At 36.8% G+C, this 144,179-nt stretch overlaps 2 protein-coding genes across 5 annotated transcripts; one reads left to right on the top strand and one right to left on the bottom strand.

The window, feature by feature from the left end:
* The first annotated feature begins 8,798 nt into the window (after positions 1-8,798).
* Positions 8,799-60,656, top strand: Ufsp2 (UFM1 specific peptidase 2). 4 transcript variants are annotated; one of them, XM_081737785.1, is made up of 9 exons: positions 8,799-8,962; positions 15,931-16,188; positions 28,398-28,841; positions 33,916-34,009; positions 37,492-37,749; positions 45,949-46,092; positions 51,639-51,765; positions 56,129-56,382; positions 59,873-60,656. In XM_081737785.1, exons 1-9 carry the CDS (start codon positions 8,924-8,926, stop codon positions 60,082-60,084), a joined length of 1,830 nt encoding a protein of 609 aa, XP_081593911.1. In that variant the 5' UTR covers positions 8,799-8,923; the 3' UTR covers positions 60,085-60,656. The 4 variants fall into 4 exon arrangements, with proteins under 4 accessions (XP_081593911.1, XP_081593912.1, XP_081593913.1 ...); XM_081737786.1 differs by lacking the exon at positions 8,799-8,962 and adding an exon at positions 9,058-9,081; XM_081737787.1 differs by lacking the exon at positions 8,799-8,962 and adding an exon at positions 9,114-9,243.
* Positions 60,657-69,010: 8,354 nt separating this feature from the next.
* On the bottom strand, positions 69,011-123,108 carry LOC145669575 (uncharacterized). Its single transcript, XM_081737784.1, has 9 exons — positions 123,090-123,108; positions 113,689-113,986; positions 109,829-109,977; positions 100,107-100,286; positions 87,468-87,646; positions 81,990-82,406; positions 81,259-81,425; positions 72,098-72,753; positions 69,011-69,517 (listed from the first exon to the last, which is right to left on the bottom strand). The coding sequence occupies exons 2-9, from the start codon at positions 113,959-113,961 to the stop codon at positions 69,388-69,390; spliced, it is 2,151 nt and encodes a 716-aa protein (XP_081593910.1). The 5' UTR covers positions 113,962-113,986; positions 123,090-123,108; the 3' UTR covers positions 69,011-69,387.
* Between the last annotated feature and the right edge of the window lie 21,071 nt (positions 123,109-144,179).

The following is a 144,179-nucleotide window of genomic DNA, read 5'->3' as shown; positions in this document are numbered from 1 at the left end:
AAAACTTTATTTAGGAACTACTATGTGCTGTATCCAAATATCCACGTTTCAGAATCATGCAGTCATTCCGCAACAATTTTTATAGAGGTAGTTGGTGAGTACTTCAAATTATATGACGGTAGTCAAACCTCCTCTATATAAATTGTTACGTGAGTACCTTAGGATTCTGAAACATGCATTTTTGGATTCTGAAACATGCACATATTAGTTCCTAAGTGAAGTTTTGACCCGAATACGGTAGGTCCCATAGTTTCGGAGCTATGGAACTTTAAATGTCATTTTTTCATGTTTTCGGTAGCCTACAACTCGGAAAGGAAAAATTGGTGCACCCAGGTTTTCTATAATTTTTGTCATATCTTGGTATCAGGAATCACTTCCCAAACATTGTCGGTGTTGTTTTGAAACACCCTATATATATATATATATATTCTCAATGTAACAATCGAAAACGAAATTCACGTTGAAACTGTTCGTGCTTTGATTCAGTTTAAAATGAAACCTTTATATACACTATGTGATCAAAAGTATCCGGACACCTGCCTGAAAATGACTTACATGCTCGTAGCGCCCTCCATCGGTACTGCTGGAATTTAATATGGTATTGGCCCGCCCTTAGCCTTGATGACAGCTTCCACTCTCGCAGGCATACTTTCAATCAGGTGCTGGAAGGTTTCTTGGAGAATGGCAGCCCATTCTTCACGGAGTGCTGAACTGAGGAGAGAAATCGATGTAGATCGGTGAGGCGTGGCACGAAGTCGGTGTTTCAAAACATCCCAAAGGTGTTCTATAGGATTCAAGTCAGGACTGTGCAGACCAGTCCATTACAGGGATGTTATAGTCGTGTAACCACTCCGCCACAGGCAGTGCCGTATGAACAGGTACTCGATCGTGTTGAAAGATGCAATCGCCATCCCCGAATTGCTCTTCATCAGTGAGAAGCAAGAAGGTGCTTGAAACATCAATGTAGGCCTGCGCTGTGAGAGTGCCATGCAAAACAAGTGGTGAAAGGCTCCTCCAAGAAAAACACAACCATATCATACAATAGCGTAGGGAAGGATGGGGGCCAGAGCCCCCCTCAAAAAAAAAAGAGATCCGACAATGTACTTTGGTACTTTAATGTTTGTAATTTTTTTATATATTTTTATGTTTATATATTCTTGGATTTATATATTTTTTGTTTGTAATGTTTCTATATATACCTATAACAGCACTTGGACTCCCACCCAAACACACATCCAGGCTACGCTACTGACACCATAACACCACCACCTCCGAATTTTACTGTTGGCACTACACGCGCTGACAGATGACGTTCACCGGGCATTTGCCATACCAACACCCTGCCATCGGATCGTCACATTGTGTACCATGATTCGTCATTCCACACAACGTTTTTCCACTGTTCAATCGCCCAATGTTTACGCTCCTTACACCAAGCGCGGCGTCGTTTGGCATTTACCTGCGTAATATGTGGTTTATGAGCAGCCGCTCGACCATGACATCCAAGTTTTCTCACCTCACGCCTAACTGTCATAGTACTAGAAGTGGATCATGATGCAGTTTGGAATTCCTGTGTGATGGTCTGGATAGATGTCTGCTTATTACACTTTACGACCCTCTTCAACTGTCGGTGGTCTCTGCCAGTCAACAGACGAGGTCGGCCTGTACGCTTTTGTGCTGTACGTGTCCCTTCACGTTTCCACATCAGACACAGTGGACCTAGAGATGTTTAGGAGTGTGGAAATCTCACGTACAGACTTCTGACACAAGTGACACTCAAGCACCTGACCACGTTCGAAGTCCATGAGTTCCGCGGAGTGACCAATTCTGCTTTTTCACGATGTCTAATTACTACTGAGTTCGCTGATAATGAGTATCTGACAGTAGGTGGCAGCACAATGCACCTGATATGAAAAACGTATGTATTCGGGGGTGTCCGGATACTTTTGATCACATAAATATAGATAAACATGGAAAATAAGATGAAATGTGTCTGCTGTGTTGGAGAGCATAGTTACCATAGTTACTCGTTGTCGTTTCATCGGTGGTTCCTAGCATTGACTGTAGTCTTGAGGTCCCATTATTGGAATTGCACTTGGCACCACTGTCCAGCATATTAGCCGTGCTCTACAAACAACTCACTTCATCAAGTGGTGCCAGAGATGGCATTTAACTATCAACAATGACAAAACGCAAGCACTGGTCTTCCTACCACCTAACAGACGTTCCAGAGTCTACCGAAATCCGACACTCTTGCGAGTAACTGTCAATGGGTATCTTGTACGCCCTACCAACACTGCTACGTACTTGGGCGTCGTCTTTGATTCAAAACTGACTTGGAATGCACATTTGCAAAAACTGAGAGCTAAGGTTACTATTCGATTAAATCTTTTACGTTGTCTTACAGGCACATCTTGGGGCCTCAAACCCGATGTCTTACTCCATACCTATAAGATGTTTCTCCGACCTATTCTCACTTTCGGACATACGGCCTGGTGCAATGCTTCTACTTCCTTCTACGAAAAACTTTGCATATTGGAGCGTCATGCTATTCGACTAGCTCATCGGATTAAACTTCCGTATCCCACGTGGCTCACGTATGAATATATCGATTTTCCGAAGATCACAGACCATATTGCATAACTTCAAAATCGTTACATTACATCTCGCATTGAAACGGGCCATCCACTATTCTTGGATATTCTTCGAACTGATGCTCTCACTGATGCCGCATATCGTTACAAGCATACCCCATTGAATATACTTATTTGCTCATATGTCCACCACACAAACCTCACTGTAGCAGAACGCGACATTTATGCCATTTATATCATTCATGCTCATATTCCTCATGTTTTCCCATCTTAATACAGAGATCCTCACAACTAACAAGGGCTTCCCCCTGTAATCATTAGTCCCGAGTCGCCCCGGGACAGAAGATTTAACCTGCATCTGTCTGACTAATTTCTATCTGTTTGTGATGTGACGGCACTTCATCTCATCTTTCATTTTCATTATCGTAGATTTTCACACCAGCACTATCTCACATTATATTGGTATTCTTGCACATTTGCACCTATTTTCTCCTCAATTATATTTCGCTATTCACGTGATAACCTGTATTTATCATTTTTTGCCTTATTTAATTTATTTATCCTTCGTTGTATATTCACATGTGGTATTTTCATTGTACTAACTTCTTTTGTGTACCTTATGATAAAAATATAAATGAAAATAAATAAAGTTCAAAAATGAAAAAAAAAAAAAAGAACATGAAAATGATGCTATAACCCTTCTCAAAACCGATGCACAAATACCGATGTAACTAATCAAACTTCACTTAGCCCATCCCTATCTTTCAAAAACTACATTTGTATAGAAAATCACATCCCACAGAGAGGGCGTAACCCTCTAAGAGGCAGGAGAAATATATAATTTTCCAGGAACATATTGAATTGATAAGAGTCAATTTTCCTATTCTCCTTTCAAAAAAAAATATTGGAATGAAACAAACAGTATTATGAAACCCTGTTTCGGGCCCTTTGTTTATGGCCTAGTAAGAATATATTTAAATAATATGAACAATGGGCCCCATCATCATATTGTCTAAATGTGTATTGGGGCCCCATGAATGCCAAAATGGAGCTCTTCAAGTGAGACCCCTGCGGAGGCCCTATACTCCCCAGTCTAAGACTGTTTAATCCTATACTGAATATGAAGAAAGAAGCTATGGACGAAAAGCTTTCTTGCTTTCAGGCACGTAAAATACCTAAATACGGGCGTAGATAGCGGACCAAAAATGGCAAGGGAATCAAATTGTGTGTGTGGTTTTATCGTCTAAACAATAGGTTCAACCAAGGGAGCCGATCCTGGGGGGAGCCAAGGAGCTCGGGCCCCTCAAATCTCATGTGGGCCCCTACTGTATTTGTGAATATACAATATTTGGCATAATTTTAGTGCAATTTGTCTTTATATATATATATATATATATTCTGAATCTGAATGCCCTCCCCCAAATTTACAGAGAAATCAGCGCCCTTGGGCCCAACCTCATCTCCCTTGGGTCCATCTCATCAGCAAAAATAATTAAACAATACGCTTTCCTTATTATACTGTAACTAGTGTCGCCTTGTCTTTTGGTAAGGAGATGTAACCTTATATAAACATAGGACTACACGCACGCTCCTTTAAACTTAAGGTTCCAAGTTGCCACCTTACACCCGTTCCAAGGAACCGTAGAGATACGTAATTGGTCCTTAATAGCTATGAAAGAGAGTGAAGTTCCTTCTATAGGTTCATAAGTATTCATACATAAACATAGGACCACAACCACCCATCATAAAATCTGATGGGTACAAAATTGGTCCACTCCCAGACTCATTAAAGGAAACATAGGGATAGGTCTACACAATTGGTCCTCAATCGCAATGAAAGAGAGTGAAGTCCCCTTTATAAATCCATAAGTACCCATACAAGAACTTATAACATGAAGGATACAATATTGCCCCACCTTACACCCATTGACAAAAATCATAACTGGTTCTTAATGGCCATAGAAGAGTGAGCTACCCTTCTATAAGTCCATAAGCACCTATACATGAGCACAGTACTACAAACGTTCATCTTAAAACATGAGGATATAAAGTTGGCCCACTCAACAGCCATTCAAACGAATCAAAGGGCCCTTAATATAAAAAAGAGAGAGTGAATTACCCCTCTATTAGATCAAAACACATATAATAACGTCAACAAATAACTCTTCAATATTTGACAATTTTTTACCTATTGAAGGGACCCCAAATTTTTAGGGATACACTACATATTTCAATCTCATGGGCCAATTAAAAATGTTTAGTGGTCCAAAATTCCTAACTTCAATAGGATGGGCCAATGTACCCATCCTAAATGTTAGGAAATAAGGTACAAACCAGTCCCAAAATTAAGAAGTTAATGATCCCTATAACATCATACCACGTGACCAGGATCACGGATTTATTTCCCACCGATTTCACTCAATCAAAGAAAACTATGTTGTGCCCATGGTGGAAAGACTACAAGGTGGATGCAATGCAGTGCTACATTCTTGTCGCTCCGGCGCATGACGTCATCTTGGTCGCAGACGTGGCCAACGAGAGTCAGATGAACTTTTAACAAGCGCTTGCTGGCTGGTATCTTACACGCAAACTTCTCTTCTATTTATAGTGATCTTCAACGAAGTAAAAATTTTAATACAAACAGTAATTATATAAACGTAATGTAATTAATGATTAAGCTAAGTGAATTCAAAGGAAGATATTTACAATAGCAAAAGAAAGAGCAATGTCAGTTCATATTAAACAACTTTGTAAGCTTGAACAAGCCAATTTTGCGCACTACATTTTCTGCTTTTTCTTTCTTTTCTTTTTTAAACATCTGAAGTAATACACTCGAGTATGTATAAGCCTGAATAATCTATAACACAGTGTGTCGTTAATGCATTTCATTATTATATATTTATGTATGCTCAAGTATATTTTCGTAACACATTGATCGATTTTGATTTACTGTTATTATTATTTTGCTTGAAAGAGAATTCTTTACTGATGACCCCATATAAATTTTGAGAATATCTCAAGGAAGAATTCATGGTTTTCGTAAACAGAGATGCACGTACGTATATTTTCGTTATGCTTGGACAGTTCTTTTTTTTTTTTTTTTTTTTTTTAGAGGTTGCTCTCACGTGTTTTATCAGAATCTCAGGGGAGGTTAAAAATTTTATTGAGCAGGGACGCACGTATTTAATATTTTAAACATCGTTTTTATTTTTGATTTATATATATAAAAAATCAACATATTTGAAATCGCTGATCGCTTATTTATAGATTTTGTATTTGAACAAAAAGTTTGGTGAAATTGACAGTTCTCTGAATATTAGTGTCAAAATTTACGCCATAACAAACTACATTATTAAACATTTGTACGAAATAGAACGTTGCATATACTATTGTATTCTAAAAATATATAGAAATAAATATGTATATACAAAGCACCTCAAACAAAGAAATTGCAACAGCATGACTATTTCAAGCAAGAAACAAAGTAGCCTACTAGGCGTAGGTGAAGACGATGTAGGGGTGCTACAGCTAGACTAGAAAACATATAAACCATAAAATTAGATAATTTTCTTAATTTTCTTGATAAGTTTTCTCTTTTCTGTCCCGTGGACTAAAGAAGGCAAAAGATAAATGCAAGTGAATGATTATGTGGAATTTGGTGGAATGAGAATGCGAGAGTACTCCGAGAAACTCACGGACACGATGTTGTCCACCACTAACTCACTTAACCCAGAAGCGGACCAGTACCGCTTGCACCAGAGGTGAGCCTTCTGCCACTGAGCCACCGTGCTTCCTTGATTGGTTGAGAATTTACCATATTTTTAAATTTACTGCAGTCATTCTTAATTTTGTAATTCTGGAGGGGGGCCCTAAATATATATAATTATCCAAAGTTATGATTAAAATGAACAAAAATTTCAAAATCTGGGTGTAAAAATGTCCCGACAATGTCGCCCTGATATGGTAGGTGGATACTTTGTTTTCTTGATCTAATACATTGTTATATATCTTTGTAACCGTTAATCGTTATTATGAACCTTCCATTCGTTAGTTAATTTGAAGTGCAACGTCCCGTTTCAGCACCGAGGCTACAGGGAATGCAGACCTCCAAAATGAAATGGGATCTGAACTACTTTAACGCGTTCAATGCTCTCTATATGCGTAACTCGAGGGAGGTTTACATGCCTGCCTCTGTAGGGAAAATTTTGTCTCAAAGTCTTATGTAGAAGGAAACGATGATAGAAATAATCAACTCTGTCGCTCTCCCTCCCTCATGATTTCGAAACCGCGTCTTGCCTCGGTTTTTTTAAATCGAGTTCGTCTTTTTAAATCGTACTATTGGATTTTTGTATGCAGAATCAACAGAAGCTACTGTGACCCTATATATACTATTATTACATACTATTAATACTAAAAAGAAACTACATAATGAAATCGCTTTTCTTCATACTTTCATTTAACATTGCATTTATTTATTATTTTTATGTAAAACTTACCATATTTTAGGTTTATTTTGTCCTGTCGCCTGCAAGCTCAAATCCATTTCTGGAGACATTTCCTCTCTTTTTGAGGAAATCTAAAGTACTTATTTGTTATTAGTTCATTTAGTTTTTCTGTAATAATTACTACAGTCGTACACTGCACAGTTAGGCATTCTCGATATCATTTAACAGAACAAAGTAACAAAAAATTTCCACTTGTCACTTAAAGCCGCGTCTTTTCCCTTGTTCCTTGCAAACAAGATGACGTCACAGCCACGACAGCGCTCCTGTCGACATGCGCATGCAACCACCTTGTAGTCTTTCCACCATGGTTGTGCCCCACCTCGTACTACTTCCATATTATAACACCTTTATCAGGGCGCAAAATTTCAAAGTCAAACGCACTCGCTAATCAAAAAATGATGGTCGATAGTATCTCTCACATACAAATTATGAAAGCCCTTCCCCTCCATCGGCCTTTGGTTTGACAAAGATATTACATCAGGGCAGATCTCGCGCGTTGACGCGCCAGGAGGCAAACCATTTCGAGTGAGAGTGGGAAAGGAGAGGCAAACCACAACGTTGTAAAAACTTCAATTTTCATGTCCGTTGTATAGAGTTATATTGCATGTTTTTTCTCATTCAGTGGCGGAAAACGTGCAGCCCTGTGAGTTCAGGCAAAGAACATTCCTACTGAAAACTGGTCGCCTGTTCTAAATTTTTAGTCGCCAATAGTGACCTGGCGACCGGAAATTTTGCGCCCTGCCTTTATAATTTTGATCGGTAACTTACATTGGCAACGCTGACACAAGTAAGACAACCAGCAGATGTTACCTCCTGGAGCCCAAACGGGCAAAATATTAGAGCCCAAAACTGATCTCCCTTTACCATAGGAACAAGAAATTCTTGCTATACTAACGCGATTTTGAGAAATTTGAACGCTATGGAGGTTAAGAAGATTTAAAAGCTTCTTTCTATCCATTTGCTACGGGGTTATACAGGTTTGTAGCCAGGGAGAGGCTACAGCCGACAGTTCCCATCCTAAATTAGTTTCTCCTCTAAAACAGAGCATTAAATGTAACATTGTAAATCACTCAATACTAGTTTTGAAAGTCTTCCAATTTTATTTACCAAGTTGAATTAATTCAAATTAGTGAATTTTTTGCATATATATAATTCTGGTTCACTTTTGGATCACGTCAGAAAGAATTATTGAATGTTTGCGATTGTTTTACGATTTGTGTGTAAATACGGCTTCCGGGTGTATGGCATAAAAATTAATTTGCAAAAATACAAACCAACCTGTGCTAGGTGGCCAATAAAAAGAACGAATACTATCTAACTGAATCAGGGCACTGCGTAGCTAGTGAGCAGATGCGGTAGCATAAGATGCATCCGAAGGGATGGAAGTGGGTTTTCCCAATGATACGAGTTACAATAACACTTGTCATGGTTTCATACTAGTAAGGCTTCACTTGTCAACTTGTCCACTTGTCACTACAGATTCTTTAGTGTGCTGAAATTTACAGTCGTGGATGATTTTTAATGCAAAGCATTGAATTTTACCTGTAAATCTTCCAAAATGTGGTACGCCGAAAAACACCAGCATCATATATATAAACAATGTTTGAAGTTCCTTATGATACAATGTTTAAAGTTCCTACACAGAATTGTGCGGCGATAGATGTCTTTGTCATTTTACCTTTGATATTCATTTCTGCTCTTCAGGGCTGGGGCAGTGCGGAAAGCAAGAGTTGAAAAACTGATAGCACAAAGTGAAGCGAAAATGTTTGTGTGTGCATCGTAGAAAATAAAAAGAGCACCTACAGTAAAATTATATTAACAAAGATGACTCCCCGTTTACGAATTTCAACGTCTGTTATCGACGTAAGTAAATCTTGTATTATTTTATGTTATAAACATTTATCATAATTTATGTCACTTCGTAACATAAATGGAAATGGAATGCGAGAGGCGTCTGCAAACGTGTGATCAATATGGAAAAGGTTATGTCAAATGTATTAACCTCTGCTATAAATTTCATTTAAGTGCATTTTGACAGTGAATATTTGAAAAGTAATTAGATTCAATGGAAGTATTTGACCAAACCAAATCAAGTATAGGTTGTATCAAGATTGTCAGTACCATATTTTAGTACAAATAATAGGGTCAGTTCTTATTAAATGATTTTATAACATGTTATTTTCATAATTCAAACATTTCGCCATAAAAATAATGATAGTTGCACTATACAGCTAAAGTCCGCAAGATCACCTACTGGCGTATTGTTATTTTTGTTCAATAATAGGTACATGATCAAAACTTCAATTAAAAATAAAATTAATTCAGTCAGTTGGTTTCAGTTTGTATGGTGTGGTGTAAGAAGCGTAGCTTCAACCCATGAACATCAGACTAATTTAACTGTTATTCAGTTTGATGCTTCGTACAATTTACTGAATGACTGATTCTGAACTTCCCCAGAATTCACCCAAGTAAATTGAGAGTGCAGATTGAGAATAAGTAGACGAGAACATTTAATATTAAAGAGGTAAAGTTTTAAACATGTAATAAAATTTTGGGTTTACTCGAGCAGACAGTTCTACCAAATAGAAAATTTATAGGTAAAATACGAAGTGAAACATTTTTCGTGAAGCATTGAGAGTGTGAACATAAGTAAATACTTCAGTGCAGTGCATATTGAAATCAATGTTTAATGACAGTGAAAATTGTATATGTAAGTGTGCTTTGCCAGCTACCTACAAGGACAATCCTCTCGCTTACGTTTGGGCCCCACTGCTGCGATTCTGCCCTGACTGTTAGATAGCAATTGTACTTTTTAGTGGCCACCTAGCATGACTTGGTTCGTATTTTAAGCGCTGTAGTTTGTATGCCATATGTCTACACTGGATTTATACTAACCTCTCCTGAAGTCAATCTGCAAGTACTAATGCCAACCGTCTACTCCAGTAATACCAAAATTTGGTGTGTTAACTGTAAGCTACAGAAAATGTGTTAAAGGGGTGCTGGCCAAATTTAGGCACACCACATTTTATATAATTTACAAGTAAAATTTAATACTTTGCATGGAAAGACATGTTATGACATACAAATTTCTTGAGGCAGCACAATTAAATAGTAAAATAAGTTCAGGTGTACTTGTAAGTGTAGGGTTACGATTGTTAAAACTACTTAGAAGTGCTATAGACGATTAAAATAAAGTGAGTACATATGGAAAATTATTGTGCTGTTTACTACTTTCCACCGGCAGTATCTCTGCAAGGGTACAAAAGCTGTATTTTATGTTTAAACGTACAAGCGTAGGTTCATAATGTGAAACTATTACAACTGTTTTGACCTCGTATCACGGCGAAAACTCACTTGCTTTCCTTACACTCGCTTACGCGTAGTCCCACCGACGGTGACGTGCCTGCTTCCTTCGGACGCACCCTTGCGCTACCGCAGAGGCACACCGGCTTGGCACTAGCTGACTTGTTTATATAGCATTTGGTATTTAGTGGCCATCTAGCACGGATTTGTTTCTTTTCTTGCACTGTAGTTTTTATGGCATACGCCTGGACGCTCTACTTATACACAAATTGTGAGAGAAATGTAATTTTTCAACGGTTATTTCTAATGGCCTCCTCGAACTTGATCTGTGCTAAGTCAAGTATTGTAATGTCACCCAGCGCAAATCTGTTGGAGAACAATACGGTAAGAAGAAAGTTAGTGAGACAATTACAATTTTCGACAGTTGTTTCAAGTGGCGTGCCTAAACTTGATCTGTACGGATAAAAGCATATATATAGTATTGGAATAATTTTGAACACTTGCTAACTTCAAAATGTTCCCTACACAGTCATAAACAGTGTCACCACTTTCAATCATTGGAAGAAGCAGTCGTGTTAGGAAGTTTTGAAACGGAGACAACTACGCGCGCAACCTACTACTTCGTCCTGACCTGACGTGATTACATGTGATATTAGCTTGTAGTGACTAACTAGCACTTTTATTTATTTATTTTAAGTGCACTGTGTGTTCTTCCGTGTAAAGATGCAGGATCTCCGTTTCATACCGTTTACATGAACCAGTCCTTTTTTTTTTTTTTAAGTCTATGAGAAAATGTCATCTGGAATATATATTGTAAAATTAACTGTTGAACTTACATGTTGCACATAACGCCTTTATCCGTAATCATAATATGTAGATTGGAATATCTATATGTAGGGCCATAGTGGCTATCCTGGTGTATTGTCAGTGCCTACGATGGAAGTTGAAAAAGGTTAAAGGCGCTAACATAATAGGAGCTTTAGGATTAGTTCACAGTAGAATAGCTAGTTTCTATCTTTCCGATATAGAAAGTAGTGCTTGTATATATTTCTTCTCCAATCTGGCATAATCGTGGAGTGTAAAACTCAAAGATTTCATTTCATTTTCGCACTACTTTGATACTCATGACTAAAGACCGGATTTTAAGGTGCAAAAATGTGTTAGGAAAAAGGGAATAAAAGGGGCTGAAAAATTATTCAAAAAGGTGCTAATAGGATATCTTTATTAAGTGCTATAGTATACAGTTACATGAACACAGTATTCAGTATTCATTACACAGCATACAGTATTCATTACACCAACAAATATTGTTAAAGTCTTGGCTTTAAACACGCGACATAACTTGCAAAATTGTTTTATTTAATTCCGAACTTGTACAACATTCAACATTCTTGTAATAAAATTGTGGTTAAAACCAACTCGGTATTTTAAAAAAGAAAACTTTAATTTAGCAATATTGTGGCTTGAGAAACCGTCGCATACTACTGGGTCTTCAGAAACTGGTTATATACTTGATTATGCATAACGTTTCTATATTTTCAAAAGTTAGTTTCTGTCGCTTGGAGCTCAGGAGATCCTTGTATGTGGAGAAACTTCGTTCGACATCAACGGAAACCAGTGGTACACAACTTGTAAGCGCATGGACAGGAAGTTCAGTTGACGTTGCAAAGGTTTTTATGTCCGGATTGTTTCGCAAATTCAGTTCAAATTTATCCCTAGCAAATCCGTCAAGATTGCGTCTAAATTTACGGAATGTTATGTGTAAACTAGATTGAAAATAAAACATATTGTTCTGTTTAAATTTTTAAAAAAGAGAGAAAAAAGGGACAATAAAGGGGCTGAAGGCTAAAGGAAGTAAAGAAAAGGGAAATTTTGTGAATCTAGCAAAAAAAAAAAAAAAAAAAAAAAAAAAAAGTGCAACAAAGTGTGTTCATTTCAGTTCGTTTTATGCCCGGAAACCCATATTTTGAACTTTGGTTGTTATAACAACTGCATTTTTTAGAAAAGGTGCTGCACCTTAAAATCCGCTCTCTACTCATGTCTACATCACAGTTTCAAATAACGAACCATATTCACTACTAAGTGAGACAGAGTCAGTACCAAGTGATTTGGGGGAGAAACTAAATAATACCGTAATGAAAGACCCGACAAAGCCTGGTTCGAGGTAGGTCCTAGCTATGTTTCAAAATTTATGTTAAGTTGAGTTAAAAGGAACGCTGTTTAGCAATAAGTTTCTGCACGTTGTCCCTATCTTTTCAATGTATTTTGTAAGGAGTGACATTCAAAATATTTCAATCAAATTCAAGAGATGATTAATCAAACTTTGCCCCAAATTAAACTCAACTGTTATTCAGGGAATAATCCGTGTAGTTTTTCTAATAGGCCCTGCTTTGTATTTTTCCTTCGTTGATAGGGTTTCCTTGTTGCAAATATGTTTTGGAACAGTAAGATGAAGTACTCTTAACAATGAGCAAAGTAAATGAACGAAAACTATGCAGATTATTCCCTGATTAATGATTCATTTTTGAATAGGGATGCAAGGGCACGGAAAAAATTCGGCTTTTGGGGGGGGGATCAGTTTTTTCTGCTTTTCTTTTTTGCTTATTAAATTTTGGGATTTTTTTTTTTCTTTCAAAATTCTGCTTGAAATTGATAAAGTAAGGCTGTCTTTTGCTTCTGTACAACACACAATTGACAAGTCAACTTACAATGCTTCGCGGTTGCTAAAGATTAGTACTTTCCCAAATTTTCTATTCATATATCACATAAGTAATAATCTGTTACCACCTATCAGGTGCTTCGGACCTGCAAAATCGATAAAGTCCCGAATTCTGTAATGCACTGACTGCTGCTTAAGCTTGTGTAGAATCGGAAAACTACTGAATTTTCTGTTGATGGATGATATTCATAATAAACCGTTCATCTGAGGGTGTGGTCTCCAAGACTAGAATATATAACCACTATCACGATTTATCTGGTCCTGAAGGTTTCCGAACCTTTTAACAAAAGGAATTCAACATATCATTACGGAACTTCTTAAGGGAGAAAACACTACGAAATGCATTTAAGTTAAGCAAAATTGCACAACAAACATAAGCGAGTGGTTAGCTTTTGCGCTTCTGTCGGGAAGTCCGGGATTCAATCCCGCATTGCACCATTCTAACAAAAGTTTTTCTTAATTCCATCTGTGAATGTAGAGATAGTGCGTCTACTGAGAGTCCTGGCTGACTTCCTTTCTTATTGTTTTTAAATCATTATTACTAATTACCAGCAGTGACAAATTTGCGAAAGAGGTTAGGGTGGTGGGTGTCTTTCGCACTGAAGCCTGTTTGTGGAAATTACGGAATTTCTAAAACAAACGAAGTATTAGTTATGTCTTTACTCATAAACTTCAAGCTCTCCTCACAAAAAAGTTAGGAATTTTTAGGATAAGCTAAACATTAATAAGAAAAACCCTTCCCAAAGTAGATTTCTAAATTCACCACTGATTATCTGAATGAAATGGTCTTCAAGGTTGTATCCTGAAGATTATTGCTTTGTATACAAATGAAACGAAATATTAGTTATGCCTGTACTCATAAACTTCAAGCTCCTCCCAAATAAAAGTTAGAGATTTTTAGAAAGGCCAAACATTAATCAGAGGAACCTCTCCCAAAATACTTTTCTAAATCCGCTGCTGATTATATGTATAAAATGCAGGGTTGGCTGGTTTAAACCAACTGATTTTTTCAACAAAAGAAAAGAAAATAAACTGGTTTAAACAAAAAAAAAAAAAAAAAAAACCGGAAAATGTTCGTAAAAGTGTAACTATTCGTAAAATCGTGATGAACACACATTTGTGGGTTATCACCTTTCACTCCCGTATATTATTCGTATTATATTCAGACCTAAATTCCCCATTCATTACTCAAAGAGATTATACTACAAAAGCAACATTTGTTTTTTTATAAGTTTATGAATGTTTCTTTTGTGACCTTTTTTGTATAGTTTGTTATTATTGTTTTGCAGTTGCAATCAAAGAAAAATTCTAAGTATTGTCTCGTTTTAATAATATTTAATATTGATAAAATACATCGAAATGCCGTACTTTGGGAGGGTGGGGTGTCATACAAACCCCACGAGAGGCATTCATTGAAGTTAGAAGTATCTTTGGTATCTGTTTATGTATAAATGGGTCAGAGCCAAAGTGGACTGAAATAATTCGTATCTTTATTCACTTTTCTTACTGATATGCAGATTAAGTTCTTAACTTGGACTAAATTAGTTCTTCTGTACTCTGCAGTATTTTTTGATTGTCCATATGTAATTCTGTATAATGGTTTCACTTGTACAAATGTTTATCATTTTGTCCTTCTGAAATGACTCTTGAAAATTACATTAAGAAGTATGTAAAGATCAGTAAAACGTATGTTTATCAGGAGTCCTTCGTGAGTCGGCAGATGTATCGAATTTGTGGCCAAGTAGTCCCGTTTTCGAGATCAAATGGAGGACAATTTCTCTTGGATGTAAGCCGAGAAGCAGTTTGAATTTCGCTTTAAGCTTATATGACCCCTTCCAGCGTAACCCGGTTGTTGCATAATAACACCAAGTCGAAACAAACTTATTTCTATCCATGTGTGATACAAATACAAAAAGCAAATTATTTAAACCAAAAAAAAAAAAAAGTTTAAAGCAAAAGGTCGTTTTTTTTTTTTTTTTTTTTTCAATAAAACCCATGGTTTTTGCCAACCCTGTTAAAATGCTATTCAGGGCTATATCCGCAAGATTGCTGCTAAATCTTTGTACAGCTACAGTATAACAGAAATGTGAAAGTACGCTCTGACGGATATATTGAAAAATATAAGTTTAACTTATGTACCAGAAGCTAGATTACTAAGCTCTAAGAAATGAAGTCAGGATGACTAAAAATAAAATGATCTAGAGAACAAAAAATGTCAGCAACTCGGAAGTTAAAAAATAAAGTTAAGTAGCTTCTAAAATTGCCATCAAATACAAACGTACTTTGTTTACTTCAAATCATAAAACATGTGGTTTATCCAACATGATGATTAAGTCCAGAGTGAAATATGGTATTTAGGTCATGAAATCTTATTTAACTATAAATTATACTATAAAAAAGCTATTTAGATTAAAATTTTCGTGAAAATTAAAAAAGCCAAAACTTTCGTTTCTCCCCCCCCCCCCCTTCCAAAAAAAGCCTGCTTTTTATTTGAAAAAATAAACATAGATTCTAAAACATCCAGCTCTTTTACATCTCTAGTTTTGAATACCTCGCTCCGTACAAAATACATTGAAAAGATAGGGAAGATTAATGTCATCTAGTGAAGATATTCGAGCGTCTACATTCACCTTAATTGGTTCGGCCTTGATGCGATCACAAACAAAATTACATTCATTTTTAAAATTGTAGGTTTAATTATTAACATTAGTATTTTGAATAGTCTGTTCTGTGGACAAACTAGAATCAATGTAAAACGGTATTTCTGGAAAACCATTTCCTCTTTCTAAATTGTCTTCTTTCATTACAGCGGTTGATGAAAATCAAGGAGAAATGCTTCGGCCGTTTGTATGGAGTTATCTATGAAGAAGTCACCGTGGTTCATGGGTTGGTCCTCGAACGAGAGCCTAGATCTTCTGATGAAGAAGAAAGGAAGGAAGAGCTTGAGTTTGATATGAGAAGTGTTATGTGGCACTTCCCCACCGATACAGACCTCCTGGGAGTGTTCGCTTGTGAACAAGACGAAAAGGATGAGGATACAGTTGCCAGAGCTTTGGGATTGTTATCGGTGAGTGGCGCTTCACTAACTCTTGAAAGCACGGAAATGGCGATTATGTGTCCCATGTCTGTTGTTTTCGCATGATTTATTATTATTATTAAGATATGTTTAAGGTTAGTGTAAAGGGACAAGTTTTGCCGATAGATGTCATTACTGTCTTCGAATCTCTCCCATGTATTTTTTACCTTTCACGAAAATTTACAAATTTCACCCTAGAGACTTCGAAATTTAAGAGAAGGAACTTCATAACTTATCAAAGGGAACAATCCGTGCCGATTTTTTATTTAGAACTTTCTTTATTGTTGAAACAGTTGTATTGTTAAAGGTTTGGATATTCTTTTCAATAATCAAGCCATTTTAACATTGAAGAAAATTTTAAATAAAAAATCGGCACGGATTATTGCCTTTGATAGATTATGAAGTTGCTTTTCTAAAAATTTGAAGTCTCTAGGTTAAAATTTGTAAGAGATATCGTGAATTTTCGTGAAGGGTAAAAAATACATGGGAGAGATACAAATACTGTAGTGCCATCTATCGGCAAAACTTGTCCCTTTAAACCAAACCTTAAATGAATCCCAAAGTAAAGTCCGGGTAGGAAAATTTTTGTCCACGAGCTTTCACGTCGAAAATGTCCTGAAACAAGGAGATGCGTTGTCGCCATTGTTATTCAACTTTGTTCTGGAATACGCTATAAGGAAAATCAAAGATAGCAATCAGGGCCTAGAGTTGAACGGTAATCACCAGGTTATGGCATATGCTGATTATGTAAATTTAATAAGGGATGATAGGAGAACAGTAGAAAGAAATGCAGAGATCTTATTAAACGCTTGCAGGGACATCGGTTTAGAAGTAAATGCATAGAAACCTAAATACATGGTAGTGCGTCAGGACCGTAATACAGCAAAGTATGAATACGTTAAAATATTAAATAATACTTTTGATAAAGTGGATACTTTCAAATATCTAGGATCAATATTAACAAACAAAAATCATATTCACGAATAAATTTAATATCGACTAAAAGCAGGGAATTCGTGTTACTATTCGGTTCAAAATCTCTTGTCGTCGCGGATTCTGTCGAGGAATTTGAAGCTTAAAATATATAGAACGATAATAATGCCTGTTGTTCTGTATGGTTGCGAAACATGGTCGCTTACTCTGAGGGAAGAACACAGACTGAAAGTATTTGAGAACAAGATCCTGAGACGAATATTCGGAACCAAGAGGAACGGGAATGGGGAATGGCGGAAACTTCATAACGAGGAACTACATAATTTATATGGTTTACCCAACATTGTTAGGGTCGTCAAGTCTAGGAGGCTTAGGTGGGCGGGTCATGTAGCTAGAATGGAAGAAAGTAGAAACTTTCAAAGTCTTGACTAGAAGACCAATCGGAAAACGACCATTAGGAAGACCTAGGCGCAGATGGGAGGACAATATTAAGATGGATCTCGCAGAGATTGGAATACAAAGTAGAAACTGGATCCAATTGGCTAAGGATAGAAGTCAGTGGAGAGCTTTTGTGAACGCGGCATTGAACCTTTGGGTTCCATAGGCCATAGAGTTAGTTATTATTATTATTATTATTATTATTATTATTATTATTATTATTATTATTATTAATCCCGAACATGTCCCAGAACTCTCCGTATCCTTAGGTTTGAGTATCGAGACAATGGGGTTAGTGTAATTGTAAGTATGGTATTGGTAGCACTGTTCTGATTATCACAAAGAGCACTGTCTAATATTCCTGCTTTCATACACTATGATATCCTTGAGTTCAAAGTCACACGAAGCATTTCATTTACTAAGACATGATTAATGTGAATGGTTACTATTTCACGGCTGATGAATTGTTAATGGCGTCTATTTGGGTGCGCGAATGATCACACAGGGCAAGCAATGACACATAATGATTAAGTTTAGAGATAGCTTTGACAAGAACCCGCGTCGTAAAGCAGCCCTGATACATAGACGGTAAACCTTCTGTATACTTACCGTGCGAAATACTGCTCAGATGACTTCAACGAGGGAACAAGGAAGACGTTCCACTGCAAGAAATTTCCACAAAACTATGGCCAAAATGAACGAATTGCGTCTGTCAACTCAGCAGGACATCCTAAGACATCAATATCAGAAATTTTAGCATAGAACTTTAGTCCAATATAATTATGAAGTTTTTAAGCTTGTCATCCATTAACGACTTCTCCATTTTCTAAAATAATCGACATAGATCGAGGTAGGAACATGTTTCAAATGTTAACTATTAATGGCGGAAAGCAAACAAGAAACAGTATTTCTTTTACTTTACTTTCTCAGATACAAATTTCTGTGTTCGCTACTTTACGTCAATCAACTTTTTTGTCGTAACTTTTATCATGACAATTCGAAACACACAAATACTTGACATTATACCAATTTAACTAGGTTTTATAACATTTAGATATTCGTCGAAGAAACATCGACCTTACCTTCATGTAGGTCGAAAGGGAAAAGCAAAAAGAAGGTGTAAGAATGATAGATTTTGTTAAACTTTATACGTGCATTTAAAGTCATATTCCTACTTAAAATACCACTTGAGTATTCATGTTCTATTGTACCCATTTGGAATGAAACTACGGAATTCGCCTGTCGTAAAGACCCATCCACGTTCGGGGACATACTTTGCACTTGCTTTTAATTCGATTTCGCGAAAGGAGGAAGTAGACCTTATTACACTCAGGATTCAAGGGTCAGCCGTCCTGACGGAAGATTTCTTTAACTTCCCACAAAACATGCCAGCCAAATACTTAGGATAATACCTCAAGTCAGGAGCCAGAGATAAAAGAAAATGGCTTACTTTGAGGGAAGAACGTAGATTAAAAGTATTTGAGAACAAGATCTTGAGACGAATATCCAGGCCCAAGACGAACGGAAATGGGAAATGGCGGAAACTTCATAACGAAGAACTACATATTTTACAATTTATCAAACATTGTTAGGGACATCAACTCTAGGAGGCTCAAGTGAGTAGGCCCTGTAGCCAGAATGAAAGAAAGTATGAATGCTTTCAAAGTCTTAACTGGAAGACCAATCGGAAAACGACCATTAGGAAGACCTAGGGAGGACAATATTCAGTTGGATCTCGCAGAAATAGGAATACAAAGTAGAAACTGGATCCAATTGGCTAAGGATAGAACTTAGTCGAGAATTTGTGAATGTAGCATTGAACCTTCGGGTTCCATAGGCCATGCAGTTAATTAGTTAGAACCTATGCGCTTGTTTCAGTTTTTTGTCTTGTCTCCAGAAGGTGTAATGTTAAAACAAAATGCATTTTCCGCTTTATGCGTTGGACGATATAGGGTGATCGGGTCCCTTCAAGTTTGGACTGCGAAACGAAGCCATGCGTTTTCGGGTACCGTAGAAATATAGAAGAAGAAAAAATGTATCACTCACTTTACGGTACGTAGGTCCACATTTCATGCTTATATATTAAGAATTAAACATCTTAGCATTTTTCTCTTTCCTTTCCTCATTCCCTTCCTTATATCCAGAAAATTTTTATATGATTTAGTGCTAATTCAAGCAACGGAAGTGGGTGCTATTTATGTGGATTTGTAGCATTTTGATTAGCAAATGATAATTGGATTGTGTAATTTGAGTCCAATGTGTGCTGTATTAGAAAAATGAGAGTGTTGTTACTGGTTTCGATTCTCCAATAGCAGGGCTCATAGAATGTCACTTTTTTTTTTTTTTTTTTTCAAGTTTGTCACTAAAAATTAGGGATGTACCGATACCACTTTTTCACCGATACCCGATACTGATACTGAAGAGGCCGATACTGCGATACCGATACTTTTGGACACAATTCTTATATATTATGAGGAATTTTCAGAATAATGAAAATGATCAATATTGTAACAGGGTATATTAGATATAAGGTCAAAATTTGACATATTAGGTTCCACACAAAAAATATATTTCCTCTAAATTTAATCCAGTTCACATAAAATGAACTAAAAAACAGCAAATACTTATACAGTGTGAACTTAATTCTAACAGTTAGTGATTGATATTTCGAGTGATAATATATTTTGATAGTTACATTGCATTTACTAGTCTCTATTACATGCATACAGTGGCGGCGATTGGAAGTTAAAAGTGCAGGGAGCAGAACATGATCTGAATATTTGTATATCAATGTCAGTTTTCCTGATTGTTTCTAACACTTTGTTTGACAGGTTGTATAATTAATAGAATACTATTTTTCAGTTAAAATACCGTATATCGTATTTCATATTTTATTAAGTAAATTGATGAGAGCAACGCTAGTAGGTACAAGCCCTTTCTACTCTTAAACAACGAAGATCTAAGAGATTTGATTCCTTGCTCATGAACATCTTAAAATTCTGTCTGGAAAATTGTGTGATTTGGCCAGTGGCCAGTTAGTCAATGGCCACTGGTCACTATTTGGTACCAAAATGTTCACCATTCTCTTAGATATTGGTCAACACCAATATCATCTCTCTATGACTTACCGTTCCCAAAATATTGGCCAAAAAATGTTCCGATTTCGGGAGATTTAAGAAGCCATATCTCAAGAACCGTAAGTCATAGAGAGATGTTGTTGGTGTCGATCAATACCTAAGAGGATGGTAAAGCTTTTGTTAACAAATAGAACCAGTGGCCACTGGTTGTATTTTCATTTTCAATACATGTACGGTCATAAAAAGTGACAGCTCAGTATAGCTAATTAAACAGACACCCTAATACTCAGGTTCCAAGTATGTAAATGTATTATCTATTGAATTTAATCAAATACATGTTATATACAGTTTCATATAAATTTCGAAAAAAATAATTAAGTTCGTTGTGACAATGGTTTTCGAGCATTCTCAACTGTTTCTTTCTTGTTTTCTGTTCAAAAAAAAAAAAAAAAACGAAAAGGGCTTTGTTGTGTGTGGGAAAAGGGCATTGCTGTGTTTCCCAGTAAAAAAAAGAAACCTTTTTTTCTTTCATCACCAATTTTTATCTGTATATGCTGTAGGCAAAACAATAAAAACAATAGTATATATATATATATATATATATATACACTACTTTTCCCTATTTATGTAAATATATGATATTTGGTATTCTAGGTATTGCAATGAAAGTTGGTACACGCATTACGTGGACAGTAGTATTTTTCAGGGTAGATTATGTTAAGAGTACCTGTAATGGGGGCCGCGCCGCTTGGGAGGAAGCTTTTTTTTTTTTCATATTTTTTTTGTCTCGTACATAATGTACGTATGCGCATGATACCAGCTTGTTTTATTCTATCTGCATGATACGTGGTTTGAAAGTTTGTCTTATTGTCAAGAGAGCGATGTATCAGGCATGATATTCATATGAATAATACAGAAGCAGTAGCTACTTAACTGAAAGTCAACATTTTCCTCACATGATGGAAAAATCCAAATGAATTAATATAATTATCCAGGTGTAGTGTTGAGAAAATATTGTCCATCTTTAGTAATTTCCTTGTTAAGTAAGATGTTTGTAGTGTCTTTGATTCAAGTAATGGTATTAGCGAAAACAAACATACAAAAAAAAAAAAAAAAAAAAAAAGTCTGATTCGTGCATGTATAATCATCATAAGAGAAAATTTTGTTTCTTTTTTGGTGCAACTCTTTTTTGTTAGTTTGTGTGTAATTATTCAAATATAGTGTTAAGAATTTTGTTTTTTAAGTGAAGCATTTTCGATTTGTAATTAACTGACACATGGGGAAAGACATTTTATTATTCGTTTGTACTAATACGCAAGTATGTACTACAAAAATAATCGTTTTTTGTCCCAGATTACAGTTGAACACAGTTACAGCGAATTTCATAGAGCGTAAATTAAATTCGTTAATGACTCCAAACCTTTCTTTTTATCCCAATGACATTCTATTCTGGAGAGCTTTTGATAAGTACATATTAGATGTTAATTATCAAACTAGGTGCGTAATGAGAAACATTATTCAAGAAAAATGGCCCCGCGTAGTGTAGTCGCTAACGCTCTCGCCTTCGATGCGAGCGGACACGGGATGGATTCTCAGTGGAAGCACTCGGTCGAAAAACTGTACAAATTTTTTTCAGGCCAGCCATCCTGAATGAGGTTTTCTTCATTCACACCGGGAGAATGCCGGGATGGTACCTCACATAGAGGTCCCAGCCCGCTTCCTTCCCTTTCCCCTAATAGTGTGCTCGCCGAGGGACGTTCCGTCATACGTGACGGTCTAAGTGGCCATAGATGCCGAAATCTCAGGAATCTAAATCCTAAACGATTTAAAAAAAAAAAAAAAAAAAAAAAACTAATTATAATCGCATTACACTAGTTAACAAAGGTTTTGTTACATAAAAGGAAATATCTGTTCTTAAAGGAACTTTTTGCGCTGAATTCGAATATGCACTCGGTTTTTCTCCATCACGTACGATTTTCCCGTAACAGAGGGATTTTCGGGAAAATCCCTCAAAAATTTCCCTTTTCGTTTATTTTACACCCCAAGATCTTGTCCCCTTGCATATACTAACATAGAAATTATACCTAAGTATACTTTGATTCATATTTAACAAACCCTTCAAGTTTCGTAATAATCGCTTTATTCTTTCTAGAGAAATAAATATGTTTGCATGTATACTGTGTGTACTGTTTATTGCACCTTATAGTAATGCTTTCAGATCTCTTAAGTTGAGGTAAAACGTTTTGCTTTATTACCACAAACACATATATAAAATATAATTTACAAGTGTGACAATTTACAATAAACAATAATACAAATGTACCAAAAGGTCATGAAAAGACAATCAAAACTATCACAATATATGAAACTTCCATTGGGTTACAAAAACGTACACTACTTCCTTCTTTTGTAAGAAATGTTGCATTCTCTAACAAGACCCCAACAATAGTCCCCCATCATTAAAGGATCCCATCGTCCCTGGTACCTTTTCTCCATTGCCATTATATCTTGGTGGAATCTTTCCCCCTGTTCATCGCTGAGAGCACCTAGGTTAGCAGGAAAGAAGCTGAGGTGGGAGTGCAAAAAGTGGATTTTTAAAGACATCCTACAACCCAACTCTTTGTATTTCTGTATCATGTCCTGTACGATTTCTGTGTAACTCTCAGCTTTGTTATTGCCCAGAAAGTTGCGCACAACACACTTAAATGCTGTCCAGGCAGCTAGCTCAGCACTGTTTAACTTGCTGTCAAAGCTATCATCAAGCATTAATTTCCTAATTTGGGGACCAATAAACACTCCCGCTGAAATCTTAGCATCACTCAGGTTAGGGAACTTATCTCGAAATACTTGAAACCTTCACCAGATGTGTCCATGGCTTTGACAAAGTTTTTCATAAGTCCTAACTTGATATGAAGTGGCGGTAGTAATATCTTATTAGGATCTACCAAAGGAGCGTATTTGACGTTGCATTCTCCAGGTACGTAATTCACTCTAGGTTCCCATTTCTTCACTTCATAATGTTTGTCATCAGCTCGGCTATCCCATAAACATAAAAAACATTGGTACTTCGTGTAACCGCACTGCAGTCCTAATAAAATACCAACTACCTTGAGATCACAACACATTTGCCAACAATGGTCCTTGTAATTTATAAGATTTAGCAAAGTTGACATGGTGTCATAGGATTCCTTAATCTTCACTGAGTGCGCAAGTGGTATAGAAGGTTTTTTATTTCCATTATGTAAAAGGACAGCTTTAAGGCTGACCTTTGACGCGTCGATAAATAACCTCCATTCTTCTGGAACGTAAGGAATTCCTAGCTCCGCCATCAACCCATTTATATCCGTACATACGCACACATTATCTTGCATTGAGAAATAGCTTGAAAATTGAACATGCCTTTTCCTGTACACTGATATGTTCGTTTCTAATTTACAGAGAGCAATACAAGTGTGTTGTTGACTATTGTAAATATTCATTTTTATGTCTGTGTTTGTAGTAATAAAGCAAATCGTTTTTACCCCAACTCAGGAGATCTGAAAGCATTACTATCAGGTGCAATAAACAGTGCACACAGTATACATACAAATATATTTATTTCTCTAGAAAGAACAAAGCGATTTTTACGAAACTTTTAGGGTTTATTAAATATAAATCAAGGTATACGTAGGTATAATTTCTATGTTACTATATGTAAGGGGACAGGAGCTAGGGGAATAAAATATCTGAAAAAGGGAAATTTTTAGGGAATTTCCCGAAAATCCCTCTGTTACGGGAAAACTGTACGTGATGGAGAGAAACCGAGTGCATATTCGAATTCAGCGCAAAAAGTTCCTTTAAGATCAGGTGATTTTTCTCATGTAACAAACAAAAAGTTTAAATTTGTTAACTAGTGTTATCATCACTTCTGTCCAAGTTCCGAAGTATATTTTTGAAAGTGGGATTTTAAGGTAGGTAGGCTTTACCCAAGCGTTTATTTCGGCTGGGAAAAATTCCAACAACCCTAATGTTCAGTCATCCTATCTTCACTTGTTAAAATATTATTCTTCAATATACTTTTCTTCCCTTCTACCATTTGTAATAGTCATTCGTTTGATATCTTATCCAACATCTGATTGTCAACATCCTTTTGTAACACCAAATTCGGAAATCTTTCCTTCATTCTAAGTGTTTCTTCTTCCTTTAGAGTCTATGTATGATGAATGACTTGTGTTACCTGTGCAGTTCAAAGTCACAGAAGGTACTACCCTTAAATGAGGTAGCTTATTACTAAACGCCAGTTCTTGTCGAGGTTGCTTCCATCCAAATTTAATGCTGGATATTTTGTTCTAACGTAAAATAACTCGAACATGCTCCTTTCTATTCGTGATTACCATTTCTTCGTAGGGTTCCTCCGTGGCTAAACGGTTAGAGTACACGCCTTTGACGCTGGAGACCCGGATTCGATTCCCGGGCAGAAGCTCATGTGGTTCGGATTCTACGTTAATCAGTAGGTCCACGTCTCATATAGCCTCGCTGCTGAAAAGGGACGTTAAACTCAAAATTAACTCAACTCAACTTATTTCTTCGTAACTTTGACCTCATTTAAATTGTGTTTCGATATTCCAGCTGTTTTTATAAGTCATGAGCCGCAGAATCGTGAAATTTCCGTCTCTTATGTATTTCGTTATTCTATGAAATCTGTTACGTCTTTTAGGCTAAGGGATACGGATGATCAATGAAAGTGATTGATCATTAAATATGGGATGAGAATGTAAGAGGAGAAGGTAAAACCTCGAGAAAATTATATTCTAGTTCCTGTATTCTTTTGTTCTAGTTCCTGTAATCTTTTATTCCTCTTAATTATTCCAATGCAGGAACTGTCGAATTGAAAACTGACCTGCTAGACGCCAGTGTGTGCCGTGTTACTCACGAAATAATCTGTATAAAACGAGAAATTCTTCTCAAAACTTGTCGTGGCTGCCCAAGTCATATTAGGAATATACTAGTCCAGAAAGTGCAGCAGGTTGCGATTTTATCTGCTATCAAACTGGCACTGTCAACCTTACGTTTAAGAATAATTGGGTTTTAACATCTTTGTCTGTCCTCACTGTCTTGATCATATCGCACTTTTGATCAGTCGCGATATACTGATAGCAGGAACAGGAGCTGCTGTGAACTAATAAAAGCATAACTCCCAGGTGTTTGTGAATTTCGGTATGTTGATGATAAGCATTTTTTAAACGTACGAAAAGGATGTGGAACTGTTGAACATACAACCTTCAATAAGATACAATTGAAAGGCTACAAGATTTTGTATAATGTACTCTGGTGGTTAGGTTTAATTTTAGCATCCCTTTCAGCACCGAGGCTATATAAAACGGAATTCAAACCATGTTCTCACCTGGATATATACAGGGTGTTACTAAACAATACCGACAACGTTTGGGAGTTGATTCCTGACACCAAGACAAGACAAAAAGTATAGAACAACGTGGGTACACAAATGCTTCCTTTCGGAGTTATAGGCTGCCGAAAACATGAAAAAATGATTTTTAAAGGTCTATAGCTTCAAAGCTATGGGACCTACCGTAGTCGGGTCAAGATTTCACTTAGGAACTAATATGTGCACAATCCAACAACAACAACAAAATCATGTTTCAGAATCCACGAAACAACTTTTATAGAGGAAGTTTAACTATGGACATATAACTTGAAGTACTCTCCAACTACCTCTATAAAAATTGTTTGTAGACATATAGACACAAATAGACCTCAATTATTTGTGTCTATATGATACAAATAATATCGGTATGCTGCTTTGAATAAAGTAACACTATTAACATATTGCGAATACATTACAATAATGATTATTATGAGCAAAACTTAATGAATCTGTAAAAAAAAGAAAGACCTAATTATATTAAGATAAACAAAATAGTTCATTGTGTTACAGTTGTCTCTCAGAACTTCGTATGTCATCCCTTAGCCGCCTCCGGTTTCGCCAACCTCTCTGGCATGCTGTACAGTAGTGCTTGGCCCAGATCAACCTCTATTTCGTGGTAACATACGGCAACAATAGCCTCGATGAATTCTATCCTGGTCTTAAAGGTCTTTCCGTGAGGTCATGGGACATGAGGTGTCTAAATTCTCAATGGGGTTCATATCAGGGGAGTTCGGTGGCCACCACAACAGGTTGCTACCCTTCGGAGAACACCACGTATTAACAACTCGTGCTCTTTTGACAGAGAGCGTTATCATCTTGTAAGATGAAGTAATCAAAATTTTCACATGAAAAGTAATTTATTTTTGATGATCTTGTGATGTATTGTTCGGCAGAAACAGTTCCAGTACAAATTTCCAGTCTGCCCACATCTCTCGAGGTAAAACAACCCATACCATAGCACTTGTACTGAATTTTTGTCTCTCCAAAACGCATTCACTCTTCAGTTTCTCACCCTTCCTCATCCAAAGCCTGACACAGCTATAATCACCACTCTTTTTAATCATAAAATATTACATCTTTCCATTGGTCAACAACCCAGGTACAGTACATGTTACAAAACTATTTGCTGGCTTTGATGTGCTTTTCTGTAAGACGAGGCTTCTTCTGTGGTCTCTTCTTGAAAATTCCTTCTTTCTTCAGGGTTCTGGCAATGGACATGTGACACCATCATCAGAACCATTTCGAGGAATTTTTCTTCTGGTAGAAGATCAATCGCTTAATGCTACCGCCTTTATTTTCCGCACAACAAATGGGCTTATTTTTGGTTTTGTCCCATAATTACTCCTCAAGGATAACGTGGATTGGTTATTTTGCTGCTTAAGAACTCTTCCTACCGTTGTGTGTTTGCAGCTACCTGCCGCTGCGAAAAGTCTGCTGAGTTCGGAGCAAGTGTAATCCCTTCTTTGCGTGGTGACGTATCGCTTATTATTTTACCCGTGACGTATACTGGTCACAGTTACTGCAGAAACTGGCTGTAATAAAGCACAGTTAACTCATAAAAACTCTTGGAATGGTACTTAATAACACGATAAGTCTTGAACAACGATTTTCCACAGAACTTCCACTTGTAAACAGACTACATCTAATTAATGGGTATCAGCCATTTTAACAAATATATAAGAGCCGCCCGTTGGGGGAAAGTAGAATTTAAGACAGCAGTGAAAATAGAACAAAAAAGTATCAAGCAGCACCAAGCAACAATTTGAGACTCAATTCGACATTGTAGGGTATATAATTATTTTGATATTAAAACATATTTCAGTCTTTCTCTAAATTTCTTCAGTGGTGCAGTTATTTTGTTACAGACTGTATATGTATGATCAAGGGAGGGGCTAAACCATAGTTTGCCGCGTCATTCAGTGTAAAGAAAGTAGGATTGAAGTCCATTTTGTCTAGTCTATACCAAAGCGTCACGGGGGAGAGCTATAGCCCCTATAACGCTCCCTTTGGGTCCGCGCCTATATACGTATTGTGTGTGAGAGAGAGAGATGTTGCAGTTGTTTTTAATGAAACTGACCTAGTTTCCAATTAAAGCTCTTCTAGTTTATTATGTAAAATCGGACATGTGTTTGTTATACGTAAATTCTGAATATAACTTTTTTCTCCTAAAAATAAAAAATAAAATCTTCTTTTTCCTTCTGTCTTAGAAACCTGCCAACCCTAATTTATTGGCACATAATAGATGGCTGTTATTTAATCATAATAAAATGCGCTAGTGTGTCTACTTGTGTTAAAGTGTACTTCATACGTAACGTATTTCTTTCCAGGAGGTCCATGTAACAGACAACCCAGTGATTTTGCGAAGACAGATTCCGAGTGAAGAGTTATTACAAGCCTACTATTACGTTCACGATAAGTTGGTAGCTGTTGATTACGACCTCATCACGCCGTCGCAGTTATTACAGTCTTTTGTTATTTTGAGGCTAAATGCGAAACTGACGTTAATTTCTGAACTGCAAATGGATTCAATCCAGGAATCGTTCTTATACTTGCGAAAGAAAGTTTCCTCCAGTATGTCATCATTCCATTTCTCGAATACCAATGTGTTTCTCGTAAGTAACGATAAAATTAGTGGCACGTATGAAGATGCAGCTGTGGGCGATATATTGAGCATGCTGAGGCAGTCCGAAAGTGGGGACAGTTTCCAGCTTCCTAATCTGAAGAACGAAATCAAGACGTCTAAACTGAAGAGGAGGCCTGGGTCGAGATATGTAAGTTTTTTCTGATTTCATAATATCAAGTAACATAGTATTTAAGGCATTCTACCAATCTTTGTCAGTCGCTGTTTGACCAGGGTGGAAAAAGATCATGATTTAAAAAAAAAAAAAATCGATTTTATTTGATTGAGATCACATCTTTCTCCTCTTATAATATAAGTTGCGAACTGAAGAAGAAACATTAGGAATTAGTATTAAATGTTAATTAATGCCATTTAAGTTAAAGTATTGAGGTTGAATTTTGAATTAACCCCCACTCGTTAACCTATTTTAATCCCAAACAATGTTTCTTAAGTATTAAGGAAAAAGTACAGCAACGTTTATCAAAATAACTTTTTTTTTTCTTAAAAGTTGCTAATATTTGGCAGGGGCATATTTTCAAAAAATGAGAACTAGCTTGCAACACGAAATACGTATAAAATACATAAATTTCGCCTAAAGTTAGAAAAACTTTAAAAAAAAAAAAAAAAAGCTTCGGATAAGGAATCGGGCTCCTCTAAATATGCCCCTATGATCTGGAACAAACAGACGCGCACACAAAAAATTTTCGTCGTAGATGTCGATAGTGATTATCCGGTGGAATAGTTAATTATTTACAAACCCTATGTTACGGAGAAGAAAACAGGGTTGCCCCCATTGCCCGCCCAAATCTGGATTTTCCCTAATCACCTTCTGCACGACATTTGTTTTCATACTGTGCTGTACATGCATTGAGTCTCATTGTATTATGACTATTATCTTCCATAATCGAATAACAGAACAGAAACGGCATTTTACTTATTTCCACTTTAAATTAATTTATTTCGGAATTTGATTTAAATCAACGATTTTTATTTAAAATATCAAAGATTTAATCGTGATTTAAATCAGACTATTTTGAATCAGTGCACCCTGAGTTTGACGTAAAAAGTTTGTTCAAAACCATTTGGTCACACGCTTCTCCTGCAAAAGCTCTATATTCATGTTATCGTGCGGAGAAGAAATGATGATGATGATGATGATGATGATGATGCGGTTATGCTATGATTAACATAGAACGGGACGCACGCCAGTGGTATCTTAGTCATATCAATAACCAACTTTTTCTTAGAAATCTAGACATCGATAATTTTTACACGAATATTCATGAACATTTTGTTTATGATGAAATGAAAGAATAGAGTTTTGGGGGAATGATTTTAATACGTGTAGTTTTATGTTGATTCGTGTCTGTTGAAACTTCCCAAGTACCAAATCATGCCTAGGCATTGGCAAATATGAAACGAGTCATGATGTAAAATATAGATATCTGTAGAATACAAATCGTGTAGATCAGGGGTTCTCAACGTGTGGTACGCGTATCACTGGTGGTACGTACGACTTATGGTAGTATTAATAAATAATATGCATGGATGGTACGTCTGTGGAAAAGATTGAGAATCCCTGATGTAGATCAAGCAGGTGTGGTCCCAGCTCCTGTACGATGTTCTCTTCTCGTTAAGTTTTCTGTCGCATTTCCTTCGACTATAGAAAGCCAAGTCGTTTTTGTTCTTCGACTAGTGCTGAGGTCATGCACTTAACTGTACTCATGGTGAAATAATAAGTACGTGTATTTACGAATATACTTTCCTCATCATATTTGTCAATGCATGAACTTACACGGTGACTTGTGTAAGGTAGATGACTTCAGTACTTGGAAACAAATTTAAAGACAGAATTACATAGCTTTTTACAGATAAAGAATTCATATGTTAATCACAATCTAATTTAGAAATATCTAAAGTTTCCTTTCACTGTCCTTTGTAAGTTATTTGAAGAGTAATAATAATAATAATAATAATAATAATAATAATAATAATAATAATAATAATAATAATATCGTTTGTTCAATACAAGTCCGTTTATTGACGCATATACAGAGTATCACGAAACGAGGTGGACGGCTAGTTTCATATACACTCATCCCTCGATTTAACGGACTTGGGAAGCAACGGCCAAAATCTAGAGCAACCGATTCAGTCTACAAGTCTTGATTTTAAATTTAAAATATTGAATATACTGCATTATAGTGTATAGTTACAATGTACCAGGTATGTTCACTGTTGGATTGAATAGCGTGCTTGACTCAAAGTACAGTACTGTATTTTTCTCTCCCTTACCTAATGTAACTGTGGGTGTTAGCCATTGAAGACTTAATGTCGGACAATCGGCGACGTCGAATGTGTGTTACCCCCTTTTAGTCCGTTTGAAACTTGGGATTAGTATATAAATATAGGGTGATTAAAAAGTCACAGAACCCATGGAAGTAATTTCAGGGCTCATAGCGAGTCACTTTTTTTTTAACTAAAAGTTACTTTTTTTCAAATTTGTCACTAAAAATGACTTTTCCGTGTGATTTATGTTTTGCATTGGCAGTTTTCTAAGAAAAATATAAAAATAAATGGAAAAAGGCAGAAACTTGTTATTCATTACTCTTCTGAAAGCTTCAGTACTTGCTGCCACATATGAAACAGTCAGCTTTATTCTCACTTCAGCTTTTATAAATTCTAAAGTACAGTGGAAGGTTGGTAGATACTTAAGCACTCAAGGCGGGTTTGAGGTGTTTGTGTGTGTGTGAGTGTATGGTTCATCATGTTCGTCTTGTGTTATGCTTCTTGTATGTTCTTGTTAAGAGCAGGTGATGGATTTGAATATTTTATGGCTTTGAGAACTCTCAATGCTAAGTTAAATATAATGTCTGGGATGAAGAAATTCGGAAATAAGCCAGAACTGGTAACTAGAAAGCATACTTAGAAAACCTAAGAAAGGAGGAAGCTCAAAGAAGAAAAGATGAAACAAAACAACAAGCAGAGAGAGGTGATGGAGAAATTGACAAAGGAAAAAAGGGTCATGATGAGATTTTGGTCATTTTTCAATTATTTGCAAGAAACCAGACCGCTATGAGCCCTGTAATTTTCTTTATTACTGCATATTCTTATATTTCCCCTCAGTTGATTGCGTGAAAGCAAGTTACGCTCGTATGTCCTGTGCCAGGAGCTGCCTCTGTTCTATAGGTATCGGTGCATATCAGGATAACAACATACCAGTGAAGGCGAGGATTCGGCTATCATCCGAAATGGGCAACTAGAATCTGACAGATAAGACGACGTGGTACCCAACACGTATGAAAGAGGGGCAGTGGTGGTATGCCGGGGGGAGCGGATCCACACCCTACTGGGAGGATGAAGTAGGTACAGCCCTCAAGGAGAGTTTCGTGCCTGGTTTTGGGTCCGGGATGGGATACTTGTATCATAATCCTAACGCACACAAGTACCTCAAGAGTAAGGGAATTAGTGGAAGGAATCCATCGTCCCAGGTTTTTTTTTTTTTTTTTTTTTTCTGCTGGGTGCAAGATCCACGACTCTACCAGATGAGCTGCCGCTACCAAATGGCCGTTGTCTTTAAAAGGAGACAGTCTACATCAGTCACTGGGGCCGGAAATGTACGATATCTCTTCTGTAAATAAAGGAAGCTTCGTATTGCTTGAAAAGCACTACCGAGGGAGAGTGGTGGTTCCTCCAATGGTAGCTTACACGTACCATTGAGTTCAGAAAAGTAGCTTTGCAACAACGTGTACTTCGTACAGAAACACTTAAAAGATAGGTAGCCCCGTATTGCTCGGACAAGCCTATTACGGAAATCCCACTTCGAAATGAACATGTCTGCTCACAGACGGTCTACATCAGCCATTGGCTCTAGTAATGTATGGTGTACTCTACAGTAATTAGAGGCAGTCTCGTATTGTTTAGACGGTCCTACCGGGAAGGGAATGTCAGCTTCCTGCCTGCAGGACGACTGAACAGTGACTGGGGAAAAGTACTTATCCCAGGTACCTGGCTAACAGTTTCTGATCCCAGTAGAAGGAAGGAAGCTCTGCAGGATAAGGAGCTGGCATCAAACTCAAATAGTGACTTAACGCGTACCATTGGATCTGGAATGAGATACAGGAGTATCAAGACGTGTGCGTGGTACCTCTACGCTAAAAGCTTGTAGTGATTGAACGTGTAGAGATAGGCAGGGCTGAGATTGAACAAGCCCCCTCGGGCATAGCTGAGGCTGTCAGATTGAGTTGGACTTGCGGGCTGTGGTCATACCGTAGGATTCGGTACCTTATGTGAGATTATCCCAGGAATCTGGGTGACGGTGACCATTTTTGAGAGCTTACCTTAACTCTCGGGCACCATGTATGCAGAGTGGTAGAGCATTCACATCTGGTGCATGGGGTCGTGGGTTCAAACCCTGCATCCACCAAGTGAACTTTGTGGAGGACAAACACCGTATGCGTGGGTTTCCTCGGGGTTTTCCCGTTTCCTCGCACTTTCTTCATCCCACCATTTCTCATCATCACCGTCTCGTTTAGCCTAGCCGGCATAACCGTGGGGCGTAAAACTCAAAGATTTCATTTCATTTTCCTTGCGTGCAGAGCATAGGAAGACCTGACTCGCTAGTAGGACTACCTCGACCATTAGGTTAACAGGTAGGCACTCAGGACTTTGGTCTGGCCGCGCAGTTGACGTATCCCATTCCCTTAAAGAATAGGGGTTACATTGCAATTGCAAATCAAGGTAAAGGAAAACACCTTGACGGTACACTGCTTGCACAAGGATACTGTCCAATTTTAAGGAACTACGGCCGGATGCATCTAGCGGAGCCGGTCCAAACTTTGATCAAACGGCCGCAGCAGGTCTAGCGAGCGTGCGAAGTGTGGAAGTAGTCCACTTGATCTTAGATATATATATATATATATATATATATATATATATATATATATATGGTACTTTATTTCTCTGCAACTTCTGGCTGGATCGGATCCAGATTTGGTGGGCAAATAGCCCATCGTCTAGGGAATAAGATCACTATATTTGGTGGCCGAGCTCGGTCAGGAACAGACTCTGCTTCTCTTGTATATGGTGCTTTATTTGTACTTTCTGTGTATAGTAATGTTTAAGTGGGTATAAGGGTCAACAAAATCTGTGTTCTGCTTGTATTTCTGCATATTATTTTCTAATTCTTGGATGCAGTTTTTAACAATAATTGTTCTTTATTTCAGGAATATGTTGGTGTAGAATATCTAATCAAACCCACAAGTATAAACGATGTGGAAAGGACGGTAAATTGCGCACCAGTTATACAACATGTAAAAAGTGAGTTGTACTTTATCATTTAACTGTTAAGGTTTCTAAATAATTGAAAAGACGAGGTTTTTGATATACTTTAAAAAATAATTTTGTGTGAGCTTTGGGGACTCGGCACTAGTCCTAAAAGACGTAAGACCTAAACGGCACAAGACCTAAAAATCATTTCGCGGCACAAGTCCTAAACGGCACTGGACCAAAAAATCCCTTGTGGCGCTACCATCGCGTCCATGCCAAGAATACTGTCAATCTGGTAGTCAAAGTTTTAGATATACTGTTTCATATTAGAGAGCCTGATTCTAGCTTAGTTCTTACAAGTAATTTGTATAAATACGTATTATATCGTTCTGAAATAATAAATAAATAAATAACTAAAGCCTGTTGTTCTTTCTTGCTGATTGCATGATAGCATATGTGTGGTGACAAAATATTAACAATCTATCAAATGTGATTCCCAGATCTTTCTTAATGTCTGCTTTTTTTATATTTCCACAAAATTGACCTCGTAGTAGTAAACACCCAAAACAAACTCTGGGCTTCCCAAGTGAGGGTTAGTCTGTGTTTAATAATTAGGGAAAATTGATAATCTTTATAACAGATTGTGAAAGAAACACTTTTTAAAAAAAATAAACTATGTCAACATGTTAAAATAACTAAAAGAACTAATTACCGTAATCATCCACTTGGTACTCTCGTTTGCTTAACTGGACGAACCTAGATCTAAAGGAAAAGAGTTTTCCGCCCAAGTCTCATACCATAGAAATTGACCCTCCTTCCCTCTTAGAAACGTAATTTTCAAGACACTGAAATATATATTCTATTACTTTCAGTTAATAAGTTGAAATGCCGAGTTTCACGTATCCAGCGCAACCAAATCCTTCTTTACATTATAAATATTTTCTGAATAAGTAATTCGAAATTTGAACATTAAAGAAAGTTCACCCTTTGTTCTTTCCCTTTTATGTGTTGAATTTTCAGTGTTTTGTTTTACAGTGGAAAGTTTATATGCCAAGTTTCATTTTACTAGCTTCAGAGGTTTACGAGATACACTACTCTTTAAAAAAAATCTTACCCCACCCTTTATAATGCCCCGGAGTGCCGAATAAGATCGCCAAGCACGCTTTTTGTCTTCATGATCTATTGTCCTTCATTAGCTTCCTTTAGCACGTCTTCATTCCTTTTCCTTTCGGTCCATGATACGCACAGCATTCTGCACAACACCACATTTCAAATGCTTTCAGCGTGGATATTTTACCATTTTTAAATGTCCACATCTCTAATATGTAAAGCGCCACGCTCCATACTAGGATCGCTCCATAAGTCGTTTTCGAACGTCCAACGACACATTTTTTGATTTCCAGTCCTCTTTTGCTATTGAATGCTTGTTTATCCTGCGCTATTCTGGAACTTACGTCTTTTTCACTTCTTTCAACCACTTGAGTCCTGAAATTCACAAAGATTTGCGGAGCGTTAAGTCTGCCAGTAAAATTACTGCCTATCATAACCAGATGGTGAATTGAGAAACAAACACCACATTAAGCGCAATAGATTAAGGGCATACTTTGGAATTCCGCATAAAAACAGCAAATTGACTGTAAATACAGGGACAACCATTAAGGGTAATAAAAAATCGAAATTAAGCCTATACAAATTATTCCTTAAAAGAAAGCAACAACTACAATAGGATATATAAAGGTAAGAATACAGTAACGCAGTATTAAAAATGCTAGGTTTATATGTTTGTCTCCAAAGAAAAGCTTATATGTTTGTCTCCAATCCTTTCGACAATTAGACCTCGAAAAGCACAAGTGCTAGAAACGTGTCGTTTTCGCTGGTCGATTCCAAATTTTATGTATATTGTTCACTTCTAATTGAATATTTTAAAAAAAAAAAAAAACGGTGGCCGTTATTTCTATATTACATTTCTTTAGGGGTACATTAAAAGCGTTGAAATTTTAAAAAATAAAGTATCATATCCTATGAGTTATACATTCCAACACAACATAGTTGTATACAGATGGTGATCAGAAAAATGGAAACACCTGAACGAAATTGCAACTTAACAGATTAATATGGTGTCGGGCCACCTTTTGCCTTCAGAACAGCCTTGATGCGACGTGGGATGGAGGCATGAATGGTAGCAAGTGGAATTTTACACCATTCCTCGTGCAGGGCATCGGCCAGTTCTGTGAGAGAGGATGGAGGTGGAAATCGTCGCCGGAGTCGTGTTTCCAAGACGGACCACAGATGTTCAATTATGTTGAGATCTGGGGATTGGGCGGGCCAGGGGAGGTGTTGAACTTCATCCAGATGTTCCTCAAACCACGCTGCAACAACGCCAGCTGTGTGAATGGGTGCATTATCATCCTGGAAGATGGCGTCATTGTCCGGGAACAACATCCAAGTGGTCTCCTAAAATTGCGACATAATCGTTGGCAGTGATTCGTCCACCCAATGAAAACCATGATATGGCGGCCTACAGCATCACCGAGCCGCCGCCATGTTTCACAGTTGGGCGGAGACACTGCAGATCAAAAGCTTCTTTGGGCGTTCTCCACACATAAACACGGCCCGTGGTTGGGAATAGGGTGAAGGATGAGTCATCCGACAATATCACACGTTTCCAGTCCTCAACGGTTGCATGGTCGCGGCACCATTTGCGGCGTGCGAAAGCGTTATGGTCCCTGATGAGTGGTTTGGCCCGTGCAACACGACCCCGTAAGTTCATGTCATGTAATTCGCGGCGGACTATGATTGTCGAAACAGGGTGGGGGGAGGTGCTGATTGAGTTCCTCCGTCACTTGGTCCGCAGTGGCACGACGGTTCTGCGTGACAATTCGCTTTAATACCCGGCGTGACCTGTCACTCATGATTTTCTTCCGCCCACTTTTCCGCTTCCCCGATGTGGTTTTCCCGTGTGTTGTGTAGGCCGTCATCACCTTCGACACTGTCCCACGCGACACACCTAACACAGTAGCCACTGCCGTCACACTCACTACACATAACCGCGCAACAACAATTTGCCCTCTTTGAAAATCTGAGAGGTCTCCCATTTTACACTACCTCCGTCTGCTGCAGCCGCTGGACACTGCTGTTCCACTGCGCCTGACGTAGTATGAAGACCGACCTAACACACCACCACCAGCGGTCCGGCGCTGCGGGCGCCACGACACCACTGCCAACCCATACATCTGACGTGTTGCCAACTACAGGTGTTTCCATTTTTCTGATCACCATCTGTATGTCTCAGGCGTTTGTTTCATAGCCAAACGATAATGAGAAATGAAGGATAACTATACAGATGTCGTGAGGAGTGGCAAGGAGATCCATCTCATATATGAATAATACGCTGTGTAGAAAGCACAGGTTCAGCTAGTTAAAGTAACAAACACAAAGTACGAGGTAAGACACGTTTCATATGAGTGTGTACACTATAGCTTCTTAAGTACAGATACTGAAAGTTTGAATCCAAATATTATTATCTTTTACAGGGAACTTCAAGAGCCTTCGAATGAACCTACAGATAGACGCTCTGAGTACCGTTCACGAAGATACAAGAGTCACGCAACTATATGAAACTTTGATTGAGAGTATGTGCAGGAATCTTCGGCTTCAAGAGTTGTGTGTTTTGAGGCATTTTATCAAGTCTGGAAATGTGGTTATTCCTCAAACTGTCCATTTTCTGCCATCAGAGTGCGGCCATTTTCTAACAATGGTCTACCCGAGGGATACACCCGATGAGAAACTAGGTAAGTAACACTTTAATAATAATAATAATAATAATAATAATAATAATAATAATAATAATAATAATAATAATAATAATAATAATAATAATAATAAAAGGTCTTATCACTTTCATCCAGATTCAGTAACAAGATTTGGGTCTTGTGTCTTATTCGTATAATTCTCAATCGACAGTACTCTCCTCAGTCAATAACTTCAGAAGCAGAAACTATCCCGTAGTATTAGCTTGCTAATATTTTTTTTATCATTGTACGTTAATGAATTTCATTGTATCGTCATACGTTAATCAACATTCAAAATCATTGTAGAATGCTTGTCAATCATTTTTTGTTGATAGTTGTGATCCATTTCGCTGTATTAAAATTCAAAGGAAAGGATTTTTCTTTTAACTTTTTTTCACTTACAGTGTGTTTCAGTTGGGTGCCTCGTTTTCTAAAGAAGGACTGCAGTGGCTCAGTGGTAGAGTGTTCACCTCTAGTGCATAGGGTCTCTGGTTCGATCCCAGCTCGCGCCAAGTGAACTTTGTGATGGACGAACACCTTGTGCGTGGGTTCTCCCGTTTCCTCCCACTTTCCTCATTCCGCCATTTCACTCACTTCTCATTATCACCGTCTTCTTTAGCCTGCCCGGCATAAGCGTGGGACGTAAAAGTCAATGATTTCATTTTTTTTTTTTTTTTTTTAATTTTCGTTTTTGAAATAAACAATTCGCTCTGTCATAATAGTCTAGCAGCTAGGAGAGTCCTGTTGGGAGTTTGAGAGCCAGAAGGTTTGTTTGTTTTACCGAGTTCTACTATCTTTAGTGTTTTAAAAAAAATTGGTCACATGTTCTGAATCATGGTCATTATTGCGCAATGGCCGCCATCTTGAATATTCCTTTCGTATTCACTACATTTTTCTTAAATACATCTAGCTCAAGCTGTAATTGTCGCAAAGTTATCAGTTATACCTCGTTCGATTTGCAATAGTATAGGCTTTTAGATGACGTTATTTACTTGTCAGTAATACACACAAGAGGGAAGTAAATGAGGGAAATTTTGAAAATTTCCCTCAAAATTTTCCCTTTTACCGATTTTTTGCTATTCTTATATGGCAACGCTGGGTTCTAGGCGAGAAAGAAAAATTGCATACATTTCCTGTAATGTGATAAATACATGCTGAAAGTTTTGTCTTGATTGGTTCACTAGCAGAGAAGTAATAAAATATTTTGTATTTTATGATTTTGGTCGCTCTAACAATCTTTGGATTTAATGAAAGTACTTTTGTCATATGGAAAGACCTCCAGCTGAGACTGTAATTGCCGCAGAGGTACAGATAATATTTCGTTTTATAATTTGTTTGATTAGAGTAATAAATGGTGCGGATTAATCTTACATATATGCCATTATAACTTATGATAAGGAATTATAAGGGAAATAAATATAAAATTCACACGAAATATTTTCCTTTAATGATGTGGAAACACTAAAAGATAGAAGTGGAACTACTAGAAATTCACTAAACATTAATACCCAATATTTAATTCACAAGTGAAGACATAGATTTTTTAAAAATCATAACATTTCATGTTTCGTAATTAAGAAATAGTCCACAAATGTCTGATAAACTGACACTTTCATCCCACATTTACACACATATTCTTCACTTTACATTTATAGAATGGACAACACGGCATTTGTTTCACTCTGCAAGGACAAACATTAACTTTTGCACATGTCTTGCACATACAAGGAGAGACAAATTCAGGAGGTCTGAAATATCCAGTCGTTATTATTGGCTTAAGATATCCTGCTCCTTCTATGTAACCATACTCTAATGGATTCAGTGGTTGGGCTTCATCCAGCACAGTCATCCATATGTAGCACTGAAGATATGCACGCTGTATATGAAAGACTATCGTTGATGATGGTGGACATAGTTGAGAAAAGTTGATAGCTTTTGCTTTGTGGTATTGTTAAAATCGTACCATACCACAGTTTGTTTTTGATGAACCAAGTACTTTTGCTATAAAAAGCTCGGCATTTTGTATCATTCCTTCATTCAAGGGAGCAACCCCAAAATTGTTCAACAGGGTTCCTGATGTCATTGCTGTTTTAAGTGCCATAAGTTTTCTCCCAACCTTACTTGTGGTATCGCAACCAGTTAAACTGTGAACAGCAGGAAGAACATATAAAAGTGTGTCGTCCATGTTCTCCGTCATTTTGTGAAGTGGTATGTTCCTCATAGATGGTCGTGTGTCTTTGACAACCCACAGTTCTTTCAGGCCACATTTTTTATAACTCTTTTTGAAATGATATAGTGCCGAAGTCATAACATCTGTATCTACTGAGGCAATCATAACTCTTTCAATGGAATCAGGTTCGACCATGTGTTGGATGTGTTTCATGATTCTATTATCAGCTTCCTCACATTCACAGTAAAGATCTGGTACCAAACTAACAGATTCTTCGGTTAATTTCAGGCATAGCTTTGGGTTATGTTTGTGACCTCCTCCCAAATACAAAGATTTTTTAGGATTTCCTTGATCGACAATCCACTCAATGAAGAGTTCTCGCAAACATGCTTTGTTCTGGCTTGAAGCCCAAAAAGTATCCATGTTGACAGGAAGGGGTGCATTTGGGTTACTAGGAATCACATCAATAGGATCAACATTTTTTTGTCACCTCAGTCGCTCCCAGTTTTTGATACTTTTATCTTGATACAAGTCAAACACTATGTCAGTGCGCAAACAACCTTCGGAGAGTTTTAAAAATATTTTCCACAAATAGTCAAAGTAGTCTCCAAACGTGTTACACATAAGTCGTTTGACATAGACTTTTCGAGCGTACACCATAAAGTCAATCACCATTGCTGCTCTCGTTTCCTGCGTTGGTAGATGACTAACTACATAATTCTTATTTAAAAAAGTGTTTTTCAAGTTCTTTGCTGAGTTGTACTTTATCTGCTTTCTTTAAGAACTCATCATCTGTTAGATAATACGATGTAGATGTAAGCTCGTATTTTAGTACTGTCTCAATATCGAAATTTCTTGAACATGCTACTTCTATGAACCGAATAGCATTATTTGTTTCTTGGAGTGCCGTCTCGGTTGCAGATATGTGTTTCTTTATCTTTGGAAATTGTTTATGTATGGGATCTAGAATACCTTTGGATTTGTCAATAAACCTTTCTTGAACGAAGTTTTTGTAGCTAGTATCTCCTTTTCCTTGTATAGAGAGTAAGTACTTAGCTATTACTTGACCAATTTTTGTTCCACTTATAATGTTAGAAATTCCACAACTATCAACTTTCGAAAAGGGATTTCCTTTCTTAAGTACAAGAGTTATCATCTCTGAAGTATTTTGCTGCTCTTGAATTGTTAAAGACTTCGAAAACTCATGATGAAGAGCATATTCATCATCTTCATTAAGGCCACAAAACCGCCTCAAAAAGTATGTTATATTTTCTTTCTAATGTTTGATAAGATCATGTTTTGTCACGGCTTCTTTTCGTCTGGTTACTCCGATTATGCCTCCAGATCCCTTAGCTGGCTTATTGTAGTGTTGCTCTAGTGCTTGATCCAATGCAACGCTGCTAAATCTATTGTTACGATGTTGAACTGTGGAATGACCGTTCTTAAACTCATTATAGATCAGAGGATGTTCTTGTTCTAGTTTTAACCAATCGTGGTAATATAAAGTACACCATCATGCATAATTTGTTCTGTCAAATGAGAAGAAGAGTGGCAAACACTCTCTTGGCTGCACACATGCAAGTCCCAGTTATTTTCTCTGTCTGCTTGAATTGTCTCGGATAAGAGGAGCAAGTGTGGAGACAAACTGTTCCCAATAAGCAAACATATCACTTTTTTGTGCTCCACTTTCTCTAAATTCCTCAAAGTCCATTCTGATATCACTTAGGTTTTCGATAGCACATTTAGTTTCTTTAGTTAAACTTTGTTCTTCATACACTGATAAATGTATGCGTTTTACTATTGAGAACAATTCGGAGCATTTAGTTATGTTAACCTGTTCCATGAACGCCTTCCACTCCAGTGTTTTCATTATTTCACAAAGCATTCCTATTGCTCTAACTCCCCTGCTATAGTGGTTTCCTTTTAAAGCGCTTTTAGCAGTGTGTGGACCCATGGTTTCAGTCTGAACAAGAATTTCCAAAGCTCCACTGCTCTTGAGGTATAGACCAATACATGCAAGCACGACTTTCTGAAGATGAAATCCTCCGAGGCTAAGAAATATGGTGGAAAACTTTTCGGGTTGAAGAAGCTGAATTTCTTTAGCTATATTATATACGCCTTCGCCACACCACAGTGAACTCTCTTCGACATTTAACTGGTGCAAGATATCTTGGAAATTACACATTGTTGTATAAATAGAGTCATACCGAGTTGCAGGATAGGGTAGTGTTGGAGTATATCCCGTAATGATCCTGTGAGATGGATGTTCAGACAGTGCACTCATAAAAGAGTTTCTAGAGGGAATCTTAACTTCCTGAGGGAAATCTAATTGAGGTACTTTGGATTTTTTAAGAAATCTTGAAAGAAACCATATGAGAAACTTAAAAGAAACCACCTGCCTGGCTGTTTTATTTCATTTGCTGTAATTAGGCCACTGCGAGGAACGAAAGTACTGAGGATACTGCACCTTGTTTTTGGCTTTGTGTAGTATAATAGCTTTTGGGCATCTATATCTTTAGTGAGAGTCCGTGAAGTGATATCAATGCCAAACGTTCCCAGGTATCTCTCTGGACTATCAGGTTCTTCTAACGAGACGTTAAGTTTATCACTCAGATGATGGTCTTGAAACAAGACAAGTACTGTGTCGTGTGTTCAATGCATTCCTGAAAATGTAGCTTCTTCTCTGTCAAAATTGTCCATAGCACCTCGAACAGGAATGTTGGGTTTTATTGATGGAGGTATGGGAACACGGTGTCCTTTAGCCCTAATAATAGTCCTGTTTGCTAGCATTTGATCTTAACGTAGTAGATCATCATAACTGCAGCATAGCAATTGACGGTTCAACATGGTGATGAGAATTTTGGATCTACTTAAATGGTGTATTGCTTGAGTATTAGCGACATGTAACGGTGTTTTTTTTTAAGCCATTGTGTATTAAGAAATAGTTTATCTGAAATAAGGTATCACGTCTACGTTGAGTACTTGATGATTTACAGAATGAGGGTACTAATTCGTAAAGGAACTTTTTCCATTGCTTTGGCCGTGACTTATTCTATAGATTAAGAGTAACAACCAGTAATTTATAAGGAAGAAAATCTGAAATCACTTACCTTTAAATCATTAATCTTCGCTTTATTGACGGCTTAGACGTTAACCTCGACTTTTGGTCATAGTCTAGACTCGAACAGTGCTGCCAACCTACGCACCAAGAAATTTCCTCTTGTATTTACCGTGCTACAGAGAAAAATAGAAACTTTTAATCGTATTTTCCACATTTTTTGATCCTTCCCATACGCACTTCTGGGAAGCCACCTAAAGGCCTATATCATTAAAAGTAGATCTTAATATTATTTGTATCTCTGCGGCAATTACAGTCTCAGCTGGAGGTCTTTCTATGTGACAAAAGTACTTCCATTAAATCCAAAGATTGTTAGAGCGACCAAAATCATAAAATACAAAATATTTTATTACTTCTCTGCTAGTGAACCAATCAAGACAAAACTTTCAGCATATATTTATCACATTACAGGAAATGTATGCAATTTTTCTTTCTCGCCTAGAACCCAGCGTTGCCATATAAGAATAGCAAAAAATCGGTAAAAGGAAAATTTTGAGGGAAATTTTCAAAATTTCCCTCATTTACTTCCCTCTTGTGTGTATTACTGACAAGTAAATAACGTCACCTAAAAGCCTATACTATTGCAAATCGAATGAGGTATAACTGATAACTTTGCGACAATTACAGCTTGAGCTAGATGTATTTAAGAAAAATGTAGTGAATACGAAAGGAATATTCAAGATGGCGGCCATTGCGCAATAATGACCACGATTCAGAACATGTGACCAATTTTTTTTTAAATACTAAAGATAGTAGAACTCGGTAAAACAAACAAACCTTCTGGCTCTCAAACTCCCAACAGGACTTTCCTAGCTGCCGGATTATAAAGTGCATTCCATTTACGCGACTGTTTATTGGCTTTATTGCTCTATCTTTTACAGTCTTGGGTGTTTTGTCATTATATCTTCTGTCCTTTGACGAAAGGTTGCATAAGGACCTGAAGTATGAAGAGCAATTCTGTACAAACACACAGAGTTTAGAGAAATCGCTTGCGATTATATTGTAAAATTGTGTCTTCTAGAGTAGAGCCAAAAGATGGTTACACGGGAATTTGGAGTTCTCCATCATCTTCATTACAAAAGTTTCTTCTTATGCACAGTAATAAATGTTACAGGTAAAATATAAATTCCTTTAGATATCTTAGTGGTTTCCTGGTGAATTAGTAGGAGCTCCATGACCAAACATCTTAGAGGGATAGGAACCAAGGTTCTTGCGTCCGAGGTGTAGGTAGGTGTCTCTCAATGACCAGGTGTCTTAGAGGAGCGGATAAAGCCTAGAGACCAGACGTCCTAGCAACAAGTAACTCTCCGAGACAGGCGTCCTAGCGAGTAGAGCAGCGTTTCCCAACCTTTTTCAACTTGTGGCGCACTACAGGTGTAACTTGAATTCTCGCGACACAGTCATGTAGATATTATTATTATTATTATTATTATTATTATTATTATTATTATTATTATTTGTAAATATAAAATATCGTGGTAATTTAATTCTGTGATTACTGATCTCACAGAGAAGAAAGCTCGATGACTGGTTTTCAGTAAATTATTATGCTTGTTTTTCATTCTAATTTAAAAATAGAAAACATTTGCAATGAGATATATTACTCAGGTTTTTAAAAATACACTTTCTTTTTCGAAAACTGTATCCAACCTTTCACTAAGAAGAAATATCACTAAATAACGAACGAACAAACAAATCTCTTTTACTTTTAAAACACAAATGTAGGTAATTTTATGTATGTTTGCTTTGTCGAACAGATTGAATGATACTACGAAACAGTTTGCAACAATAAAGAAGCAATAATGGTCATAAAAATGATAATAAATACTCTTTTCAACATTAAAAATGTACCGAGTATGAAATTTAAAATTGTAGATTCGTAGTAGAGGTTCATAGTAATGTGAAATACAAATATGCATTTTTCCCTATGTTTTGCAATTTGATTGCCATAGTATTAATAATTTTATTTCGATTTCCTCGCATCACACCAGCGGACCATTCCCGGCACACCGGTTGGGAAACGCTGAAGTAGAGGATAAGGAGCACTCAATAACGTTTTAGAGAGTAGTACATGATCAGACATGGAGATGATGCCTTCTGTGATGTGCGGGCTCTTTTTATCCACAAATGTAGCTGATTGCTGAACTTTCATCACTTGCCGATCGGTGGTGTCGTCTGAAGTGTGTTTACAGTAAACACGTAGTTGGTAGCATATATGGAACCTTGTAATATGATTATCATTATCACCTTCAGCGTGGAAAACCCGGGTCCGATTCCCAGTGGGAAATGTGTCGCGTGAATTTCGTGTGAAATTATAGGTTTACGTCCCACATAGCCTTGCTGCTGAAAAGGGACGGGCGTCAAATTCCAAATTAACCAGGTTACAGCATTTCTATTTCAACTGTGCCCCCGCCGGCGCTGCTGTCGATGTATGTTTCCCCCGCACCTCCCTCGAAAGAGGAAAGACAAGTTGTTTTGGCCGAGATCCTTCAATAGTGGAAAGGGTTGCCAGATTGACGAACTTAGCTGTTCACTCTCTTAGCCATTCTAAGTAGCCTACGATCTTCACTCGCCAAGAGCAAACGACTGAATGACAAACTGGCAACATAGCCGAGGTCATTGACTTCTTTCCCCTAAGCATAGGGAAGGTTTCCTCCGTAAGAGGGCGGTGGGGGTGGGGCCAAAGTATGTTTCACATGTTTTTCGAGGTCACACTTGAAATAGAAAGGCTTTACCAACATAGAGTAATAGTAACATATGTTTATTATTATTATTATTATTATTATTATTATTATTGAAGTAGTTTAGTTCGTTACCGCAAATAAATGTGTTGTATTTTCTTTGTTTCATCTCCATCTGTCATAGTTCCGTCATTTATCTTTTAAACATTTATCTCTTAATATCTTTTCAGTATCTCAACGGGAAATCTGGCACAATCAGTTGTGCATTGGTAAAGACCGACCAGCGTTCCGCTTTGCAAATAAGTATATGTTTGCCAGTGAGGTGCCTTCTGGACCACTTATTAACACCCATATTGGACTCCCTCCATCTGGAGGTAAGACTGAATAACAGCAAATTTATTTTTACACTATGTGATGTGTATGATTTCAGTGAAGTATGGATAATGATGTCGTCAATACTGTCAGAAAATTATTAAAACTATGTTAGCGTGTGCTAATATAAGTGAAATTCTAATTTATAAGATTGTATATTTAAAAAAGAAAAAGGAAAAAAAAGGATGTAAGTACAGTACCGTTCAAAAATTTTCGATCGTCCTGGATTTGAGTGAGCATCTACTCTGAACCTATTATTTTAGCACGAGAATTTTGCCTCCGTATGTCAGATTTAGTCTTTTGTCTAAAGCGTAAAATTTAGCGAAAGTTGGATTGGGATCTGAAATATATATATCTTAAAATGGATACCAAAAAGATAATTTGTGATAGATATTGCATAGTATACAAAAATATAATTTGTGATAGGTATTGCATAGTATAAATAAAAGTGTGGAAGGTGAAGTAGCATATTAATTTTGTTTGAAAGATATACACTGGAAGTGGAGTGACGAAAGTCGAAAGGAAAACAACTTTTACTTGTTTTGAAAACAAGTTATATGGAACTTTCAAAACAAGTAAAAGTTGTTTTCCTTTCGACTTTCGTCACTCCACTTCCAGTGTATATCTTTCAAACAAAATTAATATGCTACTTCACCTTCCACACTTTCATATATATTACTTTCATACAATCCAACAGATAGTAGATGCATTAGGTTATTTATCGACATAGTCTCCATATCGTTTGAAGCAAATGTCGCATTGTGGAATGAGTTTAAAGATTCCCTCCTGGTATTTAAAAAAAAAAAAAACTTGCGTGCTCAGCCACGTTGTCACGAAGTGTTTCACCTTGTCTGAAGCGAAATGACGGCCTTCTAGGTGCTCCTTAAAGTGCGGAAACAGATGAAATTCACTTAGAGGGAGAGGTGCGGGCTGTAGGGAGGGTGGTCGATGATGTCCCAGTAGAACTACTTCAATAACGTGGTGGTCTTCTTCTGGGTTGTATGCGGGCGCGCGTTACCGTGAAGGAAGATGACACACTGACATTAAACTTCTTCTGAGCAGATTTCTTCGCGAGACCAGTTTTCCAACAAGTCGCCATTTGTGTTTATCAACAACTTGTGCCGTAGGGGGTGGGGTGACTGAAACTCTGCACAGTTGCCAGTTCCATGTAGTAAAATTACCGCACACTCCTCATTCTCTATAACTGACGAACGACCAGAAATATCGGCCTTGTATGTAACCTTTCTGGTCCTCTCTCGTAGTATAGGTTATTGGGTGATGGAGAGCATAGGGGAGATTTTCTTCAAGTTTCCTTTACCTACCAAAATTACCACCCACTCCTCATTTCTCTATAACAGACGAAACTCCATAAATATCGGCCTTGTATGTAACCTTTGTTTCTGATTCTCCCTCATACCTTACTTTGAACGGTGTTCACGATGATTTCGTATGCCTGATTTTTTGCTTGTTGGAATACCAACAACCAACATTACGCCCACACTGAGTGACAGTTTATCACAGAAGACCTTGTATGGGCTGTCGTAAACAATTTTTTAATATGGTACTTTCGTTAACATATCGACAAGGTACAAATAACTACGAAACATGTAAAACCTCTTTTCCTTTATGAATTTATGTCGCTACTTTCACCTTGTATATGCATATCTTTTAAACGAAACTAGTGCGTTACCTCATATCCCATATTTTTGTTTTATACTATGCAAATTTTTGCTTACCCATTATCAGAATTATAATTAGATATATCGTCCGCATTGTCTCGCAGATCCCGATTCAACCGTAGCTTAATGCTATGCATTAGGAGGGGGGAGGGTGCTATGTACAACATGGGGAAGCAGGGGTAATTGCCCATCTGATTTTGAGAATTAAATATATTTTAATCGATTGTCTACTAATTTACAAGGAAAAAATGTGCAATTCGCATGTCGGTGGAGGATCTTACCCCCCTCCCCCAAGGAAATCTGAAATGACATTCCTATAAACATACGTTGAATATTTGTAATCTCAATTTCAACTTAACTGATTTCATTTTAGAAAAAATAGAAATATTCAGTTCTATCTGTGTACGTTTTTACCTGCAAGAAAATGTTGAGACAAGTTGAAGCTGAAATGTACTGATTGCAGTGTTTAGTTGGTGTGGAACACCAGTTTCGCTTATGAGCTTCTCTTAGTTTTGGTGTTACTGACGACGGCCGACTTGAATCACAACTAACAACGGTCAAAAGTATGATCGGGGAAACGAAAGAAAGTAACAACTAAGAAACAGAAACAGAAGAGTAGAATAGACGAAAGAAAGAAAAATAGAACACAGTTCTTACATGGAATGAAGTTTGACAAATAAAGTATTATTTCTGAACAAAGAGCATAAGAAAATGGAAAGTCAATGAAATTCTTAGAAATGGCAAAAAGGATTATTGTTGTACGTGGAATGCGAAAAATTAACAAATTTATTTCCGGATGAGGGAGCTTGAGACCGATTCAGCCCCTCACCTAAATACGCCACTGAGGTAGGAGCACCTCTGTCACGCAGTGACAGAGTACTCGTGCTAAAATAAAAGGTCCGCAGTAAATGCTCACTCAAATCCGAAGTGTTTGAAAACTTTCGAGCTGGACTGTACTTAATTTGATGTGATGAGCTTAGCTCTCCTGAACGAAGAAACAGTAAAGATATTATTGAATATCCAAAGGAATTGATACAATAAAAGTGAATTTACTCTCATTGGAGCCGGTTATATTGGACCCTGCTTATTTACATTGCTTTGTATATTTACTTATAGACAGAAAATGGCACTTTTTTAATCAGATTATTAGAGAGAGATATGTGAAACACTTAATTCGTTGCTTGTGTTTGTAAGAATTTTCGTGAACTTTTTCGACCCTTTATTCTGTGGCCTTGTTCATTGTTCAAAGACAACATGATAAACAAGGCTACAGAATAAGTGGTCAAAACAGTTCAAGAAAACTCCTACAGACACAAGCAACGAAAACCCAAATGCTTTGGTATTATAGTTTTAAAATTGAACGAACTTAGCTATTACACTAGTATCCTGGTAAGTGAAGATAGTGTAACTACGTACGTTCTCTAGCAGTGTCTGTTGTTCATTTTTTTTCCAACTTTTCTCGGGAACAACAAATTAATTGTTTTCCCAGGATACATTACTTCCGTGTTTCAGCATAATGCTACCATGTAACAGACATCCTCTCGTTCTAGTCGACGAGATGCAGTGCTCCTGACGCGTTTGCAGATCAGACATTCTCATCTGACGCATAGTCATTTTGCACCGTAATTTCAACTGTTGGTATTGTGAGGAATGTATTGTCCCACTGAGTATTCAGCATATTATTGTCGAATATCCTGAATACCCAGATCTCAGAAAGTCACGGACTGCCGCTTATACTTGGCCATACATTGGGCAATGGTGCTTTTATGCACGCTTATAACATTTCTCACGTTTTCTAAGCTCTTTTAGTTCTTCGCTGTTGTATTTATTGTTGCTGCACTTTTATCTTCTTTCTCACTTTTTATTGTATTTTTTCACTATTTATTGTTATTATTGTATCTTTACTATTTATTGTTATTGTTTCATATTTGTTAGTCTCATATATTTATTATTTTATCTCTGAACTTTTTCTATTTTGCAGTAAGTTTTTGTCTCTTATATTTTGATATGTTCGTTTTTAACTTTTATTTACGGCAGTCCGTATATGAGCGGTCGTATTGATCGTGACAGGGATAAGTACCCTCGATGCTGACGTCCCCATTAAACCTCAATCAGTCAATCGCTCTCTATTATGCAGTCGTGTTGATCGTGACGGGGACAAATACCCTCGCTGCTGACATCCCCACTAAACCTCAATCAATCAGTATATTACTGTTATCTATTCTCATTATGATCTTGACAGCGACAAATAGCCTCACTGCTGACGTCCCCCTTAAATCTCAATCAATCAGCCTATTGGTGTTATCTATTCTCGTTATGATCGTGACGGGGACAAATAGCCTCACTGCTGACGTCCCCACTAAACCTCAATCAATCAGCCTATTACTTTATCTATTCTCGTTATGATCATGACGGGACAAATAGCCTCGATGCTGACGTCCCCGTTAAACCTCAATAAATCAGTCTATTGCTGTTATCTATTCTCGTTCTGATCGTGACGGGGACAAATAGCTTTACTGATGACGTCCCCACTAAACCTCAATCAATCTATTACTGTTACCCTATTCTCGTTCTGATCATAACAGGGACAAATAGCCTCGATGCTGACGCCCCCATTAAACCTCAATCCATGAATCAATCAACATAATGCTTAAATACGCTGATAAAACGCTTTATATTTCCTATTCCTGTATAGGAACACTTCCTACAAGTGTGATAGGCAAGTGAGGCTTGATTTTGATGTTTTTTGTAGTTTTATTCGCTTAATCGATGAATGTTATAAGGAGTGCGATTTAAGTTAAGGGAACTTTGAATTTTTGTAATAACTTTTTTATTTCTTCAGAAATCACAACACATTTTAATATAATAAACAAATGATATCTGAAAAAAGAAGTAGTTTACTATCTGACGCTGTAGACACCCTTGCAGCCGATTTCTCGAAGCTTGAACAGGAACTTCCGGAAAAGCACTTGTCCATTACTTTTTGCCATTTCTTTTGATATTTCCAACCACTTTGTTTTGCATATCGTTCACATCCTTGATGAAAGTAAGCTTTTTGGCCATTTCGTGTTTAACTAGAGCCCAAAAATGCTCAATGTTTTTAGCCTGAGGAAGTTCTGGCGCGTTCTCGTTTTTACCGACAAACCCGATACCAGCATCAGTAAGCGCGTCTCGCACTTTTTTCGCATAATGCGATATCGAGCCAAAACACATGTCATGTCCGGTAAATTCTTTTTGTATCCATGGAATCAAAACCTTTTCAATACACTCTAAATAGCGGTCACCGTTGATTGTCCCACTTCGAACAAGAGCAGACGAAACTTTACCGTTTGCCGCGATCGCTTGCCAGTCCAAAAACCTTTTCGTATACCTGTCTTTAGGTTTCACGAACTTGCAAGGATTAACTTGATGTTTACCAATGTACGATACATACTTAGAAACAGGTGCGAACGCTTATAGTACATTCTATGCACTGTACTATAAGGATATTCACACTTAAAATGGTGTAAAGCAGCCGTAAAATCACATGTGCACTGGTTCTCGTAGAATTGGATAAGCCTCTCGCGAACAGCCTTGCCCTGTTCGGCTGTCATTCACTTCCCGTTTATGTTTCCGCGCTCACACTTAGCATACCTCGTGAGATACTATGACAAGCAAAGGGTGAAACTTTCATTGAAATCGAACGAGTGGTTTTCGTTTTATGCATGCTTTTTGCCAGTAACCCTAACTTAAATCGCATTCCTTATACTGATTAAGTTCTATTCATTTAAAAAATACGACGCCTCTTTTGGTCATTTAGAGACCAACCTAACCAGTTGTCGTAGATTGTAATATCACTGCTAAATTAAACTGTTCCCTTTCCTTTGCAGTGAAAGATGGAAATGTAACCCTTGTATATGGAATATATACGTACTACCACTACATGCAGGATAACTTCGATGACGATGGCTGGGGTTGTGCGTATCGATCACTTCAGACTATTGTTTCATGGTTTAGGTATGTTTGTTTCCTGGAAAGCACACAAGTGCTTATCATTCCAGTATTGTACTGTATTTTACTTATTTATTTATTTATTTATTTATTTATTGATAGAGAGCATACCCAGTCCGTTCAATAAGTTCTGGAACTACCTCGAAGTAATATACGTAACGATGCCAGAAAAAATATCTACGTTAATTTTTGATATACATCCTTTTCCTCGCTATACCTCATAGTACCGGCCGTAGAAGCTCTGAAACGCCGTAAGAAAATTGTCTAATAGAATGGTATTCGGCACCTCCGTCCTAGGGACCGGCCGCAGAGGCTCTGGAACTCCCTAGAAAAGTCGTGTGATGGAATGCCGTTCAGCATTTTTTTCTTTAAATCGATGCAAAATCCTCACAAGGTTCCTCCTCAAGACCAAATTTGAGCTTAGTGGAGAGCATGAAGTTCAGTGGGGCCAAATCAGGCGAATTATGGGGATGTTCAAGGACCGAGCCCTTCTTTTAGCAAGAATCTGACGCACGAGGAAACTGGTGCGGGCCGATGCATTTTCTTGTGAGTCAGTTTTGGGCCAAAAGAAGGTTAACAGTCCTTGAACACATCTCATGTTTACCAGATTTGACCCTAGCGGACTTCATGTTCTTCTGTAAGCTCAAATCTACCCTCAAGAGGGAGCGTTTTTAGGGAGCTACAACCGGTCCCACGAGTATATGCCGAAGAAAGGAACGTATGTAAACACTTAACTGGTAATAATTTTTCCTGGCATCGTTAAGTTTATTTCGAGGTAGTCCCTGATCTCATTGAACGGACTGTGTTACTCTTGCATTATGTGGGGTTTGCAGTGTGAACAATTACAATATATAAGATGATGACTCGTTGAATGTGTTATGTCCATATTGGTCTGAATGAAACAAGACGAAGTAAATTATGATAAGTTGACTTGTACTTACGGAATGACGTTGTAACAAGTAATATTATAAATAGAGACCGTGAATTAATCTAAATATTTAGGCGTAATAGTAACAAAACAGAATTAAGTCAGTGAAAAAGTATGAAGCGTATCCATGATTAGGACTTTTTTTTTCTTTCTTTTCTTTTCGTATAATCGAATTAGTTTCGTCTTGCTACTAGCGTTGGAATCACCGTGTCAATAGTAACCTTCTTTCTCGTTGTTGATAATGAAAAGTAGCAAGATATTTGGAAATTCAACTCCTCTAAATATGGAACAACACTGATGCTGCCTCTGACATAAATTAGGAGGGCTCAGCTAGACTCATTCCTTAATAATAATAATAATAATAATGTCAAGCCTTCACATCATGACATATACTTAATGCAGCATTTACAATTCATAAACCAAATTTTCATTGCACATTTTGTTCCTGTAACATGCGTAACATTTTATTATCTCCATTTACAACGAACATGATCGTGTGCATATTGTATTGCAACTATTGTTTCATATTTCCTGTTTTTCTGACAAATACCTCTTTTCTTGTAACAAGTATGTAGATTATAAATTTAACACACGAAATTAGTCATTAAAATAACAGTCATCTGTTTTATATTTATAAAAACTATCCTGTATAATGTTCCTTCTTAATTAATTTTTAGCGATACAGGATGTAAGCTTACGTAGTGTTGTAAGACATATGGAACGCAGAAGACTACAGGACTACATGTTGATAAAAATATATATAGGTGGCATTTAGGGTTAGTACACTAACTACTATAATATTAAGAGTTTGTATGTACTTCCACACCACTGTTTGTTACAACATAAACATGTGAATAACATCATAGAAAATATTCTTAACCTTAAGAGTATCCATGGGACGTACTGAAAATATCGGCTAAAAATTCATGTAAGAAAAACGCTATACAAGTTAATTAGTTTTACAGGGTGGCCCAAAAGTAGGTATACCTTCCTGCATTGATCAAGTATAACATTCTAGTTTATGGGTTTATTTGCTTCGGCTCTTCCGAGCTTAAGATGTAAGTAAAAACACAATAAGAACAAATAATAAAGAAACTAAGTCTACCTGATGGATAACAATAAGAAATTATATGAAATGCAATGAGCTGATCAGTATGGTACTGTATACCTAAATTTGGGCCACCCTGTATATAATTTGTTCCATGCACTCAGTTACCAATTATTTTATATCTACCTGTTTACAGCTTTCATCTGTTTTGTAGAAATTTGACATTGACGGCCTCAAATGTTTGGATCACCCTTCAGAAAGATTGAACTTGGTGCTTTTTTTGTAGGCTCTTTGTAATTGGTATCACTAAATCTTGAGCTAGTGTGTGTAAAAAACTAACGGTAAAAAAAGCCTTCAGTACTTTCTTTGGAAAAGGATTCATTTTAATATGTAATACTCCTTGTAAGCCGAAGCTCTTCATTTAATATATGGCAGTTGAAGCCAAAAGAATTAGTTGCTGAAATCTTAACAGGAAAATAGTCATCCGATTTAGATTCCCAGAACACACAAAAAATCAATGGCTGTTAATATAGGGTGGCTGCTGATACTTAAAATACTGGAAATTTGTATCGATACTGTAAATACTGATAAGGTATTAGAAATTATTGTATCATACAGGAGAAATGTAAAGTTTCTTTGAGACCCTTCAAGATGACAGCCCCATCATCTGGGTGTAAGTCTAACCGGCCAGCCACTGAAAAATTGTCTGGTTCGAGAAAGAAAATGGTAGTGTTTATAATACAAGGCCTTAAATAATTTTGGAATCAATCAATCCTGTTTGATTCTGTAGCACATTTCAATGTGTAGGAATGAACGTTAAAACGTTACTCTTTGATATTTGTAATTAGCTGGTCGTCTGAGTAAGTGTTTTCTGCATCAAATGTAATACGAATGTGAAAAAAAAAAAAAAGACTAAATATATGTAATACGATGAACCAGGTGAGGAAAGGTTTGGCTGTCAGAGATTGAGTGGAGGCAAACACAAAAGAAGTGTGGATTATGACAGGCATTCTGGGACAAATAACGTTCATAAAACACTTTTTTCTTTCGTTCTTTCTTCGTTTTTAACCTTCTAGTTTCTGTTCATTCTCTCTGTTAGAATATTGAACGGAATTGCTTTTCAGTATTTTACGAGCTCTTAACTTTTTTTTTTTTTTTTTTTTTTTTTTTTTTTTTTTTTTTTTTTTTTTTTTTTTTTTTTTTTTTTTTTTGTAAATTATACAATTTAAGTCAAGCAGCTACATCACCATCCCTATGTATAGTAGGATCATGGTTCATACCTCATTCTCTTCAAAATAGAACAGCCTTTCAAACAGTACCATTCATAATTTACTCATCATGGCTCTGAGGCCTGAAGTTTTGAGAGAAATTGGGATTTTTCTTTAAAAATAAATAATAATAATAATTTTTAGCCCTTCTGGATTCCCCCCTTCCTGTGTTAACACACATCTCAAAATCATCTGAAATATACTAAAGGGTGTACTAAATTTGTGTACAAAATTTCAAGCTTCTATCTTGAATAGTAAGGGTAGAAAAAATTACCAATGATCTAAGAAAATCCCCACAATGCCCCAGATGACCCCAAAAGACCCGGATTTAATATAAAAATTTCCTGAGACATCCCTATTTATCCTAGTATCATGGTTCGTACCTCATTCTCTTCAGAATAGAACAGCTTTTCAAAGGGTACCATTCACATGTCTCCGTGTGTCTGAGGCGGGAAAAAAGGATTTTTTATTTTAAAATATCCTTTTTTTATCTTTTTGCCCCTCTGGACCCCCCCCCCCCTGTGTTAACGCATAGATCTGAAACAAATCTGAAAAATACTAAGGGGTGCACTGAATGTATGTGCAAAATTTCAATCTTCTAGGTGCAAAAGTAAACAGGCCTTTTTTTTGAGATATGACGTAATCATCCCTTATATCTCGACCATACGTAACGTGTTCTACTTGAAAAAAAAAAAAGAAAACTTTTTTAGTACTTCTTTAATCGTAAAAATAATTTACGATATAATTTAAAAGGGTTAAAAAAGACTTAGAAAAAAAGAAGTGAAAAGCTTTTTTAGTACTTTTTTAATCGTAAAAATAATTTACGATATAATTTAAAAGGGTTAAAAGACTGAAAAAAAAAGAAGTGAAAAGCTTTCTTAGTACTTTTTTAATCGTAAAAATAATTTACGATATAATTTAAAAGGGTTAAATATCCCAGCATATAGTCGTATGTGGCACTCACCTTTTTTTCACAGTTCATCGTAGTACACTGGAAATTTTTCTAGCAAGACATTGGAAATACTAGAAACATTCAAATCAACTCCAGTACACACCCTGTAATCTTAAGAAAATTTGTCAAGCTTTATCTTTGATATATCGTTTCATATTCTTTTTAATTCACAGGTGGCAAGGCTATACAAACCACAAAGTCCCTACTCATCATGAAATTCAGGAATGCTTGTTTACAATAGGAGATAAGCCGGCGTCGTTTGTGGGGTCCAAGAAATGGATTGGATCAACAGAAGTGAGTTTCTGCCTCGAGAATATGTTGAACATCAGCTCGAAAATAATATCCGTGAACTCTGGGGAAGAAGTGGGGAACCTGGGCCGGGAGCTGGAAGTGCATTTCTATACGCAGGGAACACCTATCATGATAGGTAAGTTTTCCTCACTACTAGTTTAATATACATTATTGTATATGGATTTTATTTGTTGCATTTATTCCCCAAAGTAATAAGGCTCATCTTCTCGATAAGGTCTCTTCTTCGTCACTGCATCTTCTATCCTTGGTCTTCCTCTTCCTTGTTTTCCTTCTGCCTTTCCCTCTGTCAGCACGGTGATCCAATCGGAGTGCCGAATAAGATGTCCAAGCATGCTGTTTTTTTTCTTTTTCCTATTATCTTCGTGATCTGTCGTCCTTCATTAGCTTCCTTTAGTACGTCTTCATTCCTTTTCCTTTCAGTCCATGATATGCGCAATATTCTGCGCCAACCACATTTCAAATGCTTCCAGCTTGGATATTTCAGCTTTTCTCATTGTCCATGTGTCTGATCCGTAAAGCGCCACGCTCCATACCAGTGTCTTAATAAATCGTTTTCGAACGTCCAACTATACAATTTCTTTATATTAGCAGTCCTCTTTTTCGTATTGAATGCTTGTTTAGCCTGTGCTATTCTGGAACTTACGTCTTTTTCACTTCTTCCGTCCGAGGATATTAGACTTCCTAAATGGGGGAACGTCTTAACGTCTTCGATTTTCTCTCCATCTAGCCATACGTTTGCCCCTACCTATGCTGCTATTGTGCACCTTATCACTTTGGTTTTCTTCATATTTATCATCATTTTGCATGTTTCTTCCAGTTGGTCGTTCAAGTTTGAAAGTGCTTCCTGCAAGTCCTCTTCCTTCTTCGCTATCAGTACTATATCATCAGCAAACCTTATTACACTGAAAACCTGGCCATTAATAAATATTAATTATTTAATATTTATAAGATACTACGTTGTAAAATATTTGGGTACTCCCGTTGAAATGTAACTGACGACTCTTTCCTATGGGATGTGCAACACCAGTGGAAACCAGTTTTATAGAAAAACGGACATTTCGGTTGTAAAACCGAAACTCCTTTGGTAGAAAACTGAACCATATTTAAAACTAAAACCGGTTTTCAAACCGGCCACTATTCCGTCAAAGGCCAAAAATTGAAAACTACAGTCCCTGATTTGTCAAACTAGACTCCGACTGTAGCCACATATTTTCGTCATTACTCAGCAAACAGTTGGATTCTATGATGAAATCTAGGGTATGCAATGCGGAGGAGGAGTCAACCGCATATTGCGGCGACCGGTATTCAGATTTTTTTTTTCTTCGAAGAACTCGAAATGTCTTAAGAGATCACGACAATACGTTGGGTAGGGAAGGGTTTTATATTGGAATTCGTGATAGTCTTATCCTACAGAAGGAAGAGGATGCTTCAAGGATTGAAACGTGGTTTGAAATTTATGTTAAAAAAAAAAAAAATATATACCGCACGTATTTTTCATGTTAGGAAGATGACACTCGATATGTAACCTCATTTCTAAAAACAAATTGGTATAAACATATGATATAGAATCTGGAAAAAATACTGTGGGGGTAAGGCTCCCTAAGGGATGGCAAGAGGGTATCTACATGTGAAAATAATCATGTTTTCAGGGTGGTTAAGATGAATAGTATCACTCCTAACGTCGTATAAGTCAACCTTTAGTCCCCATCGTCATGGAAGGTTGGAGGGGAGAGGGAATGAATATATGTCCAAAATGACTGACTTTATTGTCAATTCATAGTTTTCGAAAACTGAAATGAAATTAAATCCTACGAACACCTGTTCGATTTAGTTAGTTATCACAGTTTTAATATCAAAACTCATAAGCAAGTTCCTTATCACTGAAGGTGGAAACAGTTTTTTTTTTTTTTTTTTTTTTTTTTTTTATCTATTTATTTAAGAATGACGAGATACAACTCAGAGGCCATTTTATACTCTATATCTAACAACAACAACAAAACAACAATAACAATGGAAAGGATTTGGGAAGGTATCGGCCAGGGGTCTATTTAAGTAGGTACAGTCCGCAGCAAAAAAAAACTGCAACATGAGCATGTTATTTATTGTGAAACTACGCCGAACAGCGCAGGGAATCAAAATAACGTTTAAGTGTCACGAATCACGCCACAAGAAACCTCGGCGTTCTCCCCTGCACACTTTATTTTGGAGCAAAAGACTTCGTCGTTTCACAATAAACTTAAATGCTCGTTGCAGGTTTTTTTGCTGCGGACTGTACCATCCCGGCATTTGCCTGGTAAGACTGAGGGAAACCCTGGAAAACTCCGGTCAGGATGACTGACAGCGGGAATCAAACCCACGACCTCCCAAATGCGAAGCCAACGCTGTACCACTTGAGCTACTTCGCTCGCTAATTTTCTAACAGATGTAGACGGAAAATCAAGCAATTAAGATAAAAGTGCTAGTTGCACTGGAATTGCAGACTGATATATTGAGATTGAAGCTCGATATTGAATTCTGTAAAAAGAATTACCATCTTTCCTCTACCGGTATGTTATATTTTTCATTAATGTAATAGATTATTATTTAAAAAAAAAAAAAGACAGACATACCGAGGTTGCATTTGTAATGTTTAGGCCTTTGTAAAATCGCGGCTTTTAAGGTTAGTGTAAAGGGACAAGTTTTGCCGATAGATGTCACTACAGTCTTCCTATCTCTTCCATGTATTTTTTACCTTTTACGAAAATTTACAATTTCTTTTATAAATTTCAACCTAGAGACTCCAAAGTTTTAGAGAAGGAATTTCATAACCTATTAAAAGAGAACAATCCGTGCCGATTTTTTATTTAGAATTTTCTTCATTGTTGAAAGAGCTTCATTGTTAAAGATTTGGATATCCATTTCAACAGTCAAGCCATTTCAACAATGAAGAAAATTCTAAATAAAAAATCGGCACGGATTATTGCCTTCGATAGGTTATGAAGTTCCTTGTCTAAAAATTTGAAGTCTGTAGGTTGAAATTTGTAAAAGAAATCGTGCATTTTCGTGAAAGATAAAAAATACATGGGAGAGATACGAAGACTGTAGTGCCATCTATCGGCAAAACTTGTCCCTTTAAACCAACCTTAAGATTTGTTCTTTCTGCAGAGGGGTCGGGGAAGCAAATGGTGCCATTGTATAGAGCGACACATTGCTTAGGGCTGGTCTTATTCCTGGTTCTTATTTTTAAAAAATCGTCAGTTTTTGTCTTTAAGTGGCCAGTAATTCATTAATTTCATTTGAAATCTTTTACATGTAGCCATATTTACTGGATGTATTTACCACGAACAGTAGTTCGGATTCCACTTTTAAACAGCATATCCCGTCTTATAGCTTCAGTGCTGGGAAGGGTCGTTGAACTTCAATTTTTTAATAATCAACAATCTCAGTGTACATTTCATTTTTTTTTCTTAATACAATAGAAGGTGTTACTGGAAGGTTCTGTTTCGTGAAAAACACTGGTAGAGTACATAATAATTTAAAGAAAAGCGTTTTCCTGTCTGTAGTGTTTTAGTGTGCCCACAAAAAGTTTTTGATCTGCAAATTCAGTTTGAAATGTATTATTCCAGGTGGAGGTGTGCTGGCACATACAATTATTGGTGTGGATTTCAATAAGGTCACTGGACAGTTGAAATTCCTTATTCTTGACCCCCACTACACTGGAAAGGATGATATCAATGTGATTCAAAGCAAAGGTTGGTGCGGATGGAAAGATGTCAATTTCTGGGACAAATCAGCATATTACAATTTATGCTTACCTCAGCGGCCAAATTGTATTTAAGTGGTGTCTTTATAACGGTGCAGAAAATATCAATTATAATAATGCATTTGTTCATTTGTCATGCATGGAGAGTGCCTTGGAACTTCGAAGACGAGATTCGTTGTTTAAAAAAAAAAAAAAAATAGTCCGTAATATATGTATTACGGTTTGTATAATCTACCTTTACTTGTGTGGTGATATTTAACACATGTGATGAAAACTGTTAACGTATATACACACATATTGTATATATGACTTTTACACAGGTGTTTGGATGATGTGATACTTTTTTTTTCCTCGCCCACAGATTTTAATGTGAGTATTATTTTTTAAAAAAGAAAAGCGAGAGCGTTGTGCACGTATTGAAAATCAGAAATTATTGTTATTATATTTATATACATATATAATCTTATCTATCTATAAATGCAGCATTTCAGAATTTCTTCTTACAATGTTTGAGAAGTGGTTGTGCTCATAACAGGAAACTAAAAATATGGCTTAATGTAAAAATAAGTCGAAATAAGTTGAAGCTCACATTCCTCACATACTTCAACAGAGTATGTCCAAAAAGTATCGGTACTACATTCAGAAAATACTCTTCAAACTAAAATCCTTTTGCGTCAGTTCAGCGTTGCCGCGCTCGGTATGCTCCCTGAAAGTCTTCAGCCAAATGTCTTTCAGGTGCTGTGTTGGAGCTGCTTTGAACTCTTGCCACCATCCCATAATGTTGTCTTTCAGGCTCCGTTTCATCCGAAAGAAGAGTAAGAAGTCAGGAGGAGCCAGGTCTGGACAGTACAGAGGTTAAGTCAGAGTTGCTACGTTGTGTTTCGCCAGAAACTCATCACTGGTTATCACATTATCCAAAAGTCAGGTTCAAGCTTCATATGTTCCAACACTTCGTAACAAGTCAATAAATGGATTTCCTTCTGTTGTGCGGACAAAACCTTTAGATCCAATTTGGAGCACACTTTCCTTGTCTACAGATCATCAGACACCTTGATTCCTGACAAGAGAAATCAACTGCTTACCCCAGACACCCTGCGAAGGCTCAGAAGCAGTTGAACTGTCTCCCACCAACGTTCTTGTCCGTGGAGACCACACTCCACCCTTTTCTGCTTTTTTTGGACACACCCTGTAAATTGCTTATCGAGATACGCTCACAGTTACTTTTTAGAACTATATTTCGATTGCTTTGCTGCAACTATCAGCTGGTACATGCACAGACATTTGTTGAATTAAAATATATTCACAACATATCCTTTGCTTAAATTGTGTGATCTGAGCACCGTAGAGGTAATATGTTCGACACTGAAGAATATCTGAGTAAAAATGTAGAAAACTCTACAAGATATTTATGTGCATCTGTGTGACATCCATAAATTATTCACTATTAGGACGTCGGGATCTTTACTAAAGCATCATTTTCCCATGCTACAATTCTGTGTAATTCGGGAAGGAAGTACTTTTAGTTTAGTGCAAAATAGATTCGAAGAGAGTGTATTACTGTCAGTGCTTCAGTTCACATTGTTAGAGTAGTGCGAGAAGTATGTATTGGTATATCTTTGTCTGTCGAATGATTCAATGTTCCGTACTTCCCTCGGGAATGATTCGACGTTCTGTTCGTGGTATCCCAGAATTTCTAAATTTCTCAGAAATTATCCACTCTGATTCCTTTAACCCCTAAGGGACTTAATTATCAGCAGATTTTCTAGCAAAAAATATCCATATAGAAGAGTACATACTAAAAATATCTCTTCATAAATAATTTCCAGTGCGTAAGAAAAAAAGAAGCTAAAATACTTGCAGATTTTTATCCTGAGTCATCTCAGGGCTATAAAAGGATGGTGTAGGGACGTATAGGTGAAATATTCGTGCAGGGACGATATATACTGCTAAATGATATACATAATTTGTTGTGCAATACACAATAAAATAACGTTTCAAATTTTCTACTTGGTTTCGTGATTTTTATCCCGAGTATTCTCGATAGAGAGTGATAAAGAGAACAACTACATAAAATTCAACACAGATACGCTAGTGATGCAGTATAAAGCCGGTAGACACTCTACAATACCCCTAGAAGCATCCGTTGGACAAAATAAGTACTACGAATACTAATAGACGACTTCTTTCGTGATAAGTACAAAGGAATAAGAAAGTTATAAACGTAACGAGATAACTCGGGATAAAAAATAATTACATTTTTTTTTAAAAAAAAACGAGATAACTCGGGATATGTCCTTAAGGGGTTAAAAGTTATTACTAATCGTGCTTCATAGCTTCTAAAACAAATAATATTCCGCGAATCTTATGTCAGACTTGAAGCCGATTTTTTATTACTTTCACATGATTTTTGCGCGCCTTCATAAGTAGAATCATCTCCCAAACTTTGTAACCAGAATTCTGGAAAGCTCTGTACTTTGTGTGTGTTTGTGTGTGTGTGTGTGTGTGTGTCTTGTAATGATAATAATAATAATGGTGATATGAAAGGAATTACTTGTACAGTAACACCAGTTAATGAAGACTTGTACACTATAAAATGGATTAAAATATGTAAAAATATATATTCATAATATATATATATAGTATCGTATGTAACTAAAAGTTTGTAAAGTTCATTAGTTTATTTACATATATTTTCAGCCAGGTCATGTTGTGTCTTGTTCATTATATACAGGTTAAACAAAAAAAAATCGTCTATTAAATGCAGTTCCAATCTCTGGAATATGTCTGTGTGTATATGATCGTTTCTTAAAACATGCATTGAAGAAAAAAGTAAGAGAATTCTTGCATTTGGTATTTTCTTTTAGAAAAAAATCATGGAATGGAATGTGTGTTACGCACAAATATACTGACAAGATGTTCGAAAAGCGTATTTTATTTTTCCTTGCTGTATAAAATTAAATTAGTGGGGTTTTAATGTGAGAAATACAGGAGTTGGACAAAAAAACCTAAAGTGTTTGCAAAAGTGTGAAAATCATACCTAGTATGGTGTGGGGCCTCCTTTTGCGTCCAAAACAGCTTGGATCCGACGTGGAATGGACGTATACAGCTCCTGAATCGTGGTGTTTGGAATTGTGTACCATTGTTCCTCCAAAACATGCTCCAGTTCCTTAAGGGATGCTGGTGGAGGATAATGAGACCGAACACGCCTTTCTAACTCAGACCATAATGGCTCAATGATGTTCAGATCTGATGATTGTCTGACCCAGGGGAGGTGTGATAGCTCCTGGTCATGCTCCTCAAACCATGATTTTACCGTCTTTGCAGCGTAACAGGGTGCCAAATCATCTTGGTAGATGCCATTATCATCAGGAAACAATATTTGGGCCATGGGTAGAACCTGGTTCCCCCAAAATGGCCTCATACGCCTTAGCATTCATCATTCCATGCAGGGCTATGATGGGACCTGCAGAAAACCACGATACCACTGTCCATACTGTAACAGAACCACCCCATGCTTTACAGTTGGGAGCAGACAGTCTGTATCATAGGCCTGCGACAGTGTTCTCCATACGTAAACACGACCGGTTGTTGGAAACCAGGTGAAGGTCAATTCATCGGAACACATTACGTGCTTCCACTGCTCATGAGTCCACGCCTTATGGTCCTTGCACCACTGGATACGCCTTTTCGCATTTGCTGTTGTGATCAGGGATTTGGCTATAGCGGCCCTGCCATGAATTTTCATTTTATGAAATTCCCGTCCCACTGTTTTCAGTGAAACCGGGTTCTGTAGGCCGGAATAAGTTCAGACGTAATTTTCATTGCAGTGGTCTTCTTTTTAGCTGCTACAATCCGGTTTAATACCCTCCGGTACCTATCTGACAGGATTGTCTTTCGACCACTGTTGTGCTTTGCAGACTTGGTTTGCCCATGAATTGTGTATGCCTTCGTGACATTGGACACAGTGCCTTTTGATACCCCCACAATGTTCACCACTGTTGCCACTGAAGCTCCAACCAGACGGGCACCAACGATCATGCCTCTTTGGAATTCTGTCAGGTCGCCCATTTTACCGCACCACTTTCACACCATGACACTCACAGGTGAACTGGTTACTGCTGACGGAAGAGGAAGGTCCACATCACACATTGAAAACAACAAACGATCGGCAACCGCAACACGTGTTGTACAGTGGAGGACCAAACTTACATGTTCTATATGAAGTGATTATAGATTTTTTTGTCTATCCCCTGTAGATGTGAAGGCCTATTATCTCCTAGTTTGTAAATTTTTCGAGATCAAATTTAATGAACTGTTTGACAAATATTCAAACACTTCCCGTATTGAACTAATTCAAGCCTTAATTAAAGTACTACCTTTATGAAACTGGAAGATAGAAATTTAATTTATATACAGGAAGTTTCAAAAAGAGTTACCTGATTTTAAAAGTCCATATGTATTTGTAAAAAAAAAAAAAAAACATACTACGAAAATGGGATAAATTGCAAAATACTCACAAAATCTATGCTATTAGAAATACTCTGTGTCCACCAGCATTTCATCGGAAGTGCGAGGCCGACCTGGACTCTTACCTTTGCACAAGCATCCTGTCTCTTCAAATTGGTGATACCAACGACAAATGTTTTTGGGTGCAGGCGGATCAATGCCAAAACGCCGACGAAAAGCGCGTTCGACTGAAATCACCGACTCAGTCTTTACAAACTGCAGCACACAAAATGCCTTCTGTTGAGTGGACACCATATTACTTCTGATTGACTGCAAACTGACAAGTAAGGGACCATATGGTTGTCGCGCAAATCAGATGCAGACATACGCCATCTGATTGAGCATGAAAAGATATGGAGAACACAGAAATTTAAGGTGCTAAGGGCCATAGGGAGCGGAGCGAGGAAACAGGAAACATTGAATGTCGGCAAAATTGAAGAAAGTCAGGAATAACGGGAAAAGTTAATTTCTTGCAAACGGAAAGAAAGTCAACCAAAAGAAAGAAAATAAACATAACAAGGGCATCAAGGACGAAGAAAAATCATAATCAGGGTTGCCATCCGGACCGCAGTGTTGCCAGCGCTGCATAACATTGATATGGAAGGTATAGTACAGTATAGCAATTCATGCACAAGGAAAAATATTAGTAACACAAAAGACAATTGAAAAGACTCTGTACACGTGCGTAAAAAGGTTTAACGATAGTCATTTCCTATATGATTATGCCGGTGATTGAGATGGACGGTACATTGCTTCCACACATGTATGTTCTTGTTTCGGAACCCAGTGGTAACTTTGCAGCGCGCATGGTCGCTGAATTCCCCAATGTGAAAGCATATCCAAGCAGATCAACGAATATGACCAAACGGGATTTGCAGATCTTCCTGGAAGAAGTTTTGTGGCCCGATCTTCAGGGTAAGGATCGTGTTTTGCTTTTGGTTGACTCCAGAACTCCAAACAAGGATGACACTCTTTACAACATAACAGTTCCTGACGGTGTTCAGTTCTACAAAAAGCTGATTCCTCCGAAATGTACAGGCCTTATACAACCTGCTGATGTGTTCTTCTTTCGTCCATTCAAAAACATGGTGAAGTTCATCACAGATACGTTAGTGTTCTCCAGTATTAATGTGTGGCAACGTGAGAACTTTCTCCGACTTCAGTCATTTGTTCATTACCAGTTTTCCTCTAGGCGATTCCAAAAGATGATACGCTTTGCGTTTTTCAAATGTGGCTACTCCCATGAACATCCTGGACAGTTTCAAACACCTTCCGCATATTGCTTTGAAAAAGGGCTCACGGAGGAATGCTGCAGAGACGCGTGTGACCAGCTTGCTTTCATCCGCTGTGCTCACTGCGAGAAATGTTTGGAGTTCTTCTCTTCTTTTGGTTGACCACGCATTCATTCGTGATCTTCACGTCAACTGCAATTAAACTACAAATGGTGCGTAATGTTCTCTATTTTCCTCCATTTGTATTCACGCGGGTGTAATATTCACTAACGACTACGTTAAACCTTTTACGCACGTGTACAGAGTCTTTTCAATTGTCTTTTGTGTTACTAATATTTTTCCTTGTGCATGAATTGCTATACTGTGCTATATCTTCCATATCAATGCTATGCAGCGCTGGCAACACTGCGGTCCGGATGGCAACCCTGATTATGACTTTCTTCGTCCTTGATGTCCTTGTTATATTTATTTTCTTTCTTTTGGTTGACTTTCTTTCCCTGTTTGCAAGAAATTAACTTTTCCCGTTATTCCTGACTTTCTCCATTTTTGCCGACATTCAATGTTTCGTGTTTCCTCGCTCCGCTCCCTATGGCCCTTAGCACCCTACATTTCTGTGTTCTCCATATCTTTTCATGCTCAATCAGATGGCGTATGTCTGCATCTGATTTGCGCGACAACCATATGGTCACTTACTTGTGAGAAGACCTATTGACTGACATCTGACGGCGATTTTCTGAAACTGTAGGCCACGCCCATTCAAACAACACTCATTTCCTTTCCGTCACGTCCCATGTTCCGTAATTATTATCGTCCAAAATCAGGTCATTATTTTTGAAACACGGTGTATTATATATATATGAATACCACTGGCGTGACAGCCTTTGGCGGACCTGATCCGCTCCTACTTATCTGTTAACGACAGGTGGAACAACTACGTCCAGCTTAACGAGCAACACGTGGTCAGCACATCGCGATTGCCTGTTCCTAACAGGCATATAACGAATTTTCTGGATCTATTAGCCATCACGTCTTTCTTCTCATGACTCCTCAGTTTGACTCACCACACTGAGTAGACACCGAAAATGGAGACGCACGGCCGGGAATCGAACCCGGGGCCACGCGGACGTGAATTTTGTAGCCACAAGACTATGGAGTCTCCAGCATCGTCCAGTTACTATATTTAAAATACATATTCTAATCATGTGCATCCATATTTGTAAAAGACTAAAATGTCTGCAGAAAAATTCGAATGTAAATGGCCATTCTAAATGTTAAATTGGGTTCTTCTTAAATTACCGAAAGTAAGGAAAAACGAAAGCTCAGGAACACAACGGCCTCTAAAGTTCGAGAACCATTAATGTTATATATAAAATCCTTTTACCCAAAATAGGGTCTCTTATTACTTGAAACTACTCTATGTATTATTCTCAAGAAGTGAAATCCATTAATAAAGTGGGAATACTAGTTGTATTTATTTTACACTAGATGAGGGTACAAAATTTCCGGTCGCCATTGGCGACTAGAAATTTAAAGCTGGCGACTAATGTTCAGTGAAAAAGTGGACCTTGTCTTAGCAGAGTGGGCAGAGGATAAAATTTTGTTTTCTTCATTAACGTTGAATCAGACACTGAAAAAGATTTACAGTCTAAACTTAATTATGAAATTCCCAAATTTGCTTCCAATTGTCACATTTTGTGCAATTTTACCTGTAGGTACTGTTTCATGTGAAAGAGGCTTCAGCAGTTCCAACAGAGTTAAGACTGCCTACAGGAATTCACTGAAGACTGAAACACTGGATGATTTGCTAACAATTTCCATCAATAGCCCTCCATCAATAGACGTTAGTAAAAGAGGTCAAACAGCGTTGCTTTATGAGTTTAAATGAAAACAAATGCTGTACTCAAACATGGAGAAAAAAATCCAGCTCTTGAATAATGTTAAATGACTAAACAGTACAACGGTCCTTTAGCAAATTTATAAAAGGCATCTAATCCCTTTAAGGCAAATTTATAAAAGGCATTTAATCCCTTTTAAGGCAAATTTATAAGACATTTAATCCTTTTAAGGCAAATTTATAAAAGGCATTTAATCCCTTTTAAGGCAAATTTATAAAAGGCATTTAATCCCTTTTAAGGCAAATTTATAAAAGACATTTAATCCCTTTTAAGGCAAATTTATAAAAGGCATTTAATCCCTTTTAAGGCAAATTTATAAAAGGCATTTAATCCATTTTAAGGCAAATTTATAAAAGGCATTTAATCCCTTTAAGGTAAATTTATGAAAGGCATTTAATCCCAGCACGGTCCAAAAAGGCGTTTTTATATACCACATCTTTCCTCAACTGAACGATTAGATGTTTTTACATGCCACGGCCCAAACAGATGTGTTTATATTCTATACCCTTTCTCAACTGAACGATTGGTTTTTACATGCCACGGGCTAAAAAGACGTGTTTATATACTATACCCTTTCTCAACTGAACGATTGGGTTGTGTTTACGTGTCAGCCCAAAGATGATGTGTTTATATACCACACCCTTTCTAAACGGAACAACTGGTGTTTACATGCCACGGCCCAAGAAAGTTGTTCTTCCTTAATGAAACGATTGGTGTTTACATGCCAATCTAAAAAGGTGTGTTTGTGTACCACGCCCTTCCTCAACTGAACGATTGGTGTTTACATGTCACGGCCACAAAAAGATGTTTATATACCACATCATTCCTAAACGGAACAATGGTGTGTTTACATGCCACGGCCCAAAAGGTTTATATGCCATGTCCTTCCTCAACGAAACGATTTGTTTACATACCATGGTCCAAAAAGGCATGTTTATATACCACATCCTTCCTCAATTGAACGATTGGTGTGTTTACATGCCACGGTCCAAAAAGATGTGTCTATACTATTCCTTCCTCAACTGAATGATTGGTGTGTTTATATGACACGGCCCAAAAGATGTGTTTATATACCACATCCTTCCTCAACGGAACGATTGGTATGTTTACATGCAACCCCCCCCCCCCTTCGAAAAAAGTTGAACTCTTAATAAATCAATACAACAAACTACTTTCAGTTTAAAGATCTGCTAATGCGAGTTATCGTGCCTAATCACTACCCGAATCATATCGCAAAGTAATTTTAAAGACTATAACACTAAAGACATAGATAGACTACAACATGTATGTATTATTCCAGACTGTTTTACATAATCCATACGTACCATCAACAGCTAAATAGCTATAACAAGAAAATGAAACACTACGTAGAGAAATAAATACGAGTTTATTCCTGTTTACTGACATATTTGGGATATTTTAAAATAAATCAACTTTGCATATACAAGCACCAAATAGTATTATCATGAAAATTGTATCGTAAGAAGATACGGAACTCTGGAGAATTTAGGTATTTATGACTAAACTGTAATTAGCAATTTAGAAGTAGTTTTAAAAAGAAATGGATTGTTTATAATGGCTCTGAAGTTCAAAGCACAATTATAAGTGCTTTACCGAGTATAAATAAGAAAAAATTCACGAGATATTTAGTATTTACTAATGATTTTTTTAAGACAGTTCGGACAACTGTTACCTTCCTCAGGTCATTATTCCCAATTAAATTTCATATTATTTCTATAGTATGTTTAATTTGTATGAACTGTTGATGTAAATGGAGACCTCTTTGGAATTTTATTTCCTGGGTTTGACTTCTTTTTTGTATCGGTTTCATTATCCTCTTCATCGTTGATCGATTTTTCTTCTTCCCAGCGAGCTCTGAAAAGAGAAATGGTTTCTTTTTCAATTCATAGTTAAAGAAATGCAGCTTTTCAAAAATATACTTCATTTTTTTCCACATAGGAACACATGGCGTGTCAATAAACTGTAATAAATCAATCAATGTGTTCCAATAAGAAAAGAATACTGTATATATATGTTATATCAGTGCCAGACGTGAAAGTGCATATGTTGCTCTGAGCAATATTGAAGTTATATACACTGGTTGTTTCCCCTTCCCCCGAATTCGCTTACAGGTTAAACTTGTTTGCCCTCCCTACTTCTCCAGAGCTTTAGGTTTGCCGTATACTGGTTAAACTTTGTTGCTCTCCTCCACTTCTCCCGAACTCTCGGTTTGCTGTATACTGTAGGTTAAATCTGATTACCCTTCCCCCGAGCTTTCGGTTTGCTGTGCACTATAGATTAAATCTGATTACCCTTCCCCCGAGTTTTCGGTTTTCTGGACACTATAAGTTAAACTTGATTACCCTTCCCCCGAGCTTTCGGTTTTCTGGACATTATAAGTTAAACTTGGTTACCCTTCCCCGAGCTTTCGGTTTGCTGTACATTATAGGTTAAACTTAGTTGCCCTTCCCCCGAGCTTTCGGTTTATGGCGTTGTGGAAACAGTGTTGGCAGAGAAACAAAAACTTCAATAACGAATTCGATGGTATTACAAGTATACTGCTCACAGAATCATGACTAAACATTCAATCAACACTTAATATATGTCACCTACATTATCCTTTCTCATCCTGAGTTCTCGCTTATCCTTTGAGCGGCATTTTCGGGAGAAACGATGTTTTCTTGCTTTGTACATGAGCCAACTGGAAATTATGTACGACTCTGACGCAGTACCTAGTGGTTGGAATTGATTGATGGGAGAACCTGACTCAATACACAATGGTTCAAATTGACTTATTTGAGAGAGTGAAGCAATATACAACAATTGAAATTGACTGATGTACGAGACACGATATACAATCGTTGAAACTGACTGATTTAAGAGCATGGCCGAATACATATTGGTTGAAATTGACTTACGCGAGGCCGTGACGCATTGCCTGATTTGAGGGGTCCGACGTAATATACAATGGTTGAAATTTACTGATGTGAGATTCTGATGCAATACACAATGGTTAAATTTGAACTGATGGAAGAGCCTGGCGCAATAAACAATGATTGAAATTAATTTGAGAGCCTGATTCCATATACAATAGCCGAATAGCTTGACACAATAAACAATGGTTGAAATTGACTGATGGGGTACCTTTAAAGTAACACAAGTGAATGAGTTACCATTATAACGAGCAGTGGCGGATCCAGGATATGATCAAGGGAGGGGCTAAACCATAGTTTGCAGCTTTATCCAGTGTAAAGCAGGATTGAAGTCCATTTTATCCAGTGTATATCTGAGCGTCAAGGGGGGGGGGTCTTATAGCCCTCCCCTTGGATCCGCCACTGGTAACGAGTGCAATAAGAAGTGATAAGACTGCACATGGAAGTTTACAACACTCCTCTGCACTTTTCAAAACACTGTAAAAATGGGAAGGTAGTGTTAAAAAATTGTAATTTCTTACTATTTAGAAAATGCTATAATCGAAAATAGCCAGTGTTAACTAGAACAGTGAAACGCCATCGATGATTAAGACGTTATAAGTAATTATAGATCTTTTTAGTAGTAGTAGTAGTGGTTTGAAAAATACTGTAAATTTCCACGAAACCCAATCCTTAGGGACACGAGTTTTTCGCACTAAAAATTTGAAAATTTCGCGTTTTGTTTTTCATATTTCACGTTTTGTTGCATTTTGTAGCCCTTGTGGAAAAGAAATTTCCTGACATTTTTACAATTGTCCCTTTTATTCATAAATCACTACAGAAATAAACCATTACTTACCTAAAAAGAAAATATACTGAATATTTCACCTGTCATTGCAAATTCCACTTATAGAAAATTATATATATATATATTTTTTTTAAACCGAACTGAAGGAAAATCAGTAACTAAACTTACTATGAGTAGGAAAGGTTTGCTGTCGTCTGAAAACATATAGACACGAATACATTTAAGTATTAACAATAAGCATGTTACATGTTTCCATATTTTCCTTCTTCATTGTTGTACGTTTGTCACTTATCACCAATCCATACTTTTAAAAAAAATCTCACAATTGGCGTTCTTGTTGGAAGCCACTCATGTAACTGCATTTACAACAAACTTCAAACAATCATCACTTCGGAACTCCTCATCCAGCTGCGATGGTGATAGTTAACACGCAACAAGTTCTCTACAGCCGTATCCGAAATCATCCAAAATGCACCGTTCATGCCATGTTCTACCGTTCCCTCAGCGGAAAACTAGTGTTTTTAAATTTATGAAAACGTATTTTTAAAATTTCGCGTTTTGTTAGAAATTTCGCATTTTATCGCGCAACGGGAACCAATGAAAATACACAGAATATTATAAAAACGTAAAGAAATAGAAAATTACTTAATTCTGACGCATTTCGTTTTATCGCGCATTGCGAAAAACTCGTGTCTCTACCAATTCTTAACTATAAAATTTGTAACTTGATATTACCTGTTGCGATCTCGAAACTCATGGTAATCGTGTCTCCACCTTTTCGAGGCTTCCAAAAGATCTGAGTCCACATCTCGAGGTGAACACTCTTCATTCACGTTTTCCAGGTTAAAATTCAACTGACAATCACCGAACCCTAGTTCAGTAGCTAAATCAGAACATGATGACTTGTTGAAATCCTGAAAATTAACGGTGCTTGTTGCATTTTCAGTCTCTCCTTCTACCATATGTAAACGAGAAAACTGTTTGCCAATAGCTGCCACCAACTGTTCTCGCGTACTTGCATTTTTTAGTTGGTCTTTCACTGATGCCGACGATGACTCAAGGAAGCTTTCTCGCGGACTGCGGTTCGAAGACTCCAATTCACCAATCCAATTCGTATCAACATCAACATCGTCATCATCATCATCTACCGAAAAGCTTCGTTTGTTTGTATTTTCGTTAGAACTAGAATCCATCCATCCTTGCTTTCTGATTACTGGTTTCCTATTGTGTTCAAAGTCTACGAGATTTGGATTATCCTTAATATTAGTTTCTGTTGTGCCGAAAATATCAAAGTCTTGGGGCTCTGGATTCATCTCACGGCGTTCTTCTTGTATCCTCTGCAGTAAGTTTTCAAATTTTTCCCTACGTGACTGAGGTTCTGAATCAGCACCCTGCAAGAGAATTAAGTGAAAAGTTTATGTTCCATACCTTATAAATAGTTAAAATAGAACTAATTTATACAGAGTGTTTCAGAACAACGCCAGAGTTTGAGAGGTGATTCCTGACACCAAGATAAGACGAAAAGTATAGACCAACTTGGGTGTAGAAGTACGTCATTTCGAAGTTATAAGCTGCCGAAAACATGAAAAAATGTACTTTAAAATTAAATAGCTCCAATACTATGGGACCCACCGTAGTCAGCTCAAGAATTCACTTAGAAGCTAGTTATGTGCCTTATCCAAAAAAAAAAAAAAATACATGATTCAGAATCCTGCGGTACTTCCACAACCATTTTTATAGAGATGAGTACTTCAAATTATATGCTCGTAGTCAAACTCATGAATAAAAATTGTTGCGTGAGTACCGCAGGATTCTGTATTTTTGGATACAGTACATATTAGTTTCAAAGTGAAGTCTTGACCCGACTACGGTAGGCCCCATACTATAGGAGCTATGAACCGTTAAAGTTCGTTTTTTCATGTTTTTGGCAGCCTCTAATTGCGAAATGACGGATTTCTGCATCCAGGTTAATCTATCCTTTTTATCTTATTTTGGTGCCAGGAATCACCTGCCAAACGTTGTTGGTGTTCTTTTGAAACACCCTGTATATACGTTATACTAAAAAAGTTTACTGACTGTGAGAGTTAGTTGATGAGTTTTAGTTATATGATCTGCCTCTCGGAAAGTGAGACAAAATGGCGTTAACAGTGTGAAATGGTTGCTATCTGTCAACTTTTTCCATTATTCTGATAACAATCTGTAGATGATCGAAAGTACCTGCAGATCACCAAAACAGATGAAAGTTAATAACGTTACCAGAAATCAACTTTGGAGATGGAGCAGAGGCTTCAGTTGGAAGAAACTTATCTTGAGGACAATATGAGAAATAAATAATTTACCAAAATCCGACGGAACAATACCACAATCTCTTTTGAAATCTATAACAGCAATATTTGATAGAAAGTACAATAATAATTGCTGTATATTGTTGAGTGCGTTTTCCGGGAAAGTAGATGCCCTAAGTGTAACCATACGGTTCAGCTCATTGAATATTTATGAAGAAAATTTTTAACTTTTAAATGAACCTCGTATAAAAGCACTCTCAAGAATTTTTCTCTCAGCCAACAAACGAATATGCATATGTGCGTCTCTTCTGCGAAGAAATCGTTGTGTTCCTCTCGCTTTCCCATATAAGGAGCTGAAATTCAGCACAATGGACAAACTTCGTCTCTAAAAATTCCTACCTATAAGTTGTCATAGCTATTTTTGACTTTTGACATCACCAAACTGTGTAGCGAAGCGAGCTGTTGCCTAGCAACGCGAAGAGACGGAGAGAAAAAGTGTATTAGTCTGACATTCATCCTCGGTGCGATAACAGCTTGTGTTTGCCATGGAGGCTAAACTAGACGAATAAACACCCACAACTGTATTTATAATAATATGTTCTTCGTACAACGTTAATTGTAATGTTTTAATACATCAAAGGAGTGTCCGTAAAATGAATGTGTCTACAACATGAATAGTTATATCTAAATAATTTGGATAATGAAAAGCAACTAGTTCACCGGAAAGAAGATGAAAGGAGAGCAACCCGCAACCTTCAGGACAGCCCCCCTGGAATCACCAAAAATAGTTTCCCTTCCAGTGCCATTGTGAGTGAACAGTGCTAGTGAAATTGTGGAAATCAACAATGTAACATAATACGACCAATAATTCGTGACGTCCGCGTCATCCGCGTTCATAATAATAAATGGGCCTAAATTAAAATTTTATCATAATAATCAGTTATTCAATTAAAGTGCCAAAAAGCAATGTAATATTTGTTCGTGAAGTTTAAGTGTTAATTAAAGTGAAAGTGAAAATTCGAGTATCCTTTCAAAATAATTATTATGGTTTAAATTTATATATGTTAATTTTAAGAAACAATCTAATTTACTTTTCTTTACAGCACGAGTGACTAGCGCCTATGCAACGTAATAATTCGTACATTATTAAATTGCATCAGCGCTGAAAATACAATTAAAATCTACTTTTATCCTGGTTCTCTAAAACGTTCTGGTTCGAATTCCGACTCATGTTGTCCAGTAGCTATATGGTAGGTGTAGATGGATGATCCAAATTGTTGTTAAATACTAAGGGAGACATATAAGTTGTAGAGGATCGACTCCCGGGCCATTGCAAATGTCCAAGCCCACCTAGGGATCTGTAGGATCCGAACCACGTACTGTTATAAAAGGCTTTACTCCGACAAAGAACACATAAGGATCGAACCCAGGCGAGTTACAAATATGTCTTCTCGAATAGGCATAGGTAAGAATCCGAACCCTTCCGGTTATAATAATGGCTTTCCCTCACAGGGACAAATAAGGTTCGAACCCCATCCGGTTATATAAGCTTGATTGATTAAAATATTGCATTCTACCTATACCATTCAGTAATGCTTATATTGAACGAGTGTTAAATGTAATGATAAAAAGAGAACGTCAATAGACCCTGTGCTATCTGAAATTTGTGTTCAGATGAACATAACCTATAACAGTATAACTTATGATTATTATTTTTTTTTCCCACAAGACGATCCTGGAAAATGGGTCTCTACTTCAGCAGCAAAGAGTCCCCCCTCTCAAAAATGTATCATACAATATATGAGATTATATTTTTCAGTATGAGATTGTTCCCCAATTAAGCATTGCAGTTGTCATAATTAATCGTATACTTCCATTGTTATCAGTAGAATAATAACTTTTTTCTAACAATACATTTATTTATGTATTTATTTATTTCTAATTTGATTTTGTTCAGTCATCGCTAAGAAACCGTCAGAAAACCGAAAAGGCTGCTAAGCTGGTAGTTTTGTTTGAAGTTTCAACAACAAGCATGAAGTTGATAGCTAGTTGCATGCATGGGATATACGATCAACCAACTGACGAAGTTGAAATTAAGTACTAAGTTCCTTTTGGTTTCTTAAAAAAAAAAAAAAAAAAAAAAATCCAGTGGTTTGCAAGTCGAGTGGAAACGGACGAGGTATAGTATAACCATTACAGTTCCTAGTTTCTATTAGTATCAGTGACTGCCAGTATTCCTTGGTGTAATTATAGTAAGTTAAAAACGTACTTATTTATACGAAATTTGAAATGAAATCTGTGTTGTTATATTCTCTTACAAAATACGCTTACTTATGCAGTATTTTGTGCATATGAGGTATTGCTTTTTCTTCTCTGTTCTTAACATTACGAACGTTAATTAGATTGATTTCGCTTCCAATTTACAATAAAGAAGTAATCATTGTTATTATTATTATTATTATTATTATTATTATTATTATTATTATTATTATTATTATTATTATTATTATGCCTGTTGGCAGGTTCTGATACTAATGAGGGCTTTTTTTTTTTTTTTTTTAAGTTTGGGTCTGCAAATGTTCGTTCCATGTTTCTCAATCTGCAGCCTCCTCTTTTAACTCCCATATTTTCTTCTATTTCTCAAATCATCGATCAATTGTAATCTTTTCCCTATTTTTCACTTTCCTTCCATCTTTCCTTCTATGGCGGTATTAAGAAGACAATTTCTTCGCAAAATGTGACCAATCTAGTAGTGGGCACAAAAACCGGTTTTTCGGTTTTCTCCAAGAACAGTCTTTTTTTTTTTTACGGAAACCGGTTTCGGTTTTCTTCAAAACCGGTTCCGGTTTTACCCAAAATTTGTTCTATTTCTAACCAGAATAGTGTTTCGTTCTCCGGAAACCGATTCCATTTCCACAGAAATAATTTTATGTTTTTTCCAAAAGTTTTCACCGAAACCAGTTTCGGTGAAAACCGAAACCGGTTTTGCAGGAAATCGAAACGGGTTTTGGAGAAAATCGAAATTCGGTTTTCTAGAAACCGGTTTCCGGTTTTTATATAAACCGGTTTTGCCCATCCCTAGTCTAATCCAATTCTCCTTTCTACGAAGGATTGTGGCCACAAGCGTCCTCTTCTCTCCTATCTGTTTTAAGACATCTTCGTTTGTTACTTTATCTGCCCATTTTATCTTCTCTATCTGCCTCCAACTCCACATTTCGAAGCTTTCTAAATACTTCCTCTCTAACTTTCGTAATATCCAAGTCTCTGAACTATACAATCCAGTAAATGTAATAAGGAGGGCAGAAGTGCGTTGCGACTACAATAATATATCAGTGCCTACTATTCCTTTATGTGAAACAGCTTCATTTAGTATTCTAATATAACTTCTACGCTTCAAAATAAGTTTTTAATATAAACCAGAAAAGATTTTTTTCCACAGCCCTAGTATAAGCACATTAATCGCATTACAATTTGTAATTTTTGTAGGTGACAGCGAGTATTCTTGTCCACTTCTCAACGTACTCTTCAGTCATCCACTTTCACACTATCAACAAATACAAAACATATGAATTTTGGCTTCATGTATCTTTATTGTTTAAATGTGTGGCAAATTTAAATCAGTAATTTATTACAATACCTTTAGAAAACCGCAAAGTCACCAGAATAGCACGAAACGCTGATTAGCCAAATCTGTTCATTGGAGGTTACACATCGTCCATTCAATCATTATGGAGTGGCAAGCATAAAAGCGTATCATCAACTGCAATCGAAGCGCCCGCCAAGTGTGAACTATATGATAATTCGATTTCTCCAGGCGGAAGGCCATAATACAGCCGCAATTCATTGTCGAATGATTAAAGAATATGGCGGGAATTTTTAAGTGAATGCTGTGTGTAGAAATACTACAAAGAATATAAAGAAAGACTTCCCGAGTACTCAAGGCTGGTAAGCTGTGGCAGAAGGCGACCTTGATGAACAAGTGAGTAATGTGGTTCGTGAAAGGGGTAGATTACGGTTTTTGAACCTGAATCTCAGGGGAACTCAGTAGCAGACTGTATAAATCGAACTACATCACGTAGTTCACACTTGGCAGGCGCTTCGATTGCATTCGATATGTTTCAACGCTGGCTACTCTCGAAATATACGTCGATAAGTCCTTCTTTTCATTCTTTGCAAGACTCGTGCACGCAGCCATCGCTTACAAAGTTATCTTGCTCATTAGACAATCAACTGCGGCTGCATTATATGCCCTTCTGCCTAGAGAAATCGAATGGCATTACATTGTTCACACTTCGCGGACGCTTTGATTGTACTCGATATGTTTTCACGCGTGTTACTCCGCAATAGTCGAATAACAGAGTGTCTTTTGGCATGAGTGAGGGGGGGGGGGGAGAACGACATCCATGAACACATCTGACTTATCCACGTTTCACATTTTGCGCGGTTCTCTTCTAGTGGCTTAATGAAGGTTGAGAAAAACCATCCCTCGTATATTACAAATTTTTTGATTACATTTAAATTTCTGTATACAAGTTTTGTGAAATTTTGACATACGCTAAAATTACAGATTGTTATTTATGTGGATGGATATACGATATGACAACACTGAATTTCGTTTGGATTCCACAATGCAAAAATGGGAAACTGAATAAAAAATTTAAAAGTGAATAAATATACTAGCAGTTACCTGGAAGAAATTCAAATTGTAATAAGTAAAAATTTGTTGGATTTAAGTGCACTTACACTAGTCTTAATTCCTAAAATCAGATGAAGTTCTTACACAAAGTACCTCCAAACAATATAGTGAGCTATTTAACACTTTATTTGGTTAAAAATAGCGTTACGATTTTGAAATTGAACGTTTCCGCTGAAGTCGAAACTGTAAACATATGAAGAACTTAATGCTGAAAATGTTTTAAGCCTCTACGATCTTTGATAATGGACAGTCGATAAAGGATCCGAAATATTGAATACAAATAACGTTAGTACTAATTATATTTATTATACAATGAGGACACATTAGAGCGGGATTGATGGCAAGCATGCAAAATAATGGAGAGGAGTAAACTAAAATTTGATAGAATTTTTAATTTCCAGTGTTTCTTTTCTTACCACAAACACGTCAAGAAGACTCAACAACCAGCAGCGCCGTGATCTTTTACATTAGCGTTACTCAAACTTTTTTTCAAGTGAGGGCCATTTTTATTAGTAAGAATCTTCTGCGGACCACAATACCCTTGTTCTCTTCGAAATCACCGCAGAAAGAAAATGATTATGTTGAGGGTTTGTATAATTATGAAATTACTTTTCAGTCTACTTTACACCTTAAGAAGTTAACTTTGTGGTTATAAAAATGTGTTTAGAAGGAATACATTCATAGGTAACGAGCTGTGGGATGGTACCTAACTTATAGGTCCCAGGCCGCTTCCTTCTCTTTCCCCGGATACTGTGCTCGCCGAGGGACGTCATTCCTCAAAACGTGACGGGCTAAATGGCCTTAGATGCCGAAAGCCCAGAAATCTAAATCCCCCTAAACAAATGTATCTTTTTTCTTTTCTTTAAAAAAAAAAAAAAAAAAAAACTAGTCAGCGTATGTTCAACCAATATACCTACATTTTTTAAAGTATAATAGTATTGCTGATAATAGAAATTCTCAGTATTGTGTACTGGTATTAATAGAAAACAATACATATTAGTTCCTTTAAATAATAGAAAGCTACCAAAAATGCTTTATAGAGTAGATTATGTAATACAAATGTCAGTCCTCGGAGAGAAATTGAAAGATTTCGAAACCCAGTTTAAAACTCTCAACTACAATACGTGGTAGCAATTCACTTCAGTTTTACATTTTTTCCTCTTTTGGACTAATGTTCTAGATAAGAGGATCACAATGAGAGACCTCGAAGACCACTTATGGTCCGCGGGCCACAGTTTTAAGAAACGCTGTGTCTATAGGTTGAGCCGAAAGTCCCATTACGTCCAACGTATATGAGATATAAGCGCTCATCCTGTACGTGTTTCTTTCCAAATAGCTGATAAAACTGTTGTATGTTTCATTGTAGGTGTTTTTTAATTTAACATCCAACGATTATGCACAGAGGCTAACGGAAACGGTGATTATTTCCTTTACGCTGCGGGAGACGATGATTAAAGCAAGTGAACCATGATGGAAGAATTGGTGGAATGAGAAAGTGGGAGAAAACGGCAGTACCCCGAGAAAACCCACGGACATAATGTTCTCCACCACAAATTTACTCGACTCAGGATCGAACCAGGGATCCTGCTTACCAGAGGTAAACGCTCTACCACTGAGCCACCATCTTCCTTACGGTAATAATGATATGAATGATAATGGTGGAATGAAGAAAATGGGAGGAAACGGGAGAACCCCGAGAAAACCGACGTACACAGTGTTTGTCCATCACAAAGCTCTCACTTGACGGAGATATTTAGTCTATTTTATTGTATCTACAAATAGTCAGATTCATGACCGATGAGTCACCGCATACCATGGTGAAACGGATTGTAAAAAGCACTGCAGCTCATGAGTGACCTCACATAGGTAAATCTATGACAAAGATTCAAACTAATTTTTGCTGCAAGGTTTAACACGCCTCCCCCACTCAAACAAAGACATTGCGATAGGAGAAACTATTTTGAAACAGATTGCAGTGCTGCGCAGAATTTCACACCATATCTGGAAGCGAATCGTCCTCTCTGGCAGCGTACATAGACACATTCTGGAGTAAAATTTCTCTACAGCTTCTTCAAATAAAAAAGGATCTTCCGTTCACTTCAGTGCCATAAATAACCATATCACAAGATACATAGGGGATAATTAAACTTCCAGCTCACTCTTTATACTATCTAAATATTAGCAGTAGGTCTAAGCCAACATACATTTAACTTTAACGAACCATATAACTAACTAACTAACTAACTCTATGGCCTATGGAACCCGGAGGTTCAATGCCGCGTTCACAAAAGCTCTCCACTGACTTCTATCCTTAGCGAAACTAGATCCAGTTTCTACTTTGTATTCCTATTTCTGCGAGATCTATTTTAAAATTATTCTCCTATCTGCGCTTAGGTCTTTCTAAAGGTCGTTTTCCGATTGGTCTTCCAGTCAAGACTTTGAAAGCGTTTCTACTTTCTTCCATTCTAGCTACATGACCTGACCACCTAAGCCTCCTAGACTTGACGATCCTAACAATGTTGGATAAACCGTATAAATTATGTAGTTCCTCGTTATGATGTTTCCGCCATTTCCCATTCCCGTTCCTCTTGGATCCGAATATTTGTCTCAGGATCTTGTTCTCAAATACTTTCAGTCTACGTTCTTCTCTCAGAGTAAGCGACCATGTTTCGCAACTATACAGAACAACAGGCATGATTATCGTTTTGTATATTTTAAGCTTCAAAGTCTTCGACAGAATTCGCGACGACAAGAGATTTTGAACCGAATTATAACACGAATTCTCTGTTTTTAGTCGACATTTAATTTCTTCGTGAATATGATTTTCGTCTGTTAATATTGATCCTAGATATTTGAAACTATATAAAATAACAAATAGTCTGTCATGCATCTACTCAGTTTCATAACGAGCATACCTTATCATTAGATGTTTCAGTTTCATGCCCAGCATCTTGTTTAGCAGATCTATTTCGTCTACGGCTACGCAAAGCTGCAGTTAAATTCCCATAGACAACAACTCCTGATGTTAGAACGCTTGGAGAATCTTGTGCTGCCAGTCCAACGGGAAGTGGATCTTCCTCTGCTGTGAAAAGAACAGTAGCATTATATATATTCAAGAATATTTATTTATTTATTTTTTCGCCTTAACTCTGCGTCTATGGTTTCGTCAAGAGATACAATTAATAGTTACAAATATTATACATTCAAAATATATAAACAATAATACTAAACGTGTATTTTTAAAAAAAAAACACAATAAAAATAAGAATTGTACCTTGTTTTATATAATTTAACATTCAAATAAATCTTGATCAGACTGAAGGTATTCCTCTAAACTCAGAGAAGATGTTTACGTATTAATAAAAAAAAAAGGTACTAATAAAAAAAACATCAAATAATCATTTCCTTCATGAACATACAGACAGACAAATATATACCATTTTGCTATAAAGTCGGCTTTAGTAATGGCAACAGTACTTTGATTGAATTAACACAGAATATTATCGACTGTTTGTCTTTTGTTTCTTTGGCAATAAACATCATTCGCTTTAGTTATTTATTTATTTATTATTAGCCATGGAGAAAAGTTAGTTAGTTAGCTTCTAACAATACATTTTAAATTTGCAACTCGTGCATCGTGACTTACCAGGAATTGTATATAAGTCAGGTTTTGCAGACACAGTGCGTCTTGGTATGAATTTCATTTTGCGAGATGATGGAGGTCTTGCTGAAGCCGGACGCTTACGTTCTATCGGAATACTAGTGGAAGGTATCACAGGGCTTACACAAATCGGAGGTTCAACTTTTCCATCACCAGCTGCAGCTTCCGAGTCTAAAGATGAAGATTCTTGCTTCTCAGCTTCTCTTCCGCTTGTCTTTTCAGTGATAATGGAAATAACTGGCGATGATTCTTCCCGATTAGGTTTATCCTGTTGATCAACCTCTACACTATGATACTGTGAACTTTTGGTTTCGGCTTCTTCAAATTCTAAATCATTCTCACTGACTTCTTGATTTGACCAATCACTCGCAGTTTCTTCCTCATTTTCGCAATCTTCTTCGTCTGGAAATGTTAAACAATTAATAAATTTGCAAGTACATGCATCAGTGTTAGAAGTACGTAGACACTATTACGACTGTGTGTCACTGTTGAGATTATGGGGGTCTAACAACTGAGATGCAATCTACTACTTCAGTGTACTTCTATAAATATACATATATACAGGGTGAACGGAACTACGTGGACAAATTTGGACGGTTGATAGTACATCTAAAAAGAAGCAAAAAGAAAAGGTCCTAGTGAGCATGGGGGAAATTCCGTCTCATTTAGGAGCGACAGAGCGTCGAAAGCGTGGGAACATGAACTTCAGAGGCCAACAGCTTAGAAACAATACATCGTAGAGAGTGCGGTTAAAAACGTCACTTAGAGAGTCATACCTACTCTATTGAAAATGCATGTTTGAAAACGCAGCTAGGTGTGCGCACGAGATTCCCCAAAGGAACGGAAGGATTCCCGGACATGCTGTAAAGGAAAGAAGTGTCACACGTTGTTAATCCCTATATAAATATCCATGTTTCAGAATACTTCCGCAACACAGTCTATAACTCCGAAAGGAAGCATTTGTGCACCCAGTTTGGTCTATACTTTCTGTCATATCTTGGTGTCAGGAATCACCTCCCAAACGTTTTGGTCTTGTTTTGAAACACCCTGTACGGTAACTACGTGGACAAACTTGGACGGGTGATAGTACATCTAAAAAGAAGCAAAAATGTCCTAGTATTAGTTCCTAAGTGAAGTTTTGACCCGACTACGGTAGGTCCCATAGTATTGGAGTTATGGATCTTTCAAGTTTTTTTTTTTTCTTTTTTTTCAATTATGCATGAGAAGTCGCTCTCAAGCATGCCATTTTCTTCAAGTTAATGCCATCTATCGATTAATATTTGTACCATTTTTGAACAATATTCCAGTTATAGTCATAATACTGTGTAGTGTGCATAAAAGTGTATCTAATAATACTTTCGACTAGGACCGGCTGTAGCATATATTCAACACTTGCATTTGCTTGGGCGCCAAGTTTCGACGGGCGACAAAATCTGTTATAACTATATTATTTAAAATAAATATTTCTTGTTAGAAACAGACTTTATGATGATGGTACGGTAGTTAAATTTACTAAGCTGACCTTCTATTTGAATACTACATTCATAAATCATGTTTAGCTCGCATAGTTTAAGGCAGTGCAAATAATCTGACAGTGTTTTTATCTTTAATCGGACAAAATGTTGAAGTTGGTACAACAATTGAAGTAAGAGATGAGTGTGTTACTGGGCGTTGTTTGTATACAGGACACGACTTAAGTTTATACTAAGGTCCAAGTGTGGCTTATGTTATTTGAATAGATTTTTGGGTTACAGGAAGGTTTCTTGTTTAAGTGGAAGTTAGTGGCTTGATATGGTTAAGTCAAAAAAAAAAAGGTACAACAAGATAGCATTGTCTTGTGAAGGTATGTATTATGGAGCCTTAGTAGTTGAATTAGAGGCAGTCTAAGTAATTAAGGAGTATATAGATGAAATAAAGTTGTGAAGTCCCATTAGGAGTGTTTCTACAGTTCAGTAGTAATCTATTCATAGTATAGAGGATAAGTAGGAGATTTTGCAGTAAATGTCTACGCAACAGGTTTTAAAATAATTAAAAATCACCCAACAATCACTATTAAGACCCTGACTTAATAAAAACAATACAAAATTTTTCCGTTTTTCTTTTATTTGCTTTACATAAGTGAAAGGAGATAATGAAATGTAACTTACCACAATCATAGATAATGCTATTCTACAACAGAAAATATAAACCTGAAGGATTTTCAGTGTTGCCAGAATAACGTTTCCTCCAATATCTAAGTTAAGGCAGTGACTAGAGGAACGAACTCAACTGCATTTGATTATGTACATGGGCGCCCGCAGGATATTTTCCAAGGGGGGAGGGGCAACACACACACACAATTGCTAGAATTAAATCCAACAAAACAAAACTCCATTGCTATCAGCACCACGTCAGAAAAAGAAACAACAAAGTGCGAAATCATCTTTTTAACTCAACCATCATTCAAAATACTTAGCATTGCATGCAGCATCAAGCTGAATATAATTATTACTGAAAAATATGAAACATCACATGGGGGAGAGAAGTAGATTAAAATCTTGGGGATGTATTTGACTAAATTTTGTTACTCTAAATCATTTAGTGAATGTTTATTTTAAAAGTATACTATTGTCACCAGAAGAGCCTATAAATGTTAACTTTTCGAAAATCCAGGGAGGGGCAATTGCCCCCTCTTGCCCTCCTCTGTGGGCGCCCATGATTATGTATCATATTGTCTTGGAATCCTGTGAACTACTTTTTATCCTGTGAACTACTTTTTAAATAATTGTTGTATTTAGTTTGTAATAAACAAAAACAGTTTTAACATACAGTTATTAAAATTAAATAATAACGTTATTTAAAAAGTAGTTCACAGGATACCAAAACAACATGATACATAATCAAATACAATTGAGTTCATTTCTCTAGTTGCTGCCTTAACTTAGATTTTGGAGGAAACATTATTCTGGCAACAGTGTTATTCCTATGGATGGCCACATTGAAAATTCTTCAGATTCATATTTTCTGTTGTAGAATAACATTATCCATGATTGTGGTAAGTTGCATTTCATTATCTCCTTTCTTTCACTTCTGAAAAACAAGCAAAAGAAAAATGATAAATTTTGTATTATTTTTAGTAAGTCAGGCTCTTAACATGTGCCAATGTATCTTGACAAAAAATATATATTCAAATTAGTCAGAAACAAAAGTTTTAAAGAAGAAATTGAGAAACTTCGCTTAAAAATTCATCAAATAGGCTTTTACTGAAAAAGATACCAGGAGCTATTGAAACTCTATAGAAAATTTTGAAGCTCAATAAGAAATGGATGTTTATTATCATTATAAACACGTGCTAATTTATCTAGTTAAACAAGTACTTAGTTTTAGTTTTATTTGACGCAAATTTGGTGATTCCCATTTATAACTCTTTTAGTTGTGTTACTCAGCAAATTGAAGGCTGTTTGCTCAGTTTACCCTACACTTTTTTGAGCTCTATTGATAACTTAAAAACAATGAAAAATATCGAAATAATGTAGAAAGTGTAAGCCATGTAGTGTCTAATAAAATGCCATTAAATACAGAATTAATACAAATGATTGACCTGAGCTCATAAATTCTCTGTAGTTTTATTATTGAACTGAACATTTTGTCATAAAACTTTACAGACATATTGAAAAACTCAAAAAGTTTTTTTTTTTTTAATGATATATTACAAGTGTTCTATATGTGGCTCCCTAACAAGTCGATAATCAAGTTCTTCTCACACTTGGTGCAGGATGCCCTTATCAATCCGTTGAAAAGCACTGTTTATGTGAGGTCTCAGTTCTGTTAGGTTTGTTGGTAGAGGAGGCATAAATATTGTATCTTTCACATAGCCCCACACAAAAAAAATCACATGGGGTTAGATCCGGAGAGCGGGAAGGCCATGACAGGAATTGCTGATCATCATCACCACTACAACCGACCCATCGGTTTTTCAATCTCCTGTTTAGTCACAGTATGACGACCAGTTGATTTACCTAGGCACCCTGAAGCTGTAAACTATGCATACCATCGCCGAATGGACTTGGCAGTTGGCAGTTAATGGATCTTTGTTGAACTTCATTCGGAAGTGTCGTTGCATTGTTAGGACAGACTGATGTGAATGAAACTCGAGCACAATATAAGCTTTCTCTTCGCCTGTCGCCATCTTGACTAAACGTTTACAGCTGCGCTGTCGTGGCAGAAACTGCGCATACTATCACCGAATGGACTTGGCAGTTTGTGAAACTTCGTTGAACTTCATTCAGAAGTGTTCTTGCATTGTTAGGACAGACTGATGTGAATGAAACTCGAGAATAACATAAGATTTCTCTTTGGCTGTCGCTATCTTGAATAAACGTTCGCTATTGAGCTGTTATAGCAGATATCAGAAGGGAACCTGCAACAACAACAACAAAAGAAAACTTTTTGAGTTTTTCAGTACGTCTGCAAAGTTTCGTGACAATATATACAATAATAAAACTACAGTGAATTTATAAAATTGGGTCAATTATTTGTAATAACCTGGTAAAGTAGTAACCGTTTACAAACATTTTCTATAGTACTCGCGCCCAGTCGTGAAGCTTGGGCTCTAAACCAATCATAGAAATATTTTGCTTGAGCTCTAACACATCGGAAAACTTCGGTACAATTCGTGAAGCCGCTTCCCGAGCGCACACTTAGGGAAACGTCAAACAGCTGAAATTCACCAACAATTTTGCCAAACTTAGAAGACATAGTAAATTAATATTTAAAAAAGCATTTAAAAATTACCAATAATAACACCTCACAACAGTAACCAGTGTAACAATTATTCTAAAATGATAACAATAACACGAATAGTAACAACGAAAATATAACGCAATAAAAAAGCAATTAACAAAATGGAACTTGGCGCCAATCCGACAACACTGTACTCTCAGGAGATGTTTTCCGTGTAGCGCGAGAGAAGACACTGACAAAATCTGATGGGTGGAGGTTGACGAATGGTACACACCCTCGCGTTCTATTGGGTGGTGAAATCGGTAGATCTAGGTCAAGCTTCACGAGTCGGCGCGAATACTATAATAGACGAGAGATTTGGGTGCGCAATTCATGGGTTCTCGAAAACAATTATATGTAATAGTATTTTACAGATTGTACATGTTTTATGCTTTTCGTTCTACAGATTCTACGTACAGTCTTGTTATTCATTAAAATTCACAGAAGAAGGGGTGAGCTTAGATCAAGAGCCTTTTCTAGTGCATATTCTTTTAAGATTAAAATGTCATGAAGTGATTAAAAAAAAAAGGAAAGTACTTTAAGACAATCTACATTCACAATCTGTTTCGTCCTCTACAGAATTCATACAACACATAAAGGTTCAAACCCCTTTGTCAATGGAGTCATCATGAATCAATCATGAGATCTATAATATAAGAAACACCCAATACCAAAGTACATAAGAATAAAGTTTCTAGTTACCATCCTCATCAAAGTCGTCAAGAGGTAAACCATCAAGGAATTTTAGCTGCGGAAGAAATCTTTTGATTTGTCGTCTGTAACCAGGCTGTTTTGCCACAGGACACTCCGCTAAAATAATTTCTTCTAATTTTGAACAGATATTCAAAAAACTAACGTAATTAATCTTCTCTATATTATTCCTGAAATGAAGATAAATAACCATTACATTGTAAAAAATAAATAATGTACAAATATGAAGTCAAAACGTAGTCTCTTACTCTTCTATATCCTGTGGTTAAATCAAGAAAATATGTTGAAACATACTAAAAACAAATTTTCGCTGACTGACAGCTCTCAGCATTGTTAAGACGTAGGTAAGAAAAGGTTTTAGTTTTACAAACAAATTGACGATTAGTTAAGGAAAACTTTGTTTCCCTTTCTTAGCAAATACAGTCCTGAGTCATTTTGAAACGGCAATTTTAAAATGTGAAAAATTACGAGGTGTGTTCAAAGAGTATCGAACCTTTGGTTGGCAAAGATACATTTATTGATTTCGAAATCCGAAACTTAATCCCCTTTAAAGTAGTCTCTTTGGTAATGCAGACACTTCTTCTAGCGCTCCCGCCATTTTTTGAAACACTTCTAAAACGTTATTTTTGGAATGGTGAGCAACCGTGCCGTCACATTCCGCATGGTGTCTTCTCATGACTCAAATCGTGTCCCTTTTAGTGGCGTTTTCAGCTTGGGAAGTAACTAAACATTACACGGAGCCATATAGGGGGAGCAAGGAACCTGATGACACACAGGATTGTTGTGTTTGGCGATGAAAACCTGAACCAAATTTCACGGACACACTCCTCATGCCTAAATTCTTGTTCAAAATTGAATGTACCGATCCGACTGAATGGTTTCCTGGGTATCGACAAGCTTCTGGCAAAATTTGATGCAATATCGCTGCTCAAGATTGTTCTGTTATTTTACAAAAAAACTGGAACCCGACGACTGCTCACTACACTTCTTCACTCGTTGGCTGACTGTCAGCGATTGACGCTATCTGCGGGCGGGAGAAAAAAAATCACGACTGCACGTGAATGTCCACTGAAGAAAGTCTCTTGCGCTTCATTGGTTTACGCGGGAGAAAATAAGGTTCTATACTTTTCGAACACACCTTGTATAATACACAAAAATATTACCGTTTCATAGACGTACCTTTTTTTAGTAAGGAAAAACTTAAATTTTCCATTAAATTCCGACTTGTACACGTACATTTTTAGTAAGGAAAAACTTAAATTTTCCATTAAATTCCGACTTGTAGATGTACCTTTTTTTAAGTAAGGAAAAACTTAAATTTTCCAATAAATTCTGACTTGTAGACGTACCTTTTTTTTTTAAGTAAGGAAAAACTTAAATTTTCCATTAAATTCCGACTTGTAGACGTACCTTTTTTTAGTAAGGAAAAACTTAAATTTTCCATTAAATTCCGACTTGTAGATGTACCTTTATTTAGTAAGGAAAAACTTAAATTTTCCATTAAATTTCGACTTGTAGACGTACCATTTTTTTAGTAAGGAAAAACTTAAATTTTCCATTAAATTTCGACTTGTAGACGTACCCTTTTTTTAGTAAGGAAAAACTTAAATTTTCCATTAAATTCCGACTTGTAGACGTACCTTTTTTTTAAGTAAGGAAAAACTTAAATTTTCCATTAAATTCCGACTTGTAGACGTACCCTTTTTTTAGTAAGGAAAAACTTAAATTTTCCATTAAATTCCGACTTACACCAATACAACAGGAGAACCACCATTCATATTCATAATGCTAAAGATATCAGGTTTAGAAAAACCCAAAACTCGACACACCACACGAATAAAATTATATAATAAACTTCCAAATTCTTCCGAATTACAAATGAAAAGTTCACACTAGGTAAAGTTATTGCAACGTAATCATCTGTTCTATAACATAGAGCAATACCTAGAATTAGAATTTCCTATATAAGACCAAGATTAAGAGATACTTTTGTGCCAAGCAAGAAGATTACAAATAGGGAAAAAAAATGTTTAAAAATTATCCAAGCTTTTATTTTAGCATTATTGTTATGTTTTACCTTTATTTCAATGTATATTATCTGTCAAATGTTTCTTTTAAACATTTTGTATTTTCTGAACGAACCCATGAACTTACAGTCCCTAAGGTGGTAAAATAAATACTTACTTAGAACTTTTATACAACAGTTTAAACTCCGTAGACCCCAACAATGGCGCACACAAGGGGTAAAATTCGGAATATAAAACCTCCATTGAGCAATATATTGTGGAAAAATAAACAAACATGTACTATATGAATATATATATATATATATATATATATATATATATATATATATAGTTTAAAAATAACAGCGACAACGTTGGGAAGGTAATTCCTGACACCAAGATAAGACAAAAAGTGCAGACCAACTGGGCATACAAATGCTTCCTTTCGAAGTTATAGACTGCCAGAAACATGAAAAGATGAACTTTATAGGTCCATAGCTCAAAAAAAAGAAAGAAAAAAAAATAGGACATACCGTACTCGGATCAACACTTCACTTAGGAACTAATACATATTTCAGAGTCATAAGGTACTCTCGAAGCAATTTTTATAGAGGGAGTTTGGCTACGGACATATAATTTGAAGTACTCTCCAACGACCTCTATACAAATTGTCGCGGAAGTACCACAGGATTCTGAAACTTAGATATTTGGATAGGGCACATACTACTTCCTAAGTTTCCATAGTTTTGAAGCTATGGACCTTTAAAGTTCATTTTCTCATGTCTTCGGCAATCTATAACTCCAAAAGGAAGCATTTATGCACTCACTTTGATCAGTACATTTTGTCTTATCTTGGTGTCAGGAATCACTTCCCAAATCCATTGTAGGTGTTGTTTTGAAACACTCCATATATATATATGTATATGTATATTAATCACGTTTGTCCTTAAAAGGATGAGATGGAGTGGTTGAATCCCCTGATGTAATTCTGCGTATGGCTCTCCATCCCAACATAATGTAAAGTAACAATGAAAACCGAAACTAACAACAGTATAAATTTCTTGGACATGTCCCATAGGGAGAAACGAAACAAATTCTAAGGTTTACTGCAAAGATACAGCAGATATTCCACACATATATGCAAAATTTGGCACAATCAAGTAAGCAAAGCAAAAGCTAACATCTAGAAACATTACACTTACAGAGCCTTACTTTCTTGTTTCACTAGTAACGACAGAGCAGCTGGAATCAACTTCTTTTCAGTCATTTAAACATTTGGAAGGAAAATGGTTACAGGATTGACACTTTGAAAAAGATGGTTACATTAAGTTGAAACATCGCTCAAAACAGACAGTATTGAAACAAATAATGATATGTGGAATAGAGAGTTATGTTTTTATTTCATTTGGTTTCAAATAATATACAAGAATTACCTAACTGGCTCAACGATAGATGCCGTTGATAATTTAGTAAATTGTATACATAAAGTATTTGAAAATAAGGGTTTCGCATTGGCCACATTCTGTGATTTAAGCATGGCTTTTGACGGTGTAGAACATATTATACTATTAAGAAAATTGAGGTGTTATGGTTTTCAAGGTAAAAGTCTGAACTTTATTAAAACAAACTTAAAAGGTCACACTCAGATTGTTAATGTCAATGGAATGAAATCAGATAGCATTCCAATAAAATAGGGGTCCCTTAAGGTTCTGTACTCGGACCGTTATTGTTTATATTGATGATAAATGATTTACCACTAAATATTTCAGCTAAATCTCTTCGTTATGCTGATGACACACTCTTGCTAAACACCAGCAATGATCTTACAGAGCTAATAATATTCAATGAGAAAACCTTTATAGAAATCAAGGAATCGTTTAAGGCAAACGGGCTTTTTTTTTTTTTTAATATTGAAAATAAAACTACTATTTTCATTGAATGAGTGTCCGATAGTATAAAAAATGTAAAATTTCTTGGTATCATTCTTGATAGGCAATTAACGTAGAAATTACGTGTAGAATATGTTTGTCTAAAACTTTCGAGAATAATAAGTGTAGTACGAAATTTAAGAGACAAAGTTCCGAACAACTACATAAGATCAGCATATTACGCTTTTTTTTTTCAAAGAACAATAGAATATGGAATATTATTTTGGCTTAACAGTAACTACATAAATGAGGTTCTACTACTACAAAGAAAGTTATTGGAATAATCAATGGTGCATTATATAAAGAACACTGTAAACCTATTCAGTAAGTTAAAAATTATAACTGTTGTTAATTTATATATATACAGGGTGTAAAGAAAGGCCTTGTACACATCTAATCTTAGTATCTTTGGACAGTCCATGTTCAGAGTCTGTGTGGGCCGCCTAACACCGCCCTTCTATCTCTTGTCGTTTTGTCAGAATTAGCCTTCAAAGTTCATTTTCTTACCCTTTTGGACGTCCGTAACTCGGTTAGGAGGCCGAGATGGACATTGTGTTACATAGACTTTTTACTTGTTTTCATCTGTAGAATTACCTCCCAAGCGTTGTAAACCTTTCTTTACACCTGTATATAATGTTTTAGTACATGTAAAAAAGAAAAAATGTCAGTTATGCAGTGTAGACAAGATATTCAACCGCATCACACGAGATATGCTAAACAAGTTGATATATCGTATAGCAGACTATCAAAAATCAAAAATAGCTATACAATACAAGGTATAAAATTTATGAATAGGTTATCAATACACACGTAAAATTTACCGATTACTCAATTTAAAAATAAAGTGTATGATTCGTTAATTGCTGTGCTGTACCCTATTATAATGTTAAGGAGTTTGAAGAAGATAAACGTTATTGTTATTAGTACCAAAAAAAAAAAAAAAAAAAAAAAATATGTTCTTGTATCTGCTTGTGTATCTTCATTTAACGTTGTCTATTGTCTGTATACAGACTTAATGACAAAAATATTATATTCTATTCTATTCAAATCACTGAAAAAAGCAACGTTTATTTAAAAGTAATAAATGTAACAGTTTCTCTATCTAACTGAACATATTGGCTTCGTCAGACACTCTAACAAACAAGAGGAATTTGCGTATAAATATAGATAGAGCTGAGAAACTAGTTCTGAATACTGATTGGCCGGTCAGAATGTACTCAGCCAATCATAATAGAAGTTGACCAAAATGAAACTAAACACCATAAATTCCTTTCCCTCGCTGGTTTGGCAGAAAAATAACCTACAAATTAAGTTTTTTCAAACACTTTGCTCCGTTGTTCGTCAAGTTTAAGTCTTACACTCCAATTCACAACAGCTTTTTTTTTTTTTTTTTTTTTTCAATAAATATGGCCTCTTTCCAGTTTCTTATTAATCATGTCCTTTGTTCCAGTCTTAATATTAATTGGTGCGAGGTTGAAGTGTTAGGACTAGGTCGGAAACTGGCAGGATTGTTATACTGTCTGACGAAGCTAATATGTTCAGTTAATTGGCGAAACTGTTACACATTTGTTATTTTTAAATAAATGCTGCTTTGTCCAGTGATTTTTATTTCGAGTTTAAGAATTACTTATGGCACATATGGAACACATTGTAATATCTCAAATGACTCACCTACGTAGTAACGCTCCTCAGAATACAGCATAATTACAGCAATAACACTAGTTCCCAACGAACATACAGAAAGTTTTAACACGTTATAAAAGTTTCTTTTCTTATCCATTAGGTTTCGTAAGAATCTATGAAGTCTTATGTATATGCAAAGACTCTATACAGGGATGACGATAAGCAGCAGACACACTAAAGTTAAAGACCATGTTCGGTATGCCGAATACACACTGGGCTTTTTTAAACACCTGAAAGATTCTAACCGTAACATTAACAAAGTGGAAGTAATCATAAAACCTTAATCATTCACAGGAAGACAGGCACACAAAACCTCCAATGATAGAATTAAAATTAAAGTATGGCATAGCATTCTGGACGGAAGTTGGAACAACATCACTGGCAACTTTACCGTCACCACCAACCACAGAAGAAGAAGAACAATGATCTAAGATGTGTATACTGCGTGGTAGCAAGAAGTTTTTGTTAGCCAGTGTAAATATTTTCATCTATCTACATAACTAGTTAAAGTCACTGTTTGTGACTTAATAACTCTTGAACCACGAGACCGATCTCGATCAAATTTTTAAGATAGTTGAGGTTCGGTTCTGGGATGGTTTTTATCATTTCACTTTGACGGTGCAACTTAGGAGAGGAGGAAAGATGAAAATATATAAAAATGATTGAAAATGACTGATATTAGTGTCGAATCCACAGTTTTCGGGGTTGATGAGATGAGCAGTGATACTTCCGATGCCGTTCAAATCCAAATTCAGCCCCCATTAATATCCATAAGGGAAGATGGTGACATGTAAAAATTATTGAAAATGGCCGATATTAGTTTCGAATTTATAGTTTTTGGGATCCGTTAGGTGATTGGTGAGTTTTCGTGCCCTTTATGTCCAAAATGAAACGTATTTTCTCCGTGCGAAGAGCAGGCATTCTGCTAGTTTTATATATATATATATAATTAATTTCCACACATCCTATCTTCAATAAAATTTTTACTTGTCTGTCTTGATCATGATAGTTGTCAGCGAAAATTAAATGTTTAACATGTTTTATTAAACTTAATAACAGGATATAGAAGAGTAAAGAGTTTATTGATAAGATTGCTATTGCAGTAGTTTACATTATAATTAATGTAAAATATACTTTTAGAAACAAATAAATAAGTAAAGTATTCCTCCTAAACCTTTTAAACAACGCCAATTAAAATTTTACTTCCTACTAGATTTCACGGTAGCACTTAAAATGTCAGAACCACGACACGTGATACGACGACTTAAAATGTCATACGACTACTTGAGTATCACCTGTGATTGTGCATAATACAATACAATACATTCTACAATTCTGACAAGGCTTTCGGGTTTCCCCTGGAGCCTTGTTCACAGAGAAAAACATAATAAAATCAGAAAATAAAAGGAACGGGCTCACTGGCGTAAAAGAGCGCGAAGAATACCTTTTTTTATTGTCAGTCACACATCGAACGGTGGAGTATCAAACTGTATTTTTTTTCTTTCTTTTTTTTTAACGGAAGGAAGGTTGCCAGCTTACGTTGATGTTTTTGTTTTTGTGTCAATATTGTATGTACTTTTTAATTACCGTATTGTCCCCCATTCCTTGATTAGAAAACCTTTATCTATTTGGAGTTTTCCCCTTTTTTATAAGCAAGATAAACATTTTTTTTTCAAGTAACAGATCTTTCTATTTCTTTCTTATCTCTAAATAAGATTCTTGACTCAGTAATATCGTGTTGTGTTGTGTTTCTTTTTAGATGTTTCGAGAGGCCTGAAATGGGGTGTTCTGATTTAGCGTCTCTGAGATGTTCTTTGACTCATACTTTTAAGTTTCTTTTTGTCATGTAGCCCTCCAGGTAACTGTACTTTACCTCGTAAACTTCTGATTTTTCATTGAAGGTTGGTAATACAGTATATCTATATCTATCTATCTATATATATATATACATATATATATATATATATATATATATATATATATATATCGAGAGAGAGAGAGGGAGACAGAGCAAGAGAGAGAGATAATTTTGGGGGCCCTCATGCTGTACGAAAATCATACTACGAGAACTCATTATTTAATTTGGGGAAAACAGGTAGTGTGACCAGTACATGCCGGTGTTCTTTGTTTCAGGTCTGTTGAAATGGATATTCCTTTGAATCTGATTATACCAACTTAATGAAGTGGAAACAAGATATCCATCCATGCCAGGGCCGGCTTTACCATGTGTGCGTTTGCAAGGGACGGTATGTTTCGAGGGGCGGCAAAATCTGTCATAACTATATTAACTAACTAACTAACTAACTAACTAACTATATGGCCTATGGAACCCGGAGGTTCAATGCCGCGTTTACAAAAGCTCTCCACTGACTTCTATCCTTAGCTAACTCCATCCAGTTTCTACTTTGTATTCCAATCTCTGCTAGATCAATCTTAATATTGTCCTCCCATCTGCGCCTAGATCTTCCTAATGTCGTTTTCCGATTGGTCTTCCAGTCAAGACTTTGAAAGCGTTTCTACTTTCTTCCATTCTAGCTACATGACCCGCCCACCTAAGCCTCCTAGACTTGACGACCCTAACAATGTTGGGTAAACCAACTAAATTATGTAGTTCCTCGTTATGAAGTTTCCGCCATTCCCCATTCCCGTTCCTCCTGGGTCCGAATATTCGTCTCAGGATTTTGTTCTCAAATACTTTCTATGTTCTTCCCTCAGTGTAAGCGACCATGTTTCACAACTTTACAGAACAACAGGTATAATTATCGTTTTTTATATTTTAAGCTTCAAATTCCTCGACAGAATTCGCGACGTCAAGAGATTTTGAACTGAATAATAACACGAATTTCCTGCTTTTAGTCGTCATTTAGTTTCTTCGTGAATATGATTTTCGTCTGTTAATATTGATCCTAGATATTTGAAAGTATCCACTTTATCAAAAGCATTATTTAATATTTTAACGCATCCATAATTTGCTGTATTCCGGTCCCGACGCACTTCCATGTATTTAGTTTTCTTTGCATTTACTTCTAAACCCATGTCCCTGCAAGCATTTAATAAGATTTCTGCATTTCTTTCTATTGTTCTCCTGTCATCCCCTATTAAATTGGGTCATAACTATATTATTTAAAATAAATATTTCGTAAATCTTAATATTATATAAAAAGCAAAATTAAAATATCGTTGTATATGTATACCAATAATTGAATATTATGATGTCTCTATTATCTACATATTGCCAATTAACGTCTAAGGAAGATACCCCATGGAAATAGTTACGAATTAAGTGTATTTTAATAAAGAAGTATATACTCTGGTCAGAAAAATATTAATTATTTAAATAATAATTCCAGAATCATCATGGAAAGAGTTAAATATTTCTTGTTGGAAACAGACTTCATGATGATGGTTGTTAAAGTTACTAAACTGACCTTCTGTTTGAATACTACCTAGGTACATTCATAAATCATGTTTAGTTCACATTAGTGTCAGGTCGCATGACAGTGCTAAAACAAATGGTCAAACAAATCCCAATATGAATTGCTTGATTGTTGTCAAATACAACAACTCAATTTTCGAACAATAGCGAACACCTGTTTCATTTAGTTAGTTATCAAACTTTTGATAGATACGAAAACTAGTATTGTCATTGTCACAAACAAGTTCCTTATCATTGGAGGTGGAAACAAGTTTTCTTCTTTTTTTTTTTTTTTTTTTTTTTTTTTAACAGATGTAGAAGGAAAATCAAGAAATGAAGAGAAAGGGGCTAGTTGCACTGAAGTTGCAAACCGATATACTGAGATTGAAGTTCAATATTGAATTCTATAAAAAGCATTTCCATCTTTCCTCTGTTGGTGTACTTCCTTTGTCTTGCACTAACATAATAGATTGTTCTTTAAAGGAAAAACAGACACAGTGAGATTGTATTCGTAGTGTTTAGGCCTTTCTGAATGCCAGTACACTTTCCCTCCCCTTCGTTGTTCATGATGGGGAAGCATACCTAAAATTGTGACATTTAGGATTTGTCGTTTCTGGAGAAAGGAAGGGCGGTAAATGATGTCATTGCACGGGGCAGCAAATTGCCTAGGGCTAACCCTGATTCATGTTCCCTAATTTCAACAAATCTAATTTCAACATGTCTCTTTCTTTAAATCTGATTCCAATGAGGTAAGTTTTCTACAGGAAAAAGTTTTCCATATACAGTGAAACCTCTCTAAAGCGGACAGCCGTGGGGAATAAAAAATTGTCCGCTATAGAGAGGTGTCCACCTTAAAGAGGTTTCAATATTTTGTTACGTAAATTAGTAAACAAGGTAATATTCACTTAGAAAAGATATTTTTGCATGAATCATGTATTTATGAATATTACCAAAATGTTACCTGCATTATCCTCCCCCATCCAATACACTCTTGTTCGAGGTACAACTTGGAAATAAGATGATGTAGTTTTCTGGACTTTACACTTATCACTACTTACTACTTTTTCAGTATGTCGCTTTGATTTGTAGGTTAATTGCAGTCCAGTAGTGTAGTTTTTGAGACAATATGCGTACCCACGGGCAAAAAATACCAAACTTGTCTTCTCCTTAGTTAGATGTTCCAGCGGGACAGTTGAATAACGTGTCATCCTAAACGGCGGGCAAATATCAATTACTTTCATGTCTAAAACAAGTTGGGTGGTAGTGGACTGCAAGCAAATTATATAAAAGTGTTGTTAAGGGGAGAAGCTTTGTCTGGGTTGCTGAGCAGACAATGGAGGAGGCAAAATATTGTCACAATGCTTTCTTGGTGACACATGTATGAATTACTAAAAATGTTTTTTTAATAATACTTTTCAACTTATTTCTAGAGAAAGTGTCCGTAATACGGAGGTAAGTAATACATATAAACGACAAAAAAGACTGTCCGTGTCCGTACTAGAGAGTGTCCGCTTTAGAGAGGTTTGCCAATAAGTCTTTTTCCTATGACAGCGTTCGGGGATTACAAAATATGTCCGTTACGGGAGGTGTCCGCTTTATAGAGGTGTCCGTTAGTAGAGGTTTCACTGTATTTGCTTTGATCACTGATAAACTGTGGATCTATCACGTATTTACAATGAGCTTGTAATGAATACTGAGAACAAACTTGTTATTGTGCCTTTTAATTTCTAGGTGTAAGCAGGCAAGTTTAACTTCCTTTTCATGCTCCACAGCGAACTTCGTGTTAGTGTGAATCTGATTTACTTTGCTTATTAAGGAATCCAACTGCAAATTTTCTTTGTACAGGAAAAGTACATTATCAAAACATCTATAGTATTGTGTAGCACATCTTTAAGAACTAAGTTGGCCAAGAACAAGTTAAAGGATTGTCAATGGCTAAGATTTAAACTTAACACAGACTATCAAATTACAGTCTGTTCTACTACTTCTATTTAAACACATTATAAATGTATGTTTATTGGTACAGGAAACGCAATAAATACAATACAATACAATTTGAAAAATAATTACTTCTTCATGCATGTTTCATAGACCGTCCCATTTTATAGGAAGTTAGTCCCCTGCTTTTAGTTTAGGTACCTAGTTAAACTAAAGTGTAAAAACCAAACAAACTATAAATTAAATCAGGGTTCCTACTATTCTGGAGAAATCTATTTCCCTGACCTTCCCTGACTTTTGGCAGAAATTCCATGACTTTCATGACAGGTGTCGGATGACGTTGACATATAAATAAGGAATAAATAACGGTGAATATTTATATATTAGAACATTTATTCTATAAAGACAAATAGTAATCAATTGCTCATACGTACATTCCACTTACCACCCATAAAAATCTTAGCAACGTTCCATACTGTGATCATTAAGGGTTGGCTAAGCTGAAATTGGAGTACAAATAATGTTCAAAAAATATATTTTATAAGATTTCCTGGTTTCCAGTCATTTTCCCTGAGTTTCCCTGCGTTTTCCACTCACTTCCCTAATTTCCCTGACCAGTAGGAACCCTGTAAATAAGCACTCATCTTACTAGGTTAGATTAATTATTTTCTGCTTTCGATCCTTTATTTTACTATTTTATGTTGACGTACACCTTTGTAAGAAAGATTCAAAGAGATTAGAAGAAATAGTACTTTATGTGTTCCAGTTTTCCTACGTGTAAGTATACACGGCTTCTGAAAGGACATAGGTGTTTAAAGTTTATTATAAGCATGAGTATACACTAGAATTATTTGTCAGTCTTCGTAATGATTCGAATTTTAATATTGTAATGTACCACGTGTTTGTGTTTAAGTTACAAACATTCTACACGTGCTCCTATTTATGAACAACTACCACGTGCACTTTACTGAGGAGTACATTAGCTCCAGATGACGGAGACTTTAGCGACACCTATAGTCACATGACGATGAGGGAACGGCAGCGCCACCGCCTTACCTGACCGAGAGCATTTCATGTACAGTTACCAATCTGCGATTGGACACCCCTCCTTTAACTAGCTCGGAGCTCTAGGAAATACCCAACCCAAACCATGTAGTTTGCTTCGAAACTCTAGGTTTTTCCTTTCCTCCTGCTTAGTTTGCTTCGGAGCTCTGTCAGGATTACCAACCTCAGTCATTTAGCTTGCCTGGAGCTCTGTGACTTTTAACCTCCTCTCTGCTTGCTTCGGAGCATTGGGGATTCCTAATTCATTCCATCTAGCTTGCTGCGGAACTCTGTGGAGATCCTATCCTCGGCTGCTCGGGCATTGAATCACCTATCTCTACTTTGTATTAGAGAAATTACATTATTGTACTATTCTTGAAGAATACTGTTTATAGAAGATTTTTATAATAAAACAGGTACTGGTAGTCGATTCCAAAATATAATTCATCCTACTAAAGCTCTATCTACCCCTTCAGATATTTAAAAAATCTTTGCAATATTCTTTCTGACTTGGCACTTTAAAATTGTGAAATGAGCCATAGAATAACTTATTAACAAATTTCAAGTTGCCGCTTTCGTAATAAAAAACAAAATCATGTAACTACAAGAAACTTACTTTCGAAAATCCAGTAGTCTAATATGAGACAAGGCAGCACATGCTCCAATATCATCAACCGTATTGTAAGCTGCGTGGAGTTCCCGCAGAGATGTGAATCCAAAAATTCCATCCAAAGATTCTAACCCACACTTTGCCACTCGAAGTATACTTAAGGAAGTCAGACCACATCCAAGCTCTCTGTAATTATAGAAAAAAACATAAAACTAAAAGAATAATACGTGTCCTATAAAGTTACAAATTTAGCTCTAAAATGCTTTAATGTAAAGTAACGTTCATCTTTAATTTCTGTATTGAAATTAATAACTAAAAACAAATGGATCCTTCTTTTAGGATTTATGGTAACTTTGGTTACCATAGCCTAGTGTTGTCTTTGACCGCTTATTTAGGTCCTATAAGAGACAACTAAGAGCTTTTTTTTTTTTTTTTTTTTTTTCATTGGTCAAGTCAAGCATGGACCAAAAACATCCCAGATGCGTTTTGGGACCGGATGGTCAAATTGACGGTGCCAAGTAAGGGCGGAGGGGTGTGACTTTTCTTAAGTCTTCATCCCGGCCAAATTAAAATGCCGCTAATTTTAGAGTAATTATGTGATATATTCAAATAGATAAAAGATACTCGAAATGTGGAACAAGAGCGCCCTAAACAATATTATTTTACATGAGAAACCGTTATCATGACTCACTTATCTGCTTTCGATTTCAAGCCATTTTGAAAATCGGCATTTATTTTCGCGTTTCTGAACAGCTGAAAACGGAAAGCCACTAGGTGACTTGTGATAACGGTACCTCACGCAAAATAACATTGTCTAGGGCGCTCTTGTTCCACATTTCGATTATCTTTTATCTATTTGAAGATATCACATAATTACTGTAAAATTAGCGGTATTTTAATTTCGCCGGGATGAAGACTGGTATACATAAAAAAAATTTCATTTCCTTAGTTTTCAAGATATCAGATTGAAATTTTACATACGAATCGTGTGCGCCTTTGAGTATTTTTTTTAGATCCCTACGTGAACCCGGGCCCGTGGTTGATTCCGAGGGGTTGATTTTTTTCAGAAAAAAATCCATTTTTTTTACCGAATTTCCCAGTTCAGGTGTATGATACTGACATGTAAGTGGTACCATTGGAAAGGGCGCATTATACTGAAGAAAATGGCATTTGAGCTATGACCGTAGGTCAAGTAGCAATGACGCAGTGAATTTTTGAATATATATATATATATATATATATATATATAAACCACGGAGTGTCATTTGAAAACAAGTAAAAGTTCTACCAAGTTGGCAACACTGTCAACCGAATTGCAACGCACGTAAAAATCATCATATTGATACAAATCAACTTTCTGAACTTTATCAAAGCTTGAACACACAGTTTCTGATTTAACGCGAAATATATATTTTATTTTCTATTGTCCCGAGCCGATTTTGGGTCCCAAGTTGTAAACCCTGTAACTCGAAAACGAAGCGGAATTCGACTCATGTTTATAGGAATTTTTCTACTGGATTTGATGTCAGGATTCATCTCTCAAAATTTTCATACCCCCTTGCAAATCGCCTTGTGTATAGGACCTAAATATTTACATTTCAAGGCCATTTCTTGAATCTACACTACCTTACTTCTTGAATCTGCACTTTCATACAGTTTGATATGTTGAAAACGAACTGTGTAATCATCTTCAGTGCTGTGTGGGTTCATAGTATTAATAGTAAGTATGAAAATGATTCAGAAAATCTCGAACTATACTCGGTGACATTGACTGTCCTATAGAAAGCATAACGAAAACAATAAATATTTTGTTGCACGTTCGTTTGTGGCAAAAAGTGAAGTAATTTCTCGCAGAAACACCAACACCATATTTAAAATAAAATAAAAATTTAAAAAAAAAAAAAACGTAGGGAGGTTATAACTCGTAAATATCATTTTAACTCACAGTGGTATATTCAATACCCATGGCTATGTGGGTGTGTAAAGATATTATAAATTTACTCTCGCTTATGCCTGTTGTTTGGTAGGGACAAAAATGTATGAAATTCCTTAAGCCAGAGTTTTTGCAGTAAGATACTATTGAAATCTACAAAGTTTTGACTTCAAATTTCTACTTCATTTGTTTTCTGTTGTATTATGAAGATCAGAAATATTGTTCAATATCTTACAAAAGAAAATTCATAATTTAGATTATTGCAGAAAGAAAATAAATGAATTTGTAGAATATCTAAGGTCATTCAGAAACAGTTTTCACTGCATTTGGCACAAAGTGAAAAGCACTGACGAACCTGAAGAGCCACACTGTTCAAAAACATCCACTGTTTAAAGATTAAATGACAAAACAAAGTTGTTAATGTCTATATTTTAAAATTGTTGATACGCTGAAAGAAACAGTAAGCACTAAATTTTCTTAGTGTTTCTTAGTGGTAACAATCATCAAAGTGCCACGTCACGCCACTGCCCTCGTATATATATATATATATATATTTCCGTGTATATATATATATATATATATATATATATATATATATATATATATATATATATATATATATTTCCGGTTTTAAATAAGGACGTATAAGAAAGAGAGATATCCAATTCAGAGTTTTATTATAGTTGGAAAAATAACGCCGGCGACAACCGATGCAATCCAGTCAATACCACATATTCCTTATTACATAATAAAAAACTGTGAAGACACCACTAGTTCATAGTTTGCAACAATTACTAGTACATGACACTGTTAATCACTATTAATGAATTCGGGAATAGTCTTGCAGACACTTTTACTTATTAATTATTATTTCGCGGACAACTAATGCAATATATTCATACCACATATTCCTTATTACATAATAAAAAACTGTGAAGACACCATTAGTTCATAGTTTGCAACTATTACTAGTGCATGACACTGTTAATCACTATTAATGAATATAGGAATATTCTTGCAGACACTTTTACCTATTCGTTATTATTTCTCGGACCACTTAATGCGACACATTCAATATCACATATTCGTTATTACATAATAAAAAAACTGTGAAGACACCACTACTTCGTAGTTTGCAACAATTACTAGTACGACACTGTTAATCACTATTAATGAATTCAGGAACAGTCTTGAAGACACTTTTACCTATTCATTATTATTTCTCGGACAACTAATGTAACATATTCTATACCACATATTCCTTATTACATAATAAAAAAAACTGTGGGAACATTATTAGTTCCTAGTCTGCAACAATTACTAGTATATGACACTGTTAATCACTATTAATGAATTCGGGAATAGTCTTGCAGACACTTTTACCTATTAATTATTATTTCTCGGACAACTAATGCAACATATTCTATACCACATATTCCTTATTACGTAATAAAAAACTGTGAAGACATCATTAGTTCGTAGTTTGCAACAATTACTAGTACATGACACTGTTAATCACTATTAATGAATGCAGGAATAGTCTTGCAGACACTTTTACCTATTCGTTATTATTTCTTGGACGACTAATGCAACATATTCTATACCACATATTCATTATTATATAATAAAAAACTGTGAAGACACCACTAGTTTATAGTTTGCAACAATTACTAGTACATGACACTGTTAAGCACTATTAATGAATACAGGAATAGTCTTGCAGACACTTTTACCTATTAATTATTATTTCTCGGACAACTAATGCAACATATTCTATTCCACATATTCCTTATTACATAATAAAAAAAACTGTGGAGACACAATTAGTTCGTAGTTTCCAAGTATTACTAGTACATGAAACTGTTAATCACTATTAATGAATTCGGGAATAGTCTTGCAGACACTTTTACTTATTAATTATTATTTCTCGGACAACTAATGCAACATATTCTATACCACATATTCCTTATTACATAATAAAAAACTGTGAAGACACCATTAGTTCATAGTTTGCAACTATTACTAGTGCATGACACTGTTAATCACTATTAATGAATGTAGGAATATTCTTGCAGACACTTTTACCTATTCGTTATTATTTCTCGGACAACTTAATGCGACACATTCAATATCACATATTCGTTATTACATAATAATAAAAAACTGTGAAGACACCACTACTTCGTAGTTTGCAACAATTACTAGTACATGACACTGTTAATCACTATTAATGAATACAGGAATAGTCTTGCGGACACTTTTACCTATTCATTTTTATTTCTTGGACGACTAATGCAACATATTCTATACCACATATTCCTTATTACATAATAAAAAAAACTGTGAAGACTTCATTAGTTCGTAGCTTGCAACAATTTTACTAGTACATGACACTGTTATTCACTATTAATGAATGCATGAATATTCTTGCAGACTTCTACATATTTATTACTATTCCTTGTACAACTAATGCAACATATTCTATACCACGTTGCATAATAAACAAACTGTGAAAATACAATTAGTTCGTAGTTCGCAAGAATTACTGGGCATGACACTCTTAATCACTATTCATGTTGCAGGAATAGTCTTGCAGGCACTTTTATCTATTTATTATTAGTTCTCTTTCTCAAAACAAGAATCATCTCAATTGACAACCATCCTTTTATGAGCAAAAGTTACCGATGTTAGCAAAATATAAACATTTTGTAATGTTTTATAAAGCTTAAAGAAGAAACAAATCTTAGAAAACAAAACCACTGCAAAATGAAGCAGTTTCCTTGGAAAATACAAATATATATTCTTGTCTTTTGAAGATTCGAATTACGTTGCTAAAGAGATTGATGTATTGTTGAAAAACAAACGTTGTTATATATGTTTAAAACAACATTGTTATATTCCATTGTTTTATCAGCAGTAATTTTGCAAGTACTTAAATTTTGACGATGAGAAAATGCTGTAAATATTGAAAAGAGAAAAATGAGAAATAGAAGAAGACTGCAAACATTATGAAACAAGAAATCATAAGACTTTTCGTGTAAGATATTTGTCACAATCTCCCACTACTTCCAAAGAAAAAGCAATATGATGAATACCTCTAGAAGTTGAGAGCTTATACGCTAATATCTCTGGAAGTTGAGATATTATAAGGTAATATCTCTGCAAGTTGAGATCTTATATGTTAATACTTCTGAAAGTTAAGATTTTATAGGCTAATACCTCTGGAAGTTGAGAGCTTATACGCTAATATCTCTGGAAGTTGAGATATTATAAGGTAATATCTCTGCAAGTTGAGATCTTATATGTTAATACTTCTGAAAGTTAAGATTTTATAGGCTAATACCTCTGGAAGTTGAGAGCTTATACGCTAATATCTCTGGAAGTTGAGATATTATAAGGTAATATCTCTGCAAGTTGAGATCTTATATGTTAATACTTCTGAAAGTTAAGATTTTATAGGCTAATACCTCTGGAAGTTGAGAGCTTATACGCTAATATCTCTGGAAGTTGAGATATTATAAGGTAATATCTCTGCAAGTTGAGATCTTATATGTTAATACTTCTGAAAGTTAAGATTTTATAGGCTAATACCTCTGGAAGTTGAGAGCTTATACGCTAATATCTCTGGAAGTTGAGATATTACAAGGTAATATCTCTGCAAGTTGAGATCTTATATGTTAATACTTCTGAAAGTTAAGATTTTATAGGCTAATACCTCTGGGAGTTGAGAGCTTATACGCTAATATCTCTGGAAGTTGAGATATTATAAGGTAATATCTCTGCAAGTTGAGATCTTATATGTTAATACTTCTGAAAGTTAAGATTTTATAGGCTAATACCTCTGGAAGTTGAGAGCTTATACGCTAATATCTCTGGAAGTTGAGATATTATAAGGTAATATCTCTGCAAGTTGAGATCTTATATGTTAATACTTCTGAAAGTTAAGATTTTATAGGCTAATACCTCTGGAAGTTGAGAGCTTATACGCTAATATCTCTGGAAGTTGAGATATTATAAGGTAATATCTCTGCAAGTTGAGATCTTATATGTTAATACTTCTGAAAGTTAAGATTTTATAGGCTAATACCTCTGGAAGTTGAGAGCTTATACGCTAATGTCTCTGGAAGTAGAGATCTTATAAGGCAATATCTCTGGAAGTTGAGATCTTATAGGTTAATACTTCTGAAAGTTAAGATTTTATAGGCTAATACCTCTGGAAGTTGAGAGCTTATAGGCTACGTTATAGAAAATTTAATACCGGAATATTATAATTATTTAATTTTAAGTTCCTATCGTTACGCTCCGAGGCTAAGGAGGACGATGATATGATGATGATGATGAACGAAATTATGGAATGAAGAAAGTAGGAGAGAACAGGAGATCCTAGAAAAACCAACGCACAAGGTTTTATATCCACCACAAAGACCACTTGGTGCGAACTGGGATAGAACCATGAATCCCACACATAAAATGTTAGCGCTCTACCACTGAGTCACTGCGGCTCAGGAATAATACTTGGCATGCATTTTGGGGTAATTAAGATTACTGGAAAAGGAATTAAATATATTCAATATATGATTTTTCACAACCTTTATATGGTATAATGAAATGAAAAAAAACTTTCTTGTTGCCTTATTTCATTATTTCATTTTCCATATATTTCGTTCACCTTTCTTGCTGTGGGTATCGTCGGGGGATATAAATTTATAGCCAATGTGCAACTAAATTTCCGAATTTCTGAAGTTTTATTAAATTTATGGTCATCATGTCTAACAAACCTTACTCATCAACAAGTTTATTGATCGTGTATAGTGAGTTTTACTTTGGTAAGAATGGTCATCATGTCTAACAAACCTTACTCATCAACAAGTTTATTGATCGTGTATAGTGAGTTTTACTTTGGTAAGAATGGTCATCATGTCTAACAAACCTTACTCATCAACAAGTTTATTGATCGTGTATATTGAGTTTTACTTTGGTAGGAATGGTCATCATGTCTAACAAACATTACTCATCAACAAGTTTATTGATCGTGTATAGTGAGTTTTACTTTGGAAAGAATGGTCATCATGTCTAACAAACCTTACTCATCAACAAGTTTATTGATCGTGTATAGTGAGTTTTACTTTGGTAAGAATGGTCATCATGTCTAACAAACCTTACTCATCAACAAGTTTATTGATCGTGTATAGTGAGTTTTACTTTGGTAGGAATGGTCATCATGTCTAACAAACCTTACTCATCAACAAGTTTATTGATCGTGTATAGTGAGTTTTACTTTGGAAAGAATGGTCATCATGTCTAACAAACCTTACTCATCAACAAGTTTATTGATCGTGTATAGTGAGTTTTACTTTGGTAAGAATGGTCATCATGTCTAACAAACCTTACTCATCAACAAGTTTATTGATCGTGTATAGTGAGTTTTACTTTGGTAAGAATGGTCATCATGTCTAACAAACCTTACTCATCAACAAGTTTATTGATCGTGTATAGTGAGTTTTACTTTGGTAGGAATGGTCATCATGTCTAACAAACCTTACTCATCAACAAGTTTATTGATCGTGTATAGTGAGTTTTACTTTGGAAAGAATGGTCATCATGTCTAACAAACCTTACTCATCAACAAGTTTATTGATCGTGTATAGTGAGTTTTACTTTGGTAAGAATGGTCATCATGTCTAACAAACCTTACTCATCAACAAGTTTATTGATCGTGTATAGTAAGTTTTACTTTGGAAAGAATGGTCATCATGTCTAACAAACCTTACTCATCAACAAGTTTATTGATCGAGTATAGTGAGTTTTACTTTGGTAAGAGATTTTAATAGCTAGCAACATTGGAATAAAGAGATGTAAACTAGAAGCTCATGGTCCTTACGATTTTTTAAAACAACATAATTTTCTACCCAACTTTAGATTCAATACAAAGATGTACTTACATGTACAGAATTTTTAAAGGATCAGGACACAAAAGGAAAACGAACTCAAGTTATATCCCAAAGAAATTCGAATTTCCATTATGCCCCCAGCAAGAAAGTTGGGCCAAATACAAGATAAAAGTAATTAAATGGCATAAAATAAAATACAGTGAAACTTCTATATAGCGGACAGTAAAGAAGAACGTAAAACTGTCCGTTATTCGAAAGTGTTCGCTATTCAGAAAATGCTTAGGATTTAAAAGAAGAAAAAAATACACCAATGTACAGACAAATTTGCCTGCGTCTTGCAAATGGATCACTTGTAGCCAAACGAAGATAAAATGCACAAGACGTCATTCCATTGTTCAAATTATGCTGAAAATTGCTACTAAACAATATGCACTTTAAAAGAAAAAAAAACTGAACGAAATATGAAAGAAATACTACACCTTAGTCAACAATGTGCGATAGTGTTAGAAATACTGCTCGTGATTTTTTGAAGTTACAGAGAATATGAGAGTTTTATTCTTGGCTGTCCGTTATTTGTAAGTTCTGCATAGGCGCTGGGGAATAGTTTTTCGTGTTCGCGTCCGTCATTGAGAATGCCCGTTATTCAGAAGTAACTTAGCCATTGTACCACATGATATTCTTCCGAGGAATTGAAAAGTGGCCGTTATTTAGAGGTGTCTGCTTTTGAGAGATGACCGTTAGGAGAAGTTTCACTGTATTTCAATTAAACGCCCCACAATTATGTTCTTTAGGTTAAAGAAGACGATTATTAAGGTGAGTGAATGATAATGGAAGAATTGGCGTAATGAAAAAGTGGGAGGAAACGGGAGTACCCCAAGAAAACCCACGGATACGATGTTGCCCACTATAAACTTGTTTGTTCGAGGATCGAACCATGAACCCCAAGCACCACAGGTAAGAGCTCTACCACTGAGCCTCCAAGGCTACGTGAGACGTGGATCTACAACTTAAGATAAAATCCGAAACACCGGTATGTGTTAAAATTTCATGGTTCTTCCACCGGGAATTGAAATGAAATGAAATCTTTGAGTTTTACGTCCCACGATTATGCCGGACAGGCTAAAGGAGACGGTGATGATGAGAAATGGTGGAATGAAGAAAGTGGGAGGAAACGGGAAATCCCCGAGAAAGCCCACGAGCACGGTGTTTGTCCACCACAAAGTCCACACGGCGCGAGCTGGGATCGAACCAGGGACTCCAAGCACCGGAGGTGAACGCTCTACCACTGAGCCACCGCGCCCCCTTCACCAGGAATCGAATTCGGGATCCCGAGAACTAAACGCTCGGACATTAATCATTAGACCAGCGGGTAGGGCTAGTACCAGCGTGTTTTTGAGCATATTCTAGTGTTAATTCATGTTTCACACACCTTATATTCCTCCGAAAATTCTGACTTGCAACGAAGTTGGTGGACTTAAAGGCGGCCATTTTGGCATAATTTATTGACTGAAACGTTTTTCCCACTTCAAAAATGTATCTCCGGTCATGAAGTTGCCCTATACGCGCACATTTCCATGCTATTGAAGTGGTTCTCTCGGAATACCCTGTACACAACTATAGTTATGCCTGGTGTACGCGCCTTTGGCGCGGGAGACCCAGGTTCGATTCCCGGCGGGAGCTCAAGTGGTTCGGATTCCATGTTAATCAGTAGGTCCACGTCTGATATAGCCTCGCTGCTGAACGGGACATTAAACTCAAAATCAACTCAATGCCTGTTGTACTGCATGTATTGGCTAGCATGTACAAAGAATCAGATTTAAGGTTTCGAGTTTCCCAACAATTCAATTATAATTCTCGTTTATTTTATCTATATTTTTATTTATTGTAAAATAATGAAGACTTACCTAAGAGATGGCATACAGCTCCCATCCAGCGTAAGTTCCTTCAAGTTGGGCATATAAATAGAAAGCCTTTGTAGGCTCATTTCACGTACAATCACTCGAAGTTTAAGCTCCTCTACGGAATGTAGATCATTGGTTCCTGTGATTTGCCTCTGGAATAAAGCAAAATAGCATAAATCTTCCACAAAAATCCAATCCTTTTATCAACGAATGTAAAACTACAAATCACGCAGCTCAAATATCTGTTTTGTCAGTTCATGTTAGTCAAATACTTTAATCTCGTAGCTGGGTCAAGAGCCGATAGCGTAGTCTTGTAATTCGGCTTCCTTAAAGATAGTGTAGTAATAAACAGCTTACACCAGGCACGTAGCCAGGATTTCGTAATAGGGGGGGGGGTTCGAGACATGAAATACTGTGGTTATCACACCAGAGCTCGATTATTCTAAACTATTTTACTGGTAACATATATTGGTTCGCTTAGTCAGATTTCGTGATGGGGGGGGGGTATTCATAAATACAACAAGGGGGCCCACATGACCTCTCGGGGGCCTGGCCCCCTCGGCCCCCAGGATCGGCGCCCATGCATGTTAGTAAGTATTTTAGTAATAAACTATAAAGAAATCTCGAATAAAAGAATATTTATAAAAATATTTTTTAAAAATTTACAATATCTACGTTCCTTCTTCTGTTCATCCAAATATAACAATTTTCCTTTCATTATGACCAACTATTTAAAAAAAGTACGTATCCAATAATGTCTTGTAAAATATTTTATAATATCTGCGTTCCTTTCTCTGTTGAATCAAATGTTAACAGGACTTGCTTTCCACATAACTTTTTTGTTTTATTATTCCGTCAACTACTGTCTGTTCCAAATGACAAGTTAAAGGAGCAGTAGAAAACCGTTTCTGAAATAACATGTTTGATACTACAGGGAAGCGATGATAAAAAATTATTTTTATCTTTATTTTTATCTTTATATTTTATCTTTATTTTTAACGCTGATTCTTCCTATTTTTTTGTTTCTTTTTGTTTCGTCCTTCCTTATTTTTTTATGTCTGGTCACGAAGGGGGGAGTCCGGACCCCCCGGACCCACCCCTTGGCTACGTGCTTGCTTACACTAAGGGCAGTGTTCGAAGTGGAAAAAAAAGCAGAGACGGTATGTTTTTTTGCGATTTTACTCGACATACCGGCTATCTAAACGTTGAAATGCAGTGAGAGTATGTTGCCTAAAATATTGCATTTCTATTTACAATGCCTGAAAACCATTAGAGAACTTCTTGGTAATAAAGAAGAGGGAACATGGAGATACTTTGATCCTCTTCAACAACTTTCTGGGAAAAAAATAAAATAAAAAAATATCCTCTTATGTTGTATTATTGAGAATTATACACGAAAATGCTCAAAAAACGAAAGAGGATATTAACAATTTACTGCGGGAAAAATTTCCGGTCCCCCACTCGATTATTCCAAACACCCGGAAGGCCCGCTTCCACAGCAGACAACCCCTAAATCCGCCCATGCTCAAAACAGGCATTTATATGAATTAAGGCAAGAAAACACACACACACATACACATACGTATCACAGAAACAATTCAATATGGCACACCAAAATATAAACTAGGTGAACTTCTTTAAAGACGCCTCATTTTAAAAATAAAAGGTAGGAAAAATTTAAGAAAAATGTTGGTGTTGTCAACTTAGAAATTATTTTTACCTAAGAAATAAAATCTATTTACGTGCAAACTATTCGTCAATTACTGTGTAGAAAATGGATTTATTAGGGGTACTTAGCATCTACTTTCCATTTGACGGTATGTTTTAATCATTCAAAACCAGAGATGGTATTCCTTCATCACTGGAAAACCAGAGGCTGTATGGCATACCACTGCATACCGTCTTACTTCGACCACTGACTAAGGGGATTATATTGTATGACAAGAAATTCAAGTCCCGGTCGTGATATGAAGCCCGTCTTAATAGTAGGTCACATCCTTTATAACCTCAGTGTTTGATATGGATCAAAACACAGAAAATTAAAAATTAAAAAATCACAGCAACAGAGGCGGCTCTGTGATATAGTCACAAAGTCAGTTGTCTTCCCAATAAATACGAAGAAAAATAATTACGGAAACATATTGACATTTATTCCTATATATGAATAAGGAACGACCGAAGAAAAATTTACTTATTTTAAACTCATTATGAAGTTTGCAACCCTGAACATCGTACTAAAGTAAAAGTACATGGCTATTGGCGGGTAGACAAATTTAATTGGGTTATGTATGGTTTGCGGAACCTTCTTATCACAAATAAAAACTACAGCATGGCGTAAAACCTATATACCAACTCAAACTCTACACAATTCCTGAATGAAAAGACATGAAGTTTCTATTTAGCTACTCACCCTGACATTTATATTAAAAGATATTAAAAAAAAAAACACCCCTTGCCTTCATAAATTTAACACAACTTAATTTTTTCTTAAAATTTGACACAACTTTTTGACTACTGAAATCAAAAAAGATTCATGGTCTATATTTTACTTTCATTTTTCCGAACATTTGAGATTCCTTTAACAAACTGATTTACACACAGCCTGTTACACATAAGGCATCACGCATGTTCTCTCAAATTTTACAACTTGTCCGCAGAGAAAATTATCTTTAAACTTGATTAATAAGTTCTGCGCTATACTGTATCATTTCCAATTGCTAGTTTCCCCCAATCCTCACGATCCTGAATTATCACTGAAAATTCTGTCCCCATACCAGAAATGAACTCAGAACCGATCACGCACGCTAACTATACTGGTCCACATAATAAAAAAAAATCCGGTTGCTCCTACACTGAGTCATCATATCCTCGTATTTAACAAAACATAATCTTAGACATTTCAGTAATCATATGCATTTATTTAAGACGTTCTGCAGCATAGCGTGATGGCATAAGCGATATTACAGTTTGGGTTAGGAATAATAAAAGACAGCCCATTAATTTTGATAACAGAGGGGGTAATACAAATTGAAAATTTGTATAACAGCTTCTCAAAAAAATCTCTCTAACACAAGTGTATGCATACAAAACAAAGAAATCACTTACCGTAACGCCCCATTTGTGAGCCTAAGCCTTCTCTAGCGCCATCTGCTAGCGATCGGCTGAAATACGACCAGCCTATCGACAAGCACGTCCTGTCCCTAACATCAGGAGCTTTCTACACCTAGTGGTCGTCACGTCTTGTTTTCACGTGACTCCCCAGTTTGCTTCACAACGCTGAGTGGACAGCGATAACTGGGAACCCCACCGGCCAAGAATCGAACCCCCGGAATCACGCGGACATGAGTCCAACGCTCTAACCACTAATTATGATGTTCCCCAATGTATGTATGCGTACAAACATTTCCAATTCGAGCAGCCTTCTACTACAACGACTCGTGCAGCCTGGGCTCTACACCAATCATAGAACTGTTTTTACATCACATGTGATACATCGGAATAATTCGGTACAATTCGTACAGCTGTCTTCCGAACTCACATTTCAGAAAATGTCAATAACAAAAGTTCTCCCATTATGTTGCCAAACTTTGAAGACAGTGATTGAGTGACAAAAAATAGCAGCATTGCAAATGACTATAACACGAGCGGCAACAATTATTCAAATGGTAACAATAACGCGAACAAACAACAACGAAAACTAAACTTAGCGGCAATCCTACAACACTATACCATCAGGCGATGTTTTCCGCATAGCGCGAGAGATGACATAGGCAGGTGACAGAAGCATACCCTCGAGTTCTATTGAGTGGTGAATTCGGCAGGTCTAGTCAAGCTTCACGGTCACTACAATACTTAATACTTACAAGGATGGTAGGCAAATTATGATCCATCGGAAGACAATCTGTCAAGTCTGCTGGAAGGAGAAACGTTGGTCCCCAACCCGGGATCTGACGTCTTTCATCCGTCCTCGCTTCTGAGGATGGCCCTGGTGCTGAGTTTACTGGTAACAATGCCGAAGACATTGTGGTACGAGAGCTGGGAGTAGAATCAGACGTGGAGTCAGAAGTGCTCGAGGTAGTAGAAGCACTGGAGTCTGGACGATTTATCGGTGGGAGGCACACCGAATAAGGGCCCATTGCTGTCGTGGATAACGCCGTCTTTCTGTAAAAATAAATTTTGATTGCTTTAATAGATTATGACTACTGTTAAAATAAATCTTACAAGTCTAGATTTTCAGACAAGTAGCGTACAGAAGAACATGTAATTTTCATTTACGCATTTCTGTAAATTACTATTAATAATGGCTGTAGAGTTTTGCTTTAATAAAATTCGAAAGAATAGACTTTTCTATGTTTAAATTATCTTTGATTGATCGTTTAAGCCTATTTGTTTATTTTCCTCAGCTGCTGGAAGTAGGGCCTACCACATCAGAAACTACTATTCAGAATCTATCAACAGCTTTTCCAGGCGATACAAATTCCTGAACCTATCATTCCTAATAAAAATTACGGATCCAAGATCGCGCAAACAGGGTGGCAGCCGTCCGCGTAACATACTCTCAAAAGTGTCTTCCTAGGTCTAATGTGTATCGCTAATCTCATATTGAATGACTGATTAATTGAACGAGTGAATTGAAAAAGGTACACATTCCAGAAAATAAGCAAGCTAAACTGTAAATGTTATATTCATTTTATGTATACCTACACCGCCTGAAAGGAACAAGAAACGCATTCATTAATTTTAGGTCCTCTTTACTGAAGTCTACGGGAACGTATGAGTGAAAAATCGAACATATTTCTAGAAGTATTCATGTTTCCACCCAGCGTTTGAAAGTTGAGGTTTTTGGAATGTGTTCCTTTTTCAACTCAGCCATTCAATTGAGAATTAATGGGGCGTCAACAGCTTGGCTATTTGTCCCTGTCACGATTAACACCACTGCTCAAACATGGACTGCCGTAAAAAAATAACGAATATGTTTAAATATATTTAAAAAAAACTAAATCCGAGTAAAACTACTCACTGAGCAAAACAATACTTTATTGTAAAAAATAATAACGTGTAATAGGGCCCATACACGGTCCATGGTTTGTGCAAACAAGGCTGTTTGTGCAAACAGTTTGACCGTGTATGGTGCTGTTTGAACTGTTTGCACAAACGTTTGTGCACACCTCTTTCACATCGAACTCGTTCGAAAATTGTTTACACGAACATTATGTTTGCGCAAACACGTGGACCATGTATGGGCATGTTTGTGCAAACACGAGGTTTATTTCCGAGAAGGAGGCCTAGTGCAGAGGCACTTATTTCTTGCGCTATGGCCTCAATGAATAGGAATCAAGAATTCTGAAGAGAATGTATTGAACTTTACCGAAATTTACCTGAACTGAGGAAGGTAGAGAGTGAAGATTATAAAAACAGGAGTCTAAAAAATACGGCATACGAGAAATTGGTGGATAAACTGAAGGAAATAGAAGGCGGATAGAGAGTTAGTGAGGAATAATATCAATTCACTTTGTTCTGCATACCGCAGAGAACTAAAGAAGATAAATGAAACTACACGATCTGGAAGTACAAGACCTTCCTTTTCCGTTTCGCTGCTCTTTCCGCTTCCAAGGCACAAGCAATTACTATCGCTAAACAAGCTGCTTCAATGGACATGTTTGCGCGATCAAACTCAAAATTGAACTGAAGTTTGTGCAAACAGTTAAACCGTATATGGCCGACTGTGTACGTAAACACATTGTTTTCACAAACATGATGTTTGCACAAACCGTAGATCGTCTATGGGCCCCTTAACAGTTTCGTCAACTATCCACTTGGCATCATTAGACACTATGGGCCTTATACAGAGTCATTTTGGCGTATGATTAGCATCATACTAAAGACCTGACTACTGCAGGAAACATGTTAGTCGAACTCTTTAGTATGGCACTAATCATACTTCAGAACGACTCTGCACAAGGCCCTATAAATACATAGGTAATGGCAGATTATATATATATATATAAGAAACCGCGAAACAAATTTCTGAGTGCTGATTGGTTCAGGAGTTGGAACAAGGGGGAAAAGGGAATTAGCGAATTTTGTTTTTTGTTTTAATTCTAGTCTCGTAATTGAAGGGGATTGGCTGAGGTAGCTTGTGGCAGCCAATCAGCACTCAGGAATTGTTTCCCTGTCTCTTATATATATAATATGTCATTTGTTTTTGGATTAAGTGGGGGACTCGGGACTGGTGCGGACTCCATAGGATGCGGCGTGGCAACATCCATATCAGCTTTCTAGAAGAATCTTAAGAACAAGAAGATGAACACCTTAAAACTACAGAATTTCTCACTAGAACACAGTTACGATTCCTAAATTTCTAAATCACAATTAATTTACGATTCCTTGTTTCACATAACACACCCACACATATAAATACTCTGGATAAAGTAGCGTTAGCTAGATATCCTTCCCTCTCTTAATGAGTTGATAAAATACATAATTTGACTTTGACTTGACCTGTGTGTTTATAGCAAGGATGTTATAAAATAGAGGATCTGCCCATTCGTATCTTCAACATATGAACTCAATGAAGCCAAAAAAAAAAAAAAAAACAACCGAGCATCGTCTGAGCCTTCACGTCTGATTGGCTACTCTCTTTTCTGCCATGATTGTTGGCTCGAAACATTGCGATCTTAGTGGCGGGGAGTGGGCAGAGTAGGTGTGGCGAAGCTGTGACGTATGGCTTCATGATTTTGTCGTATGGGCAGATCCTCTATTTTATAACATCCTTGGTTTATAGTGTCTTCAGTGTTCGTAAGTTTCCTTTAGAAAATTTCCCTCGACTAACACAAAATGTTCCATCTTCATGTCAAATTTTCCCTGGTTTGTTGAGTGTCCAATCCCTGTGACAGAAATTGTGTGATAAGATTAATGCAACTATATTAAAGGAAGTGCCAACCATACTTGTTTTATTCATTTGCTTTTTTGCTTCTATTTTTAACTTCTTTCTTCACTTTTTTTTAACAAAACATACACACAAATACACACAGCTAACAATTGGTACAAATTATGCTACTTTGAAAACACACACACACACACAAGCAATCGATTGCTATTATATTGATTCATTTTTTTAAAAAAGCATTTATATTGGTTTATCGGTCAGCGCGAGAATTTCCCTGGATTGTGTCGTTTTATCGCAAAAAAATCCCTTTTCCCCTTCTTCCTAAATTTAGCTATGTACTTTCCCTAGATTAGGGAAATTTCCCTCAAACTACGAATACTGACCGCGTTATGCAGAGTCGTTACGACGTATGATTAGCGTCATACTAAACCACCGACTCCTGCAGGAGACTTATGTTAGTCAAACTCTTTAGTATGTTACTAATCGCGCTTCAAAACGACTCTGCATAAGGCCCTGAGGGCGGTATTCAGAGAGAATTCGTTAATCGAAGGTTAGTCACAGACTAGTTAATAAGCATACTAATTCTTTACTAAGGAATGTGCACTTTTTGGTATTTAGAGTCAACTTTGAGTGCAACTAAAATTATGATTTGGGTATGATTAACTAATATAACCTCAATGCATCGGGTGAGAAAAATAAATGTGGCAACTACGGAAAAGTAGATGAGCGCATGCGTAGTCTGTAAAAATGAAAATACATGAAATATGAAATGCGAAGTGTTGTGTCGCCACGCTAAACCGTGGATAAAAGATTAGCCCCTGCTCTAGATTAATTAGACACATGTGATTAACTTCGTCAAATAGTACGTCCTAATCAGAGACTCTGAATACAATTTTGATAACCATCCGTTAGTCAACCTCGTAGTATGGCTTTAATCAGACTTCAAAACGACTCTGCATAAGGCCCTGAGCAGTGTTGCCACACTTGGTACAATTGTACCAAATTCAGCCCTTTTTGTCATTCATCGGCCCGTTGGTACAATTCTACACAATTCAGCACCATTTAAGAAATAGTTGTCACATTTCCAAAGTGTCAGTAAGATTTTTCCTACATCAAACGTTACTTATACTGTGTGTTGGACTCTTAAAAAATGTTGTTGAACTTGCATTCTGTGGCGTTGCACCGCTTAACACTAGGAACTTTGTGTGGAAAATTCATAATTCGAACTATACTGGCATACAAATTACGCTAGATGGGCGCATCCGCGCCGCGCATGAAGGAGACAAGAAGGAAACAGTGTGGTGGAAATATTATCTTCAAATCTTTTTTTTTTTTTTTTTTTAAGAAAGAAAGAAAAAAGAACCACACAAACACGTTGATTCAAGTGTTCAATATTCTGAAGAAGACCAGTGTGTGCTCCAACAGGCACGTAGCCAAGGGGGGGGGTTCGGGGGGTCCGGACCCCCCCCTTCGAGACAAGGAAGGATAAAACAAAATGAAATGACAAAAAGAAAGATCAACGTTAAAAATTGCAATATGGTGGTGAGGTAAGCGAGGTATTCTGGAAGAGTCAGGGAATTTGAAATTTCAAGAAAAGTTATGAAATTCTCAGAATTCCTGCTACTAGTCAGGGAGATTTCAAGCTTTCGAAAGCATAAGTGCCGTTGGGTAACAGCTTGACATTTTTAATCATAACTTTTCGTCATCACATCCTTGCAGTATCAAACATGTTATTTCAAGGACAATTTTCTGTTGCTCCTTTAACCTGTCACTTGGAACCAACAGTAGTTGACGGAATAATAAAAACAAAAAATTATGTTGAAAGAAAGTTCTGTTAGCATTTGATTCAACAGAGAAAAGAACGCATATATTGTAAAACTAGTTGAATATACACCGCGAAAACTATGGATTTGATACTAATATCCGTCATTTTGGGCTATTTTTTACATGTCTTGGTATCCACCCCCCGCTGACTCCCGGCCCGCATACTTGCAAGTCATCGCTAATGGAAGTGTTACTATTAATTTCAGCGACTGCGAAAACTGGATTTGACACTAATATCGGTCATTTTGGATTACTTTTATATGTCTTGGTATCTCAACCGCCTCCCCCCCTCCGGTGACCCCCAGCCCGGAGCCGAATAGCGTGAATTTGGAAGTTAATGTTACTGGAGTTTCACCATTGATTTCAGCGACCGCGAAAATATGAATTCGACACTAATAGCTCAAGTGGTAGAGCGTTGGCGCGCATTCGTGGCAGAGCGTTGGCGGAGGTCGTGGCTTCGAAACCCGCTACCTACTATCCTGAGTGAAGTTTTCCGGGGTTTCCCCTCAGTCCTACCAGGCAAATGCCGGGATGCCACCTACTAAACAGGCCCTGACCGATACATTCCCAAATCCTTTCCATTGTTAATGTTGTTGGATATTCAATGTAAAATGGCCTCTGAGCTGTATGTGGTGATGGTTAAATAAATAAATAAATAAATATCGGTCATTTTCTACTACTTTTACATGTCCCGGTAAACGCCCCCCCTGAGACCCCCCTCGTTCGAATTTCGACAAAAATGTTTAACTCTGGTCTGGAACCTAGACCAAGGTATTCGTGACTACAATTTGGCAACTCTCGGTCAATTTGTTCCGGTAAACGCCCCCCTGAGACCCCACTGTTTCGAAATTTGTAAAAAAAACGCTTCTTCTTTTATCTGGGGCCTGGGCCAAGGTACCCCTGACCAAAGTTTGGTAACTCTCGGTCCACTCGTCTGGTCCCCAGGCCGCACACAGACAGACAGACAAACACACAAACTCTGTATTTTATTTATTTAATATATTAGAAAATAGTTTACAAGACAGTATTCAGTATGTACTTTTTATAATAATTGAGGTCATAACGAAAGGAAAATTGTTATATTTGAATAAACAAGAGAAGGACGTAAATATTGCAAAATCTTTGCAATACTTTTTTTTTTAATTATTATTTTGCTCGAAACTTCTTCATAGTTTGTTATTAAAATACTTGCCAACATATCCTCATTTTATTGTCCTAACAAACCAATATATGTTGATAGTAAAGTAGTTTAGATTGATCGAGCTCCTGGGCTTTCAGAATGTCATGTCGCTCCCCCCTCCCCCGTTACGAAATCCTGGCTAAACGAACCAATATATTTTCCAGTAAAATAGTTTAGAGTGATCGAGCCCCTTTTGTGATGACCACAGTATTTCATGTAACGGACCCCCCCCTTTCACGAAATCCTGGCTACGTGCCTGGCTCCAATAAGTCTATAATGTATGTCATTGCAAAGATTCTACACCAAAAGATAAAAGCACGAAAAATACATTGACATAATTACTGGCTTAGCGGACTAAGTTATTTACTAGTAACGCTATATTGACGAATACAATGGTATCCGAACATTTCTGCGTTTTATAGATCTATATCGACACGTTGATTTGTACTCTTGGAAGAGGGGGAGCGTTGTTCTAGAACATTATCTCTTTCAGTTTCGTGTTATAGAGTCGTGTATTACACTGGTATAAAATTCAGCCCTTTTTGTTTCAATTTGGTACTATTTTTCAGCCCACTTCAAAGCTAGGACTTTGGCAACACTGGCCCTGAGTGTCTAATGAAACCCAAGTGTATAGTTGGCGAAACTGTTACACGTTATTAATTTTTACACTAAACGTATTATTTTGTTCAGCGAATAGTTTTAATCGTATTTAAGTGTACTAAAGCAAAGCTTGTACTATGGAAAATTACAAAAAAAAAAAAAAAAAAACTTCCAAAATAGGTGAGAGAATAAATATATCAGAATAACAAATGTATAACAGTGAAAAGTAAATATATAACAATAACAACAAACATTAATATAGTAGTTATAAGAATGAAAATTCATAGTAATAACAATAAATTGTAACGATAGAGAATATATTTAACAATAACAATAGTAAAGAAATAAAGCATCAAAAAATCACCGTTTGAGATTAACCTTTCCATGTGGGCCTACTACCGTCCATTCAGTATCCATCAGGTTGTCTTCCACCATGTCAGATTTCAAAGAAACTGAAGGTGGCTTACAAACAGGTGGAGATTTTGTTCTTTTCGGGGAAAGAACCATATCATCGGCGTATATACTGGCTAAATTTTAGGTTGGCCATATAAGGTGAGTGTTGAGGAATTGGAGTTCGTCAAAGAACACTAAGGCCGGCTATACACTATAAGATAGATCCTAGGAAATCTCTTACGATTTATCCTAGAGTCAAAATCTCAACGTGTATGGCAACAGATCCCATGTCATTTCCTGTGTTCTGAACGATCCTATGAGATTTCTCTTGTTTAGAGCACGCTCTATTTCGGAAAGAAAATTCGTAAGATTTCGATTTAAGCGACATCAGGTGAGAGAAAGTGAAAACAAAACAAATGAAAACACAAATGATGAGGTATCTTCTGATCGTGCAGGTTTACTTTAGATGTACCACTCGAAATAATTGTTGAAAAATTATAATTTGTCACTATTTCCTAAATGATTTGCGTTGACCGACATGAAAATATCTTACATAGCATAGATAAAATCCCTGAAGGGGACCAACAAAAGCAATTGTTGATAAACTACAATTCTTTTACGATTTGCGTACAAATACGGGGTCAAGTTATATATATATATAGTATAAAAACTATAGTGCAAAAAACGCAAACCAAGTTGTGCTAGGTTGTTTCTAGAAAGTACGAATGCTATTTTACCGGGTCAGAGCAGGGCTAAGCGGAGTCCCGAGCGTCAGTGAGGGGGTGCGAGCGAAGGAAGCAGGCGCGTCAGTTGATGTAGTGAAAACGAGTGCGTTTTGGTAATGATACGAGTTTGAATAGCACTTGTCATGGTATCGTGGTAGTAGCGCTCCACTCGTAAACATAAATTATAGCTTCTGTAAACTATGCAGAAATACACCGGTGGTGGAAAATAGTAACACCGGTCAACTTTCATATGCACTCACTTACGTAAAAGTTTCCAAGAAGGGGTCCAGAAGTAAGCAGAACATACAAAATTTACAGGAGAAATGGAAGATGCAAGTACTTAGACCTAACACAACCTAACTAAATCTAACCTAATGAAGTTAACTAGCTTAAACTAACCTAATATTAATAGAAGTAAGCGAAATTCTATCACTTTTTGAAAATTGTGTTGGACCCATGTACTAATATAATCTAACGTAACATAACCGTAACTAACCTGAACCAACCTAAACTAAACTAATGTGAATATAAACTACCGAAATTGTAGCATTTCTTAGAAAAAATAGCTGGACCCTTTCTGCTAAACATTGTCTCACCTATTTTAACCGTCGTTAAAACATTTATAATGATTTTACACTAGTAACCCTACAGTTGTAAACATAAAATACAGGTGTATTACTTTGTATTTAATTATGTTGCTTCCAAAAAATTTGTTCCTTATAAATATGTCTTTTCATGCAAAGTATTAAATTTTACTTGTAAATCTTCTAAAATGTGGTGCGCCAAAAGTATACCAGCACCCTTCTGACTTGTTTTTTTTTTTTTTTTTTTTTTTTTTTTTTTTTTTTTTTTTTTTAGAGGTATCCAATTTAACAATATAGCGCCTGATATTAATATCAGTGGGATGTGCAGTGTGGTTAGCATAGTAATTCTTCAACTTTATACTTTTATTAAATAGAGCTATTTCACAATGTTGATATACGTCATTCGGTCAGACAGGAAAAATCTTCACGTGTATGGCACACAAGGGTAAGATTTCCTACAAGATATGTCATAACATTTTTCCGAAGATAAATCTTAAGATATTTCCTAGGATTGATCTCGTAATGTATAGCGCGCCTAACAGAAACACATGCTGTTTTAGGGGGTTCGTTAGTCGATGCGACTGGGGTCTGAATTTCTGGACTTTTGTCGAGAACAAGATAAGTTTGGGTGGAAACGCCGGACAGATTTGCAGGAGGTGGCTGTAACTGTATCAAAGAGCGCAGAAAGTGAGGAAGGGACACTTTCTTTTAGAAGACGCTTAGCATCGGTAGCAGAGATCTTCTGAACAACCATTAGCTCTGGGATACGTTCCTCAAGGTGAAGTACTAGACAGTTCCAAGACCAGGCAGAATGCTCGCCCTTGCGTTTGACGTAGAGGGGCTTGATTGCTGTACAGTGTTCTACCACGATAACTATCCTGGTTACAATTCGCACAAAGAGCAACACTCGCGTTACACGACGTGCCCGAATTGTTAGCATTTGAAACAGCGCAGGGGACTGGGAATATATTAAATCGCTAATAATCAGCTTTCACGTAGTCCGAAAGTGTGGACAAACTGAGAGCAAGAATCAGTGACTGAGTAGCAACGAGTTCAATTGACTTCTTACCTTTGAGGCAAGCTACTACCTCTACAGCATGTTGATCAGCCAGATTCGATTTAATCTCTTCCTCCGTGGCATTTATGAGGTACCAACATGATAGCATAATACACAATAACACACTGAGCAAGGCTATGTGATAATATGTAAAACAAGCAGTATCACGTAACAGTTTCAACACAAGCAAGAGAGAGAAAGAAAGAGGAAGAAGACAAGAACAAAAAATGGTTTGAATAGAAAGCCTAGGCAAAGAAACAGAGAAGATAACGAGAATGCTTCGGAAAGCAGGAATTAGGACGTACAGGAAAGGAGGAAACAGAATAATTGAACTAGTCAGAAGAACCAAGAGAAAAGCAATAGCGGACAAAGATCAAAGGGAAGTAATATATAGAGTAGGATGCGCGGAGTGTAACAAAATTTACATAGGAGAAAAAAAGAAAATGCAAGAAAGGATTAAACAGCACTAGGATGATGTAAGACTGAAAAGGGACAACAATGCGATATACAAGCATCAGAAAGAGAGAAACCACAGGATAGGGTGGGAAGGAGCAGAGGTCATAGAAGTAGAGAACAGAACTTTGGTGAGAAAATGGAAGGAAGACAGGGAGATTATTAAAGCAGGAGACAAGGTAATGAATTGGAATGCAGGATTCTCGATAAATAAAGAGTGGAAGAAGATTCTGCTTAAAGAAGAAAAAGAAAAGGAAGAAGAAAGAAAGAGGAAAATTAATAAGGAAATTAAGGATAATTAGAAGACAGAATGTATCCAGCGAAAAAAGTAAACTTTTAATTGGGCACGTGTGCTGCTAAAATGTGAAAATGAAAGCCACACAAGTGTTACTTTTTAATGAAGGGGCGGAGTCTAATTAAAAGTTGATCTCCGGAGACTATATAAGTGATGACCAACTCTCAAGCAGCCAGAAGGAGTGGAAGTCTGATGAAGACAGTTATGGTGTTGAAACTGTTATGTGATAGCGTTTTTTACATATTATCACATAGCCTTGCTCAGTGTGTTATTGTGTATTAGTACAAAATCGAAACAAGGCCTGATAGAATAATAATAGCACACTGCGAGAGAAGTTCAGTAGACGATGGGGTTCCATCGACACGTTTACTGGTCCAATAGGGGTTAATTTGAGTAGCTTTGCTGTTTGCTTCTCCTCGACCGTTTCCACCAATAAAGTGACTTTCTGTAATTTCTTGATATCTTTAACCTATCTGAAGTTATGAGCAATAACTTTACAAATGAGAAAAGGGCACAAGCCCTTACTAGCACTCGGACGATTAGCTTCAGCATTGGCGCTAACACTATCTTTATGTTTAATTGAATGATATCGGACTATAGGCGTCGGGATACTTGTCTTTTCTGCACTATCTACAACTTAAGAGTTTGTCTCGCCCTCGTTTGTTTTGGGCTTTTAACGAGAAGGTGAGTCGGGACCCGATTTTAAAGATTTTTTAGTACCCATACAAAGTTGATTTTAACTATACATTTATAAATAGAGTTGAGTAGATTTTGAGATTACCATCACCTTCAGCAGCGAGGCTATATAAGACGGGACCTACTGATTAACTTGGAATTCGAACCACATGAGCTCCTGCCGGGAATCGAACCCGGGTCTCGCATGCTAAAAGCGTGTACGCTAACCCCTTAGCCACGAAGGAGCTCCATTTATAAATAGAAAATGTGTGTGAACGCCACAACTTCACACCGGGGCGCTTGCGATGAGAACTTATAGTACTCCCCTAGCTATCCCATAAGCATGCCCTCATCGTAGGATCAGCGTGGGGTCGACGCGGTCAAGGGAAATGCGAATGGAAAGAAACCATTTCCGTCAAGAGAAACGCATGGCCCTGGAAAAAGAACCGGAACTAAAAGAAACAACCTGTCGAACACCAATAAGAACAACAACAACGAATAAGGACCTCACCAGCCCACAAGAGAAGAAAGTGTGCAGATTTTTTTTTATCTTTTTGTGCTTTTACTATTTTTTTTTTTACTTTTTTAAATGTTTTAATAGTTTTATTTTATTTTTTGTAATATTTTCAGACTTGGACACCGGATAACACAAACGCTGGTGGCACACAACAGACAGTCGGGATGGGTGCACATCCACCTCAGATGGAGGAAGACGTCCACAGACCATTCACTTCCCAAAACTCCCACCAATCATTTAGGGCGCCACTCCACCCAGACCCGCTGGGTGTTCATGCGCTTCACTCCTCCGTCTCATGGCTCGGCGTCCATGCGTCTTCGAAACTACGAATGCAATTACAAACAAGCCAGGGCAAGACTGGCATCGAGAGAAAGTAGTCTGCATCCGAGGATTACCTTTTGCTTGATCGCAGGTTTCTAATGTCGGATAATCGGCCCGACACAACCCCAACTTGGAGGATCAATGGTTGACTGCAGTAACGAAGAACTGGGTGATGGGGGCCCCATCCCGACGCCGGATCACATTCAATCAAACTATATCCGTGTGGATTTTTAAAAGGTTGGCGGCAATGAGGTCTGTCCACGACTCTGTCTCTTCAAATTTTGTTATAAATGTGACATTCCAACATGTGTTACAGGGTTACGTTGTGAATAACGGTTGTGATCGGCAGATACTGCATGGGCACTCTTCCAGACCCCAAAGTTTAATTATTTAGATGCGTCCTTCACGTGTTAACGGCATGGTTCCACACCTGCAAGAGGGAAACACAATTTTTAGTTGGGAATAACTTTTCACCAACTTACACGTGAACTCTGATTGCATACTTGAGACCCCGAAAAAATTGTAGCCGATGATCATATATCACAGTACCCACTTATCTTCCATAATAAAACTTTCGAATTCAAGTTGGCTGAAACAAGATAGCGTCCATCCGCGTGACATACACTCAGAGGTGTCTCCCTGGGCTTAATGGTGATAGGTGAGTAGTGTGACATATAACCATTGGCCAGAATTTTATCAGGATATCAAATATGCAATCAGATTTCATGTAACGTAATTGGTAAAAAGTTATTGGCACCTGAAAGTTGTTTACTTGTTACGCAATGTGTTCCACATGTTGTCTGTGCTAAGCAATGCATGTTTGCAAACGCTTCTCTCAATTGCTGTGGGTATCTGGTGAGATTTGCGCACAGGCAGCGCCAATACGTTGTTCCAGATTACAAAGATTACGAATTTTCGCAGCATAAACCATAATCTTAACCTGTTCCCCAAAGGTAGAAATCAAATGTCGTTAGGTCTGGCGATCGTCCAGGCATTCAACTGCCCTACGTCCATCAATCCATGTCCTAGGAAATCATTCATTGAAGTAGTGACACACCACGAAGCCGGAACAGGGGAGGAAGGGGGCTGTCGTATTGAAAAACCGAGGAAATGACCATTTTCGGACATATCGCAGCTGACAGTATATTTGTCTGTAATAGCGCGATATATAGTTCCGCAGGGAAAGTTACTAGAATGAAAATGGAACCGGATATTTGTGTTCCCCTCTTGCCTGCCCACACTATAGTGTTCTCTGCATCGGTCATTTTGGCGAGATTTGTTCACGCGGGGTTATCAGGTGACCAATAGCGCATGTTCCGACACATGTTTCCCCTGAAATGGCTCCTAAAAATAAGAATAATGATTTTTTTTTTAAAAAAACGACCAAAAAGTTTAAATCTTACATAAGATTGATGAAATATAGATTTTAAAAAATAAAATGTTAAAACAGAGGTCGGAAAAATGTTAAACAATAAATAATGGAATAGAAATTTTGTAATAAAATTAACTATAGAAGAATAACAATAAAAATAAAACTGGTAAAAGCAGAAAAATAAAGAAAGAAAATGTCATAAAGCATTAAGTATTTCAATCGTACGAATAACAGGAAAAACACGATAACAAAGAAGCAGGGTTATCACCCAGAACCTGACTGATAATCAGTCAATCGTAAACGTTATCTAATACCTAAGTACTCCAAACCTTTCACACACAAAAAATGCCGAATACTCAGCGTCATAATACGGTCGCTTGACGCCACAGAGTAAATAAGAAAGCATGAGATGAGTTACTTCATCTTTTGTTGACTGTAGTACGCGCTAACGTGGTCTACCAGTTGCTTAAAATAGATTTTATACGAGGATTGTTACATAAATTCTAACCTAAGCAAGAAATATTAGAACTAAACACGTAATACTTTTAGGCCATATTTATTGAACCTTCCTACGATGTCATTCCAAATTTGGTATTAATATCGGCTTTTATTCTGTTGCTACAGGTCCAGAAAGACAGAAGAGTGGGCAAAGTGTGATCAACTGGAGAAATTGAAGGCAAGAGCTGTTACTGAATATCTCCACATGAAAGGTTTAAATCCACAGGAGATCCAGGCCGACATGGTTACTACGTTATGCCACAGTGAAGAAATAGGCAGCCGATTTAAGAGGGGGAGAACCTCCATTGAAAATTACATTCTATCAGGAAGGCTCGTTGAAACACTAACTCAGATCATTGACGAAGTATGTGAAATCATTATGAATGATCGGCAAATGACCATCAGGCAGATTGCTAAAACAGTGGACTTATATACTGTCAGCGTTGACCGAATTATCACCCAGCATCCGGGAATGAACAAGGTTACCGCAAGATGGGTGTCAAAACTTTAATCAAAAGGTAACCAGGTGCAACATTTCAAGACACAATCGTGATCTCTTCCGAATAAATCCAACTGCCTTTCGCACTCTATTCATAATAGTAGATGAAAAATGAGTCCATCATTACCAACCAGAGTCCAAAGTTCCAAGCAGTGAAAACACCCTCATGCCTCCCTCCGGAGGACAAGTCAGTGTCCTCAGCTGAAAAAGTAATGGCTACAGTTTTCTGGGATTCGGAAGGGATAGTGATGATGGATTATGTTCCAAAGGCGAACAGTGACTGGGAAGTAGTATGCAGGACTTCTACGACAGCTGCGTGATAATATTCGGCAGATGCGTCGTGGGAAACTGACAGCAGGTGTGCTTCTCCATCAAGACGATTGCCCTAGACAGAAGTCAATCTTCACAATATCAGCAAATCACGATTTTGACTACGGATGGGTCCTCCACCCACCTTATTCGCCTGATTTGACACCTTCTGACTTTTATCACTCTCCAAAAATAAAAATAGTTGGAAGATACTCATTTTGACACTGCTGATGATGTCATGATGCCATAGATGAAATTTTATACGCCTTCGACATTTTTTTTCTTTTTTTCTTTTTACCGGCGGCAATAATAGACAAATCGTGTTGACTTGTCAGGGGACTATGTTGAAAAGTAACACCATCCATAAACTCTCTTCTGCTTTGTTCATAGGTAGGCTTAGAACTTATATAACAACCCTCGTAGACTAGAACTTATTTTCATTATCATGGTTTCAATCCGCTTGCCAGTGAGAGCATGTACGTTGGAGAAAATAGATACAGAGACCAGAGTACGAGATACAGTATTCAAATGAAGTGCTAGAAAAAGTGTTGGATAAAAGGATGGTACTGGATACTGGCGCAAATCCCGGGGGATGAGGGGAACATGTACTCTCCAATCTTGGAACCAAGGGGGACTGTTCCCTCCGATTTGAAATGTGTTTTTGGTGAGAAATTTTAAGATTTTTGTCCAATTGTCACAAAGGAACGTGAGATGAAATTGATGTTTCTCCAGAATAAGCCTCAAATCTGCCCGCCTCCCAACGTTGAAGACAACTCTGCTCTTCTGATTCTCCATAAGATTGTTTTGAGACTTCATAAATATTTTGGACATCACACACACACACACACACAAAAAAAAAAAAAAAAAGATTATAGAAACGGTCTTACACGTCCACCCAATGTTGAACACAAACTTGCGACGCTGGTACTCGATGTAAGTGAAAAGAGAAAAATGTTTGATTCGTTGGATGAAAAGAAATGGTATCTAGATAGAGGAGAGATTCGGTAGAAGGAAAAAGATGAATAAGCGAGAGGCCTATAATTGATAGATGGTAAGAAAAGGTATATGTGTTATGCCAAGATGAAGTGGTTAATGATGACTATGGGAGCCCAGGCACCTAATGGTAGTGGCAGAATGTAGAGGGCTCGAAAAATCCCGGCGCCAGGTCACTATGGCAACTGACAGCGTTGCCCTAGAGATGAGAAGTACATTTGTAACTTCGAGACGAGACAAGAAATTTATCGAGTTCTAATGAGCAACACTTGTTCACCTAAGTCAAACATCTCAAACATCTCAAACATTGTTTTAGTTTAGTGTTACATGATTCATAGCATAAAAACCATAAATTGATAAAGTCATTGTGCGAACAGAATAAAGACCATTTATCAACATTTAAAGATACAAGGTGTGATTGAAAAGTTTTAAGACTGGGCTTGTAATTTAAAAGTGGCAGTACTTACAGGCTATTGTGATGGATCTCCTTCAAAGTAGTCCCCTGGTGAATGAACACACTCGATACCAACTGTGTTTCCACTTCTGGAAGCATTCCTGAAAATTGTTTTCCGTGATGGTGTGAAGCACTCTCTCTCCGTATTTGCTTGAATGTCCTCAATTGAGTGAAATCTCTTCCCTTTCAATGACAATTTTAATTTAGGAAAGAGGTAGAAGTCAGCTGGCCAAATCTAGGTAATACTGGGGCTACGGAAGCACAGGAAGGTTGAATTTGGCCAAAAATTAATGTGTTGTTTCTGCTCGTGTGACAACACTTTTGTAATGAATTTCGCGTGCACTCGACGCATCTTCAAATCATCAGTTAAAATTGACTGAATCGCATAGTAACTTAAATTCAGGTCTTCAGCCACTTCCCTAATTGTAAGTCTACGGTTCGAGCGAACTAAATCGCCAACTTTCGCAATGTTTTCGTTAATTTTTGATGTTGAAAGCCGGTCAGACCGGGGCTCATCCTCTACTAACTCGCGGCCATCTTTGAACCTGTGAAACCACATAAACACGTTTGACCGGCTCAGACATTTGTCTCCAAAAGTTGTTTTTAAGAGTCCGTAAGTCTCCGAAGCAGATTTCCCAGTTTTAAAACAAAATTCCACACAAACGCGTTGTTCCAATTTTTCATCCAGTTTGCGCACTTAAAAATCCGCCAACACACACACACGCACTCAACTTGTTGCTACGCCATACTGAATAAAGATATCTCGGTGCACGTTTCAACATGTCTCAAGGATACACCAAGCCACCACTTCCACGCTAACGGGCGATTAATTACTGAGCAGTGTTGCCAACAGTCTTTAAACTTTCCAATCACACCACGTATGAGTCATTACACAATATACTAGGGTGGGTCGTTTTGCCATTTTTTTTTTCGGAACGAAATGTAACACCTGGCAAAAGTGGCCCACCAACATGGACATTACAGGTATAGATTTTTTTTCAAATCAGATAATATCTTCTATGAGAACTATTGCCTCAAAGTTTGAAAATTCCACTAAAAATTACAAAAAATACCAAAATTGTTCATTATTTTTAGTTATGTTAAAGTAAACATATTTTTGGATTTATACATGCCAGATGCTATGAAAACTAACATTCAAGTCTCAAAATGTCAGTTATATGCCCGTGCGGTGGGATAGGGGTGCCTACTCTGGGGCCGGCAAAGGGGGCAAATTCAGTACAATTAAGCGTTTCTACAGCTATTTTCGTCCTTGCCTTTTCCTTCTACTGGTGGTTCATAGTGGTAGCAGAGCATTGTTATTTTTCACCATGACACTCCCACCCCTCCAACTCACAATACTGCAACGCCCTTCTCCTGTCCCGATCTGCGTAACTCAGCGTCACTATCAGGAACGAGCCGGATACGCTTCAAATTGGGCGCCATTTTTCAAGCGCTATATTGGTTACTATTGCCTTCAGCTTATATGAATTGGCCGTTACAGATAATAGTTTGCTAAACACTATTTTCACAGAAAATTCTGTATTTCTTTTTTTAAAAAAAGTCAATATTATTTATTATATCACAAAAATGACTTTAGTGACAATGAAGCAGACCTTGAAGAGAAAGCAGAGGAAAGATCTGAGGAAGAGACCAAACCCAGAGACAGAACATCTAAACCGAAGCTAGATTTGACTGAAACTGCTATGATCGCTCAATGTAAGCGAAAGGGCTGTGGCACATATAACATCAACTGTGCTTCAGGAAGCTTTAAAGGCTGGAATTATTACCTCTCAACAATCTAGCAACATAACTCTTCTTTAACTGTGGACAGGAGCAAAATAAGGCGTGCGAAATTTAAAGTTGCTCGGAATTTAAAAGTAAGTTCTAGAAATGATGATCCGATTAAAAGCCTATACTTTGATGGTCAAAGGGAAGACACTAAAACACACGCAGGCATCGTTAGAGAGGAGCACTTATCACTTGTGGCTGAACCTAACTCTCAATACGTTGGTGACGTGACACCATCCTCTGGCTCTGGCCATGACAAGACCACGGCTATTTTCGAGTACATCATGAACCAAATCGAAGGTGGCTTTGATGAAGTAGAGGTTCTTGGGTGTGATGGAACAAACACTAACACTGGTTGGAAGGGAGGTATTCGTCGAAAATTAAAGGAACTAACAGGCTATTTGTCTCTTGCATTTTAATGAACTGCCTTTCCGAGCTCTCTTCACGCGTATTGGCGCTAAGTCAAGCCCCTATTCTTACACAGGTCCCATAGGTTCAAAACTATCTGACTGTAAAAAGCTTCCAGTGGTGTCATTCAAACCAATAAAATGTGACTTACCTCATCATAGTCAGAAGAGCTCAGAAAACTCAGTGAAGACCTGAGATACTTATCTCAAGTCTTCCATTGCTGATGGTCCTCGTCATGTCTTTGAGATCATTCATAGGCCTAGATACTTACCAAATGAATACCAGGCTGTAATCCGTTCATCCATTCAGACGAATGCATTTCTCGCAGTCCCAGAGAATGCTCTTTTCGCCATGATGACTGATGGTCTACTTGCTGTCCGACAAGATGCATTACATAAGATTCTTAATGCTCGAAAACACGAAGCAGAGAATCTTCATAACATTATTAGATATAATATCATTCCCAGACTGACTTTTGAGGCAAAAGATTACACTGAAATCATCTTTTGGGAAAGCACTGATGTTTCAATAACTGCACCACCAGTTCTAAGGGCGGTATCAAACAAATAACTCATGGACAAACTTTCACTTTCTGACAACACTGTGCCAGAATAGTCCTCCACCGTCTATCAATGCCACACGATGGCAATAGAACGGATAGTGAAATTAGTCACTGAAGCAGCCCCTCGAGTATGTGGCAGTGATACTAGGGACGGGATAATCAGGTCAACCTTACTTTCTAGGCAAGCTGTGTCTAAATTGCAATCAAAGTCCCAATTTGTGATATTTTTTCCTGACAGTGACGAATTGGATTAGTTCATCCGTCGCTATATATGGTTGGTCGGTTGGGTAGGGCTGGCGCAGGAGCTCTACGTGCAGCCACCTCCACGTGGTAGACTCTGGGATGCTTGGACAGGCTATATGACCAAGTGAGTGAGGACTTGCACAACCGCTTAACGTACTGAATTTGTCCCTTTTTCTGGCCCTAGAGGAGGCATCCCTATCCCCCCAAGGGCACAGAACTGGCATTTTTATCCTTGAATGTCAGTTTTCTAAGCAACTAACATGTATTTGACCAAAAAATGTTTACTTTAACATAACTAAAATTCACGAAGAACTTTGGTATTTTTTCTAATTTTCAGTGAAATTTTGAAACTGAGGCAATAGTTCTCACAGAAGATATTATCCGATTTGAAAAAAAAAAAATGTACCTGTAATGTCCATGTGGGTTGGCCACTTTTGCCAGGTATTACATTTCGTTCCGAAAAAAAAAAAAAAGTGGTAAAACGCTGCACCCTAACAATATACTCCAATAATAAATATACCTTAAACGCAAGGTCCGTCGACCCTACTGTTCCTTTCCTTCCCTCTTTTAAGGTCGCGTCATAACTACCCTTCTTTGAAAACTCAAGATGTAGTAAAATCGTGACGTCACCGCGGGAGCAGAAATAGCTTTCACCCAAGGTCCTCTCATCCACCCATGCTTTGTTAGTTTGATTTTTGCAGGAAAGCGAATGATTCTTGTTTTCCTGTATTGAGAAAAATTAATTATTGTAGTGTTCGTGTTAGCATGTCGAATTGTACGATAAGTACTTGCAATCGTAGTAGAAATATTAAGGGTTCCGAAGTTATTTATCGGGTATTTCCCTCGGATCCTCTGTGGAAAGTTTGACAAAAGAAATACTGTCAAAAAGACACCTTTATAGTTAAAAACGACAGCGTCTATTCCGATCATTTTATTCCCGAAGCTTATAAACGTGATTTAAAACTTGAGTTTCTAAATATTCCAATCAAGAATAAGTTTAAACCGATGTTGTGCTTTCACTGAACTTATCAGTGTCATATGGAACCGTGTTCCTGTAAATAATGAAATAAATAAGTGCACGAAAGCTAGGTGTTTAGAGTAAAAACAAATCAGGTATTTGGGTACAGTCAGATAAAATAACTATTATGACCGGAACAAAAAATAACTCTATGTTCCGTTTGTTCTGTTGAGAGTGAGGGGCATGAACTAAAGGAATAGCTTTCCTTTTTGCATGAAAAGAACGAGAAACTAAAATTAAATCTTTAGTTTACTTAAGTTTTACGTCGCATGGTTATGCCGGCTGGTCTAAAGGATACGGTGATGAGAAATGAATGAAATAGTGGAATAAATAAAGTGGTAGGAAACAGGAGAACCCGAGAAAACCCACGCACAGGGTATTTGTCTACCACAATGTTCACTTGGCGCGCAGGGATCGAACCAAGGACGCATGCACCAGAAGTGAACGCTCTACCATTGAGCCACTGCGACCCAACGAAAAACTAAACTCTGTCAGTATGTACAAAGCCAAAATAATAGTTTATATTTACAAGCGAAGTTAAAAGAATTGGAAAGCAAATATAATAAAGAATTAATTTCAAAGACCGGTTCTAAAATATAATATTGTGATCGTTTCAATAGAGTGGGTAATAACCGGTGGTGGATATATTACGAAAGAGTTTTATACAGGGCCAAGTAAATATGCTAATAAATGGCAAGAAAAAAACTAAGATGGACTGATTAAGATATTATTTGTGCATTAACACAACGCGCCACCGTGATAAATTATACAATAATCTGCGGTTACATGTTCTAATCCGCGTACCCAATGTGCCAACACTTCGACACTGCATGCAAAAATAACCATTTTCTCGTGGTGTTCTTACACCAGTTTTTAAAATTTTGACAGAGCAAGGGCGCTGCTTAAAGAGTGTGAAGAAATTTTCAGTGCTTATATTTGATGAAATGAATGTTAATCGGCACGTGTCCTATGACGAACAGGTTTACTTAATTTTGGAATGACACAGAAATGTCCAGGCTTGATATTTCATCATAGGACACGTGCCGATTAACATTCATTTCATCAAATATAAGCACTGAAAATTTCTTCACACTCTTTAAGCAGCGCCCTTGCTCTGTCAAAATTCGAGGCTTGATAGGTGTGTGGAAACAGTCAATGTATGAAGATTTCGATAAGACTATGAGTAAAAACTTAAAACTTCGAAATCATATCGAAAGTTGAAGTCTTAGGATTAAACATAGTTGCAATTCTTTCCAAGTTGAATGGTGGCAATGTGAGGCTATGTTGTGGTCTCATTTTACCTTCTTCCCGGTGGATGGAAGTAACAAAAAATAAGATGATGTATTTTGAAAATTTTACCAAAAAAAAAAAATCGAAAACAAAAGAATGTAATTGGCCGACCATTTGATGTCCTAAGAAAGACACTTCTATGTTGAAACTATTCGACAAGGCTAGGACATTCTTCAGAATTCGGTTTTTGAATAGAAAAACACGGGAACTTCGGAAGAAGGATGCTTTTAAGATAGGGGATGCAAAGCTATTCTTCAAGTGCTGCACAATCTTAAAGTACGTACGTATTGTATCTGTTTGTAGTTATTTTTATCGCATTTTAAAATTTGTTTTCCTTTGCAAATCGCTATGGCGGAACATGGGCTTAGCCTACGATATTTGTCCCTGCTTCACCGCGGTGACGTCACACTACAGCTGGAGAAAGTGCCTACGCAGAAACAGCTAGTTATGAAGGGACCTGTAAAAGCGCGGAACAGTAGGGTCGACGGACCTTGCCTTAAACGTTCTTATACTACGACCTTCGCGGAAGAATTCTGATAATTTATGAATGAAATTAAGAAATAAATCTGCGCATAAATTTTGTACATAAATTTACGAAACGAGACGAGACTATATTCCTTTCGTCTCGTCTCAAAGGCAATAGTAGCGATTGGAAATTCGAGTTTGGTGCTTAGCTAATGTAAGGGGGATTTGTATTATTATATGGCGCCTGGCTTTAAGAACTGACGCCTGGGTCAGAAGCAAATTTTTCGAGCACTTCCTATAGACCCTCAAGGATGATGATGATGATGATTAATGTTGTTAGAGAAAGATATTAATTTTCGTAACTTCACAAGTTAAATTTCTGTTGTTGTTTTTTTAATGATAAGTTATTCTAAATTTGCATAATACCTTTTTTTCTGGTTCAAAAGTTCAAAAATCTCTTTCTCTAATTTTTTTTCGAGTTGCGTGTAACATGTAAGGATTACTTTATTTTCTACTTCAACCCACAAGCTGACTGGTCATACACAACGGGAACTTGAAAAGAAGACTCTGTCCATCAAAATAGGATATTGTAGTTTTTTTTTTGGGGGGGGGCACGATGGCTCAGTGGTAAAGCGTGGGGTCCCTGGTTCTGTGGGTTTTCTCGGGGTACTACCGTTTCATCCCCCATTATCATTCCACCCAATCTTCCATCCTCATTAACTTGTCTCAATCATCGTCTCCCATAGCCTAACGGCCATATGTGGACATTTAACTGAAAAAAAAATTGTAGTTTCCTTTTAGTGTAACGTCCCACGTTTATGAACTAAAGGTAAAGGAGACGGTGAATGAATAAAATGAGGGAATGAAGAAAGTAGAAAGAAGCGGGAGAATTCCGGGAAAAAAAAACTCCCAGAAGTTGGGATTGAATCAGGATCTGCATCCACCATACAGTTGCCCTAATACTGACAAAGGAACATCTTATATTGATAGTCGCATTGCCCAATCAAACAATGCGCAATCGATAGAGGAGTGAAGAAACGTGAGAAATCCAAAGTTTTACGGGCCGATATTCAGAAATACAGGAGATACAGAGGAAAGAAGAATCTAGAATCATGTGAAAATAGCAATGCAAAACATACACTGATACAGGAAGAACTTCAAAATGACTAAAGTAATCAAAATGACATTTACACAATAGTTTAGTAAGCAAACACTGTACCCACAGACATGCTCATTAACATCATATTTAGTTCAGTGCTGCCAACTGAGCACAAAATGAAGTTTTGTTAAACGGCTCGGAACATGAACTGTAACATCAGGAAAATCTAATTATGAGTAGAGCCATACTTGTGACGTCTTGATGCACAGTTTTCCAAACGTTTGAAGATAGACATATATGAATTCCTATATGAACTTTTGTATGTTGCGTTTGATACTATTCTGATTTTCATTTCGGCAAATCTGTTTCGACACTGTGCTTCGTTCTTTATTTTCGTACTTTAGTGATTATATTCTTGTTTGTGGTCGCACATGTTGGTTTCAACTAGTTCGAATCGTGTGCTGTATGTATTCTTCTACATCCAAGATTCATATAGGAATTCATATAGGCCTCGCCTATCTTCAAACGTTGGCAACATTGTACATTAAGACGTCACAGATATTTTTCTACTCATAATTAGATTTTCTAAATGTTATAATTTGTGTTCCGTGCCATTTAACAAAACTTCATTTTGTGCTCAGTTGGCAACACTGCACTACATATAATGTTATTGAGCATGTCTGTGGGTACAAAGTTTGCTTACTAAACTGTTGTATAAATGTCAGTTTGATTACTTTAATCATTTTGAAGTTTCTTCTGTGTCAGTATATCTTTGCATTGCTATCTTCACATGATTCTAGATTCTTCTTTCCTCTGCATCTCCTGTGTTTCTGATTGTCGGCCCGTAAAACTTTGGATTTCTCACTTTTCTTCACTCCTCTATCGATTGCACATTGCTTCATTGGGCAATGCTACTATCAATATAAGATGTTCCCTTGTGAGTGTTAACAATAGTAGATTCCGAGCCTGATATATTATTTTTGTAAGTCTTATGTAACTTATAAAAAGATAATATAAGATTTTATATACGAGAATTCGTGTAAGACTTGAATTAAGTTTTTGCGAATTACGATTATATGCAGCAAAGAGTTTATGAAGAATAGGGCACTCCGAACCACGACCAGACCTTTTAACCCGGTACACAGGCTGTCTCGTAAGCTCAACCCTCTCCCCACCATACTATTTCGCCTACAAGAGTCAAATTACCCCACTGCGATACCAATCCCTTCAGATCATTAAGTATTAAAATGAATTAAAATAGAGTCACAAGTATTGTTAGTTAACGTTTAGTCTGTAAATGTATTTGAATGTATTTAGTGGGAGCATAAGTATTCATGGGAGATCCGCCTCGCAAATTCCTGCATAACTATACCCTTAAATATCGTTATTGTCCTACTATATACGTGGATCATTCAATATGTAAGTAGGCCCTATCCCTAAGCTGTAAAATAATATATTTTTAAGATATATTTGTAAATTATAGGTGGGTTCCACATGTGTAGGTGGGTTCTGCCTTACTTCTACACATAATTTCACTCTGGAGGTAGTTCCTGCATTGATCAAGTATAACATTCTAGCTTATAGGTTTATTTGCTTTGACTGCTCCCAGCTTAAGATATAATAAAAATACGTTAAGAACAAATAATAAAGAAACTAAGTCTACCTGATGGATAAAAATAAGGTTCATCCAAAACAGAATAATACAGAAAGCAATGAGTTGACCAGTACGGTACTGTATGCCTACTTTTGGGCCACCCTGTATGTGAGACTAAGAGCCTTGCGTATTTGCAATGCTTATACATTACTCTTCTAAAATAACACATATTTCTTCTGTAAGGTTTACAAATCTATATTTATCCAAACTGGGACAGCATGTAATGAAGATTACCGTTAGTTTCTTTGAAGGGCTCAAAATGTGATTGAGGAAAATCGCACCCTGATTTAACGTAAAACGTTGGAAATTTGTTGAAATTTTCACTTCTTTATGCATTCTAACTTTGGACCCCTTCTACAGCACATTGGCCCCGTATTCTTTGTCTTACTGGGTTGTTTACAGAAACGAGGGAGAACATAATAGGAATCCTTAAGTGAAACTGATATGACATAATGCATTTGTTATTAACACAACATGTACATTACAAGAATATGCCCTATTCAACATATAAAACCAACTGCCTTTATTTTCGTTGCCTAAAATTATTGAAAAAAAAAAATAACTGCTACAAACAACACTGTAATTGACGCATTTCTTAATAACACATTTCCTAATTCAAAAGTAGACAGAGTATAATGTAGCACACTCTTACTAGATAAATTTATGTACTATTACAAGAAATGTCATACCTTGATTTTTATGTCCTGAGCACATAAACAAATCCACGTTGGTTTCTTTATATTACAAATGAACAGACGTACTTGTTGCTTAGCAACGGTAGATTGTTATTCACGCATGCGTACATACAATATCGCAGGTAACAAAACACGGTCGATATTCCAATGATGCCAGCACATATTGTTGTTCGTAACATGTTTTCCAAGTATTTTCTTCTTAAAGTCAACAGTCTATTTTGTTGCACTTTCATTGAATGGTAACGTTTGTAAATAGAAACATATTCAAATATAAAAGTATTTATGTTTAGCAAGTTAACGAACATTACCATATACAGTGAAACCACTGAATAAAGCGATAAATAGGTTAAAAATATATCGTAGTTGAGAGGTTACGTAAATTTAGCCTAGGTTACTCACAGTTTATGTAGTAATTGAATGTAGTATCTATGCAATAACTTGCATTTTAGTTATAAATGTAAATGAACATAATACTAACAAGGGCGCCAATTTCTCTGTAAATTTGGGGTGCCCATTCATATTCAGACGGGATATATATTAGGATTTTAAGACAAATTGCATTCAAACTATGCCAAAAATTAAATATTCACATATAGAATGAGGGGGGCCATATGAGCTTCGGGGGCCCGGGCCCCCTGACCCTCCAGGATCGGCGCCCTTTTATACTATTGTATATTCAGGGTTCGAATTACTGAGAGATTTTCGAAGATAAAAAGGATAAGGGGAGGAGTATTCCTTGTTGAAAATCTTATCGTAAAACAAACGACATCCATTCTGTATATTTGAAGTCGAAATGGAAGATGAAAATCTCAAGGAAAGAGGAGTGAATTTGTCAGAGGCGCATCTACGGGAGATTCACCGGTTCCTGACCCCTAACTTCCTAACATATATTTCTACACTTTCTCATCAAGTCTACATAGGCCTTATGCAGAGACGTTTTGACGTATGATTAGCTTCGTACTAAAAGCCTAACTACTGCAAGAAACATGTTAGTAGAACATTTTAGTTTGGCACTAATTACGCGTCAGAACTACTCTGCATAAGGCCCTATTTGTTTAACAGAGGAAATGATTTATGTAGTAAGAAAATTTGATCTTACACTTCATCTGTTCTTTTTCTCTTATAAAAATAGACCATTTCCATCGTTTTCTTTCTGAAAATGTACGTGGCCATGTTTTATAATTACTTATGGTCTTTTCAGGTGCTGAATAATACCCGTTTAGTTCTACATGAACGTAGTGGCTTACAGCAGTGTTGCCACACTTGGTACAATTGTACCAAATTCAGCCTTTTTTGTCATTCATCGACCCGTTGGTACCACGCAGGCATTTTCAGCCCCTTTTGTGAAAAAGTTGGTACAATTCTACCCAGTTCAGCACCATTTTACAAATACTTGTCACATTTTCAAAAGTGTCAGTAAGACTTTTCCTACATCTCACGTTACTCAGATTGTGTGTTGGGCTCTTAAAAAAAATACTATTGAACATTCATTCTGTGACATTCACCGCTTAACGCTACGAATTTTGTGTGGAAGATTCGTAATTCGAATTATTTCGGGAAACAAATGACGCTAGATGGGCACATCTGCGCCGCGCATGAAGACGACGAAGAACAGAGTGGTGGAAATTTTAGCTTGAAATCTTAAAAAAGAAAGAAAAAAGCACACACACACACTGAATCAAGTGTTGAATATTCTGGTCACTCTGAAATAGAAGCACGTTTGGTTTCCTTACAATACATACCGAAGTTGTTAACTATTTTTCTTTTAATTTACAGCATCTGTTGTACTTCATATGTGTGAGAAAAGTTTCATCTACTTTCATGGGTGCTCGGGGTCCTCCTATTTGGATGTTTTTAAAAAGTAATTTTTAAAAAGAGCACTTTCTTGATTTGGACACTTGGGAGAGGGGGAGAGGTGTTCTAGAACTGTACCTCTTTTAGTTTCGTGTTATAGGAGCCATTTATTACACTGGTATAAAAGAATGAATTCAGCCCTTTTTGTTTCAATTTGGTACTATTTTTCAGCCCACTCTAGAGCTACGACTGTGGCAACACTGGCTTGCAGTATTGCACCCCTCTCAACCAAAATTTCTGGGTTCGCAGCTTTCAACATGTAATCCCAGGCTTCCTGTCTTCATGTTTGTTTGTTTGTTTTTATTATTATTATTATTATATTCACTGAAGGTTTTCTAGCATTCTACTAGAAAGTAATTTATTGTGAATAAAGAAAGGGAGAAGTTTATAAGTGCATTGCACGTTTATTCTATATAGTTGTTCACCAAACCATTTGACATTTACTACAGAAGCCATTTTCTGTCAACTGCATTGCAGGTTTATATTCAAAATTGCAGAAAGTATTTTCTGTGTTTTAGTAACCGCGATGAATCGTGAAGCTTGGGCTCTACACGAATCATAGAACCGCTTTCCCTCACGTGAAATGCATCGGAAGAATTCGGTACGATTCGTGGAGCTGCCTTTCGAACGGACACGAGAAAAAACAAGGCAGCAGAAGTGCACGAATAACGTTCGAAACTTAGAGGCAGTGTGACCACCGCTAGTACTTTCGTACCAGATCTAGTACCTTTTTATGTTATTTTAGTGTTTTAGTACGTTCATCAACAAATTTAGTAGTACTTTTCTGCTTCTCTTCTTTTCTCATAAATACATTTGGGAGAGAAAAAAGGAATATCATGGAAATTTGGCCATGTACGAAAATTTCACTGTTCCTGGTAACTTTTTCTGTTTTTTTTTTTTTTTTTTCATCAGTGGTATCTGTAAGAGCGGAAGTGGGACGTAGCAGCCGTTCAGTCGCGTCTTCCAATTAATAAATGACCACAGGAAACAATATTGCATATTTGGTGATCCGTTTAAACAGTAGGTTATTAAGGAATTAAAATTCGATTTTCTGAATAAGCCCGTTTTATGATATTTCTTTTTTCCTCCCGACATCCTCTATATTTGTCATACTTGTGTTACTTTAGTGCTTTTACAGTGAGTTCTAATACGACAATTAAGTAGGAATTCCGTCAGGATTTTTAGTTTGGAACTGTAAAGTAAAAATTGGGAGGATGTAAGTGGTTTGAAGGGTTTGTAACAAATTTTGGCTGTAAAAAATTTAAAGTTGGGGTACTTTCAAGAATGTAGAGGGTCATTCCCCACCCACAGGGGAGGAGGAGCTGCCGGAAGTCTTTCTAATAAGATCTTAATATCGTAAAATGTCATAAATAGGGTGAAACGGGAACAGATCAAATTTTAGCACTTTTCCTCCAGATCTACTTTTTTCTGCATAGGTTAGTACGAAATATTTTTGCTGGGTGGTCACACTGCTTAGAGGACATGGTAAACGACCGAAAAAGACCAAAAGAACTTTAACAGGAATACTAATAATTATTCAAATTAAAATTTAACAACAATAATAATAAATATATATAACAATGACAACAACAATAACAACAGAACGAAACTTAGCGGCAATCTGGCAACACTGTACCTTGAGAAGATGTTTTCCGTATAGCGAGAGAGACGACACTGGCAATAAATTTCGTGTGTGGAGGTTGACGACCGAGACAAACCCTCGCGTTCTATCAACTGATGAAACTGGTAAATCTAGGTCAAGTTTCACGACTCATCGCGATCACTATAGATGCGTGTCAAGTCAGAATAAATTCCTACTCATTATGAAGATGATTCAAAATCGTTAGGCGGCGGAGGGATAGTACGCTGTCAACGTCCGTATCTGGGTCACTTCATTGTAAAAGTTAGACACCTCTGTGTGTCAGTCAAACTCGTAATAATTCACAGTCGGACTAATAGATGTCGCTAATTATGCTACCACCTACCTGACAACAAGAGATGTCACTAGTACGTAGACAATTTGTAAACAAGTCGAATGCTTTGAGGGGGAGGCAACATCTAGTGTCTGTAAAATTGAGGATTCTGACCTATAATAATGCATAAATGTTTGACGAGACTAAAACAATGTCTCTGTTATCGAGGCGTCTGTTATTGAAAGAGAGTTAAGGAAAGTTCATGAGCCAGGCTTTTAAATCAGTGGAGGTGCTCTAATTCATACATTTGTACTGTACTGTACATTAGAACTAAGGACTATATGGCTTATTAAGAAAGTTCTCTAATTTCTGCACAGTTTAAATGACGCTACTCTACCTAATAATCCTGTGTATACCCACGCTTAGGTTTACTACATTGCGTGATAGACTATTACTTCATCAGAAGTTACAGATCAATAAATGTATTCGATTTTCTTTTCAAATTCTTGTGTAAGCTTAACTTGCAATATTTCTGGTTTACATAATTATGTTTCCGGATAAACTAACGGACGAATGCAAGAAGTTGTGAGGCCCTCCTTCGTGGTCTAGTGGCCAGTGCGTGTACCAATGTTGCGCGTAGTTCCGGGTTTGATTCCTTGTGGGAGACCACAAAAGATTTAATTTCACTATCATTTACTTTCATTATTCATGTCCCCATTAGCCTAAAGGACATTAAATCTTGGGACGTTACGCTAAAAAAAATAATGGCAAGTTATAAGATGCAAAATGTCATAATGAGATTCACCGAATATCACACAAATAATAGAATTCAGACTCCCCAAGTAGGCTGGACACATCTGATAACATGAGAGATGTGCACTGGTTACACAGAATTTCAGCTTGCATGCCTTCAAGTTAACTAACTCTATGCCCTATGGAACCCGGAGGATGAATGCCGCATTCACAAAAGTTCTCCACTGACTTCTATTCTTAGCCAACTGGATCCAGTTCCTATTTTGTATTAACATTTCTCCGAGATCCTTCTTAATATTCTCCTCCCATCTGCGCCTAAATCTTCCTAATGGTCGTTTTCCGATTGAATTTCCAGTTAAAACTTTGAAAGCGTTCCTACTTTCTTCCATTCTGGCTGTCCACTTGAGCCTCCTAGATTTGATGACCCTAACAATGTTTAGTAAACAGTATAAATTGTGTAGTTCCCCTTTACGAAGTTTCCGTCATTCTCCATTCCCGTTCCTCTTGGGTCCGAATATTGTCTCAGGATCTCCAGCTCAAAAACTTTGAGTCTACATTTTCTCCTCAGAGTAAGAGACCATGTTTCGTAACCATCAAGACAACAGGCATGATTATCGTTTTATATATTTTAAGCTTCAAATTCCTCGACAGAGTTCGCGACGACAAGAGATTTGAACTGAATAATAACATGAATTCCCTGCTTTTAGTCGACATTAATTTCTTCGTGAATATGGTTTTCGTTTGTTAATATTTATCCTAGATATTTGAAAGTATCCACTTTATCAAAAGTATTATTCGATATTTTTTTAACGCATCCATAATTTGCCGAATTACGATCCCGACAAACTTCCATGTATTTAGTTTCCTCTGCATTTACTCCCAAACCCATGTCCCTGCAAGCGTTTAATAAAGAACTCTGCATTTCTTTCTATTGTTCTCCTTCTATCCCCTATTAAATTTATATCATCAGCATA

The sequence above is a fragment of the Thermobia domestica genome, chromosome 14 (genome assembly GCF_964235325.1).
Source record: "Thermobia domestica chromosome 14, izTheDome1.hap1.1, whole genome shotgun sequence".
Taxonomy (NCBI): Eukaryota; Metazoa; Arthropoda; class Insecta; order Zygentoma; family Lepismatidae; genus Thermobia; species Thermobia domestica.
This window is presented reverse-complemented; position numbering and strand designations above follow the sequence as displayed.

Excerpts from the sequence above, each read along its gene's own strand:
- Ufsp2 (XM_081737785.1), top strand. The coding sequence starts at position 8,924 with ATGACTCCCCGTTTACGAATTTCAACGTCTGTTATCGAC. Across the intron at positions 8,963-15,930 it reads TTTCAACGTCTGTTATCGAC|CGGTTGATGAAAATCAAGGA; the intron begins GTAAGTAAATCT and ends CTTTCATTACAG. Across the intron at positions 37,750-45,948 it reads TACACCCGATGAGAAACTAG|TATCTCAACGGGAAATCTGG; the intron begins GTAAGTAACACT and ends ATATCTTTTCAG.
- LOC145669575 (XM_081737784.1), bottom strand. The coding sequence starts at position 113,961 with ATGGGCCCTTATTCGGTGTGCCTCCCACCGATAAATCGTCCAGACTCC. Across the intron at positions 100,287-109,828 it reads AGCTGTATGCCATCTCTTAG|AGAGCTTGGATGTGGTCTGA; the intron begins GTAAGTCTTCAT and ends CTATAATTACAG. Across the intron at positions 87,647-100,106 it reads AGACTACTGGATTTTCGAAA|GAATAATATAGAGAAGATTA; the intron begins GTAAGTTTCTTG and ends TCTTCATTTCAG.